The 135,228-nt window shown below is 47.5% G+C and overlaps 1 protein-coding gene across 1 annotated transcript; it reads left to right on the forward strand.

Moving 5' to 3' along the window:
* The first annotated feature begins 43,521 nt into the window (after positions 1 to 43,521).
* sh2d1aa (SH2 domain containing 1A duplicate a) lies at positions 43,522 to 102,514 on the forward strand. Its single transcript, XM_038775651.1, has 4 exons — positions 43,522 to 43,779; positions 82,561 to 82,624; positions 99,647 to 99,764; positions 101,101 to 102,514. Exons 1-4 carry the CDS (start codon positions 43,646 to 43,648, stop codon positions 101,145 to 101,147), a joined length of 363 nt encoding a protein of 120 aa, XP_038631579.1. The 5' UTR covers positions 43,522 to 43,645; the 3' UTR covers positions 101,148 to 102,514.
* The last annotated feature ends 32,714 nt before the right edge of the window (positions 102,515 to 135,228 follow it).

A 135,228-nucleotide genomic window follows, 5' to 3' on the forward strand; every position in this document is an offset into this window, starting at 1 on the left:
GTTCCAGTTTATCAGGCTTTAGAGCGGCTTCCATAGTGATGTCTTTGGTTAATAAATTGATGTACCATTAATTCACTGCAAGACGATGAGAGTGAGTGAACTTAGGCTTTATTAACCAAGAACCTGCCTGCCTGTGTCTGCTGTACAAATGAGTGCCGCCCGCAGGCAGCCGGTCTATATACCATCCGAGGGAGGGGCGGAGCCAGAAGCGGAGCCCACCAGGTTCCAGTACTGTACCTGTAAGGAGATCACGGGCGCAATTCTCCGACCCCCACGCCGGGTGGGAGAATCGCGGGGGTGCCGGGCGATTCCCGCCACGCCGTCCCAGCACCCGCACGTGATTCTCCCCCCCCCCCCCCCCCCCCCCCCCAAAACAGCATGCCACGTTTCTCGACAGGCCGCTCGGGGCTGCTTAGCACACTGGGCTAAATCGCTGGCTTTGAAAGCAGGCCAAGGCAGCCAGCAGCACGGTTTGATTCCCGTAACAGCCTTCCCGAACAGGCGCCGGAATGTGGCAACTAGGGGCTTTTCACAGTAACTTCATTGAAGGCTACTCATGACAATAAGCAATTTACATTTCATTTTCAAATCTCTACACAGGCACACGCACAAAGGACAAAACAATACAAGTACAGAGAGTACGCCATGCCACAAATCACCTACCTGTGGCCATTGCTGGAGGCCCATCCTGCCATTCGCCGCCCCCAACCGGCCGAAGTCCGATGGCATGGGTCGAACAAGGTTCTGCCTGGTCGGGATACTAGCGTGGTGGCTGCGGACTCAGCCCCGGCCGTCCAGGTCGGGGGCGAGCCGATCGGAGGGCAGGAGGATCCTTATATGGGACCGGGCAATTTTTGGGCGTACGGTCCGGGTCAGGCGTGCGGCCAATCGGGGGCATTTTGTTTGAAGTGCAGGTCCGCAGTCTGAGTCTGTCATGGAACACGGCGCATGCTGGAAGCTGCCGCCGTGCGCATGCGCGGCCTCTGACCCAGAAGTGCAGGGGCCCGTATCTGCAGCAAAAGCTGCTTGCTTTACGATGGTTCACTGCTCGCCCCCTGCAGGGCTATGAATATGTGGCCCTTTCATACCACTTTTTCTGGTGTGAAAATCCACAGTTGTGATGCCGGCGTGGGGACATTACAGAGAATCCAACCCAGGGTCTCTGCAAATCTTGGCATTTAAGGAAAAAAACACTGATGCGCGATCAATAACCACAGAAACGAAGGAGTAGTCCGAATTGAAGGCTTTAATCTACAAGAAGTGTGCCCAGCATCTTGAGTACAGAAAGAACGATGGCTGCTGGGAAACACGGGTTTTTATACCACCTTGTGGGCGGAGCTACCTTCATCTTGACCTTCTGCACTGTAAATTCTATGTCAATAGGAAAGCAACACTTGGGTCAATGGGCAGTGTGCCTTCTCCACCAAGAGTCATACTACCACATTCACCCCTTGTTAAGAAAGGAACTGGGGGTGGGTGGGGGGTCATGTGCTCGTTGAGAAGCCGGGGGGGGGGGGGGGGGGGGGGGGCGTCCAGTGCGGTTGGGACAAGATACTGGTAGTATGACTAGTGATATGGGACTATACCTCTCCAACGGCAGCTGCCCACTGGCCCGTAACTATATACAGAGATGTGTTATTACACGGCAAATTATTCACAGAGTCGGGAAAAAAGTGTCCATTAAAAGTTCATATCGACTCGATCATGGTGGGCCAGGGAGGGGAGCGCCTGCAGGGAGCAGTTGCGGTTGGAGGGGGGTGGGTGGGGCTGGTGACGAGGGGGACCGTGTCTTGTCGGCCGTCGGGGTACTCCACATACACGTATTGCGGGTTAGCGTGGAGCAGCTGGACCCTCTCGACCAACGGATCCAATTTGTGCACCCGCACGTGTTTCCGGAGCAGGATGGGCCCGCGGGCAGCCAGCCAGGTCGGGAGTGGGGTCCCTGAGGAAGACTTCCTGGGGAAGACAAGAAGGCTTTCATGAGGTGTTTGATTGATAGACGTGCAAAGAAATGACCGGATGGAGTGGAGGGCGTCTGGGAGGACCTCCTGCCAGCGGGAGACTGGGAGATTTCTGGACCGTAGGGCCAGCAGGATGGTCTTCCAGACCGTACCGTTCTCCCTCTCGACCTGTCTGTTAATCCGGGGGTTATAACTGGTCGTCCTGCTTGAGGCAATGCCCTTGCTGAGCAGGAATTGATGCAGTTCGTCACTCATAAAGGAGGACCCCCTATCGCTGTGTATGTAATCAGGGAATCCAAACAGGGAGAAAATGGTGTGGAGGGCTTTAATGATGGTGGGTGTGGTCATGTCGAGGCAGGGGATGGTGAACGGGAAACGGGAGTACTCGTCAATCACGTTGAGGAAGTACGTGTTGCGGTTGGTAGAGGGGAGGGGACCTTTGAAGTCCATACTGAGGTGTACAAATGGAAGGGAAGCCTTTATCAGATGCGCTTTTTCGGGGCGGTAGAAGTGCGGCTTGCATTCCATGCAGATGTGGCAGTTCCGAGTGACTGTCCTGACCTCCTCGATGGAGTGGGGCAGGTTGCGGGTCTTTACAAAATGAAAGAAGCGGGTGACCCCCGGGTGGCAGAGGTCCAGGTGGAGGGCTCGAAGGCGGTCCACTTGTGCGTTGGCACAGGTGCCGTGGGACAGGGCATCGGGAGGCTTGTTCAGCTTCCCAGGACGATACAAGATGTCGTAGTTGTAGGTGGATAACTTGATCCTCCACCACAAGATCTTGTCGTTTTTTTATCTTGCCCCTCTGTGCATTGTAAAACATGAAAGCTACCGACCGTTGGTCTGTGAGGAGGGTGAACCTCCTGCCGGCCAGATAATGCCTCCAGTGTCACACAGCTTCTACTATAGCCTGTGCTTCCTTCTCGACTGAGGAGTGGCGGATTTCAGAAGCATGGAGGGTATGGGAGAAGAAGGCCATGGGTCTGCCCACTTGGTTCAGAGTGGCCGCCAGAGCTACGTCGGACGCGTCGCTCTCGACCTGGAAGGGGAGGGACTCGTCGATAGCGTGCATCGTGGCCTTTGTGATATCCGCTTTGATGCGGCTGAAGGCCTGGCGGGCCTCCGTCGACAGGGGGAACATGGCTGTTTGGATGAGGGGACGGGCTTTGTCGGCGTAGTTGGGGACCCACAGGGCGTAATATGAGAAGAAACCGCATCAGCGTTTCAGGGCCTTGGGGCAGTGGGGCAGGGGGAGCTCCATAAGGGGGCACATGCGTTCCGGGTCGGGGCCTATCACTCCATTTCGCACTACGTAGCCGAGGATGGCTAGGCGGTCGGTGCTGAGCACGCATTTGTCCTTGTTGTAAGTCAAATTCAGGAGTCTTGCGGTTTGGAGGAATTTGCGGAGATTGGTGTCGTGGTCCTGCTGATCGTGGCCGCAGATGGTGACATTATCGAGACACGGGAAAGTTGCCCGTAAGCTGTATCGGTCGACCATTCGGTCCATCTCTCTTTGGAAGACCGAGACCCCGTTTGTGACACCGAAGGGACCCCTTAAAAAGTGGTAGAGCCGCCCGTCCGCTTTGAACGCAGTGTACTTGCGATCGCTTGCGCGGATGGGGAGCTGGTGGTAGGCGGACTTGAGGTCCACCATGAAGAAGTCCACCTGTGCGATCCTGTTGACCAGGTCGGATATACGGGGGAGAGGGTACGCGTCCAGCTGCGTAAACCTGTTGATGGTCTGACTGTAGTCTATGACCATCCTATTCTTCTCCCCGGTCTTGTGCTCGCCAGGGGCTGTTACTGGCCTCGATGACCCCTTCCTTCATAAGCCGTTGGACCGCGGACCTGATGAAGATCCGGTCCTGGGTACTGTACCGTCTGCTCCTGGTGGTGACAGGTTTGCAATCCGGGGTGAGGTTTGCAAACCAGGACGGGGGATCGGCCTTGAGGGTCGCGAGGCTGCAGACAGTAAGGGGGGGGCATAGGGCCACCGAATTTAAATGTTAGGCTCTGGAGGTTGCACTGGAAGTCTGACCCCAGGAGTGCGGCTGCGCAGAGGTGTGGGAGGACGTAGAGTCTGTAATTTTTAAACTCCCTCCCCTGGACCGTGAGGTCCGCTATACAGAACCCGGTGATCTCCACTGAATGGGAGCCTGAGGCCAGGGCGACTTTTTGCTTGACAGGATAGACAGAGAGAGCGCAGCATCTTACCATGGTAGGGTGTACAAAACTCTCCGTGCTCCCGGAGTCCAGTAGGCAGGTCGTTTCGTGCCCGTTGAGCAGGACATTCGTTGTTGCCGTAGAGATGGTGCAGGGTCGAGACTGTTTCAGAGTGACTGAAGCGAGTCGTGGCAGATAGTCGGAGTCGTCATCGGGCGGTGCGAGTCACCCGCGGGGTCCTCGGAGCCGATCCAAGATGGCGGCACCCATCGGCCACACGTGGTGGGGGTTGGACAAAATAGCAACGCCCGTCCCCCGCACGTGGCGTCGGAAGCACAAAATGGCGGCACCCAGAGGTTGCACGTGGCATTGGGGGATGGGGGCAGCGAGGTTCGCGGGCCACACAGGGCCCTTGGAGAGAGAGGAGGGGGAGTCCCGCGGTCGCTGCTCGGGATCGCAGCGACCGCCTTGGCCTAGCAGACAGACAAAAAGTGGCCTATCTTCCCGCAGCACTTGTAAGTTGCCGATCGGGCTGGGCAACGTTGTCGGGGGTATTTCGACTGGCCGCAAAAATAGCGGCGGGGCCCCGCGGGTTTTTCAGGGCTTCCTGCGGCGCAGGCCTGTGGGGAGTCCGAGTCGTGGGGGAGAGAGTGGCTGAATTCCACGCTGCCCTGATGGCCGCCGCACGGTCAGGTGTGTATGAGCGGGCGTTTCTGTCTGCGACATCTAGGGAGGTAGCGAGGGACTGTGCCTCCGTGAGGCTCAAGGTTTCCCTTTCTAATAGTCTCTGGCGGATCTGTGGGGACTGCATGCCTGCAACAAAAGCGTCTCGGATGAATCGTGGAGAATCGTGTGCCAGCGTCGGGGCGGCATGGTGCGATTCACGCCAGTCACGGGGATTCTCCGGCCCGGCCCCGGCCTGAGATAATCCCGCCCACTATATGTGACCCCTGTCCCATTTTTGCCTGTCACTGACTATTTTCACTTTCTTATTTGGATCCTTGTTGCTTCTGCATTTCACACATATGTGGGTCATATTTTTAAAATAATTACATTCCAAAACAATTTAATTAGTTTTGAATAAACTTTCAATTGATAGTAAATCTAAATCCATTCTAAGATGTAGTTTTATATCCCAAGTTGGACGTTTTCATTTTATGGACAGAAGCGATGTATATTGTTTCAGTAAATTCAAGGAAAAACAAAAAAAAAACTAAAATATTTGAACCTCCTTGCCAGACCACAGCATCCTGGTTTTGTTTTTTTCTATCTCTGCTCAGAGAAAAATGAATCCAACCACAGTGATTCTATCTATGTGAAGTTATCAACATCACCTGACCTGTTGTATCACATTTAAGCTGAATCAACTGTTTAAACATTTGTGTAAAAAAAGTACATTCTGCAAATAGTGGTTAAATATATATATACATATATATATAATTTATTTTATCCATTATACATATACATGTATACATTGAAATCAAATCTATTTAAGTTTAAAATAATTACATTCTACGTAAAGCTCCAAAATATCCTTAGTTAAACATAAAACAAAAAGGTTGTTCTTTGATCTGATAATTGAGTTTGGTTGCTGATTTGAATTGCAGGATTATCCGCAAAATGTATTTGATTGTTGGTCTGGTGTATGTATTTGTGGAGGGACTGCTTATAGTAATGTCTATAACTCGCAAAATGTATCAAACTATACAGCTTGTTAGGGTCTTATCAAACGTTGAAGTGAATTAGTCTACTGATTATTACTTTCAAATTGCATTCCAAAAGCAACTACAGTATTCCATAGCCTAGTCGGCTGTCACTGTAAAAATGGAGATCACAGACAGACGGCATTACCTTTGCTGAATCTGCCATGATCAACATCCTGGGGGTGACCAAAAATTGAACTGGACCAGCCTGTCTACATGAGCAAGCCAGAGGCTGGAAACCCTGCTGCGAGTGACTCACTTCTTGACTCCCGACGTTCACCATCAACAAGACACAATCAAGGGTGTGTTGGATCGTCTCCACTTGCCTGGACGGGTGCAGCTCCAACAACTCTCAAGAAGCTTGAGTCCATCTAGGTCGAAGCAGCCTGCTTGATTGGCTCGCCAACCACCACCTTAAACATTCACTGTCTCAATCACCATAACACAATGGCAACAGTTGTACCATCTACAAAGTGCCCTGCAACAACTCACCAAGGCTCCTTTGACAGCACCATCGAAACCCACAACATCCATTACCTAGAAAAACAGGGACAGCAAATGCGTGGGAACACACTGTGGTGATATGAATGTGAGCACTACCATTGGTGCAGAGCATTGGTTCCCCATTGGCTCTGGCTGGTCATGTGCCTCTCGTCCGATTGGCTAGGACTAGTCATGTGACTGCTCACCAATTGGTCGAGAGGCAAGCAGATCCCGCCTCGGAGGCGGGGTATAAGTACCCAGGTTTCCCAGCGGTCGGCCTTTCTCTGTAGTCGACCACCGGGCTAACAACTAGCTGATTAAAGCCAAAGTTTGGATCTTCATCATGTCTCGGGTCCAATTGATGGTACATCAATTTAATCAGCTAGAATTTTGGAATGGAGCTACGCATCAACCCTGACTGCCTCCGCACCAGCCCGCATGCCTCAAATGCGTCTGCAATTTTTAAACACTGGCAGGTGTGTTTCAACAGTTATCTGACAACTGCAGTCGGCAAGCCCACCAAGGAGCAGAAACTCCACATCCTCCACTCATGCGTGGGCACGGCGGTATATTTAATGATTGAGGACGAAAGCGATTTTGATGCGGCCATGGAGATTCTCAAAGGATACTTTCTCCGGCCGGTCAACGAAGTATACGCACAGCATCTCCTGATGACTAGACAACAGTTCCCTGGTGAGTCACTCGACGAATTTTACCAGGCCCTCTCAGCTCTAGGGAGAATGTACGCATGCATCCAAATTTCAGCGACTGAGCACATGGAACTTTTAATTAGAGACACTTACGTTGCTGGCATGTAGTCCCCTTCTATCTGCCAACGATTGCTGGAGAAGAACGCCCTCAGCCTAGCTGAGGCATGAACCCTAAGGTTGCTGACCTGAACGCCCGCGCATCCGCCCCTGGACGCGCAGCAACCCCCTGGACTTCATGGCATGCGCCACCCTCGTCCTCCGTGGACCCCGACCTCCCCCCCCCCCAGGCCTGCGCTGCGGGAAGCTCCAATAAGCTATCGGGGCCCTGCTGCTATTTTTGTGGCCTCTCCAGGCACCCCCGCCCGCGCTGCCCAGCCCGCTCCGCTCTGTGTAAGAGCTGCGGGAAGAAGGGCCACTATGCGGTGGTCTGCCAGACCACGTTGGTCACTGCTGTTCCGCGCAGCGACCACGGATCGCCCCCCCCCGGACCCCCTAGGGCCCCGCACCGCGCACCAACCTCTCCGGCCCGCCTCCCGGCCCCCGCAACGGCCCCACGGTCCTCCCAACCCGTGCTCCCAGCTGCCCCGACCGGCCTGCAGACGCCGCTGACACTGCCCCCAGCCGCCACGAGGTTCCCACGGGCGCCGCCATCTTGGGCCCCAGACGCCATGTGCGGGCCATGGGCGCCGCCATCCTGGGGCCCCGGCTCCACGTGCGGATCCTGGGCGCCGCCATCTTGGGACCCCGATTCCACGTGCGGGTCCTGGGCGCCGCCATCTTGGGCCAACACAGAAAGCCCTGCAAGCGATTACTCTGCCACCGAGGAGGATCTGGAACTCTCGCCACGACTTGCTTCCATCACACTCGACCAGTCGCGACCACGCACGCTCGCCAAGACTCGACAATGATCCAGCTCAACGGACACAAAACGAGATGCCTGCTGGACTCCGGGAGCACGGAAAGTTTCGTCCATCCCGACACGGTTAGACGCTGCGCGCTCCCCATCCATCCAGTTAAGCATAAGATTGAATTGGCCTCGGGTTCGCATTCTGTCCAAATCACCGGGTGCTGCATAGCGGACCTCACGGCCCAGGGGAGTTAAACCTGCCGAGTTTAACTTTCCAATTCGGCGGCCCTATTCCCCCTCTTACTGTTTGCAGCCTCGCGACCCTCAAAGTGGATCCCCCTTCCTTGTTTGCTAATCTCACCCCAGATTGTAAACCTGTCGCCACTAGGAACAGACGATATAGTGCCCAGGACCGGACCTTCATCGGGTCCGAGGTCCAGAGGCTCATTAAGGAAGGAGTTATCGAGGCCAGCAACAGTCCCTGGCGAGCCCAAGTGCTGGTAGTTCGGACTGGGGAGAAAAACCGGATGGTCATTGATTACAGCCAGACCATCAACAGGTTTACGCAGCTGGACGCGTATCCTCTCCCCCGTATTTCCAACCTGGTTAACAGGATCGCGAAATACAAAGTTTTTTCCACGGTGGACCTTAAGTCCGCCTACCACCAGCTTCCCATCCGCGCGAGTGACCAAAAGTACACCGCGTTTGAGGCAGATGGGCGCCTCTACCACTTCCTCAGGGTTCCATTCGGTGTCACAAATGGAGTCTCGGTCTTCCAACGGGAGATGGACCGAATGGTCGACAAGCACGGTTTGCGGGCCACCTTCCCGTATCTCAATAACGTCACCATCTGCGGCCATGACCAGCAGGACCACGACATCAACCTCCAAAAATTCCTCCGAACCGCAAAACTCCTTAATTTAACTTACAATAAGGATACATGCGTGTTTAGCACCGACCGTCTAGCCATCCTTGGCTACGTAGTGCGTAACGGAGTGATAGGCCCCGATCCCGAACGCATGCGCCCCCTGATGGAGCTCCCCCTCCCCAACTCCCTCAAATCCCTCAAACGCTGCCTGGGTGTCTTCTCCTATTACGCCCAGTGGGTCCCCAACTACGCCGACAAAGCCTGCCCCCTCATCCAGTCCACCTCCTTTCCCCTGTCGATGGAGGCCCGCCAGGCCTTTAGCCGCATCAAAGCGGATATCGCAAAGGCCACGATGCATGCTATCGACGAGTCCCTCCCATTCCAGGTCGAGAGCGACGCGTCTGACGTAGCTCTGGCGGCCACACTGAACCAAGCGGGCAGACCCGTGGCCTTCTTCTCACGAACCCTCCACGCTTCCAAAATCCGCCATTCCTTGGTGGAAAAGGAGGCACAGGCCATAGTCGAAGTTGTGCGATATTGGAGGCACTATCTGGCCGGCAGGAGGTTTACCCTCCTCACAGACCAACGGTCAGTAGCTTTCATGTTCGATAATGCACAGAGGGGCAAGATCAAAAACGACAAGATCTTGCAGTGGCGGATCGAGTTGTCCACGTACAACTACGATATCTTGTATCGTCCTGGGAAGCTCAACGAGCCTCCCGATGCCCTATCCCACGGTACCTGCTCCAGCGCGCAGATCGACCGCCTCCGCTCCCTCCACATGGACCTCTGCCATCCAGGGGTCACCCGCTTTAACCATTTTATTAAGACCCGCAACCTGCCCTACTCCATTGAGGAGGTCAGGACCGTCACCAGGGACTGCCACGTCTGCGCCGAGTGCAAACTGCACTTCTACCACCCCGAACGAGCGCATCTGATCAAGGCATCCCGCCCCTTTGAACGTCTCAGTATAGACTTCAAGGGTCCCCTCCCCTCCAACAACCGTAACACATTTCTTGAGTGTTATCGATGAATACTCCCGCTTCCCTTTCGCCATTCCCTGTCCCGACATGACCACAACAAACGACATAAAGGCCCTCCTATCCATCTTCTCCCTGTTCGGTTCCCCGCGTACATCCACAGCGACCGGGGGTCCTCCTTTATGAGTGACGAACTGCGTCAATTCCTGCTCAGCAGGGGCATAGCCTCTAGCAGGACGACCAATTATAACCCCCGGGGTAACGGTCAGGTCGAGTGGGAGAATGGCACCATTTGGAAGACCATCCTGCTGGCCCTACGGTCCAGAGATCTCCCTATTCCCCGTTAGCAAGAGGTCATCCCTGACGCCTGCATTCAATCCGGTCTCTCCTCTGTACTACCACTAATCAAACACCTCATGAACGTCTTCTTGTTTTCCCCAGGAAGTCGTCCTCAGGATCCCCTCTCACGACCTGGCTGGCCACCCCCGGGCCCATCTTGCTCCGGAAGCATGTGCGGGTGCACAAGTCTGACCCGTTGGTTGAGCGAGTCCAGTTACTCCACGCCAACCCGCAGTATGCATACGTGGAGTATCCCGACGGTCGGCAGGATACGGTCTTGCTTCGGGACCTGGCACCCGCCGGCGTGCGACCTCCCCCAACACCAATTCCCCCCAGTGCCCCCACGACCCAGCGCACATGCCCCCTCTCTCCCGATTACAGTGTCTCCACCACCGGCCCAGGGTACGGAGACACATCTACGACCGACGCTCCCGGAGGCAAGGACGACCATCGGCCCGACGTCACCGGCTCCACTGCGACAGTCCTCCAGAACACCACGGGCACCCGACAGGCTGATCGTGTCCATCTGATGAGACTATGGGACATTTGTTTTGGACTTTGTTATTATTCTGTTGCACCTTAAGTTCGTAGTAGTATTGTTTTTTATTGTTTTTATTGTTTCTGCTTAATGAACCTGTGGGCAGCCCACCTTTCTCGATTTTCGCTGCTCATACAACCATTCCTCGGACCCCCCCCTCACTTCCACTTACACCCCCCCCCCCCGTCTTCTTTCTCCACAAGGGCTGAATGTGGTGGTATGAATGTGAGCACTGCCATTGGTGCAGAGCATTAGTTCCCCATTGGCTCTGGTTGGCCATGTGCCTCTCGTCCGATTGGCTGGGACTAGTCATGTGACTGCTCACCAATTGGTCGAAAGGCAAGCAGACCCCGCCTCCGAGGCGGTCGGCCTTTCTCTGTAGTCGACCACTGGGCTAACAACTAGCTGATTAAAGCCACAGTTTGGATCTTCATCGTGCCTCGAGTCCAATTGATGGTACATCACACACCCACCTGCTAGTGCCCTTCCAAACCACATATCATCCTGACGTGAAACTCCATCTCTGTTCCTTCATTGTCACAGGATCCAAATCCTGGAAATCCCTCCCTAAGTGTATTGGGGGTGTATCAACACCATTTGGACTGCAGCAGCTTGCTACCACATCCTCTAGGGAAATTAAAAACGAACAACAAATGTTGACCAGCCAGTGATGCCCACATTTTGAGAAGAAATATAGAAAAAACACTTATCAACTAAAGGTTTTGCTGTTTGCCAGCACATTTTTAAATAACTGTACATTAATTATAAAGAAGCATTGTGATAGACTTGGCCCTGATCTTAGAATGAAGGCTGCTTCAGGGGTGGCTGGGTAGGGGCGGTGCAATTGTGAGGTTGACCCTGGAAGTCAACTGAGCGTGTAAGAACTGTAATTTCAACTCCATTGCTTCAATTATTTTTTTTTACTTTGAGGTTTTGAGCCTTCAAACAGTGAAGCAAGCGTGATACCCACCAACATGATGCAATTTCAACTGCATTTACAAGAAAATTGCGTAAATTGAAATTGAATTTGTTCAGAATGGAAGGTAGACCAAGGCATAAGATTCATTGATGAATCTCTGGACTTACTGCTGGATGCTGGCTGGAGCAGGAGCGCAATACTTTCCCCCAGCAATCCACCTGTAACCTCCGTTCAATCTTCTGGCAGACGGAGATCGTAGGTCTCATAAGTGCGTCGGGGCCCTGGGGAAATCCCGATGCATGGACATGCATGCTGAAAACGCACAAATTCAACTTTCCGCTCCTGTGTTTTTCAATCCTGTAGTTTGGCGACTAGGGGATTGTCACAGTAACTTCATTGCAGTGTTAATGTAAGCCTACTTGTGATACTAATAAAAATGATTATTACTGTAACTTGGCCTGCTTGCCCCGATGTGAGGTAGGTTTTTACACTTGTTTATTTGCCCTTTCGTTCCCCCGTCCAGAAGCAGTGAGCAGATAGGGGACATAGGAAAGAAGTTTGTTGATGGGTTAATGTTTTTATTAAAGTTTTTAGAAATATGTTTAAATGCACATGAAATGAAAGATTTTTTTCTTAAACTTTTATTTGTCACAAGGCTGTTCATTCCATTAAAAAGTACATTCATGCATAAAGTGAGTTTGCAGTCACAGAAAGTGAAATTAAGATTTTATTTTCACATTTGGTTTGGCATGAGGATGTTAATTCCATTAAAGGAACTGTAATGGATAGAATGGGTTTGGAGTGTATGCCGTCGGGTGTTTTTGAAGAATTGTGTCCATTCAATCAGGATAGTCCTCCAAGTAGGTCACTTCATTAAATCATAGAATTTACCGTGCAGAAGGAGGCCATTCAGCCCATTGAATCTGCACCCTACTTAAGCCCACGCCTCTACCCTGTCCAAGCAACCCTGTAGCCCCACCTAACCTTTTGAACACCAAGGGGCAATTAATCATGACCGATCCACCTAACCTGCACATCTTTGGACTGTGTGGGAAAACCGGAGCACCCGGAGGAAACCCCCACAGATACAGGGAGAAAATGCATACTCCACACTGACACCTGAGGCCGGAATTGAATCCGGGACCCTGGAGCTATGAGGCAGCAGTGCTGATCACTGTGCCACCGTACTGCCCACCTCTGAGCTAGGGTCTCCCAGGCTTTGATGTCTATGTTGCACTTCTTGAAGTAAGCCTTCAGGCTGATTTTGAAGTGCTTCCTTTGACTTCCTCTGTTTTAGAGCCTTCCTTGAACTAGACAAGGAAGATTTGTTTTGGCAGTCGGGACTCTGACATCCTAAGATGGAGGTGGTTTTGGATGTTCATGGCCTCGATTCTGGTGCTCTTAGCTACTTCAAGGCATTTGATGTTAGCATGCCTGTGCTGTTTAAGAGTCTCCCTGATATAATGTTGATCCTTACAAGCCTCATTGATTATATAAAATGCTTTAGCAAAGTTTAATGCCTTAGTTGGCATATGCAAGCCTCCTGTAAGCTTATGTGAACTATCTCTGAGAAATGTATTGCAGAATCCCGCGCAGAATCAAAATTTGGAGTCAGGCTATAAGTCTGGCTGGTGTGGAAGCAAATCGATTACCCAGTGTACAGGCAAAGGACTTCATATGAAATGATGTCAGAGGAGAGGTGTGCCAGGACTCTGTGCTTCAACGTGTAAGCAATGGGATGACTTTGTGAAATGTTGAAGGAAGACCACAAGCCAAACTCTAACTGCGGCGCCGCTGTCTTAATAGCGAAGATCAACCTCATGACAGTTGTAGTATGTGCATTGTGCAACTTTTCCCTTCAGCGTGGACTGTGCATTCACCCAGAAGAGGATGGCAATATGGAACCTGATGCAGACATACCTCCTGGTGCAGTTAAGGAAGTCCAAGCTCCAGGTGATGTAAGGACAGTTTTTATTCGCCTGGCAGCTGTTGCTTTTGGACATTGAATCCTCCCTCCAACCTTCCCCTGCCTCCCTCCCCTCCCTCACCTCCCTTCCTTCCTCTCCTTCACCTCCCTCCCCACCCCCATCCCTCCCTTGCCTCCCACCCTTCTCCTCATTCACTCCCCCCTCCCCTCCTTGCCTTCTTCCCCTCCTCCACCCAATCCTCCCTCTTTCACCTATTAGGTGAATTGGACATTCTGAATTCTCCCTCTGTGTACCCGAACAGGCGCCGGAGTGTGGTGAATAGGGAATTTTCACAGTAACTTCATTGCAGTGTTAATGTAAGCCTACCTGTGACACCAATAAAGATTGTTATAGTTATTTATAGAAATATAACACGACCATTGTGTTCAAGTAAGATATATATATTTTTGATCATTGTGTCAAAGTTAAAAAATATATTTTATTGCAAGAAATCTGGAAACACTGAGGTAGTTATTAAACAAAATGTCATACATCAGCTGCTAATGTTAAACATTAAGCTAAATGCTAACATGGCATCAACGTTTTGTATTTATAATATTATTTTTGGTCATAAATGTTTCCACTAAACTTTACAAACTTCTACAAATGACTTACTGAAACATCAAACACAACATTCAATTATGAGATAATTATAAACGAATAAGGTAATTGAAATAAAGAAGGCAGAATTGGGGCGAGACATGACTGGTAGATCCCGGGAGAGTTTTCCCTGGGGATTCCCAATGGCCTTTATCTCAGGCAGTGCCATCGTGGCACCCTGGCAGTGCCATCTGAGTGCCAGCCTTGCACTGCCAGGGTGCCCAGATAGCACTGCCAAGCTGGCAGGGGTGCTACCAGGGTGCCAGGCTGGTAGTGCCAAGATGCCAAGCGGACATTTTGTCCGTGCCAGAGATCGGGCCCAGGGGTGTCCTGCCAGTATGTGGTGGGGTGTGGAGAGGAGGGGGGGGGGGGGGGGGGGGGTTTGAGGACCTTCCAACAGCTGAGTTGCGGCTTTGGGGGTTGGGTCTAGGGATTGCGTCAGCGAATCGGGAGATCGGGGTGCCTCTGGGGCCCGAAATAGCAATAGTTCTGTTAGATAGTGGGGTTATTCCTGGCACCAAGAATTACCCTAGTAATCCCGCCCAGAACGGACTCTGAAATATTTTGCTTAAATCACGCCCAATAATAACAAACACAAAGAAACTAAAAATCGGAGGTTACAAAGACAGCTCAAACCAAAAAGCCCTGGGGGAACTTTTTCAATCTTATGACCAGGTCAGAATCACAGCAGATTGTGTCCCCGTCTCCAAGTCTGTAAGGAGACGGTGTTATTCACATTTTGTCCTGTTTCAAGTATCCCCTTGTGTATGGTCCGAAAAGTTCTGACTTCTCTTCTTCCCAACTAAGTTTTCACTTGCTATATTCTAAATGAAAACATGCAAACTGATGAGACCATCAGTTCACTAGACACGTGCTTTAAGTTATGAACAGTGGTTTTAATCTACTTACAACAGAGCCAGCCTGTTCCGCGTTGAACTCTCGATGAACTGAACGACTGGCTCTGAGCATTGGTATTTATACAGCAGTCCAGGGGGAGGAGTCATGGGTGGAGCCAAGGGTGGAGCCCTGTACAAACTCCTAAGCATTCCCAGCGCTACTCCCCCTAGTTGTCGGGCAACGCAACTGCGCTTACAAATGCATGGTCTCATGGATATACAATAGTGTGAATTACGGAGTTACATTCACCACACAAACCCTTTTCAGCATGCCACACGTAATGTTATATAATAATAAATGGCAGATTCAAATAGTCGTTTCACAGATTTTAAACAAATAACAAAATCTATGTTCACTTATTAAATAATAATCATCTTCAATCATAAAAAATGAAGTTCAAAATTACTTTCAAAGAACCAATAGCAATAGCATTGCCTGTTTAAAAGAAAAAACAAAAAAAGCTTCAACATACCTTTAAAACAACTGTGAAATCTGTTGCTGTTGTCTTCAATATGAACCTGCAGTTTCAATTTCCCATCAGAAAGGGTCATGGCTACATTCAAACTGCGTCACACGGGGTCTGCGCAGAGTGTCCTGATGCAGGCCCAAGGCTGCTGCTGGAGTTGGAAAGTTTGATTCAATTTTTGAGTGCTGGTAAGTGGGCATGTACTTACAGTACTTTCAGTATCGGTGGGTCATGGCTTCCCGCAGGTACACAGAAGTTATGGGCCCATCTCTCACTAAAAAGGCATATTTGGAGGTCACGGGGGAGGTGAACAGTACAAAGGTCATGCCCAGGTCATGGATGTAATCTAGATAATGGTTTGATGACCAAAACTGTGTCAGAAATGTGAGCAGATTTGTTGACGCAACTACATCCTGTGGTTTAAGCCCCAACACTCTGGCTTGCAAAGCACTCTCGATCACATTATTCCTCAAATACTCAAGTTTCGGCTGCACCCAGCCTTCACTTTCAATTCTCTGTTTTTTTTATATCAATTTAGAATACCCAATTCATTTTTTCCAATTAAGGAGCAATTTAGTGTGGCCAATTCACCCAGCCTGCACATCTTTGGGTTGTGGGGGCGAAACCCATGCAGAAACGGGGAGAATGTGCAAACTCCACACGGACAATGACCCAGAGCCGGGATCGAACCTCGGATCTCGGTGCCATGAGGCAGCAGGGCTAACCCACTGCGCCACCGTGCTGCCCGTCAATTCTCTGTTTACCCATTCGCTGCCATTCACCCTAACCCTCGCACAGCGCCGTGCCTCTTCCTCATAATCACCCTCATTGAATGCACGCCATGCATCGGCTGAATACCTGACATTTACTCACTCACTGTCCTGTTTTTTTTCACCCCTTGTTGGAGAACATAATGGAAGGGAGAGGGGCAGGACTGGAGGTGAATCACCACACATAATCCAGCTAACTGCAGAAGAGGATGCTGCAAAGATAAATGGCATATTTGCCTTTCTCACAGTCAGAGATGGAGTGACAGAGAGCGCACAGATAGCTGCCGGCAGAATTATGCACACGTAGGCTTCATTTCACCAATGAACAATGAGGAGACAGAGTATGCTGGTTTTCAAGATTGTGACTATGCCACAACTAAACCATATCCTTTTCATTTGTCTTCCAGGGCATTCACATATACATATAATATCACGGGTATCTGTGTGCACGATTCCTCAGGAGATATAATTCCTTCTGAGGGTGCACTATTATAAGATGTACAGACATACACCACTGCAAATACTTGCATTTCGATGGTTCCACTTAGACAACTCGTTTCACACTGCACAAGCGAGTACGAGCAGACACTGGCAGCAAAGTAGAACTGGGAATAACCTATGTTGTGGGACACCATTCTCTGAAAGCAATACATAGCCAGATACAGAGGCTGCACTCCAGGGGTCTATCGTTAAGAAGGAGGGGTCTTGCTCAATCAGTAGTGAACTGGTGATCCAGGGAAGGAATGTGTGGTGTGCAGAGAAGGTTTGCCTTCAAGGAGCTTCAAGCACGGCTCTCAAATAAATCCATGCCAATTGTGACCTTTGTTCGGCTGACTTAAACTTTCGAGCTGATGACAATCATGGTGGTAGGAATGATGTGGCGTTGGGCCAGGAGAGGGATGATGACAAAAGGAGAGGGAGGGGAAACTCCACTCAAAGTGCTCCGATTTATCACCCGATGCTCATGCGCTCATCCCCAGTCAGCAGCGAACATGCTGTGTCATCTCTCCATAACTGAGTCTGTCTCTGCACAAGCGCAAGTGGAGCTGAATTTGTGGCCAAAAACATCGCAGCAGTGGGCAGAGTTCTGAGCAATCTGTCTTCCCTCCCTGCAATCCCTGCTCCCAATTCCCTGCCATAATGCAGACGTAGGGGCATTGCAGCTACAGCCCCCAAATTCTGGCAGCACTTTGTGTGCACAGGTCACAAACCGAGCAGATTGGAGGGATTTGCACAAGTATTCACGGGAGCTGAGCAGTCCACGTTTCCAGAACGCGCATCAAATCAGCTGGAATGGCGAATTGCTGTCAGGATCTGTGCCCTGTAAAAGCTGCCAGTGCACACATGGCATGCCCTCCTCACTGGGGTCCTTCCCAACACGAGGCGCAGCATGGGCCACACCACAGGTGGCCAGGCATGCTGCATGTCCCATTTTCGTACTTCAGTACTTCCGATTTTGTAGCCTTCACAGGAAGACAGGCTGAAGGTACCACACAAAAATAACTGCAAAGATTTTATTCAAAAAAGTAGTCACCATCTACCAAAAATAGGTTAATCCTACCATGGGCCATTGCTTAGCAAATTCAATAAATCTGGGAAAGAACACTGGAAAATAAGGAACCTTACGACAGCAAATTGCAAAATCCACTTGCTGATCAGGCATGTTGGTTATGTGGTTTGACCTAATGGTAAAATGTTCACCAGTCTTTCTCTATTTACTGTTTTATGCCAAAATAAAATTGTCGACCAACTTTCCTAACTAAAATTAGTTTGAACCCCTGGATTGCATTTCCAGGCCATAATTAGACACTATTTTGTATTAATCTGACAATCAGACTAGCTGCACGCCGGGCTGGCATGAGAAATTGCAATGCTTAATTGGTGCAGACAGGAGCACGTTTCTGAGGTTGATACTACAGCAAATGTTTTTGGCAAAGGAAAAAGAGCATGAAAGTAGGTCATTCAGCACACTGTGTCTGTGCCAGCACCATTTGGATGTGATTGGTTTGCATTAGGACAAATGTGTATAAAGCCTAAAGGCCTGCAATGTTTGACCCATGCTCAGCATACTGAAAACTGTGGCTGAAGTCCACCTCAAACAATCTTCACTTTCTTTTATGAAAGTAAATAGAGAAAGACTGGTGAACGTTTTACCATTAGGGTAAGAACAGCAGGTCATATCCACAAGGTGTCTTTCGGAAACACCTGAGCTTTGCTGAGGAGCATGATCTCGGGTATGTGCACTTCGCAAGGAAGACTATCGCTGTATGTCATGTGCTGAAGCCACAATTGGAGTCTCCAATCAGGGCATTGCCTCCAGGTGCTAAGGTCAGCATGGTCTTCATTATTTAGGCATCGGTTTCCTCCAAGGTTGCAGCAATGAAATCAGTAATATTTTCCATTTTGCAGTCCACTGCTGAATAAGGGAGAATAACAAGGTCCTCCACAACAGAAGCAGCAGCTACATCCGCTTCCCCCATGGACAATTATGATGCATTCAGCCTGCTCCAATACTTAGTGTCAGCCTTATATCCAACCAGACTGTCAGGTTAAGTAAAATGCTGAACAGGCATTGCTGTTGCTTGTCAAATGCTGCATAACGTTCCCATCTTGGGGGACCCGGAACACCATTTAGGCTGCAAGAAGTACATAAATAGGAACAGCGTGAGGAAGGGGAAGAGCAGGGGAGACATGGATCACCAGTCTTCCGAGCTGCCAGAATTCATAATGATCAGTTTATCCGAGAACATTTCACACAAACCATCCCACTCCTGTCCAATACATCAACCAGTCCCATGATCCTTATTACCCGCATCCTCATTACCACCAACATGTGCTTCTCCTTTGGAAACAAGACCACCATACTGAGACTGCAGGCGGGACTCTCTGTTAGCTGCTGCTGAAATCTCGAAATACGAATGGGCGGAGAATCGGTTCCAACACCAAAATCGTGGTGGGTGCCTATTTGACTCCAAATCGCCATTCTCCGTCACCTCAAAAGTGGCGTCAATGCGTACCGGAATGCACGTACAGTAAACACGTTTGCAAGTCATTAGCGGGCTCGACCCAATATTCTTCAGGGCCTCTGCGATTCTCCTCCCCTAAACCCCCAACGCGACCGACACCCGCTGGCTGCCCACCCAGGGCAACACCCACAGATGCCCCTACGGGGGCCGCGGTGCCTACCCTTGGCAGGGGCGCTGCCAGCAAATGGTACCCCTGGCATCAGGGATGGGCGCCAGGACCAGAGGACCCCAAGGTGTTTGCCACCGACAGGGTCAGGGGTGCTAGGGTGGAGCCCCAGTGTCAACCGGGGCCACCATGTAGCCCGGTGGACCTGGTTGGGCACAGAGGTACGCACCATGCTAACCTGTCGGCCTTTCACCCCCTGCAGACAATGGATATTGGAATCCAACCAGCAATGGTGGTCTTCCTGCTAGTCGCCACAGCCCTCGAGGATGCCCTACGGCTGTACGAGTGGGCGCTGCTCGAGGTGGAGGAAGCTGCAGCAGGGGAGCGGACAGCAGCGGAGCGGGCAGAAGTGGAGCGTACAACAGAGGGATAGATGGCAGCCACCCAGGTTGGAGAGCCAACTGCCTAACAGGCTGAGGAGGAGGAGGTGCCAAGGAGGCACCGCATGAGGAACTGCCTGTCATTCAAAGACCTGCCGGACCAGGCATGCTGCCGAAGACTCCAGTGGAGCAGAGAGGAGAGACAGTGTGACATACCTGCCAGATGATGGCACACCTGGCACTGCGGGAGTATGGGGGAGAACACCCGCTCCCCCTGGCCGTCAGGGTGACGGTCGCCCTGAACCTTTACGCGATGCATGTCCCCCTATGAGCACTAGTCCACAGGGCAGCTATATTCTGTAAGGTAAAAGGGGATGGAGGCAAAGGCAGTTGCATGCTCCTCCTGTAGGATGTGGGTGGTGAGAGATACCACCAGTGTCCCCGCTGACTATACCTGCGGGAAGTGGACCCAACTCCAGCTCCTCAGAAACCGTGTTAGGGAACTGGAGCTAGAGCTGGATGAACTTCGGATCATCCGGGAGGTAGAAGGGGTTATAGAGAAGAGTTACAGGGAGGTAGCCACACCCAAGGTACTGGACAAGAGTAGCTGGGTTACAGTCAGGGGAAAGAAAACGAACAGGCAGACAGTGCAGTGATCCCTTGTGGCCGAGGGACATAGCCTCAAAATAAGGGGAAGTAGATTTAGGACTGAGTTTAGGAGGAACTTCTTCACCCAAAGGGTTGTGAATCTATGGAATTCCTTGCCCAGTGAAGCAGTTGAGGCTCCTTCATTACATGTTTTTAAGGTAAAGATAGATAGTTTTTTGAAGAATAAAGGGATTAAGGGTTATGGTGTTCGGGCCGGAAAGTGGAGCTGAGTCCACAAAAGATCAGCCATGATCTAATTGAATGGCGGAGCAGGCTCGAGGGGCCAGATGGCCTACTCCTGCTCCTAGTTCTTATGTTCTTATGTTAAAACAAGTATACCGTTTTGGATGCTGTTGGGGGAATGACCAACCGGGGGAAGGCCCTAGCAGCCAGGTCTCTGGCACTGAGTCTGGCTCTGGGACTCAGAAGGAAAGGGGGTGGGGGGGGAGAATAGAAAAGCAATAGTAATAGGAGATTCAATGGTTAGGGGAATAGATAGGAGATTCTGTGGTCGTGAGCGAGACTCCGGGAAGGTATGTAGCCTCCCGGGTGCCAGGTCCAGGGATGTCTCGGATCGTGTCTTCAGGATCCTGAAGGGGAGGGGGAGCAGCCAGAAGTCGTGGTGCACATTAGTACCACCGACGTAGGTAGGAAAAGGGGTGTGGAGGTAATAAACGAGTTTAGGGAGTTAGGCTGGAAGTTAAAAGCCAGGACAGACAGAGTTGTCATCTCTGGTTTGTTGCTGGTGCCACGTGATAGCGAGGCTAGGAATAGGGAGAGAGTGCAGTTGAACACGTGGCTGCAGGAATGGTGTAGGAGGGAGGGCTTCAGGTATTTGGATAATTGGAGCGCATTCTGGGGAAGGTGGGACCTGTACAAGCAGGACGGATTGCATCTGAATCAGAGGGGCACCAATATCCTGGGAGGGAGGTTTTCTAGTACTCTTCGGGAGGGTTTAAACTAATTTGGCAGGAGAATGGGAACCGGATTTGTAGTCCAGCAACTAAGGTAGCCAATATTCAGGACGCCAAAGCGTGTAGTGAGGCAGTGGGGGAAGGTAACACTGACAAGGAGAGTACTTGCAGACACGGAGATGGGTTGAAGTGTGTATACTTCAACGCAAGAAGTATCAGGAATAAGGTGGATGAACTTAAGGCATGGATCGGTACTTGGGACTACGATGTGGTGGCCATCACGGAAACTTTGATAGAAGAGGGGCAGGAATGGTTGTTGAAGGTCCCTGGTTATAAATGTTTCAATAAGATTAGGGAGGGTGGTAAAAGAGGTGGGGGGGGGGGGGTGGCATTGTTAATTAGAGATAGTATAACGGCTGCAGAAAGGCAGTTCGAGGAGGATCTGCAGACTGAGGTAGTATGGGTTGAAGTCAAAAATAGGAAAGGAGCAGTCACCTTGTTGGGAGTTTTCTATAGGCCCCCCAATAGCAGCAGAGATGTGGAGGAACAGATTGGGAAACAGATTTTGGAAAGGTGCAGAAGTCACAAGGTGACTTCAACTTCCCAAACATTGAGTGGAAACTCTTTAGATCAAATAGTTTGGATGGGGTGGTGTTTGTGCAGTGTGTCCAGGAAGCGTTTCTAACACAGTATGTAGATTGTCCGACCCGAGGGGAGGCCATATTGGATTTGGTACTTGGTAATGAACCAGGGCAAGTGATAGATTTGTTAGTGGGGGAGCATTTTTGGAGATAGTGACCACAATTCTGTGACTTTCATTTTAGTAATGGAGACGGATAGGTGCGTGCAACAGGGAAAGGTTTACAATTAGGGAAAGGGTAAAAAGGATAAATACGATGCTGTCAGACAAGAATTGAAGTGCATAAGTTGGGAATATAGGCTGTCAGGGAAGGACACAAGTGAAATGTGGAACTTGTTCAAGGAACAGGTACTACGTGTCTTTGATATGTATGATCCTGTCAGGCAGGGAAGAGGTGGTCAAGTGAGGGAACCATGGTTGACAAGAGAGGTTGAATGTCTTGTTAAGAGGAAGAAGGAGACTTGTTTAAGGCTGAGGGGAAAGAAGGTTCAGACATGGCACTGGAGGGATACAAGATAGCCAGGAGGGAACTGAAGAAGGGGATTAGGAGAGTTCAGAGAGGGCATGAAAAATCTTTAGCGGGTAGGATCAAGGAAAACCCCAAGGCCTTTTGCACATATGTGAGAAATATGAGAATGAATAGAGTGAGGGTAGGTCCGATCAAGGCCAGTAGCGGGAGATTGTGTATTGAGCCTGAAGAGATAGGGGAGGTCTTGAACGAGTACATTTCTTCAGTATTTACAAAAGAGAGGGGCCATATTGTTGGAGACAATGAGAGATGGAGAGAGTGTGAGAGAGGGACAGTGGGCGGGGGGATTTGGGGGTGGGGGGCTTGGGTCACTGTCTGTGCAGAGTCTGCACATCCTCCCCGTGTGTGCGTGGGTTTCCTTCGGGTGCTCCGGTTTCCTCCCACAGTCCAAAGATGTGCAGGTTAGGTAGATTGGCCATAATAAATTGCCCTTGGTGTCCAAAAGTGCCCTTAGTGTTGGGTGGGGTTACTGGGTTGTGGGGATAGGGTGGAGGTGTTGACCTTGGGTGGGGTGCCCTTTCCAGGAGCCAGTGCGGACTCGATGGGCCGGGTGTCCTCCTTCTGCACTGTAAATTCTATGATAATCTATGATTAATCCAGGACAAAGATTCAGCACAACATCGTGGGCTGAAGGGCCTGTTCTGTGCTGTATTTTTCTATGTTCTATGGTGTCTAGAAACGGTCCCACATAGTCAACATGCAGTCTGTCCCAAGGATGGCCATTCCCATGAGTGAAGAGCAGCTGAAGGAGGCTGATTCTGGTGCTGTCGGCAAAGGGAACATGTTTAACCATGGTCTCAATGTCACTGTCTAACCCTGGCCGTCAGGCATTGTGGTGGTTACCATGCTGCCATTGACAACTTATGGAGTTGACTTCTTATTGCATGTTTGGCACAATGGTCCCATTACTCTGCACAAAGCCATTGCACACATTGGAGTTCGCCTCCGAGAGGCTCTGAGCTTCATCCTTAACGTGTCTGAGTGCGCTGGGAAGCTGTGAACTGGGAAGAAACCACAACGCTGGAAGCTCACAGCGAGATGCTGTCCTGGCAATGCGGTTTAATGCTCCTGGAATAATAGGGACACAGGGAGCAGATAAAACAGTACCTGGCCAACCTTGCAAAACAAAGTGTTTAACCTTTGACTGTCAAAGACCAATTCTTGATCTGTTTGGTGCAGACAGTTGATGAACCCAAGAAATTTAACAACACTAACTGTTGAGGAATTTAGGCTCCTCGGTCCATCCAGTTCTAGTTGTGAATGGCGGTGGACAATTAAACTGACATGAGGAACAGGCTCTTCAAATATCCTCATCCTCAATTATGGGAGAATCCAGCATATCAGTGGAAAACACAAGGCTGAAGCATTTGCAACTATTGTCAGCCAAAATTGCCTCAGTGAATGATCCCTGTCAGTCTCTTCTAAGGTCACCTGCATCATAAGTACCAGTCTTCAGCCAATTTGATTCTGTCCCAGTGATATGGTTAAAGGTACTAGGCATGGCAAAGGGGAGATGGTGGTGTCTGCAGGGCGATGCTGGCGTGGTGGTATTGTCACTGGGTTTGTAATCCAAAGGCCCAGACTCATGCTATCGGGTTCAAATCCCACCATGGCAGCTAATGGAATATAACTTCAATAAAATCTGGAATATAAAGCTAGTCTGGTGAAATTATTATCATGCTGAGGTGAGAGTGATTATCTTTGACATAAAGCCAGCATTAGGCCAAGTCTAGCATTAAGGGACCCTCGCAAAACTGAAGTCAATAGGAATCAGGAAGAAAACTCTCCACTGGTTGGAGTTATAACTAGCACAATGGAAGATGATTGTGATTGTTAGAGGTCAATCACCTCCGTCCCAATTCATCAGGGTAGTGTCCTAGGCCCAACAATCTTCAGCTGCTTAATCAATGACCTTCCCTCAATCATAAGGTCACAAATGGTGATATTCGCTGCTGCTGATGATTGCACAATGTTCAGCACCATTTGCGACTCCTCGGATACTAAACAGTCCATGCCAATATGCAGCAAGACGTAGACAACACCCAGGCTTGGACTGACAAGTAACATCCGTGCCACACGTGCCAGGCAATGCCAACCTCCAACAGACGAAAATCCATATCTCTCCTAGACATTCAATGGCATTACCATCGCTGAATCCCCACAATGTTCAGTACAATTGGTGACTCCTCAGATACTGAAGCAGTTCCGTGTTGGGAGGTGCAGTGTCAGTCCTCACCCTTTCTTCTCCACTCGATTGATCATAAGATTTTTGAAATTTATAAAGGGATAGTGCCCAGGCATTACCCTCTCTCCTTTTGCGGCTATACTTACCTATGCGCCCCCAACGGGGACCGTTTGCTGCGTACCTGTTGGCCCATGCCGATTGTAAACCCCACCAACATGACATTGTGTTGGCAAGGGGCAATTCTTAATGTGAGAGAGAAAATACAGTGGGGAAGTCTGGTAATGATATTTAAACGTACGGTAATGGGATTCCTGACCTTACATGGCAGGAACCTCATTATGTCATTGGTGGGCGGGCAGAAAATCCTGCCGGCGAAATGGTATTTGGGTCTCCTGTTGGATTCTACGCCCCCCCTTCCCTCCACCCTCTCTGGCTTCCCGCTCATCAAAATTGAGGGTGGAAAATCCCCCCCATTGTCTCATCTGATAATGTGATACACTCTGACCTGTTGTTAGGACATCTAGGATCAATAGTGGCCTGCAACCAGTCAGTCAATTCATTCCTTGTATCCTGTTAACCCTTGTGATAGCCATAGGTGAATAAATATTAATGTCACCGCTATTACCTCCTTCAATGAATCATTTCCCCCATGATAATGTAGAAAGGAGGCTTTTCCACTTTTAAGGATATGTCACTGCCTATCTTAGGGTTCTGCAAACTTCTTCATTCTATGACAGGGAACGTAGCTTTCACAAATGCAAATTATCAGCCATTTGTAGTCGGTGCCTTTGCTTGTTTTAAAAGTCCTTTTAAAGAAGTTCAATATATGTCTGACCGCGACTGAAATTAAAGATTAATATTCCATATGCACACATCACATCGTCATGACAGTGTCCATAGACTTGGACAACCTTCAGGCTTGGGCTGATAATGGCAAATAACATTCATGCCACACAAGTGTCAGGCAATGACCATCTCCAACAAAAGAGAATCTAACCTTCTCCCCTTGACATTTGATGGCGTTACTATTGCTGAATCCCCCACTATCAAGACCTTGGGCGTTACCATTAGCCATAGACTGAAATGGACCAGCCATATCATAGATTTTAGTGCAGAAGGAGGCCATTCGGCCCATCGAGTCTGCACCGGCTCTTGGAAAGAGCACCCTACCCAAGGTCCACACCTCCACCCTATCCCCATAACCCAGTAACCCCACCCAACACTGCGGGCAATTTTGGACACTAAGGGCAATTTAGCATGGCCAATACACCTAACCTGCACATCTTTGGATTGTGGGAGGAAACATGAGCACCCGGAGGAAACCCACGCACACACGGGGAGGATGTGCAGACTCCGCGCAGACAGTGGCCCAAGCCGGAATCGAACCGGGGACCCTGGCGCTGTGAAGCAATTGTGCTATCCATAATGCTACCGTGCTGCCCTATAACAACTGTGGTTACAAGAGCAGGCCAGAGACTGGGGATTTTGCAGTGAGTAACTCACTTCCTGACTCCAGCAGTGTCCAGCATCGACATAGCACATGCCAGGTGTGTGATGGAATACTCTCCTTTTGCCTGGATGAGCGCAGCTCCAACAAAATTCATGAAGCTTGACACTTCAGAAAAAAGCTGCTTGCTTTATTGGGGCCTCATCCACCACCTTCAACATTCACTCCCTCCACCACTGATGCACAGTGGCAACAATATTTACCATTTACAGGATGCACTACAGTAACTTACCAAGGCTCTTTAGACAGCATCTTCTAAATACATGACCCCTACCATCTAGAAGGACAAGGGTAGCAGATGCCTGGAAATATCATCACTTGTAAATTCCCTTCCAAGTCACACACCATCCTGACATTGCTGTTCTTTCACTGTTGCTGTTCTTTCCCTGTTGTTGGGCCAAAATCCTGGAACTCCTTCCATAGCAGCACTCTGGGTAAACTAACACTGCATAGTCTGCAGTAGTTTAAGAAGACAGTTCACTAGACCTTCTCACGTGGAATTAAGAATGGGCTGGCCTGATAAACAATGACCACGTCCTGTGAAATAATTTTTTAAAACGTATTTAATTTAAAGTGAGCCAACTTTAAGGATCAAACATCTGTACAGTAAAAGTATTTTGTCAGCGGGCAAGTTTCATGAATGGACCAAGTTTCATATCCCAGGACCAAAGAGGATCTTAACTGAATTTTTTTTTTAACAGACAATTTTTTTTTTTTTTTTTAATTTGTTTTTTAAATTTAGAGTACCCAATTATTTTTTCCAATTAAGGGGCAATTTAGCATGGCCAATCCACCTAGCCTGCACATTTTTGGGTTGTGGGGGCGAGACCCACGCAGACACGGGGAGAATGTGCAAACTCCACACGGACAGTGACCCAGAGCCGGGATCGAACCTGGGACCTCAGCGCCGTGAGGCAGCTGTGCTAACCACTAGGCCACCGTGCTGCCCAACAGACAATTTTATTGAAGTATTTTTGGCATTGTAAACAGTAACAATATGCATTAGTGTGCAGATACCAATTACAAAAAACATAGTGCAAATAACAGTACCACTCTCGCAAATAGACCCGCCTATTCTTCCCCACTACTCTACACTATTCTACCCCCCCACGCCCCTGCTGACGATTAGTTCCCCGCGAAGAAGTCGATGAATGGTTGCCACCTCCATATGCACACATCACATCGTCATGACAGTGTCCATAGACTTGGACAACCTTCAGGTTGGGCTGATAATGGCAAATAACATTCATGCCACACAAGTGTCAGGCAATGACTATCTCCAACAAAAGAGAATCTAACCTTCTCCCCTTGACATTCGATGGCGTTACCATTGCTGAATCCCGCACTATCAAGACCTTGAGCGTTACCATTAGCCATAGACTGAAATGGACCAACCATATCATAGACTTTAGTGCAGAAGGAGACCATTCGGCCCATCGAGTCTGCACCGGCTCTTGGAAAGAGCACCCTACCCAAGGTCCACACCTCCACCCTATCCCCATAACCCAATAACCCCACCCAACACTGAGGGCAATTTTGGACACTAAGGGCAATTTAGCATGGCCAATCCACCAAACCTGCACATCTTTAGATTGTGGGAGGAAACCGGAGCACCCGGAGGAAACCCACGCACTCACGGGGAGGATGTGCAGACTCCGCGCAGACAGTGGCCCAAGCCGGAATCGAACCGGGGACCCTGGCGCTGTGAAGCAATTGTGCTATCCATAATGCTACCGTGCTGCCCTATAACAACTGTGGTTACAAGAGCCTTCATAGATTGGCTACCAGTTGCCTGCCCTTAACAAACCCCATTTGGCCCTCCGCAATCACGTCCGGTACGCAGTCTTCAATTCTGGATCTTGGCCAGCAGTTTAGCGTCTACATTAATCAGGGAGATTGGCCTATAGGACCCACAGACCTGCGGATCCTTATCCCGTTTTAATATCAGTGAGATGGTGGCTTGCGACATCGTCGGGGGTAACACCCCATTGTCCCTCGCCTCGTTAAACACCCTAACCAGCACCGGCCCCAGTATACCCGCAAACATTTTGTAGAACTCCACTGGATACCCATCCGGCCCCGGGTCTTTACCCGACTGCATGGCCCCCCATTACTTCTTCAGCTCTAATCGAGGCCCCCAGCCCCTCTACCAACCCCCTGCCCACCTTTGGGAAGGTCAGCCCATCTAAGAAGTGCCTCATCCCCTCCAGCCCCGTGGGGGGTTCCGAGGTATACAGCTTACTGTAAAAGTCCCTGAATACCCTGTTCAGTCCTGCCGGGTCTCCCACCCAGTTCACTGCCCCATCCACTACCGTCCCTTTCTCCCTGGCCGCCTCCCTCTTCCTAAGTTGCTGCGCAAGCATTCTGCTGGATTTCTCCCCATACTCGTACACCGCGCCCCTGGCCTTTCTGAGTTGCTCTACGGCCTTCCCAGTGGATAGCGCTCCCAGCTCCGCCTGCAGTTTCCGTCATTCCCTAAGTAGCTCTGCCCTCGGGGACTCCGAATATTCCCTATCCGTCCGTATCATCTCCTGCACCAGTCTGTCCATCTCCACCCTATCCGTTCTGTCCCTATGGGCTCGGATTGAGATCAGTTCCCCTCTCACCACCACCTTCAGCGCCTCCCAGAGCACCGCTGCTGAGACTTCCCCTGTATCGTTGACCTGCAGGTAGTCCTGCATGCATTTCCCCACTCTCTCACACACCCTCTCCTCTGCCAACAATCCCACCTCTAACCTCCATTGTGGGCACTGATATCTTTCTTTGCAGACCAGCAGGTCGACCCAATGTGGAGCATGGTCCAAAATAGTGATCGCCGAGTATTCAGTATCCCTCACCCCCTCCAAAAAGTCCCTACTCATAATAAAGAAGTCAATACGTGAATAGAACGAGAACTCCTTCCCCTTTGGCCGGCTGATTCTCCAGTGATCTACCCCCCCCATTTGTTCCATGAACCCTCTCAGTCCCCTTGCCATTGCCGGGACCCTGCCCGTTCTGGAGCACGACCGGTCGAGGTCGAGGTCAAGGACTGTATTAAAGTCCCCACACATAATCAACTTGTGCGAATCCAAGTCGGGGACTTTCCCCAGCAGTCTTTTGATGAAATCTACATCATCCCAGTTTGGAGAGTAAACATTCACTAGGACCACCTTCACCCCCTCAAGCTTGCCCCGGACCATGAGAATACTGCCACCCCCATCCGCAACTGTGCTGTCCGCCTCAAATTTAACCCGTTTGTTAATCATGATCGCGACCCCTCTGGTCTTAGCGTCAAGCCCCGAAAGGAAGACCTGGCTAACCCAGCCCTTCCGTAATCTAATCTGGTCCGCCACTTTCAAATGTGTCTCCTGCAGCAACATTACATCCATCTTCAGAGCCCGTAAGTGGGCGAACACACGTGTCCTCTTGACCGGCCCGTTTAATCCTCTAACATTCCAGGTGATCAGCCTGGTTGGAGGGCACCCTGGCGCCCCCCCCCCCCCCACCCCAACCCCCCCCCCCCCCCCCCCCACGCTGATCAGCCATCTCCCTTCTTGAGCCTACCCCCTGCCCATGTGCCGCGCCTCCCCTGCTCCGCCTCTTGGCAGCTCCCACCCCCGACCCCTTCCCTGTAACCTGGTTCAGGTCCCTCCCTCGTCAGCAGATCATCTTCCCCCCCCCCCCCTTCCAGCAACAACGCCCCTGTAACCTAACCCCTGCCATATACTGGCTGTATACACACCCCCCACCTCGCTCCCGTTGACTAGCTTAAAGCACCTAGCCTGGTGGCTCTCAACTCCGGCGCCACCATGTCTCACACCTATTGTCCCACCGCTCCCCTCCCCCCCACCGCCCATCAACACCACCTCCCTAGAAAAGCCCTGTTCGATCAATCGCTCTGGGACCGAAACAGAGAGAAAACAAACAAAGAACAAAGCAACATTCCCAGAAGAGGAAAAAAAAAGCAAAGAGAACCCGAACAGCCCCCAGCACCCAGCAACTTAAACTTTAACTATCACTTTGGCTTTAACTTTAAAACTTTCAAACAGGCAAACACAAACACAAGAACACCCCCAATTTTAAATAAAAGAGCATGCCTAACGACATCGCTACCATGAAGGGCAATCTGTGAACAACTGCAGACATCCCTCAGTACACTCTAACTTGAGTCCATGGGTCCTCAGTTCGGCACCAGTCTATGCCCCCTAGCGAAGTCCATCGCTTCCTCCGGGTTGTCAAAATAATGTTGCTGTTCCCGGTTTGTGACCCAAAGCCGCGCCGGGAAGAGTAGCCCAAACTTGACCTTCTTTTTAAACAGAATCTCTTTAATTTGTCTGTTGGCTGCCCTCCTTCTGGCTCAGATCCTTGTACATGCGCAGGACACTGTTGTTCCATGAGCAGCTCCTCATGCCCTTGGTCCACTGTAGAACCCGCTCCTTGTCCACGAACCTATGGAACCTGACCGCCATCGCCCGGGGGGGGGGGGGGGGGGGGGGGGGGCTCATGGCTGCCTCGCCTGCACTCTGTGTGCCCTGTCCAGCTCCAACGGACGCGGGAAGAAATCATCCCCTCCAGCTTCTGTAGCATGTCTGCCACATATGCCGTGGCATCCACTCCCTCTGCCCCCTCCGGGAGCCCAATGATTCTCAGATTCTGCCGGCGAGACCTGTTTTCCAGGTCCTCCAGCTTGTTCATCAGCCTTGCTTGCTGCTCCTTCAACTTACTAATTTCCACGTCCGCTACCGTTTGGAAATCCGCCTGCTCTTCCACTGTCTTCTCCAGTGCCTGGACCTTCTTATTCTGAGCATCCAACCTCTGGTCAAGTCTCTCCACCGCTTTCTGGAGCGGTTCCAAATTATCCCGCTTCAGTGCTGCAAAGCTCTCTTTCATGACCTGCAGCATGTTGTCCAGTGTGTCTGGACCGTCCGTTCCGTGGTCCGTTCATCGGCCATCTTTCCTCCCACTTGAGCTTTCACACCACCTTTGTTCAGCCCCTTCTTCGCCTGTTTTCGCTCCCTTCTGCTCCTGAAGTCCATACAACTCTGTATGGATTCAGATCTAGAGTGCTATTGCTTTTCACTCTGTTGGAACCAACAATTCTATGGACACGTGCTTGTAGGATTAGAATAGCGGTTTTAATATACTCACAACAGAGCCAGCCTATTAGCCATTGAACTTTCGATAAACTGGCCGGCTGACCATGTGGCACTGATCTTTATACAGCAGCTTCCGGGGGAGGAGTCCTTGGCAGAGCCAAGGGAGAAGCCCCGTACAACTCGAGCATTCCCAGAACTACTCCCCCTGGAGGACAGGTAGTGCAACTGCACTTACAATACAGACACATGTATATACAGATTATAATTCGGTGTGAATCACATTCACCACATTCACCCCCTGTGAAACAGTCGAGTCCAGCGGGGGTGGTGGCTCACAGAGTTAGTTTATCCGGTGGATGAATTGTTCTTTTCGATCTGCGGAGCACCAGGGTTGCAGCCTCTTGCGGTGGCTGTGTGGGTGTTGAGAGCTGGGGTACGATGGCAGACTCCGGGGCGGGTCTCGTCCGAACTTTATACACCTCTGGCTCGACCGGAGACTGGGGGCGCTGGGGGCGGGCTGGTTCTGGCGCGTGGAACCGGTGGGGTGAGCTTGCGGAATCGGGGGCGCGAGGGGGCGGCAGCATAGGGAACGGGGTAAGGGGTTCCTCAGCGGAGGTGGGGGGGGGGGCTGGATCCAGCGGGTGCCAGGTCCCGAAGGGATACTGTGTCCTGGCGACCGTCCGGGAACTCCACAAATGCGTACTTGGGGTTGGAATGGGGGAGGTGCACTTTTTCAACAAGGGGGTCAGTTTTGTGCCCCCTGACGTGCTTCCTCAGGAGGACCGGGCCTGGTGTCCTCAACCACGCCGGAAGTGAGACTCCCGTGGTAGTGCCCCTAGAAAAAATGAAGAGTCGCTCGTGAGGGGTTTGATTTGTAGCTGTACAGAGGAGGGATCAGATTGCGTGGAGCGCGTCATAGAACATAGAACATAGAACAGTACAGCACAGAACAGGCCCTTCGGCCCTCGATGTTGTGCCGAACAATGATCACCCCACTTAAACCCACGTAACCCGTATACCCATAACCCAACAATCCCCCCATTAACCTTACACTACGGGCAATTTAGCATGGCCAATCCACCTAACCCGCACATCTTTGGACTGTGGGAGGAAACCGGAGCACCCGGAGGAAGCCCACGCATACACGGGGAGGACGTGCAGACTCCACACAGACAGTGACCCAGCCGGGAATCGAACCTGGGACCCTGGAGCTGTGAAGCATTGATGCGAACCACCATGCTACCGTGAGGCCCCGTGAAGTCCTCCCCGTCTGGGAGGACTTCTTGCCATTGGGAGACTTGGAGTTTTCTAGACCGGAGGGTCAGTAGGACGGACTTCCAGACCGTCGCGTTCTCCCTCTCCACCTGCCCGTTCCCCCTGGGGTTGTAACTGGTAGTCCTGCTCGAGGCGATGCCCTTGTCGAGCAGGTACTGACGCAGCTCGTCGCTCATAAAGGACGAACCCCGGTCGCTGTGCACGTAGCTGGGGAAACCGAACAGGGTGAAGATACTATGCAGGGCCCTAATGACTGTGTGGGAGGTCATATCAGGGCATGGAATGGAAAAAGGGAATCGGGAGAACTCGTCGATGATGTTGAGGAAATAAATGTTCTTGTTAGTGGAGGGGAGTGGCCCTTTGAAATCGATTGCAAGACGTTCAAAGGGCCTAGAAGCCTTGACCAGGTGGGCCCTGTCTGGTCTATAGAAGTGCGGCTTGCACTCTGCACAGATCGGGCAGTCCCTGGTGACCGCTTTTACCTCCTCGTTGGAGAAAGGCAGGTTTCGGGCTCTGATGTAGTGGGCCAGCCGGGTGACCCCTGGATGGCAGAGATCAACGTGGATGGCTTTCAGACGGCTGATCTGCGCGCTGGCGCATGTCCCGCTGGATAGGGCATCCGAGGACTCGTTGAGCTTCCCCGGTAAATATTTAATATCGTAACTATAGGTGGAGAGTTCGATCCTCCACCGAAGGATTTTATCATTTTTTATTTTCCCCTTTGCGAGTTGTCAAACATAAAGGCAACCGATCGTTGGTCGGCGATGAGGGTGAACCTCCTACCTGCGAGGTAGTGCCTCCAGTGACGAACAGCCTCCACGATGGCTTGTGCTTCCTTCTCGACTGAGGAGTGTCGGAGTTCTGGAGCGGATAGGGTATGGGAGAAAAATGCAACGGGCCTCCCTGCCTGATTTAAAGTGGTTGCTAGAGCTACCTCTGAGGCGTCGCTCTCAACCTGAAAGGGAGTGGATTCATCCACTGCCCGCATGGCTGCTTTGGCGATGTCCTCCTTGATGCAGCTGAAGGCCTGGCGTGCCTCAGCTGACAGGGGAAATTAAAGAGTGGGCGGGCTTTATCCGCATATTGAGGGACCCACTGGGCGAAGTATGAGAAGAACCCGAAGCACCGTTTGAGGGTCTTGGGGCAATGAGGGAGGGGGAGTTCTAAGAGGTGGCGCATGCGGTCCGGGTCTGGGCCCAGGACTCCGTTCTCCACGACGTAGCCGAGGATGGCCAGTCTGTTTGTGCGGAAAACACATTTCTCCTTGTTATAAGTGAGATTTAATTTCTGTGCCGTTTGGAGAAAACGGTGGAGGTTGGTGTCGTGGTCCTGCTGGTCATAGCCGCAGATGGTAACATTGTCCGGATAGGGAAACGTGGCCCGCAGCCCGTACTGGTCTGCCATTCGGTCCATTTCTCGTTGGAACACCGAAACCCCGTTAGTGACGCCGAAGGGGACCCGGAGGAAATGGAAGAGGCGGCCATCGGCCTCGAATGCCGTGTAGTGGCGGTCCTCCAGGCGGATTGGGAGCTGGTGGTATGCAGACTTCAGATCCACCGTGGAAAATAGCCTATATTGGGCGATCTGATTGACCATGTCTGCAATTCTGGGGAGGGGATACGCGTCTAGGAGCGTAAAGCGATTTAAGGTCTGGCTATAGTCGACGACCATGCAAAATTTTTCCCCGGTCTTGACGACCACCACCTGAGCTCTCCAGGGACTATTACTGGCCTCTATGATCCCCTCACTGAGCAGCCGTCAGACCTCCGATCGGATAAAGACCCTATCCTGTAGGCTGTATCGCCTGCTGCGAGTAGCTACTGGCTTGCAATCTGGAGTGAGATTGGCGAAGAGCGGAGGGGAGGGAGATGCGCAGCATGGTTAGGCTGCAGATAGTGAGTGGGGGCAGGGGCCCGCCGAAGCTGAGGGTGAGGCTCTTGAGGTTGCACTGGAAGTCCAGGCCTAACAAGAGTGGCGCGCAGAGGTCGGGCAGGACATAAAGTTTAAATTTAGAATAACTAGCGCCTCGAATTGTGAGCGTAGCAACGGTGCGTCCTTGGATTTGGACTGAGTGGGAGCCCAAAGCGAGGGCGATAGTTTGGCTCACCGGAAAAGTAGAAAGCGAACAGCGTCTTACCAGCTCTGGATGTGTAAAGCTCTCGGTGCTCCCGGAGTCAAAGAGGCATGGCGTGCTGTACCTGTTGATCTGGACCTCCGCCATCGAACTTCGTAGGTGCTTGGGGCGGGATTGATCCAGAGTGACTGCGCTGAGTTGCGGGTAGTCGGCAGCTCGATCAGCTGTGCTGGAGTGGCCCCGTGATGACTGCCCTCTGAGTTCGTAGTCATCGAGGTGAGTTTCAGAGTTTGAAGGGGATGGATCCCAAGTTGGCCGCCCCCATGAGTCGCACATGACCAGCCGCATGGAGGAGGATTGCCAAGATGGCTGCCCCCATGAGTCGCACATGGCCGGCCGCATGGAGGAGGATTGCCTAGATGGCCGCCCCCATGAGTCGCACATGTCGGGTAGGGGCGGAGTCGGCATACAGGCTGCAGCATTTCGGGGCCTGCAGGCCTGTGAATTCAGGGAACGAGTGCTTTGAGCCGTGGGAGGGTTAGAGGCTGGGGCTTTCTTCGCCAGACACACTCTGGCATAGTGTCCTTTTCGCCCGCAGCTGCTGCAGGTCGCGTTACGGGCCGGGCAGTGCTGCCACGGGTGCTGGCTTTGTCCACAGAAATGGCAGGCTGGAGCAGCCGAGTAGCTGGCTGGGGCAGCAGAGTAACTGGCTGGGGCAGCAGAGTAACTGGCTTTGGCAGCGCGGTAGCTGGGGGGCCATGCGGCACAGGCTTGGGGGGACTGTTGGTCGGGGGTCCACGATGAGGTTGCGGGGTCCGCGGGAAACGAGGTGAGGCTGTGGAAGGAAACTTCCATAGTGGTAGCAGCGCTCACAGTAGTGTCTAAGTCCTGGGCCCCCTTTTCTAGCAGTCTTTGGCGCACATAGTTAGACCTAAGCCCCGCACGAAAACGTCCCGCACAGCAAGCTCCCTATGTTCAGCCGCGGTAACAGCTTGATAATTACAGTCGTTGGAAAGATTGTTCAGTTCCCTTACAAACTCGGCTAACGTTTCTGTAGGCCGCTGACGGCGAGTCGTAAACACGTGGCGTGCATAAACCTCGTTAATGGGCCTAACGTACATTTTGTCCAATATTGCCAGCGCTGTGGTGTAAGAACCAGCCGGATTTAGCTGTGTGGATATTCTGTGGCTTACCCTTGCGTGCAGTAGGCTGAGTTTTTGTTCCTCCGTTGTTCTGGCGGTGCTGGCTTCTGCCAGGTAGGCTTTAAAACATCTCAGCCAGTGGGAAAAAATTTCCTTAGCCTCTGCATCCTCTGGGTCGAGTTCTAGGCGTCCGGGCTTGAGGGCTGCTTCCATGATTTGTTCGACTGTTTCCTGAGTATATTAAATTGTTGGAACCAACAATTCTACGGCCACGTGCTTGTAGGATTAGAATAACGGTTTTAATATACTCACAACAGAGGCAGCCTATTAGCCATTGAACTTTCGGTGAACTGGCCAGCTGACCATGTGGCACTGATCTTTAGACAGCAGCTTCCGGGGGGGGGGAGTCCTGGGCAGAGCCAAGGGAGAAGCCCCGTACAACTCGAGCATTCCCAGAGTTACTCCCCCTGGAGGACTGGTAGTGCAACTGCACTTAAAATACAGACACATGTATATACAGATTATAATCCGGTGCGAATCACATTCACCACACACTCCAGTGCTCAAAAGTTCAAAAAAGTCGGGGAAAAAGGTCTTAAAGTCAGACCGGAACGAGAGCTACCAAATGTGCGACTTACTCCCTCATAGCCGCCACCGGATGTCGATCTTAACTGAATTTTTAAAAAAAACAAGCTGGGAACTAAAATTAAATTATTCAGAGACACAGACATGATGAAGCAACTTCTTGATTCTGTTAACCACAAGATTCAGAACATAGATGACTTGTCTTTCCCAGAAATGACTGTCTGGACCCTTAAAATCCTGTGACTAAGCTATAAGCAGAATTTGCAAGTTGATGTCTGTGATTCCATTACATTTGGGTATGCACCAAGTCCCTTGCAATCCAAAAGTTATTCACCAATCTGCTGATGCTGACAAACCCAGAATATTCCCCATTGAAACATCTTTATGTGTTAACAGGATATTCATTAACCGAGGATGTGGATTTGATACAAGATTTAAGTTGTTACAATCAAAAGGGGGGTTAGTGTCAAACCTTGTCAAAAAGTGTGTCTTTTTTTGTACAATAATAAGATGTGTTTCGGGGCAAGCAAACGACTTGTAACTGCGGATAGGATCGGTCATTTGCATGTTGATCAACAGGTCTGGGTGAGTAGAGGAGTAAAAGGGAACACTCTGGGTTTTGATTGAAATTGAAGAATGCCGGGTACAGTCCTTTGTATGTTATCAATGGTACAATTATACAATTAAAGGAATACCGAGTTATACTTTTGTGAGGTTTGACTGTTTTACCCCATCCAGACAGGTTCAGGCTGCACTCTGGAACTGGACTGTAAGAGTAGAGGTGCTGGTTGCAGAGCATTGGATGACCTCAAGTTTATGGAGGATAGAATGTGGAAGACCTGCCGTGACTGCCTTGAAATAGTCAAGACTGGAAGTAGCAAAGGCATGAATGAAGGTTTCAGCAACAAATGAGCTGAGATGAGGCTAAATTACGTGATATTATGGAGGTGGAAATAGGCAGTCATAGCGATGACGTGTTCCTGAGGTTAAATGTGACACTAAGGTTGTGAACAGATTGGTTTATTCACACACTGTTGCAAGGGAGAGAGATGAGATCAGTAACTAGGGAATAGCTTTTGGCCCAGGGACTGAAATCAATGACTTCAGATTTCTTAATATTTGATTGGAGGAAGTTTCTGCTCATCCAGTGCTAGATGTTGGATAAGCAGTCTGATAAATTAGTAACGATGGAGGAATTGAGGGATGTCCTATTGAGGTAGAACTGAGTATTGTCAGCATACATGTGAAAACTAATTTGGATGATGTCACCAAGGAACAGCATCAGGATGACCAACTCTTGAGGAGATAAGGAACATTCTGACCTGGAAGTGGAGGTGGTGTTGGTGCTCGGAGTCCAGATACCCCAGTTACCTGGGGAAGTAGGCTGTTGACGAATGGAGGGAAACCTGGGAGGGTGCGGGGCAGGGGTGGCGGAGGGGAGGGGGGGGGGGGGGGATAGTCATCAAATCAATTTAAAAATTGCAAAACTACAAAACTATGCTTCGCAACATTAGACATTTCACATGTTTTACTAGCAGCTTGCCTCCTCAGTCTTCTTGGCAGTCTGCAAACTGCTCCCTCGATGCTTTGCACTATATGCTGCTTCCTTTTTCAGGCTATAATTTAAATTTGGGAAAAAGTAAGTGTTTTGTCGTGTCTTCTCCAGAGGCCGGTGTCGGGGTAGGGGGGGTTGCCATTTTGGGTGGTAACAACCACTTTAGGTATTTGGGAGTGCAGGTGACTCAGGATTGGGCCCGACTTTGTAAGTTGAGCTTTATGAATCTGGTGGGCAGGATCAAGGTGGATCTATCGAGGTGGGACAGCATTCCCCTTTCGTTGGTAGGTTGGGTGCAAGTGGTTAAGATGAATATTTTGCCGCGGTTTTTATTTTTATTTCGGTGCTTACCGCTCTTTTTGCCAAAATCGTTTTTTTATGGGGGTGGATAGGTTGGTTTTGCCATCTGTGTGGGCAGTTAAGGTGGCATGGATTTAGGAGGACGGTGCATTAGAGAGTACAGTAGTCGGGGGGTTTGGCCCTTCTGAACCTGCTATTATTGGGCAGCAAACACGGAAAAGGTATGGGGTTGGAGCAAGGTGATGGAGCCTTTGTGGGTGAGGATGGAGGCAGGCTCTTGCCAGCAGTCGGGGTTGCAAGCATTGCAATGTCACCGCTCCCATTTGCCCCAGGGAAGGTCTCGGGCAGACCTGTGATGGTGGCTGTGCTGAAAATATGGGGGCAATTTTCGGCAGCGCTTTCGGTTGGAGGTGTGGTCTAATTTGATGCCGATGCGAAGGAAACATGGGTTTGAGCCAGGGAGGATGGATGCGAAGGTTTCGGGGATGGGAGGATCGAGGGGCGATGGAAATGAAGGACATGTTTTTGGAAGGGCGGTTTGTAGCTTTGGAGGAGTTGGGGGAATTAGATTGTATTGTATTGGTTTATTGTCACATGTACTGAGGTACAATTAAAAGTATTGTTCTGCGCACAGCTCAAACAGATCATTCCGCACATGAAAAGAAAATACATAATAGGGCAAACACAAAAAATACACAATGTAAATACATAGACACAGGCATTGGGTGAAGATGTGTGAAGAGATCAGATCAGTCCATAAGTGCAGAAGAGGGTCATTTATGAGTCAGGTAACAGCGCGGAAGAAGCTGTTTTTGAATCTGTTCGTGAGCGCTCTCAGACTTTTGTATCTCCTGCCCGATGGAAGAAGTTGGAAGAGTGAGTAAGCCGGGTGGGAGGGGTCTTTGATTATGCTGCCCGCTTTCCCAAGGCAGCAGGAGGTGTAGACAGAGTCAATGGATGGGAGGCGGGTTTGTTTGATGGACTGGGCAGTTGTTCATGACTCTCTGTAGTTTCTTACAGTCTTGGGCCAAGCAATTGCCATACCAGGCTGTGATGCAGCCAGATAGCATGCTTTCTATGGTGCACCTGCAAAAGTTGGTAAGAGCCAATGCGGACATGCCAAATTTCCTTTATTTCCTGAGGAAGTATGGGCGCTATTGTGCTTCCTTGGTTGTAGTGTTAACATGGGTGGACCAGGACAGCTTTTTGGTGATGTGCACACCTAGGAAATGGAAGCTGTCAACCATCTCCACCTTGGCTCCCTTGATGCTGACAGGGATGTGTACGATACTCTGCTTCCTGAAGTCAATGAGCAGCTCTTTAGTTTTGCTGACATTGAGGGAGAGATTGTAGTTGTTACACCATTCCACTAGGTTCTCTATCTTCCTCCTGTATTCTGACTCTTCGTTGTTCAAGATCCGACCCACTATGGTCATGTCGTCAGCAAACCTGTCGATGGAGTTGGAGCTAAATTTTGACAGTTTGGCAAAGTTTGAGAAGTTTGGCGTCCCACCTGGGGAGGGTTTCAGGTACATGCCGGTGGGCGGGTTTTAACAAAGAAGGTTTTTCAGAACTTTACGGTGGCACCGCTCTCCTCATTGCTGGAGGGGATGTTGTCGGTGATGTGGTTGGAGGGGGGGGGGGGGGGGGGGGGGGGGGGGGAATTGTCTCAGTGGTCTATGGGAGGATTTTGGAGGAGGCTAAAGTGACTCTGGAGGGGTGAAGGCAAAGTGGAAGGTGCAGCTGGGGATGGTCCTGGAGGAGGGGTTGTGGTTTGAGGCGCTGCAGAGGGTGAATGTCTCAACCTCGTGTGCGAGGCTGGGGTTGGTACAGCTAAAGGTAGTACACAGAGCTCACCTGACAAAGCTTAGGATGGGTTGGCTGTTGGGGGGGGGGGGATATTTGTGAGCGGTGTGGGAGGGGCCCAACCAATCAAGTACACGTGTTCTGGTCCTGCCTGAAATAGATAGTTTGTGATGTGTTATGTACTCTGGAATAACATAGGCTGCAACTGGATGCAGCTTTAACCAAAAGATACTCCAGACCTTGAAGTTAGTTCAATCTGATTTATTGAACCAGTCGCACAGTTCTCGATGAGTTTGACTCTCTGCTAACCTAAGTGTGGTTACTCTGCCTGACTGAACCAGACTAGCTCTTAGCCACGTGCTGGAGGAGTGATATTGTAAATACACCCTGACTCACTCTGTAGATGTTCATCAGTGGAAAGAGGCGGAGTGTAAGTGCCTCGTGCCTTTTATAGTGAGATACCATCCCTGAGTGACCTGCCTGCTCATTGGTCATGTCCTGTTCTGTGTTCATTAGCTGCCTATCTGTATATCATTATCTGCAAGGCTGCAGAGCGTGACAGTTTGGAACCGTATGTCGGCGATCTTGCATGTGGATTGACAGCCCAGTCCCCTAGGGTCTATATTTGAGCTGTCAGACTTGCTGGAGTTGCAGACTGGAGTGGGAGCAGATGTTTTAGCCTTCGCCTCGTTGATCACTCGCAGGAGGGTCCTGTTGGGGTGGAGGTCAGCTTCTCCACCCTGTGACTCGTGTGGCTGGGGGATTTAATGGTGATCTTGCATTAGCAACAGTGGAATTTGCTTTAAGAGAAGTGTGAGAGGTTCCATAAAGATGTTTCTTTACACTACATTTCAGGTAGCTGGTTACCATGAACTGCTGAGGGGGTTGGGAGGTGGGGAGGTTGGTTGGGGTTTGGGGGGGGGCGGGGGGGGAGGGTGGTGCGGGTTCAGGGGTTGGTGTTGGGTTTATTTTGTTTTGTAATGTTATGTGTATTAAATGTAAAAATGTTAACATTTTAATAAAAATACTTTTTTAAAAAGTGTGTAACAGATTCTTAGCAAAGCAAAATGCACTTTGTTGCCCCAGTGACAGTGAATGAATGCCGATATATTTCCAAGTCAGGGTGGTGAGTGACTTGGAGGAGAACCTCCAGGTGGTGGGCCTCCCAGGTATCCGCTACTCTTGTCCTTCTAATGGTAGTGGTCGTGGATTTGGAAGGTGCTGTCCAAGGAATGTTGGCGAATTACTGCAGTACATCTTGTAGATGGTACACATGGCTGCCACTATTTGTCAATGGTGGAGGGTTTGAGTGTTTGTGGAAGGGGGAACAATCAAGTGGGCTGCTTTAACCTAGATGGTGTCGAGCTTCTTGAGTGTTGGAGCTGTACTCATCCAGGCAAGTGGAGAGTTTCCCATTACACTCCTGACTTGTGCCTTCTAGATGGTGGACAGGCTTTACGGGTCAGGAGGTGAGTTCCTCACTGTAGGAATCCTAGCCTTTGACCTATTCTGGCAGCCACAGTATTAATATGGCTAGTTCAGTTCAGTTTCTGATCAACGGTAACCCCCAGGATGTTGATTGTGGGGATACAGCTACAGTAATGCTATTGAATGTCAAGGGGCGGTGGTTAGATCCTCTCTCGTAGGAGATGGTCATTGCCTGGCACTTGTGTGGCATGAATATAACTTGCCACTCATCAGCCCAAGCCTGGATATTATTCAGATCTTGCTGCATTTGGACATGAACTGCTTCATTATCTGAGGAGTCGCGAATTGCGCTGAACATTGTGCAGTCATCCTCAAACATCCCCAAGTCTGACCTTATGATGGAAGGGAGGTGATTCATGAAGCAGCTGAAGATGGTTAGACCTAGGACACTACCCTGGGGAACTCCTGCAATGGTGTCCTGGAGCTGAGATGATTGACCTCCAACCACCACAACCATCTTCCTTTGTGCCAGGTATAACTCCAACCAGCGGAGAGTTTCCCCCCTGATTTTCATTGGCTCCAGTTTAGATGGGGCTCCTAGATGCCATACTTGGCCAAATGCTGCCTTGATGTCAATACTCTACTATATCTCTTTCCTCCTGAGATAAACTTCTGGTCATCCAGGTGCCTTTATCTCAGCCTTCCTTCTACTGTTTCAATGTATCACTGCCTCTATATTTAACTTTTCAGTGTATTTTTAGGTGAAAGTTGACGAGCTCTACTGGACCCCCTCCAGAGGTTCATGCCTCCTGGCACCCCTCCCACTCCAGGCAGCCAGAAGCACCTCCTGCGGACTGCTGGATCCCCGCCCTTGCACTTCTGGACGCCTTATCTGAGCATGTTGTATCCCCTCTCTGGTTCTTCTGGAATAGCCCTCCAACCCCCTTCTTCGCTGCAACTCCCTCCTCTACCGGGTCTGTCCGAATCACCATCCCAGGGCCTTTCGCCCCACACCCTATGCGTTCTGCCTCTATTCCTGAGGCTAGTCTGCTACACCCCCATCTGAGATTCCTGCCTGCCAGTCCATCCTGTCTCAGGATTCTGCCAAACATCTTACCGCCCCCACCTTCAACATACCCCACCATGTCTGCGCTCCCCTCCACCGCCCAACCCCAGACCTGTTGGCAACATTAGAACTTCCCTCCAACTTTCAGGCCTGCCCAATCCCCCTGGCAATCTGGACACCCCACCTGCCCACCCCCTGGCCTGGCTAACCCCTGCTGCTCAGCTGGACCATTTCCCAAGGGCCCCATCCTGTCACTGACATGTAGATGAGAATCAGGAGGGATGGGGTGGGTGCGGTGCTGTGGCAAGGATTGTTTGTTGGAATAATGGTGCGAGAGCAAGGAGGAGAGCCAGAGCAGGCAATTCTCTGGCTACAATAATATATTCACCTGATAAAGGAGCTGCGCTCCAAAAGCCAGTGATTCGAAACAAACCGGTTGGACTGTAACCTGGAGTTGTCAGACTTCTTACAGTCTTAAGAGGGCAGCACGGTAGCTCAGTGGTTAACCCTGTTGCTTCACAGCTCCAGGGTCCCAGGTTTGATTCCCGGCTTGGGCCACTGTCTGTGCGGAGTCTGCACGTTCTCCCCGTGTCTACATGGGTTTCCTCCGGGTGCTCCGGTTTCCTCCCACAGTCCAAAGATGTGTAGGTTAGGTGGATTGGCCATGATAAATTGCCCTTAGTGTCCAAAAAGGTTAAGTGGGGTTACTGGGTTGCGGGGATGGGGTGGAGGCGGGGGATTGAGTAGGGTGCTCTTTCCAAGGGCCGGTGCAGACTCGATGGGCTGATTGGCCTCCTTCTGCACTGTAAATTCTATGTTTCTACGTTTCTCACTGTGCAATAATATTGGGTAAGAGTGGAACAGGTGAGGGAAGTTCCCCCCCCCCCCCCCCCAGACAATGGAGAGGCTGTGCAGGAGGATGGAGGAATGTGGGGAACAGTGTGTTAGGTGGGGGCAATGGGGGCAAGCTCCCCCCCCCCCCCCCCCCCCCCCATCTCTCGGTGTTTTAGGAGATTCTGGTCGTGATTCGTCTCACTTACGCGCGCGATCAACGTCACTGGTTGTTGTGAGGTGTGAACTAAAAAAAAGCTTGAAAATAAAACCCTTGAGCTTTCGCGTTGGTCTCCGGGAGGGGGAGGCCTCGCAAAACTCGAGCCGAACCCAGTCACCGCGGCGCTTCGAGAAGAGGGACGGGGATGGACCATCCGATTTACCACGGGAAGATCAACCGGGAACGGGGGGAGACGCTGCTGTGCAGAAACGGCAAAGACGGCAGCTACCTGATCAGGGACAGCGAGTCTCTGCCCGGGGTTTACTGTCTATGTGTCCTGTAAGTACCCGCGCTGTCAGTCAGGAGCCCCCGGGCTCTCTCTCTCTCACACACACATTCTCCCTGGATACTCACTCTGGAGAAGATTCCCACTGCGGGTGGGAATACCTGTCAACTCACTCTCCCACCACCCAGTGCTTTCCCAGAATCGCAGAGGGGATCACATGCGTGGCAACTTTTAATGCAGCAAGATTCTCTGGAGAATTGGTGTTGATTTTTCCTCTTCAAGAGGAATCCGCTGGCGGGTTGCCCATTTTAAATGATGGTTGAGCGGCGTGTTTCTCATCGTCCCGAACTCAACTTGCTCCGTGGTCCCGTTAGGGAAGTTACCTCTGGCTGTCGGGACCGGAGTTTTTTTTAAATTTGTTGTTGCTGCGTCTTTTCAAAGTTATCCCTTAGAACTGCTGCCATTCAAATGTGTTTGAAAACATAGCCCAAGGTTTTTTTTGTTTATTCTTGCCGTGGGATATTTGGCCATTTCTGTGCACGGGAGACCTCCCTCGTGTGCAACCTGCAGCAGTTTGGGTCTGAGCAGAGATCGCATCGCAAGAGATGCAGTGTTGGAAAGTCCAAACTAAACAGACAATGCTGAAAATATTATTGCACAGTGAGAAACGGCATTGGTATCCGAGACAGGAAACGCAGGTCAATGCAGAAGCTAATTCCAGCGGGTGCTGGAAAAATCTGACATAAAAACAGAAAATGCCGGCTGAGTATTACTCCCAGAACTTTCTCTTTTCAACCTGGGTGGGGGACTCCTTGCATAGGTCTCCATCAACATGTTGATTCAGGCGCCTTGTTTGAGTTTCATACACTGACAAATTTGTTATTCTGAAAGCCTCCGCGCTGGAGGAGCGGGTAAGAAGCTAGGGACCTGCCTCTGTCCGCACTGCGGGAACATGGTAGTTAGCAGTGTTAGCACTGTTGCTTCACAGCGCCAGGGTTCGATTCCAGTTTGGGTCACTGTCTGTACGGAGTCTTCACGTTCTAGTGTCTTCTATAGGTTACCTCCCGGTGCTCCGGTTTTTCCCCACAAGGCCCGAAACGTGCTTGTTAGGTGAATTGGACATTCTGAATTCTCCCTCCCTGGATGTGGCGACTAGAGGATTTTCACAGCAACTTCATTGCAGTGTTAATGTAAGCCTACTTCTGACAATAATAAAGATGATTATTATTAGTGAGCTTTGTGATCTGAAAAGGACAGATTGCAAACCAATTTAAACAGGAGTGCAAATGTGATCAATCTGTCTTCTTGACGTGGAACTTTATCCTCTCCGAGCACACAATGACTGAATTGTACAGCACACTGGCTGGGAGATCAGTTGGCCCCTTGTGCGTGTGCCAGTGCTGTTGAATTTGGAGTTTGAGTATGCAGTGAAAAGTATTTAAAAGTGAATTGGATTGATATCCGAAAGGAAAGAATGTGCAAGTTCACGGGAATAAGGCAGGGGAGTGGGACTAGGTGGAGTGCTCTTTCTGCGAAGCAAGTGCAGACTCGCTGGCCCAAATGGCCTCCTTTTGCACGGTAAAGATTCTGTGGTTGATGTTGTGGACCCGGCAGGATTTTCCTCACAGGGTTTTACTGTTTAAGCTGACCATCTGACCATTTAAACTGCCATTAAAACTAAACCCTTCAGGACTGACCCGAACTCTGTGCTCAAACCCCCAGTAGGTGAAGGGCAATTCGGTAAAATGCACCCACAAAGCTGCTTTTAGATCTATGCCGTTTGAAATGTGTCAAAATAAATCACATTGTAAATCACAGTGAATAAGCAATGCCACAAAACCCTAAAAATGACCATTGCTGCCTGGGGTAGGGAGGCAGGGAGAGTGAGAGGAAACAAAATTTTGCAGGTTAAGTTACAGACTATAGGTAGGATTTAGTAACTTGGTGAATCATTGCACACCAAAGCACTTTCTGGACTACAATAGTAACTTTTTTTCTCAGATTGTGGATAGTATGCTCCGATTTTTTTTCTCCCAGCCTATTTTGAAGGGTTTGTTTATCCCCAGCGACAGTGAGTCTTGGCTGCTGGCTGGCCCCTGGTATCTTATCCAATGATATGAATACATTACACAATCGTGAATATGAATTTTGAAAGTAGGCTAGAGATTCACTTCTCATTGTTTAAAAAAAAGTGTTGACTTCACATCAAATAAAAACATTCCAGCACCATCAAAATAATTTTAGTATCAAAAACTGCAGACGTTGGCAGAGCTCGATTTGTTCAAATCCCACAAATGCTTTTAACAGTGGGATGAAACATTGCAGCAGATTGTACTGTGCTGTTTCTCCCTGAAGGAACGCAATGAAATGAAATGAAAATCGCTTATTGTCACGAATAGGCTTCAATGAAGTTACTGTGAAAAGCCCCTAGTCACCACATTCCGGCGCCTGTTTGGGGAGGCCGGTACGGGAATTGAACGGTGCTGCTGGCCTGCCTGGGTCTGCTTTAAAAGCCAGCGATTTAGCCCAGTGTGCTAAACCAACCCCTACTGTATGATGTGTTTTTTTATAAACTGTCAGGTTAAGCAAGTTTAAAGCTTAAAATGAGGAAGTGTGGCAATTGATGAGAGAAAACATTTTAGTTTAATTTCTGTCAGATTTGAATGTATATTATTTTTAGTATATTATTTTTAATTTTGTGTTCCAAATGCACCTTTCCGCCTCGCCCTACCCTGCCCCTTTATTTGGAATTAATAATGATTAGCTATTTAATTGATTATAAACATTTACTCAACTACCCATTAGGAAGTCTTTTCAGCCCTCTGAGAAATGAGGAAATAAACTATTACAATTGACCTGTGGGACAGGATGACCCCCACTAGGCACGGTGGCGCAATGGTTAGCACTGCTGCCTCACAGCGGCAAGGACCCAGGTTCGATCCCGGCCCCGGGTCACTTTCTGTGTGGAGTTTGCATATTCTCCCCCTGTCTGCGTGGGTCTCATCCCCACAACCCAAAGATGTGCAGGGTAGGTGGATTGGCCGCACTAAATTGCCCCTTAACTGGGTCAAAAAAGAATTGGGTAATTTAAATTTTACAAAAAAGATACAGGATGACCCAATCGCAAACTGGTAAAACAGAAAAACTGTGAATTTAATTCTCCCCTAGAATACACAAGTGTCCTGTAGTTTCATTAATTAAAGTGTATCTTTTTTCTATTCATTTGAAAGCACGCTGATGGTTCAAATGAATTTCAATTGTTGCTTTCCTTATCTCATACCTTCGCTCATACTTCCTTCCCTCATTGCCCACATAGCTACCATAATAAACTATTTCAAGCCCTGTAGTCACTATGGACAGAACCGTTGGAAAGGAAAGATTATCGTGAAAAATGGTGTACAGAACAAAACAACGCCCAGTGATCATCAGCACTCATTATGCTACAACAATCCGTAGACTGTTGACATTTTGTAGGGTCTTGTTCCTGTTGAACATCGAAAGAACGTTTGCCACTTTCTTCTGTAAGCTTCATTCTAGCTGCCTTGCCTGAAGCTATCCCTTTATGTGTCACATTCTGCATTGCCCCCCCCCCCCCCCCCCCCCAAAAAAAACAAATCCATAACATTTTCAAACTTTTTTCTTAAAATTAATCTGGATTTAAATACCAGACAGGTAATCATTTTCAAAATACTTTGCTAATACATCCTTTTGTATTTTCTATCACCGGCATTGCTTCTGTTATAAGTGTACATTTTTATTCGGACTTGTTGAAACATGCAACTTGCACTGAAATTGACAGAAATCTTTGTGTTTCATACCATGCAGCCCACCTGAAACAAGCTGTTTTGTTACTGTGCAGTAGTTACGCCAGATTTAGTTTTGTATATGTGTTCCTTCTAATTGATTGATGGATGGATGGCACTTGGAGAATTAATCTATAATATTTATTTGCTGTGGCAGTTGAGTTGGAATCGTTTATCAGAATAGTCCACCTCAGGAAAAAGTTAGGATTGAAATAGATTTATGATCAAAAATAGTAAAAGTAATTGCTAACCAATTTAAATGCATGTTTGGAGTCATAGAGTCGTAGAGGTCCATCACTTCTGCGTCAGTCAAAAACAACCACCAAACTATTCCAGTCCCATTTTCCAGCACCTTGTTTGCCTTCACATCGTAGGTGCACATGTAACCACTTCTTACATGCTATGAGAGTCTCTGCCTCCACCACACTTTCAGGCAGTGAGTTCCAGACTCCCACCACTCTCTGGGTGAAAATGTTTTCCTCATATCCCCTCTAAACCTCCTCCCCCTTACCTTAAATCTATGCCTCCAGGTATTTGATCCCTGCAGCAAGGGGGAAAGTTTCTTCCTGTCCACCCTATCAATGCCGCTCATGATATTTTTATATTTCAGTCATGCCCCCCCCCCCCCCCCCCCCCCCCCCCTCAGTCTCCTCTGCTCTAGCGAAAACAACCCCAGTCTACCAATCTCTCTTCATAACTAAAACTCAGCAGCCCAGGCAACATCCTGGTAAATCTCCTGTGCAACTTTCCAACGTTATTGCATCCCTTCTATATTGTGAATTCCAGAACTGCACACAGTACTCTCGCTATAGCGTAGCCAACATTTTATACAGTTCCAGCTTAACCTCCCTGCTCGTAAACTCTATGCCTCGGCTAATAAAGGCAAGTATACCATATGCCTTCTTAACCTTTTTATCCACCTGCCTTGCTACCTTAAGGGACCAGTGTACATGCACACCAAGGTCCGTCTGATCCTCGGTGCTTCCCATGGCCCTGCCGTTCATCATGTATTCCCTTGCCTTGTTTGTCCTGCCTAAGTGCATCACCTCACACTTATCCGGTTTATAGTAGAAATGACGTGCGTTTTAAAGTAATTTAAGTTTTAAGGCAAAAATCGGAAAACCATCAACTATTTGATGGCATGGTGACACAGTGGTTAACATTGCTGCTTCACAGCGCCAGGGATCTGTGTTTGATACTGGCTTTGAGTGGCTGTGGGGAGTTTGCACATTCTCCCCGTGTCTGCGTGGGTTTCCTCCAGGTGTTCTAGTTTCCTCCCACAGTCCAAAGATGTGCAGGTTATGTGGATTGACCATGCTAAATTGGCCTTTAGTGTCCAAAGATGTGCAGGTTAGGTTATGGGGATAGGGCGGGGGGAGCGGACCTAGGCAGAGTGCTCTCTCGGAGGGTTGGTGCAGACTCGGTGGGCCGATTGGCCTCCTTCTGCACTGAGGGATTCTATAATTCTATTTTTTGAGGATCAGAGTTTCATTGCAAAACTAACTCAAAGTCTGCATTTACAAATCCAAATGGAAATCAAATACACTTTGATTCATTCAGTTTTAGTATGCATATCTTTTAAGATTGTAGAAAGAGTAAATTGGATAAAATTGTAAATATTTTTACTTTGTGTTCTCTTACCAGCTCTCAAATTACTAGGGTGGCATTTTAATTTTAAACTAGTCATTTTTGTAGTCTAGGCTGTTTTTGATTTGATTGATATTTATTGTCACATGTACCGAAATACAGTGAAAAGTATTTTTCTGCGGCCAAGGGAACATACACAGTACGTACATCGTAGACAAAAGAATAATCAACAGAGTTCATTGACAGTGGTGCATCAACAATAAATTGTAAAATGGGTTTGAGCTACATTTGTTTACAGTAATGTCATCAACAACTTGAATTTATAGAGCATCTTTAGCATAGGAAGACAACCCAAGGTGCTTAACAGGAGCGTAATCAAACAATATTTGAAACTGAACCACATAAGGAGAAATTAAACATGTGACTTGGTCAAAGAGGTCATTTTTAAGGCTTGTCTTAAAGGAGGAGCAAGAGAGCTAGAGAGGCGAAAATGTTTCGGGAGAGATTTCAAGGGCTTTGGGGCTAGACAACTGAAGGCATGGTCACCAACGGTGGACCAATTAAATGTGAGTATGTACAATAGGCAAGAATTACTAAAACTGCACTAAAGAAATGAGAGACCTACGTATGATCTGTTTAAGCAGAAGGCACCAATCTCCCAAGGAAGATCAGGAGAAAATCAACAAATTGCACAAATTAGTCAGGCTATTTAAGAGTGATCACCATTGAGTGATTATTATGCAAAGTGCATGTGTGTTAATTAATGTCCAGTCAAAACAAGATTGGGCTCAGCTGTGGCATCTCCCATAAGGAGTTGCCCTAACCTCACAAAGGAAGATTGGCCAATTGGTCCAATTAGTGTTTCAAGGAGAGAGAAAATTGGTCAAATTGTCAGCAGAGCAACTCTTTTAAAAGAGCTCTGGCGTCAATGAAATCTTTGTTTCAGAGGAATATAGGCATGACAGGCCCACTTTCAGTTAAGTTATTAGCATTTATTTAGTTGTGCCCATTGATCAAAGTTCAGTCTTTCTTGTCCCTTTTCCTACTTTATTTTTTCCCCGAATTTTCTGCTGGCTATTTTAGGTTGGATGGCAATTTTGGCACTACTAGTGGTGTCTCGTACCTCATCCAATTGGTCATCTTTATATGGGTAAGCAGACAATTGGCTGGCGATTGGACTATGGATGCATCACAGCCGGGCCTGTTCCTGTCCTTGTTTAATAAAACAGATGTGCAACTCTACAAGGATCGCTGAATAGTGATCACAATTGTTACAGCACAAAAGGACGCCATTTGGTCTATTGTGTATGCACCGCCTTTCCAAACGAGCATTAAGGCTTAGTACCATTCCCATGCCTGTTCCCTGAAGCCTTGCAATATAGTTTCTATTCAAGTAATCACCTAATCCCCACTTGAATGCCTTAGTTGAACTTGCCTCCACCACACTCTCAGGCAGTGCTTTGCAGACCCAAACCACTCGTGTGAAAGTTCTTTTTCTCATATCACATTTTCTTTTGCGAATCACCTTAGGTCCGTGCCCTCTCATTCTTAATCCTTTTATGAGGGGGAACAATTGCCCCTCATCTACTCTATGCAGTCCCCTCATGATTTTGAACATCTCAATCTCTTCTCAGCCTTCTCGCCAAGGCCAACAGTCTTAACCTCTCCAATTTATCCTGTTAACTGAAGGTCCTGGAGCCATTCTTGTAATCCTCTACTGTACTCTCTCCAATGCGTTCACATCCTTTCTGCAGTGTGGCGCCAGAACTGTACACAATACTCCGGTTGAGGATTAACTAGTGTTCAAGTGAAGCATAACCTCCTTGCGCTTATACTCTATGCCCCTATTAATGAAGGCCAGAATACTATATGCTTTATTAACCGTTCTCTCCACTGTCCTGCCACTTTCAATGATCTATGCAGTTATATACCTAGGTCTCTCTTCCCCTGCACCCCTTTTTAGAATTTTACCCCTTATTTTACATTGTCTCTCCATGTTCTTCCTGCCAAAATACATCATCTCACACTTTTCTGCATTGAAATGCATCTGCCACCTATCTGCCCACTCCACCAGCCTTTCTATGTCCTTTTGAAGTTCTACACTGTCCTTTTCAGTTTACAATACTTCCAAGTTTCCATACTTTGAAACTGTCCCCTGCGCACCAAGGTCCAGATCATTAATAGATATCAGGAAAAGCAAGAGTCCCAATACTGACCTCTGGGGAACACCACTACAAATTTACCTCCAGCATCAAAAATATCCATTGGCTGTTACTCTCTGTTTCCTATTATTTTGCCAATTTTGTATCCACAGAACAAAAGGTTAATTTTCCTCATGCCTATGTTATAATATATTGAGGTTAATTGAATTTATAATATATTGAGGTTTATTGAATTATAGGGGCTAGTTTCGCACAGTGGGCTAAACAGCTGGCTTGCAATGCAGAACAATGCCAACAGCTCGGGTTCAATTCCCGTACCGGCCTCCCCGAACAGGCGCCGGAATGTGGCGACTAGGGGCTTTTCACAGTAACTTCATTGAAGCCTACATGTGACAATAAGTGATTATTATTATTATTATTAATTTCTGTCATATGTTAACCTGGCTCGGCTCAGCTGCTAAGAGTAGAGCAGGAAATAATTTTGGGGCTTTCACTGCCTGTTTCTTACACTTTTCAATCTACCCTTCTCATTTCTACATTGCTTTGGTTTCTCTCTTTCCTTATAGTCGCAGAATGTGTTCAGTCTGCAGTTGTGGTCTCCATAGCCCATATACCATCCTCATGGTTGCCCGAGATTCCATTCTTGGGAGAATAATGGATCTGCAACCATTTGAGTATTACACCTTTCTTGTGAGGCTGTGTTTCAGAATGTCAAGAGATGGGGAATTTCTATGTTTATGTAATTCTATCTCCCAACCTTTAGTCAAATTAAATTTAGTTCAGACCTGCAATTTACAGGCTGATGGAAATGTATGGAAGCACCATTTGCTTAATGCCTAGGATTGCCAATGCTTTTGTCTTAAAATAGAGAGCTGAGGTAAAACTTTTACACAGCGAATGGCTCAACTGTGGATAAGGCAAAGTGGGTGTCAGGCTTTAAGTTGAGTACTGTCGAAGGAAGATACACACCTCCGCAAATTATTGCTAATTTAATTTTTTTTAAAATGAAAGTGTCAAGCATTTTGAGGACTGTGTTAGAAATTCAACTGGAAAATTTTAAAAGTAACTATGGTATGAAGTAAAAAAAGTCCTAATTACTTTTCTCGTAAGAATTTCACACACTTAGGTAGCACAGTGGAGCAGTGGTTAGTACTGCTGCCTCGCGGCGCCAAGGTCCCAGGTTCAATTCCGACTCTGGGTCACTGTCGGTGTGGAGTTTGCACATTGTGGGTTTCACCCCCACAACCCAAAGATGTGCAGGGTAGGTGGATTGGCCCCTTAATTGGAAAAAAATGAATTGGGTACTCTAAATTTGAAAAAAAGAATTTCGCACACTTTCAGAGTATTTTTAATCTAACTAGTCAGGTGAATTCAGTGCTGGTTTTATGGCGAGAAAACCCTGGCGGGCTGGGGTATGATGTTTTGCCAGTGTTGAACCTAATTTTGTCAGTTTCTTGGTGAATGAATGAAGCTAAAATTGGCCCTTTATCTTTATTAACTTAGACAATGTCAGAAGGATTCTGCATTCACATAAACATATTGTTTCATGATAAATAAATAATCGATTAATAAAATGCAACAAACCTGTCCAGATAAGGCTCTTCCAAGATATTTTTATATCATAATTGATGACTGTGGAGTTTTTAAATGACATACGTCAGATCTGACCATTTCATCATTACATATTTATTAATCCCCTGTAATTTAGTAATATTGTACTTTAATTATCTTTAACACACAACCAAATTCTATCAAGGTGCGAGAAATATGAAGGTATTCTCGAGCAATTGGAAAATCTGTCAATGCAAACCTATTTAGTATTGTATTATGTTTGGGTTGTAAGTCACCATTGTAAACAATAGTAGAGAGGTACTGAAGACTACAGCAGAACCTCACTAAAAGTTGAAGTGACATTTCGTAGCAAGTAGAATTTAGGTTGTACAATGTGGAAATATCAATTTTTAAGACAAAATAAAACTAGCGAATATGCTTCAACATGACTGTGTATGGAAAGTATGCACCTAATTCCACAATGTTGTATGTTTTACCTTGAGAATGATAGCAATGCTCATTTAGGAGTTTACGGCATTTCGTGACATAGCACAGGAATAACAGATAACAGTCCTGCAGCACTGTTAATGGTTGCATCCAATGGGACAAAGTCTTGCTGTACAATATTAGCATGGGACGCTTTAATTCACTCCTCTGAAATGTATTTGTCTGCTATTTTGAAGGAGGTATTCTTCTTCAGGTGCCATGCTTTGCAACATCGGTTTTCATGGCTCTCCAACTTTCGCAGTCTTTGAGAATGCCGAAATCTTTGTGTTGTTCTCAAGTCTTTTAAAGGAGGTATCAGCTCATTTATTTCCCACAGGCTAGAACCTCAGTTCACGTGCAATTCATATGAATATTTCAAGCATTTCTACTATTCAAAGATATTAATTTCAAGACGACTGAACTTTTGAATTTGTGTCCAGATAAAAGGTTTTTCTGCCATCTAAATAGCAATGGACGAGCAGGTCAATGTCTGACTGATGTTAGGAAGAAGTTTGGAAGACACAGTAAAAGTCTAACAGCCAACACAGAAGCATATTGCCATGCAAAGTGTGATTTTTCCACTGTTGTACTGGTAGGTGCAAAATAAATCGAGCCACAGCACCATCAAGTCTGCATCATCTTTATTACTCAGTGGATTTGCTGAAATTTGAGGAAGAAGTAATTAGTCATATGTTTTTTCACTACTTTTCTTTTGCAATATTATTGACTCAATAACTTGGAGTGTTATTTAACCACTGCGTTGTAACCGGCGTGAATCTGGGCGTGCCGAATACATAGTGAGAAAGGCCAAAACCGAGACTTGCGCTGGGTGTGAACCAGTCTGCTATCTAACCGGCCCACTCCTGATCTCGCACAAATATGGCGAGGACATCATTGACTCAAATTTGCATAAATCGCCATCTCATTAGTGAGATTGAAGTCGAATGTAACGGCTTCCTGGGAATTAAGCCGTCTCTCCAGCGAGAAATCACATGGGCGTAATTTAATACTCCTTTCAAAAACATGAAGTTGGCACAATGGCTGCTGAGTGGAACTGAGGAGGGGAGCAGCCACATCCATTTTCTGGGATGCAGCTCAAGAGCACTGGGGGGATTGGGAGACTCCTTAGGAGGTTTGGGCTTGGTTGGGGGGCTGAAGCTTTCAAGGTTGAGGGTAGCCCTGGGCCAATGGGGTGGGGGCATGTTGTGGGGCTTTTTGTCTGTGACGCCTTCAAGCCAGCTTTATGGGCGGCATGGTAGCACAGTGGTTAGCACTTGCTTCACAGCACTAGGGACCTGGGTTTGATTCCTGGCTTGGGTTAGTGTCTGTGCAGAGTCTGCAAGTTCCCCCCATGTCTACTTGGGTTTCCTCTGGGTGCTCCAGTTTCCTCCCACAAGTCCCGAAAGACGTGCTTGTTAGGAGAATTGGACATTCTGAATTCTCCCTCAGTGAACCCGAACAGGCGCCGGTGTGTGTCAATTTTTACAGTAACCACATTGCAGTATTAATTTAAGCCTACTTAATAAAGGTTATTATAAAAATATTGTGAATATCTATAACAGGGGCAAGTACAGCAGTTACTTGGCTGTCCTATCAAACACTTCCAGACAGAGCCCGACTCTTGGATCTATGCTGTAGGTCACTGTGAGCAGCCTCTAGCTTCACAGATGAAGTCTATTGCTTTTATGGAATTGGCCTTGTTAGCTGTGAGAGGCTTCACAGCTGCAGATTGTGTTTGCTGCTAATGGCTGCAGATGCCTGGAGGCTGCTGTTGCTGTTTCCTTTTTTCTGTAGCTGGAAAGAAGGACAATTTTTTCTAAGATACCTGGGTCCTTTGACACCGGGCTCAGGTGGACATATAAGCCCAGAAGGCAATCCGGTTTGAAGCACAAACAGTGGTGTGCAGAGGTCTGGTGATGCCCGGGGCAGATCTTGATTGTATGCCCCAAAGCCCCACATAAATATTTCATTAAATATCACCAAAAAACCTATAAAAAACGTAGTTGCACCCGTTCTAGAGCTATTCACTGACCTCTTTATCTTTGTCATCTCTAAGGTATAGGACGGCTGCCTGAGGTTAAATTGCGCTGTAAGAGTTAGTCAATTTCCCCTTAGCGCTGGGATTCTAGGGATATTGTTCTCTTCTTCAGTCATTTTGCTTTGCAGCAATGGGTGAGATGTTATGTCTCGAAAGTTGTGCCTCCCTCCTCTGCAACCCCCATGGAGAAGGATAAGAGCAGCAACGTCATGGAAATACTGTTATGACCCTTGTGGAAACAAACTACAAACAATCCAACTAAGACCAATATACAAGACTTCACTTGTATTAGCAATCACACCAAAATCAACGTAAATTAAACATGAATTAACAGGAAAATTGCAATAATATGACCGATAAATTACACATAGCAGATACAAAGACATATTTCACACATTTCTCAGTCAGCCCATTCAGCACGTATCGCATTCATTTCAGCCACAATATCCTTCAAAACGTTGAACTTCTTCAAATCAAATTCCATCTTCACTTCTCTAAAGCTTTAGCACCAAGTCTCATCAAACACCGGCATTACTTTACCCAATTTCCACAAATATAATTTTCACAGTCGACACATTTCCAGATCCATTCTTCTTCACAAAACCCTGGTCATGTGGGGCCTGTTTTTGCACTATGCCAGTGCAAAAGCGGGACACGTAAGGGTGGGAGAAGTTTGGAGGATTTGAGGGTCTGGGGTGGAAGCCCGTACTGATTTTCAGTCTGTTTCCTTCTCCAATTCATTGGGTGGTGGTGTCGATCCTGCAGAGGTTGCCCTCGCGGTACTGGTAGCAGCCGAAGCAGCCATATGCCAGCGAAGGCACCAGCGTGGATGCCGGCTGGAGGCAGCACCCCGTGTATGGGGGCGGGGGGAGGTGCACACTCTGAAGACCTGGCTGCCCATCAGGCCGAGGAGGAACCCAGAGGGGGATGCCAGCAAGATTTATAGGCATCATTGGTATTTCGAGGAGATGACTAGGCAGCATGTGCCGCAGGAGACTCTGTCTCAACAAAGAGACAGTGCGGCACCTGTTCCAGATCCTCGTGGACTTGGCAGTCTGTGGAGGAGGAGGACGCTTGCTATCGGTGGCAGTTACAGTTACCGCAGCTCTGAATCTCTACGCAATCCGTTCTTTCCAGGGCTCGATCGGGGACTTGTGCAGCATTTCACAAGCTACTGCCCACAAGTGCATTTGTGAGGTCTTGTACCCTCCTCAGGCAGCTGATAATATCAACTTTAATCTGGACCAAGCCCACCAAGATGTCTGGGCTGCAGGATGCTTCACCATCATCGGAATGCCCCAGGTCCAGGGGGTAATTGATGGCACGCATGTCACCTTGCATGCACTGGGTTATCAGTGCCCTTCATTAACAGGAATGGGTTACACTCCCTGAACGCCAGATGGCATATGTGAGCACCGCAACTAGACATGTAGTTGTGCTGGTGGGTGCTAGGGGGTGCTGAGGAATAGGTATGAAGATTGGATATGGGGAGGGTGCGAGGTGTCACTCACTGATTTGTCGGGGGGTGGGTTGGGAATTTAAGGGGTGGCAGGCAGAATTGATGCCGGGAGAGAGGTGATAACCTACCTTTGCAGCTCGATGGAGGTCATTGGTCGTCTTCCGACATTTTACGGTGGTCCTCCTGGTCAGGCTGCCCGCATTGCTGACACTGCCACTGCTTCCCAGGGGATTTGGTGGCCTTGCTGCTGGCTGATCAAATCCTTTGGTGGGAGCAGGATGACCCGTCTTGTCTCCACGGTGTCCAGAAGTCTTACAAGGCCGGCATCCCCAAAGTGAGGAGTAGATCTGCGTGGGACCATGCTTGTGTGTGTTGACTGGAGTGAGTGGTGAGGGTGCGTTTAAAAGCAACTCCCCATTGTTATCGGTGAGCTGCAGAGATGGGAATCTGGTGAATCAGACGGCGGGGCAACCAATCATGGCGAGAAGCTTTAAGTGCTGTTAAATATAGGCCGCGATCTCAGCAACGTGGCCATCAATAAATATCCAGACAATTGCGCCCTAAATGACACTTAGGAATTTTTCCGTTAAATCACATCCTAGAACTTCTGGAAGGGGTGTGTTGACGGAATTCTTCATAGCTACAGAAAGAAGGGATTTTTATTATGACCCCTGAATGCTTTAAAACACTTTATAGCTAATGAGGCACGTTTACAGTGTAGTTCTTGTTGCAACATATGGAAGTATTGCTGTTAGTTTGAGCACAGCAATGTCCCAGAAACCACGTTCAGGAAAATGCCTCGATAATCTCTCTATCAGAACATGCAAGTATTGATGGTGAGGAGGGGGTTTCCAGTGGGCATCAGGGGCACACCTGCTGCTCCGGCCCCTAAGAAAACTTAGATATTTAAAATAAATTCTCCTTACTACCCTTTTCTGGTCCTCAGTCCAGCTCCCGGCACATTTCCCCCCTCAGATCTGAGGTTAAAATGGCAGATCAGGCCTCATTAGGCCATGGGTGAAGTCGGCCATTTAGTTTCCAGAACCGATTCTGCTATTTAGTGAGATTATGGGTGATCTGTGAGCTGAGTTCATTTACCTGCCTTTGCCCATATCCCTTATTGTCCTTCAGTTAACAGAAATCCATCAATCTCAGATCTAAAATGAACAATTGCCTTAACAGCTGCCACTTGGGGAGGAGAACCATAAACCTCTACCACAATGTCAAAATGAAAACCTAAATTCAACTCTGTATGACCCTCTTCCCACACATCCTTTCTGTCACTCTTAATATCTTGAAAAAATCCAATCAAACTTGGACCCGGGCCTTCGGCACTGTGAGGCAGCAGTGCTACCCACTGTGCCGCCCCCAGGATCATGTTGGAATCCCAATCCTACAATACTTTCTTGGACTTTCCCTCCAGGATTGTCCCAAACGTGCCTCAAGATTCTGCGCAAAAGGTTATAGTTGAGTCAGTGAGTAGCAATAAGGTGGCAAATATATCATATATAATTTCAATGGGAGTATAATGTGAGGAACAGTGAAACATAATGGGCTGGATTCTCCGGTCCCCCCAGCTGCATGTTTCTTGGTGGCATGCTGTTTGCTGGTGACGGGATTCTCTGCTCCTGCCGCTGTCAATGGGATTTCCCATTGAAGACACCCCACGGTGCTGGTAAACCTGCAGGTGGGGGTGTGCTGCTGGAGGGAACAGAGAATCCCAATGGCCGGAGAATTCTAGCCAATATTTCTGAAAGGTGAGGAATTATTAAATGTTGATGTTCAAAGAGAATTGGTTATCCTTGTACACAAAATATGGAAACATAGCATGCAGGGACAGCAAGAAAGTAGCAAGGAAGATGGTATGTTGGTCTTTCTTCCAATGTTGTTGGAGTACAAGAATACAGAAATTTGCTGCAATTGTGTAGGACTCTGCGAGACCTCAGCTGGAGTACTTTGTCCAATTTTGGTCTCTTTAGATAATCTCATTGAAAGATGTAGGGGCTGGATTCTCAGGTCCGCCAGCCGCCTGTTTCTCGGTGGCGCACCGTTGGCTGGCGGTGGGGTTCTCTCTTCCCGCTGCTTGTCAATGAGGTTTCCCAGTAAAGCCATTCCACACTGCTGGGAACGAGGGGGGGCTGCCGCTGGGATCAGAGAATCCAAAGTTTGAGAACATGCACCAGTAGATACAAAAGCAGCTTCTTCCCTGCTGTTACCAGAACTGATCTAATAGACTGAACTGATATCTCTACACATCTTCTCTACACTATATACCGTGGGCGCAATTCTACCCCCCCCCCCCCCCCCCACATTTCTTGCGGGGAGGACGGCAACTGCGCATGCGCGGGTTGGCGCCGGCCAATGTGCGCATGCGCGGGTGACATAATTTACGCGGCGCCGCTTTTACGCGGTGCCAAGGCACGGCGCATGTAAATGACGCGGTGCCACTCCTAGCCCCCCGGGGGTGGGAGAATAGAGGGTGAGGAGCGGCCTCCAACGCCGGAGTGAAACACTTCGGTTTTCACTCCGGCGTTGGCAGTTAGGGCGCAATTCTCCGCTCCCCACGCTGGGTGGGAGAATTGCGGGAGGGCCGGGCAACTCACGACACCCCCCGATTCTCCCACCCCCCGCTCGGAAGAATCGCCGCTCGCCGTTTTTCACGGCAACCGGCGATTCTCCCGCCCGGATGGGCCGAGCGGCCTGATGTTCGCGACCGCGGCAACCACACCTGGGGCGGCATTCTCCCCTACCCGGCATGACGGAGGGTGCCGGAGTAGGGGAGTGGCGCCAACCACTCAGGGGTCGCGCCGCCCCAAAGGTGGGGAATTCTCCCCACCTTTGTGGGCCAGCCCCGCGCCGGAGCGGTTTGCACCAGAAGACTGGCGCAAACACCCGTCGCCGCCGGCAGCGGGGCTGGCCGAAATACTTTCGCCGGTCGGCGCATGCGCCGGCAGTGACATCAGCGGCAGCTGGCCGCTGACGTCACTGTCGGCGCATGCGCGATGTGGTGTTCCCTTCCGCTTCTGCCATGGCGGAGGCCGTGGCGGTCGCGGAGGAACATAGTGCACCCAGGGCACTGGCCCGGCCCCTGATCGGGGGGCTTCGATCACGGGCCAGGCCACCGTGGGGGCACCCCCCGTGGTCCAATCGCCACCCCCCCCCCCAGGACCCAGGGGGCCTGCTCGCGCCGCTGAGCCCGCCGTTCCAGAGGTGATTTAAACCTCGGCGGCGGGAGAGGCCTCCCAGCGGCGGGACTTCGGCCCATCCGGGCCGGAGAATCGCCGCATGGGCCTCTCCGATCGGCGGGGCGAGATTCCTGCCCCCGCCACTTCCCGGGTGGCGGAGAATCTCTGCCACGGCGGGGGCGGGATTTTACGCGCCCCCAGGCGATTCTCCGACCCTGCTGGAGGTCGGAGAATTTCGCCCCTGGTCACTGCCATCATGAACATGGGCGCCAAAGTGCCGTTCGTGGCCTGTGGAGAGGGGAGTGAGCACCACGGCCGTGCTCGGGAGGGCACCGATCGCGGGCCAGTGTCTCCAAGCGACGCACTCTTTCCCCTCTGCCGCCCCGCAAAATCAAGCCGCCAAGTCTTGCAGGGCAGCGTAGGGGAAGACGGCAACCGCGCATGCGCGGGTTGGAGCTGTCAGCCGTTGTGACGTCAGCCGCGCATGCGCGGGTTGGAGCCGGCCAACCTGCGCATGCGCGGCTGATGTCACATAGGCGCCGCCGTCGCGTCATTCTCGGCGCGCCGCCTTGATGCAAGCGTCAAGGCCCGCCGGCCAAAAGTTACGGATCGCCGCTCCTAGCCCCCCAGGTGGGGGTGAATAAGGTGCGAGGAGCGGCTTCCGAGGCCGTCGTGAAACTCAGCCGAGTTCACGACGACCTTCCCGATTCATCACGGGAGCGGAGAATTCCGCCCTTAGTCTCTCGTTGGGAGAATCCCGCCCCATATACTTCACCCACTGTCTATGTTTATGTATTTTCATTATGTATCCTCATGTATTTATCGTATGTTCTATGTTTACATGTATGAAGTGATCTGCCTGGACTGTACACAAAACAATACTTTTCACTCGACCTCGGTACACGTTACAATAAATCTAAATCCCAATAACCAGGGAATTCATGCCATAAGATTCTGATATTTATCTGAGTAGGTACTGAGAATTTGTTTCCTTTGGCTGGATATTTTAGAGCCGAAGGCAAAAGTCTCAGACTGAGAGGTTGGCCGTTTAGGACCAAAATTAGGCCAAAGTTCTTCACTCAGGGAGTTGTGAATCTTTGGAATTCTCTATGGATTTCGGTAAAGCATTTGATAAGGTTCCCCATGGTAGGCTATTGCAGAAAATACGGAGGCATGGGATTCAGGGTGATTTAGCAGTTTGGATCAGAAATTGGCTAGCTGGAAGAAGACAAAGGGTGGTGGTTGATGGGAAATGTTCAGCCTGGAGTCCAGCTACTAGTGGTGTACCACAAGGATCTGTTTTGAGGCCACTGCTGATTGTCATTTTTATAAATGACCTGGGCTGAGAGGTGGCAAATGGAGTTCAATGCAGAAAAGTGTGAGGTGATTCATTTTGGAAGGAATAACAGGAAGACAGAGTACTGGGCTAATGTGAAGATTCTTGTTAGTGTGGATGAGCAGAGAGATCTCGGTGTCCATGTACATATATCCCTGAAAGTTGCCACCTAGGTTGAGAGGGTTGTTAAGAAGGCGTACGGTGTGTTAGCTTTTATTGGTAGAGGGATTGAGTTTCGGAGCCATGAGGTCATGTTGCAGCTGTACAAAACTCTGGTGCGGCCGCATTTGGAGTATGGCGTGCAATTCTGGTCGCCGCATTATAGGAAGGATGTGGAAGCATTGGAAAGGGTGCAGAGGAGATTTACCAGTATGTTGCCTGGTATGGAGGGAAGATCTTATGAGGGAAGGCTGAGGGACTTGAGGCTGTTTTCGTTAGAGAGAAGAAGGTTAAGAGGTGACTTAATTGAGGCATACAAGATGATCAGAGGATTAGATAGGGTGGACAGTGAGAGCCTTTTTCCTCGGATGGTGATGTCTAGCATGAGGGGACTTTGCTTTAAATTGAGGGGAGATAAATATAGGACAGATGTCAGAGGTTGGTTCTTTGCTCAGAGAGTAGTAAGGGCATGGAATGCCCTGCCTGCAACAGTAGTGGACTCGCCAACACTAAGGGCATTTAAATGGTCATTGGATAAACATATGGATGATAAGGGAATAGTGTAGATGGGCTTTAGAGTGGTTTCACAGGTCGGCGCAACATCGAGGGCCGAAGGGCCTGTACTGCGCTGTAATGTTCTATGTTCTATGATTCTACCCCAGAAAACTCTGAATGCTCAGTTGTTGAATTTATTCAAGATTGAGATCAATAGATTTTTGGACCCCTAAGGAAGGCAAGGGGAAATGGTGTTGAGGTAGAAGATCAACCAGGATTGCACGAGATGGCAGATCAAGTGGTCATCGGGCCGACTGACCCGGTCCGAAAGAATAAACAGATTCTGTTAAAGCTATTCACATGTATTTGTCCTGAGAAAATGTAGCCAAAACCTTTATTCCAAGACTGTAGACAAAACCTTTACTCCAAGACAACACCAAAGTTAAAAGGGTGTTTCTGCGAAGATAGACTGAATACAGCATTTGCAGTTATCTAATTTTCTATCCATCCCATTATAAAATGATATGCTACTTTATTGTGAGAATACGAGAGAATCTAATCTGCTATTATCTATTCTATATAAAAATTATACTGTCTAATTTAATCACAGCTGTAAAATAGGTTTTTAATCTCTAGGTCCTATAATAAGCATAACTTGTACAAAATCATAAATTCATAGACAAATGGGATTCTCTAGCTCCGTCATGTTTTTATTGGTCGGGGGCTGAGCATATTGTACCTCTTGAACGTAATGTTTTGAGGATTCTGAATTACATAGAATACTTAGTTTGTGCAGTAAAGAAGGAGATTATTCAACCCAACTGATCCATGCCAGTTTCTTCTCCACATGAATCTCCTCTCACCCTATTTCTCTGAACCCTATCAACATATCATCTATTCCTCTCTCTTTCTCTCGCTTCCCCAAAACACACCTTTGATTTTTGTCTCAACTACTCCTTGTGTTGGCAAGTTCCACATTCTAACAACTTCTTGGGTGAAGAAATGTTTTCTGAATTTTCTATGGTATTTATTAGTCTTATATTTTTGACTCTAGAATTGGTCCTCCCCACATGAGGAAACTCCTTCTCTAAGTTTACCTGATCAAATCGTTTTACAATTTTCAAGACCCATGTTAGTGTCCTGCAGGCTGATTGATGGCTTGACGGGAGCCTGCATTGCTTTTCGCTGCTTAACAAAGGTGTACCTTCAAAGGTAAATAATACAAGAAACAAGCTAGGTGTGTTTTCCTACTTGATTTATTCCCTCGGCATTTACTATGTTGAGGCCTGCAAAATGCACAGGACATATCACCAGGACGTCATAATTGTCCACTGTTGTTCTTGAGGTAATGTAGAATATCCATAAGCAGAACTAAACAGTCTGCCCAAAGAAAATTGAAACAGAAGGTGTTAATGGGATGGCATGTCGGACATATTAGACACAAGTGAAAGCCAACAGTAGGCTACAAAAGCACAAGTTGTTTATAAACTGATTTAGTATTTGAGAGATTTTTTTTCCATCTTAGCCATTTGCTTCAGAAACTTATAACATCCATCTGCATTATGTCAATCTATACTGAGGCAAGTGAAAAGATACTTCATGAGTATCGCTCTAATGCAACGGTGGATGCATGAGCCCTGCTTATTTGTGAACAATGAGTGAAGGGACACATGGTGAGTGGGTGACAAATGGAACAAAAAGCCCATCCTGTGACTGTGTAAAAAATGTTAAATGTCAGAACTTTAAAGGATTGGTTCCTGCTCTGTGCTAGCTGATTTTACAATTTAGGGCAGTTGTTGGGTTGCTGCAATCTAATACTCCTGGAGCAGGGGTGGTAAATCCACCAGGGGACTGGCACCAGTTTGCTGTTATCTACTGGAACAAGCGCAAGTGAAGATTAACATTAAACCATCTGCGTCAGTGATTCACAAATTCCATTTATACATTAAGGGGGCCAGTTGGATGAGACACCAGACAGTTGCCAATACCTGTGGGGAGGTGGTAGTAATCTAGAGACCCAGGGTAATGCTCTGTGGTCCTGGGTTTGAATCCCACCATGGCAGGTGGTGTAATTTGAATTCAGTAAAACTCTGGAATTAAAAGTCTAATGATGACCATGAAACCAATTGTGGTAAAAACCCATCTGTTTCCCTAATGTCTTTCAGGGAAGGAATTCTGCCGTCCTTACCCTGTCTGGCCGACATGTGACTCCAGACTCACAGCGATGCAGTTGACTCTTGACTTCTCTCCACTGATTTGGCATAGTAAGCCATTCAGTTCAAGGGCAATTAGGGATGGACAACAAATGCTGGCCTAGCCAGCGATACCCACATCCCAGGAACAAATAAAAACAAAACGCACCTCATTCAGCAATCATGGCCTCAGGAACAGAGGTGAAAATTGGTGGTAAGGAGGGAGTGGGGTATGTAGTGTGGTGAGGAACAAATGAATAAATGTAATTTTGTACATAAAATGTGCAAATTTGTGACAAATACAGTATTATTGCTGATTCCCACAGTCCCGGGATGGGATTCTTGTTCCCCTTGTCACACATTCACCATGTGTCCTTTCACTCATTTTTCACATATAGGGATGAACACGATGAATTGCATTTTCCGCCGCTTTATATTTATTTGAGTTTATCTGAATTTTCAATTTGGAGCATTGATATGTCTTTGCAGCACCTGATGCCAACAGAGTCCCTCATATTTGTTGACCTCAGATTGACAAATTGTGGACTAATGGGTATTTCATGTATGCGCTCTGATGGCATCGGTCATTCACATGGAGGCATCAGCTTAATAAAAAAATGCTCGTATCTCTTGTCGATGCATGCTCAGTTGTACTTCACTTACAAATATAGTTGGAGCACACTTCTGAAGTGCCCAATGTCTTGAATTCAGATTAATTGAGGTGGCATCACTCAATGCCGAATAGACAGATTGAAGGACATGCTATAACAAAAGCAGAAACTCCCAATTTTACTCTAATGTGGATAAGAAACTGAAAATGATCTTGGAACGCTGATTGGCCATAAAGAGTAAGATAGCTTTTTTTAAATTTAGGCTAAGTGCAGTATCAAACGTAAAACCTTTTTAATAACTTCTTACATAACTACTTAGATAACATAAGAAATAACATAAGAAATTGAAGGAGAATAATTTCAATATCGCTGAAAAAAAGAGACATGTCGGAGCTGTTGTTATTGTTGTCCAATTAAAAAAGTTGAGCAACAGCTGAAGCTAGAAACTTCACGCTGCTGCTATGCTGCAGCAATAGAAGTGGTGTTCACCATTAACACGATTCTGTCATCAAGTCAAAAAGTTGTGCTGTCTATCACACACATGAGTAAAGTGGTAGGTAAGTTTCAGGGCTGGTGTGATGTGAGGAATGGAGGCTGTGTTTCCCAAAACTGGCAAATAGTTTGTCCCTTCAGCTGTTTGCAACAGGCAAGGTACTGACCTTACCCAACCAGCCTGCGCTTGTAAAACTCAAAACATAGGATGTGATTGGGCAGCACGGTGGCCTAGTGGTTAGCACAACCGCCTCACGGCGCTGAGGTCCCAGGTTCGATCCCGGCTCTGGGTCACTGTCCGTGTGGAGTTTGCACATTCTCCCCGTGTCTGCGTGGGTTTCGCCCCCACAACCCAAAAATGTGCAGAGTAGGTGGATTGGCCACACTAAATTGCCCCTTAATTGGAAAAAATAATTGGGTAATCTAAATTTAAAAAAAAACATAGGATGTGATTCAATGACAGTATTGCGGCTGGCGTGGGTCCGCGCACAACAGGTGAATAGCGCAAGAGCCCCAAATTCAGTTCCACACCGAGCCCGCTAGCACCTGGACGCCTGATTCACACGGCACCCGGGGGTCAACTGCCATGCCTGCAAGACCTCGCAAGGACACCAATTGGTACTGGTCCACACAAACATGGACCAGGCGTAACGGCACCTCGGGGGGGGGGGGGGGGGGGGGAGGGGGGGGGGGTGTTGCAGGCCATTGCTGGCCCACAGATGGTTGGGGGCAGGACAAGTACCTTGGCACACCAACTGGCAGCCGGTCGCCTTGGCACTGCAAGTCTAGCATGCTGGGTGCACCCAGGGGGGCACTGTCAGAGTGCCTGGGTGACAGTGCCAGAATGCCAAGAGCACTGCCAGGGTGCTGGGCTGGCAATGCCATGTTGCCTGGGTGCATGGTTGGCACTGCCAGAGGTCATGACCAGGAGAGCCTTGCCCAGGGTCCCAGAAGCGTAGAGAAGTTTGGGGGTGCAGGAGGCACAATAAAGTACCAAGAGCCTGAAAGGGGAGGGAGAAAAGATCGGGGCCGCCATTCAAAATGGTGCCCGGTCTGTGAGCAGCCATTCCTGCTGGCGAGATCGGTTTGACAGTAGAAAATCTCTCGGAGTGTGGCTTTGGCGGGGAGTAACTCCCGAGGCCAAAAAAAGGCAAAGTTGAATAGTGGTGTGATTCACTGAGAAACACCCCAGAAAACGTGTCCAAAAGAAGACTTAATCTTTTGTAATTGAATCGCGCCAACAGACCCGACTTTTCGACGCGATTCTATGATAGGTCAGCATTTGCTAAACAATCCTGAGCATTCAAATAATTATGATGTCAACCAATTTAAGATTATAAATTTGGCTCATAGTGTGGCACACTTGTGCATGTCAGAGGCTACATATATTAATACACAGCACCCTGGCCTTTGCAGGCAGAAATAATATGTTCACATATTACGGCTGTTTCAACTGAACAAACTAGGCAACAACAATGTTCTGGTGCATTCCCTAGGGCAATGCCTTGACCATTCAAAGTCTAAGCTGCCTGGCAGTTAACATTCAGTCAGCACGGTAGCATTGTGGGCAGCACGGTAGCATTGTGGGGCAGCACAGTAGCATTGTGGGGCAGCAAGGTAGCATTGTGGATAGCCCAATCGCTTCACAGCTCCAGCGTCCCAGGTTCGATTCCGGCTTGGGTTACTGTCTGTGCGGAGTCTGCACAACTTCCCCGTGTGTGCGTGGTTTTCCTCCGGGTGCTCCAGTTTCCTCCCACAGTACAGTCCAAAGATGTGCAGGTTAGGTGGATTGGCCATGCTACATTGCCCTTAGTGTCCAAAATTGCCTTTAGTGTTGGGTGGGGTTACTGGGTTATGGGGATAGGGTGGAGGTGTTAACCTTGGGTAGGGTGCTCTTTCCAGGAGCCGGTGCAGACTCGATGGGCCGAATGGCCTCCTTCTGCACTGTAAATTCTATGTATCTATCTATGTAATCAGTTAACTGGTGCATTCTCAATGATAGCACTTCTACCAATCAGGACTCCCACTTGTCAACCAATCAGCACTCTCTTCTCATGAAGTATCAATTGTTGTTCCCTTTACATTTGATATTCTTGCAAATATCCTGATGAGTCCAAGATGAAAAGCTTCAACAGCTTTTCTATCTCCAGTGATACTCAAGCTCTGTACTAGCAAGAGAATAATTTCCTCATGTAGCTTCCAAAAATGAATAGAAATTTTATGAAATTGTGCTCCTGAACATAGTTGTTTTTTCTGCCTGGATTTTCTGAAGCATACTCCCAATGGACAAGTTTCACACTAGGGAGTAATTTTCACTTTTATTGCTGGTTATGGTTTACACTTCCCTGATTTTTATTTCTCAAACATACAGGAAGAAGTGCGAAACAGGCTGCCAGGTCACTACCACCTGTTTTTCACCTTACATTAATAGTGAAAATTAGCCCCAGGAGTGTAAATTTATAACATCCAACTTTACTGTTCCCAATTCTCACCTACAAAGCACACGTTAATAACAAGCCTTTTATGGAAATATTAATCGTTTAAGATTTTAAAAGTTTACTGCCTAAGTTTAAAAAAAAATTAAATATATTGTTTGTACATTTCTTCGTAGGTCATTGTTTGTGAAATTATTTTAAAACCATACATATTTGTTGTGCATTTAGTCTATCCTAGGCAGTCAGTCTTTCCTCCATTCTTTATTTGAGTCAAGTGGAATGCCAAGGATGATGGGCAAGGTTACACTTCTAGCCTGCCATAGGCTAACTGAGAAGCTGGCTCAGACTGCAAGGGACCTGGAATGTAGTTATCTCAGCAAATAGATGTTCCAAACTTTTGCTCTGATAAAGTAGCAGGAGTATGTATTGTCTTTTAATTTGAATACATATTGATTTTTCAATTGCATAATTTACAGAGGAGAATGTTGGATGGGGTACTATTTACAATTTTGACCCTGTCTGGGTGCACTGCTCCTTTGTAGAAAGAAAATGCAATCTTTCGCCATCAGTGTATTATTTCGCCAATTGCATCATAAGCCCTGCCTGATTAACTTATCACCAGTGGAGTGGTTTGTTTAACAAGAAGTACGAACATAATCTGATGAGAAAAATGAAGGTGTAAGGATAGAAGTATCAATCTGAATGGTATTTGATTGAAATCACACTGCAGGATGTTAGTAATAAAGATGTTAATGTGCATGAAATTCATCTGTGTACTAAACCCATTAAAAACCGATTTAAAAAAGTTGGTGTAGATTTTAATCCGTTGTCCAGGTGTCACGGATTGTGTGCCCATTATGAAACCAGGCCATAAGTTAGAAGAAAATGTTTAAATATTGGATAATTATAGCTTTAATTAAAGGCTTGTTTAAGTGTGATTATAGGCGAATGTTGGGAAAGTCATCAAAATATCCCTTTTTCGAATCATGTTTCATTTGAATATATTAGCAGTAGTTATTTCTAATATTTAACAGCAGAGTTTCCTATTGGGGTGGAGTACGAGACTTGGTTTACATAATGTAAAATGTGGGCTCTTATGAAACAGTTCTTTATGATTTAATAAGCTACACCATCTTAGTATACAGACTGCACTTTAAAAGTAATTCATAGTGTGAGGAACATTAAATTCCATAATATGAAAGGTGCCAAATAAAAGAAAGTATCATTATTTATTATGGTATTTTAATGCCATGATTTTAAAAAAATTATGTGGAAGTCAATACATGTTGTCTTGCTGGAGGTTGTAACCCACATTTTGATTGTTATCATTACTGAGGAAGAAAACACTATGAACGAACCTTTATTGCTTTTTGATGCCATTCCATAACAAAAAAACTAACATCTTCCTCAATGACGGATGATTAGGTATAGAATTTAGTAATGGACTGAGTTATTCATCTGCAGGAGCATAGGTTTAGTGGCAACCTATGCTGATTTAACTTTCTCAGTCAGAGTGGCAGTAGGAATTCACCTCAGGATGCTAAGGGAGGAGAATAAAGAGCAATGAGGCATTTCTTTAAAAAAAATAATTGTACATGGTGGTTTCTGTTGGTTAAATTGAGCTGCATTTGCACATTCTCCCCGTGTTTGCGTGGGTTTCACCCCCACAACCCAGAGATGTGCAGGGTAGGTGGATTAGCCACGCTAAATTGCCCCTTAATTGGAAAAAATTAATTGGGTACTCTAAATTTATTTTTAAAATATTAAGCTCCATTTTCGACAGAAGTCAGAAAATAATGTAACTGAATTACACTGATCAGTTGCTAGTTGGGTATAATTTGTGATAGCTGTCTTAAGTTAGTGGTTTAAATATACAAAAGATGTCCTTGACGTTGGGATCAGTGACAAAAAAACATTTATTATGTTTACATCTGCTGACAAACATTTGCCTGGCTTTGAGGGGCAACCAGCGATCCTTTTTAGTGTGGTGCCTTCTAGAAGGGTTATGTAATATGTGTGAGTAGAGTAAACTACAGCGTGCCTCTTCAACTAGATTAAAAATACTCAGTACATATAAAAAAGTTTCATTTGTAAAATCATATACTCAAAGCAAAACAAAGTAAGGAAAAACATAGTCAGGAGGAAAAAGTATTCTCTTAATTCTCCAACATTAATTAATTTCTGATGGAAGAAGCCTCCAGATTATAAAGTTACATTTTCAGGGTGTTTTCTATAAAGGTTTATAAGATTCTTATATTTGGGGACTTACTGGCCTGTTCTGAAATCCGCCGAACAGCAGTTTGGTGGCTGAAGCGAGTTTTGGGTTGTTTTCTGCAAAGAAGGTGTAAGGTGTTCACACTTGGAAACCATGGCAGCACCATCTGTGTTTGCAGTGGTTAGACAGTAAGTCTGCAAAGTCTCACGATGGTGTTGCGAATGTCGGGTGGTAAACATTTATGCTTCAAACTGCACATGTAATTCCAAGATAGAACAGATTTGGAGTGTAAAGAATAATACATTTGGAAAGTAAAGAATAGATTATCCGATTTCCCGTACCAGGCTCCCCGAACAGGCGCCGAAATATAGCGACTAGGGGCTTTTCACAGTAACTTCATTGAAGCCTACTCGTGACAATAAGCAATTTTCATTTTCTACCTGGATACAAATCCATATGATTCACACTTACATAGAGATGGGCTTTGAGAAGGGTGAGTCCTTAGGAAACCATTGTGAGATTGGGTTATAGGCTTTCTTAAAGGTATTCTTGAAACTCACCGACAAGGATGTTTGTCAGGATCTGGGAGAGAGGGAGCAGCCGGAGGCCAAAAGCCTCTGTGGTTCACTCTGCAGGAATACAGTGGAGGCTGGTGCTTGCATTGAAAGGACCAAATTTGTGAGGATTTGAAATGAGGCTGAAAGATTTGCCTATCTTGTTTCAGAGGAAGAGTCACCAAGAGAAACCCTCATTGTGAAAGGTAGTCTGGGATTTAAAGTTACCAGGCTGTAAAGGGAAGTAACAGAAGTAAACCCTAAGGAATTAAGAATTACTTTTGGCTTGCTTTGGGGAATCAAATGACTATTTCAGGAACAGTGTAAAGATTTTATGTGAAATGGGTTTTTCAGTCATGTTGAAAGTAAAAGGGGAAAGTTCTGCATAAATTGCTGACAAAAATGGTGTTTAGTCAATAATGTTTTTAATCTGTTCAGTAAAAGTCTTATAATATGAATTATTGTCATGTCATCCTTTCAGGTGAAAGGATTTTATCAAAATGTTAACAGTTACTATGGAGAGCTTGACAAGGACCAGTTTGACTTACTGCACTTTTAAAACTTCAATTACGTCCTAATTTGTGTAATTTGTGGTCCAGAACAACAATTTCACACCCTTAATGTACTTTTCACGATGGAATCAATTGATGAGATGCCATTGTAACGAATTTTGTGGAGAATCAGAGTAAATTGTACAGTAACTATGAAATATTCCCTTTTAAATGCACATGTGCAGTTATTGGAAGTTGCAGTCCGGTTTACTCTATGATAATGTTCAGGGCTGTTAGCTTTCTAATTACGGTCTTAATGTTCCTCAGGATAACTTCAATGCTGCACACACTGAATTATTTTGAAGTGCAGTAATTTGAAGCTCGATCAGCAAATAACGATGGGATATATTACCGGCTCTCTGTTTCAGTGCATTGAGAAAGAAATGTTGGTTTGAAAACTTGCTACCCTTTTTCAAATCATGCCATCATGTCGGAGGTAGACAAGACCAGCAAGACATGCAAAAAAAGTCTGCCTGGATTACCTTCTATAGCGCACGTCTGAACCTATATCCCTTCTGACGCTGGTGTGGCTTTGTTATCCCATGTTTTTTAAAATTCATTTAAAAACATATAAGGATACCTGACAAGGCCAGCTTTTATTGCCCTTGAGAAAATGATGGTGAGCCACCTACCATAATACAGAGTGGCTTGCTAGGTTGTTTCACAGCGTGGATAAGATTCAATCATACTGCATGTCCCGTAACAGCCTCCCCGAACAGGCGCCAGAATGTGGCGACTAGGGGCTTTTCACAGTAACTTCATTTGAAGCCTACTCGTGACAATAAGCGATTTTCATTTTTCATTCATTTTCATGTCTGTAGCCATAGAGCTGGACTTTCAATCTGGGATCAGCAACTGGAAAGGTGGGCTAGCTCCCATGAGTATTCAGTCTTACTAAATCCTTAGTTAAATCAGCTAAATTAGCTAAAATTGCAAAATGCATTATTTGTGAATTCCAAAACAAGGCAGTGGGCAAAAGAATGGCAGCGAGAATTATCATGGGTTGTGTTCTGATGATGCTTTGGTGCCGTTGAAAAGGAAAACATATCACCAATTGCTCCTGATTTTCTTCATATATTGAGACATCTTCATTCGAATCAAGAACCTTATTAAAATAGACCTTATCGTGTTATTTTTGCGTTCCGGATATTATTACATCTATTACAAAAATTCAATGTTATGAGTAAGCCTATTATTTTGTGTAATGTTGATATATGTATATGCACAGATCTGCTTTTGCGATGGTAGAGAAATTAATTGTAGCCTGTAACAGCAAAGCTATGATCATATTTATAGGGCGCTATTCTCCCCCAAAATTTCTAAGTTAATTTGTGGCGGATTTTTCAGGGACTTTCCTGTGGCTCTGCCGGCGAGTTCCCCGCTGCTATTCAGTGACACTTAGTCACTTTTTTGGGCCCTGGGGTGTTTCTCACTGGTTTTGCCCACACCTAGCATTGAGGAGTTGAACTCTGAGATCAGGCTGTCATTTTGAAAGGGTGCCCCAATCTCTAAGTGAGCTTGTGGGTCCCCCACATTCCCCCCACCCATGGGCAATGTCACCCCCCACACAAATGGGCACTACCCCATACCCCCCCTCCCCCTCCCCCCCCAAGTGAGGACACCGCGCTTTGGGATCCCTGGGGGCCCCAATTCAGGCCCCCCAAGTCCCCTTACTGCACCCCTCCCTTCCAAGACCTCACCCGTCACTTTCCCAACCTACCAGAGGCCTCTACTTACCTGCCCTGCACACTGCCATCCTTCAAACCACTCCCTTCATGGACATGGACCCCCTCGGGCTCTGACCCTTGGCAGTGCCACCCTGAAATTCGGACACCCTTGCATTGGCACCCAGGTAGTGCTCCAGGCAGCTTGGTAGTATCAAAGTGGCAGTGCCAAGATGCCAGCTGGGCAGTGCCAAGGTGCCCATGTTCCAGGATGAGGGCCAGGGGGCCACCCTGCACTGACCCTGACCACCGAGGGGTCTCCAATGGCCTGGGAGACCCCCTGGGTGACGTTCCGCCTGTTCCACATATGCGACCAGCACTGATCGCCGCCTGGCTGCAGCCTCCCTGTTTGGTCACGGCCCTTTTGAGCGGAGTTCCAACTCTGATGCCTCGCTGGATTTGGGTGCATCCCGCAAGGAGCGGAGGCTGCTGGTAGTCCCACTAGAGGGTTCTCCCAGGGTTCTCTGGCCACATTGTGCACTCACTTGAGCACAAGGCGGCCAGAGAATTGCGGCCAAAGTGTCTGCAATCTTTCCTGAAAAAAATAATATTGACTTCAAAGAAAAATTAAAATAGACTCCAAAATACTGAAAAGTCTGTCAAAGTCTAGCAGCATGGTAGAACAGTGGTTAGCACTATTGCTTCACAGCACCAGGGACCCTGCTTGGGTCACTGTCTGTGCGGAGTCTGCACGTTCTCCCTGTGTCTGCGTGGGTTTTCTCCGGGTGCTCCGGATTCCTCTCACAAGTCCCGAAAGGCATGCTTGTTAGGTGCATTGGACATTCGGAATTCTCCCTCTGTGTACCCGAACAGACGCCGGAGTGTGTCGACTGGGGGACCTTCACACTAACTTCATTGCAGTGTTAATGTAAGCCTACTTGTGACACTAATAAAGACTATTCATATTAATAATTGGAGTATGGTGATGATCTAGCCAAAGTCAGATCCTCTGCTCTTTCTCCATGCCACACAAACACCCTACGCTTTCCTCTTCATGTGTTCATTATTGTCTCCCATTTTCCACATCAATGAGAAATGAGCACTCTTGGAAGGTAAAAAATACAAGTGAACTGGTTACTGCATGTGAACATGCATTCTTCATGTGTGCTTAAAGGCATCACAAGTCAGCTTCCCAAAAGATCTTCCGCTTGGAAGCAGCAGTGGTTTCATGGGATTTTAGTTCTTCCGCCACCACCAACGCAGATTTGCTGGTTCTGTCATTGCCATGGTTCATTGATCTGAGCATGGGACTCTTACCTGGGCTTGTGTTGACTTGCAAAAGGACAGGGACTACCTCCCCCCGAGCTCTAAAATGGTCCTTCTACTCTACGGTGTAATAAGTGCAGAGCGGAAAAGTCCCTGAGAGGCATTCCTCAAAGTTCCATGCAAGGAAATGCACCTTGTGCCCTCACTTAGCATATATATTTTCAGAAAATTCTCAGAAATTTCTAAATCTGAAACAGTAAAAATGCACTGTTGTATATTTTAGGTTTTTTTCTCCTGCAATATGGGAAATGAACTGGTAGGTATACCTATAAATTGCCACAAGCTCATCACACTAATTCTTTTCATGTGTCAAAGGCAAGTCTTCGGATTTTTGTAATCAGGGAAAATTTAACAAAATTCTACCTTGTGTTCCCCAAAATATGCATAAGAAATCTTTGTATCTAATGCAATAGAAATAGTAGAGCTAGCCTAGAAATGCATTGTCATCTCATCTGTTTTAATGTTACACACTTCCTCGTATGTCACCCACCGTATTGGATTGGGCTGCTCATAGCTGATTAAAATATTTAATAAAGGGTCTAACACTGCTTGTAGATCCTTTTTGCGATATTGATAAGACCATAAGACATAGAGGCAGAATTAGGCCACTCGGCCCATCGAGTCTGCTCCGCCATTCAGTCATGGCTGATATTTTCTCATCCCCATTCTCCTGCCTTCTCCCCATAACCCCTGATCCTCAAAAGTATGTGTCAGAAGTGGGATTTGAACCCACACTTCCAGTTGGAGACCAGAGCACCCAGCTTACAGTGGAAGGACTTCACTCCTTGAGTCTGGCACCTTAGACCATTCGACCATTTTGACACCACATAACTTAATCTGCCGCACCACATAACTTGCTACAAGATAAACTATCTCAAGAGCTTGTGACACTATCAGGCAGGAAGGATCTATCAGAAACCTTGTTTAACGTGGCTGGTTTAGCTCAGTGGGCTAGACAACTGGTTTGTGATGCAGAATAAGGCCAGCAGCGCAGGTTCAATTCCTGTACCAGCTTACCCGAACAGGTGCCGGAATGTGGCGACTAGGGGCTTTTCACAGTAAGGGGCAGCACGGTAGCATGGTGGTTAGCATAAATGCTTCACAGCTCCAGGGTCCCAGGTTCGATTCCCAGTTGGGTCACTGTCTGTGCGGAGTCTGCACGTCCTCCCCGTGCATGCGTGGGTTTCCTCCGGGTGCTCCGGTTTCCTCCCACAGTCCAAAGATGTGCGGAATAGGTGGATTGGCCATGCTAAATTGCCCGTAGTGTCCTAAAAAGTAATGTTAAGGAGGGGGGGGGGGGGTTGTTGGGTTACGGGTATAGGGTGGATACGTGGGTTTGAGTAGGGTGACCATTGCTCGGCACAACATCGAGGGCCGAAGGGCCTGTTCTGTGCTGTACTGTTCTATGTACTCTATGTACAGTTACTTCGACAATAAAAGATTATTATTATTATAAAGGGTTCACTCATCACAGAACGTAAAATTTGTCCTTTTAGGATTCAGGACATTCTGGGGGCCTGTTTTCTGATCTATAAAAATTCATTCTGACTTCTGAAAAGAAGATTTTGCTGGTGCTGCACTGTTTTGTTTGACTGCTCCCAAAACAGCAGTCATTTATGGTCTGGGAGAGCATGCTTCGGGGCTCAGACGGTGGGGAGCCCTAAAAATCCAGGAGCTGGCTGGAGCAGAGCAGCTGGGAGAAGAGGTATGAGAAGGAGGGTGCTGCATAGAGCAGACTTGAAAATGAAATTAAATGAAAATTGCTTATCGTCACAAGTAGGCTTCAAATGAAGTTACTGTGAAAAGCCCCTAGTCACCACATTCTGGCGCCTGTTCGGGCAGGCTGGTACGGGAATTGAACCGTGCTGCTGGCCTGCCTTGGTCTGCTTTCAAAGCCAGACTTAGACTGGGTTTCAGAAAGCAAATCCTTTCTTAAAAATATAAACTTCATTTTTTCCAATAGAGGGGCAATTTACCGTGGCCAATTCACCTACCCTGCACAACTTTCGGGTTGTGGGGATGAGACCCATGCAAACGCAGGACAAATGTGCCAACTACACACGGACAGTGACCCAGAGCTGGGATTGAACCTGGGATATCGGCACCGTGAGGCAGCAGCACTAATCACTGCGCCACCGTGCTGCCCTTCAGAAAGCAGATCCGACTTGAGCTTGTGTAGCAATGCCTGTGGTGCTTTTGCTTCGCGAGGTAGGTTGTCATCAAACAATGTCGCCTGTGACAGCCACAACTCAAACCTCAAACCATGGAATGGCTAGAACTACCTGTGGTTGTCAAGGTTGTCATGGCCTTAACTTATTTTTTCCATGGGGGAAAGTGTGGGCGGGTGGGCTCCACTTCCCTTCGAAGCCTGCCGTCTCAACTTGTGTGTGACCTTCTCCTGCAAGAAAGGAGGTCCTATAAGGGCACTAAAGATGTTTAGCAAGTGTGCCCATCATGGTTAATTAGTAAATATACAAAGCGCAAGATACGAGGTGTTGGGAAATGTGTTGCTATTGGCATTAAATGTGTGACAATGAGGAGATGGATTAAAGTGAGGTGCATGTCATTGTATGTTAGTGGGGAGGGCGGGGGGGATGGGAGCACTGTGAGCAGCCATGCCCCGGTAAACATCCGGCATGACCTTCTCTACAGCCTCTTTTCATTGGTAGCAGACAAATTTCCTGTTGGTTTTCTGCTTCCTGCCAGAGTGGAGACAGCATTTCCATTATTGGCTGGACCTTGGCTTCTAATGTGATATAAATATCCTGGCATGACCTCTGCCAGCCACCTTCCTGAATTTGTACAATTTTCCTGCTGTCTGAATGATTACACCTCCCCTTGAAGAAATCCCACCAAAAGCTGACTTTCCATCTGAAACATTATGAATGAGGAGCCAGCATGATTCCAAGGTGCTGCTTTGAACCCTGCAAACTAATGCTTCCCCACATTCAGGGGCAATCAGATTTGTGGACTGTCACTTTTAATATGTCAGTTGCTTCTTACTGGTGTTCTTGGTTATAGCACTGGGATGAAAATTCTCAAAACTGGTGTGGAAAAAAAAAACAAAATCCTATTTTAACGAGTTGAAAGTAGTGGCCACAAAATCCATTTGCGTAGCACCCGTAACATCAGTGCTGCAGATTCCATTTCTGAACCACGATAACGTTGTGTGCTGTGTGTGCAAACTTCAGTTTCGGACTGCGCTGGAAGGTATTTTGGGTTGGCTGGTAGTATAGGCACTGGGAACGTGCAGTGGAAGAATGCAGAATAGGCAGCTCATGGTGTCAGTGAGTAAGTGATGAACGCTGATTTGATTCTCCTTCCAAGCTGGAGCAGGGACGTCTCCCACATCATTCCTTTCTTCATTTGCTGCTTTTGCAGGGGAGGGGGGGGGGGGGGGGGGGGGGAGAGACTGATGAACTGTGCGCAAAGTGAGAGGAATACATTGCCTCCTCTCTTTCCAGAAGCAGTGGCTTTGGCAGGATAGACTTCCCCATGGTGCAGGGTGCCATTGACTGCACACTGAGTGGTTTCTGGACACATATAAATTCAGCGATGCATAGAGCTTCACTCCCTCAACACGCAGCTAGTGTACACCCATAGTCCAAAGACGTGCAGGTTAGGTGGATTGGCCATGATAAATTGCCCTTAGTGACCAAAAAGGTTAGGAGAGGTTATTGGGTTACGGGGATAGGGTGGAAGCGAGGGCTTAAGTGGGTCGGTGCAGACTTGATGGGCCGAATGGCCTCCTCCTGCACTGTATGTTCTATGTTCATGCTCAGCATATCATCCTTCTGAATGCTCGCTATCCTTGCAGTGGTCACGATGCCTTCATTCTACAACAGTCTGCTGTACCAGCAGGGAGACCCCACGTGACAAGGGCTACTCACTGATCCAGCCGGCTCATGAATCTGGTGCACAATCCATGCACCCCTGGGCAACGTTCATATACTGAGAGCCATGCTGCAACACAATGTCATTGAGTGAACCATTGGGGCGCTTAAGCGATGCTTCCACTACTGTATCTCTCTGGAGGAAGCCTGCAGTACTTGCATGGGCTCATGCCATGATTTGTTTTGCTGCATCTTGTGCCAGCTCCCTACCATGAAGGCACCGCCTTTTCTCCAGGTATGTGGGAAGTTGCTGAGGAGAAGGAAGGAGGCAGCCAATAACCCTGATTCCTGTTGGACGGTCTGTGGTTGGCTCATCTGATTGCAGTACCAATGAGTGCAACCCCAACTTTGCTCTGTTACTGAACTTCACTGTATTAATGATCCACTTAAAGCCAATTATCCCTGAGCCCACTGGGTCAAGTGTTGATCTTTGCTGAGTTAGCTGATGTCATGTGGCGCAGCAGTTGGGGAATTACAATCAGAATGTTGACAGCCATGGGCACCTTGGAGTGAACGCTATGATAAGGCACAAGTTCTTTCCCAGGGATAGAACACAATTAGTTAGGGTTCCTGCTCCTTTTTCCTGAGTAATTCCAAGCCTTGCTCGGTTGGGATACCAGACCTAACTGAATAGCCATCAGGTTCAAAGATGAGGAATGATTCTTAACCGGCGTACCAGACTTAACCCACTCAAGGTGGAAAGAGAAGGGAAGAAAATTGGGAAAAACTATTTCGCATAATATCACTGTTACTAGTACACACGTCTTTATCTTTAAAAATAGTTCTGTACATGGTTATATTCATTTCTGAGCAAACTCTCAGCCAACGTCTGTTCAGGTCAATTAATTAATCATCTATGCAATCTGTTTTATTCTGAGCAAGGGAAACTATTACACAGCAATATCAAAAGATAATTAGGTAGTGCAGTCGCAGTATTCAGCTTGTGATACTGCCCAGAGCCAAAGATATTACCTAGAATTGAATAAAGGCTCAGACATTTTGAAATAACTTGTAAAATGGAACATACTTTTCTACAGATGGCACACAATTCTGCGATCACACAGCAGCTGTGTTGCAGTCTTGCTAATTGGCTTGGTAGAGCAGCAGTCAAGTTTTGCAGATGGGCTGATCTCAATGTTGCTACTCAAATCCTGTTCAGCAGTCCTGCAAATAAAAAGGTGGGTTCTTCCGAGCTGGACAGTAGAGCGAGAAGAGAAGACTCCTGTTCAACCAAGGCTCTCATAACAGTCACTAATAGTAGATCTCTAAATAGGGGCTTGTTTAGCACAGTGGGCTAAACAGGTGGCTTGTAGTGCAAAACAATGCCAGCAGTGCAGGCTCAATCGCTGTACTGGCCTCCCCGAACAGGTGCCGGAATGTGGCGACTGGGGGCTTTTCCCAGTAACTTCATTGAAGCCTACTTGTGACAATAAGTTATTATTATTAGTGTCTGCACACCATTGTAAACTGTGATTTCCCTTTATTTGTGAACCTTTACGAGTGGGCTAATTAACTCTTAAATGGAAGATTTCCTCAGCGCGCTTGAGACACGTTAAAGAATGACATTTTGTTATGAATAATGCATAACAAAATCTCTATCTTATCTCTGACAGTTCCCTACTCGTATATGAACAGAGTTTAGTTTTTAAATATTGTTTTGAAGAACTTTATTCATTATAGTAACGTTTCCTTCCCCCTCAAACCACAGAAACAGCAAGAAGGTTGAGGTGAAGAAGATTGAGTGGGTGCAGACAGCACTAAGGTTCAGACTAAAACGAGTGAGTGGGTGCACAGACTGCAGTTAAGTTATCTTGAAGAAATGGGAGAAGAGATTACGAGGAAAGCAGTTAATGAGAGGGAAAAAAAATGAACAGGGTAGGGGGGAGGTTGCAATGAGAGTTCAGGTGCTGGTACTGAGATGACTTGAAATGAAAAGAAAATCACTTATTGTCACGAGTAGGCTTCAATGAAGTTACTGTGAAAAGCCCCTAGTCGCCACATTCCGGTGCCTGTCCGGGGAGGCTGGTATGGGAATCAAACCGTGCTGCTGGTCTGCTTTAAAAGCCAGTGATTTAGCCCAGTGAGCTAAACCAGCACCATACACAGAGTAATACAGCTGCACTGAGAATAATAGAAATGGGGTAGAGGCAAAAATCAAGATTAGGATGTGGAAATGCATGAAGTACTGGCCGGAGTATTTCAGGTGCTAAATGTAGACATTTGTACATGGAATTCCATTTTAAATGGGACAAGTGAATAAAGGGAACCAGACTTCACTGTGACATGTGACAAGTTAACTGATAGATATCTCTGATGATCCCATGGAGAGTTACAGCATATGCTTGGTGGTTTCATTAGCTCAACAAGTTTGGCACCTTTTTTTCATTGCTTATGACTCGTTACCCTGATAGGCAGTAGCTTTTTTTCGATTGTACAAAGGTCTGTCTAACCGTTCCACTTCTGAGGGCATTAAAGGGGGAAATTTCCTCTCGAGCAGAATGCAGCTATTCGTTTTTGGCAGATTTGTGCCAGAGGGCAGTGGTCCAATGGTCTGACATGTCGCCCCCTCCGAGCAATTTTCTCAGAGTTGGCTGCTCGGGCTGATAGTTAACTGGCCATTATTTCACCAATTAGTCAGCATTTTCCGCGGCACTGGCAGAGTAATGGAAGTGTGTGCAACCTTTGCTTTGTCTGCAGATTATCTGCTCTGGGGGTGAGATTAGTTAGAACGCCATGAAATGATTATGCAGAGCGATCTTTAAACGAGTGTGTAACTTTCATTCATGGGCAAATGCTTTCAACTGCAAGTGTTTCCTCTGTAGTCTGATTAAGCGACAGATTTGTCTGCTGGTTTCAGAGTTAGTAGCACACCTCCATCTTGTGGTAGCCTCTCCATCTCGATTCAAATTTCCTCTCGAGCAGAGCACAGCTTCCAGCCATCCGTCCCTTTGGCCACTGATTGGCCCTTTTACATCCCTGTCTGCCTGCAGTCTCTAATACTTAATGAGCCACCTCTGGGGAGATTGCGCCCAATGTCCTGTCACTTACTCTCCCCAGTTTCCAATCCCATCCTGACCACAGGAATGACAGCCTAACAGGCAAAATGCAGCCCAAAGAGTCAACCAGCTACTAGAGTCAGATGTAGATCAGTCTCGGAAGGGATAGCAGGTTCTCTCTCTCTCACTGATAGAGTTGGAATTTTATGGTCACTGTTTTTGGTGTCAGTCTGCAAAAGACCAGATTTATTAAAGGTCGCCCAAAACTAGCTGTGATTGGATATGAACTCTCAACCTCTGCCTTACTAATCTCCTACCACAATGGCTACACCACATACCTGAGCAATTGTGTATATTTAAAGCACTGATTGATTATGTTGTCTATTCACATGGCTGTGTCTCAGCACTAGCACCACGAATAGAAGGAACGGTTTGTTTGAGGTGCATGTGTGTAGATAACCATGTTTAGATGCCTCCAAAGTCAAGGCCGCAAAACGTGGCTTTGTGGTGCCTGAAGTTTCAGCATTACAGGTGCCAGTTTAGTTAAAAAATAGCAGCTGGATCATTGCCCGTTACTGGCGCAACCCACATGGAATGCCACCTTGGCGAGGATGGTAGCATTTTATACAAATGCAGGAAGTAGATGGAGCAGCCAGATTGTGATATCATTCACCTAATGATAATTTTACCCAGACCTGCGATGTTGGGCCTCACCACCCCTGTTAACACCCTCTCTTTAACACACACAACTTAACATGCATTCAGCAGCACGGGTAGGCCAATTATCAACCCACCGCCAGCACTCTTTGAAAGGTATTATCAAAGACCTGCAGATTTGAGTTTGAGGATTTATCAGGTGTTTGGTTAACTGCAGGGAGGTGCTGCAAATAGGGAAGTCATTGCTTGTTATTGCAATCATTCTCAGCACACAACCTACTCCCAGTCATGGGAGGTTTAGTAGCAGTACCCATTGGGTGCAGCATCAGAAGTAAGTGGAAGAGAAGCGACAAAGAGAACCAGATCAGATCCATGCAGGGATGGCAGCAGCCACTTGTGCCTGGTGACTCCTCCATGTGCAGGTTGTGGCTCTATCCTCTAACCTTTAGCATGGTAGCAAAGTGGTTAGCACTGTGGTTTTACAGCACCAGGGTCCCAGGTTCAATTCCCAGCTAGGCCACTGTCTTTGTGGAGTCTGCACATTCTCCTTGGAATTCCTCCGGATGCTCCGGTTTCTTCCCACTAGTCCTGAAAGACATGCTTGTTAGGTGAATTGGACATTCTGAATTCTCCCTCGTGTACCCGAACAGGCGCTAGATTGTGACATCTAGGGGCTTTTCACAGTAACTTAATTGCAGTGTTAATGTAAGCCTACATCATTTCTTCCTCCTCAGTCTTCTTCATCGAGGCCTTCAGCCTCTCATTTCACAGGCTGGCAAAACAAGAGTTCGTAGATCTTTGATAGCACAGAATGCACAAGGGCAACATTAATGTGAGGGAAAGGGGAAGAAAGCAAGAGGTTTATTATTAAAGTAAAATGTGCACCCCCCCCCCCCCCCCCCCACCACACACCACACCAAACTTAATATATAATAGATGTTTTGTTACAGCTAGTTACATTCAGTAAAACTACTTTTTCTTTTGCAGGTATTCTGGATTAGTTTACACATACCGTGTTTTCAAGACACCTACTGATTCATGGACTGTTGAAGTAAGTGAGAAATTATAATCTTTAAATAAACCTAAACATGTTCATTTCAATTTTGTTTCCATTGTGTTTCACATGCTGGTAAAGCCATGTCTGTTCAATGTCTGGGGCCCCTTCAGACACTGATTCTGCAGGGAAGGCAAGTAGCAGCCAGGGCAAAATGGGCTGGATATCACTGTCTTCTGTTACTTCAGAAGTGTTTCTCCCTTTTATGGGAACATTGGGACACTCCTGACAGTGATCTTGTCAAGTAAGCTCCCAAGAAAGGGCCTGATTTCCTGGTATTACTGGAGTTGACATTGGAAGCTTTCATGTTTTTTCATGCTTTTTCCAAAAGCTTCTTTTTGGAGTTGATGTACTTGTAACAGACTGTCAGTTTCCATTCTCTCCTTTATAGTATCAGATAGTGGACATTCTATGGTATCTGGAACCGTGATACAATTGACATAGTGCAGGCATTCTGCTGTGGTGCTGCTTTAAGGCAACACAAAATTTCTAGCCATTTTTCTGATCTAAGTAATTTGTTATTATTCCACCTAAGACCTGAAATATAAAGTTGCACACACCATTACACCTTTAAGATCAGAGCCATTCAAAGTTGACCGAAGCTTTGGGCGCGATCAAATGGCTTTGTCACACCCGACGTGAAGGCGCAACAAGGCCGTTGAATCTCGCGAGAGGCCTCTTGCATGATTTGCGACACTCAGAGTGCCTCTTGAGCTCTAACAAGATCTCGCGAGACGTCACATTCAGAATCTTGCCCTCGTTGAGCGAGATCAGAAATAACAGTGGAGACAGTGATCCTCACCTCCTTCCTCCCTCTCGGAGGTCAGGGCACCTGATTCCTGTTTTTAAAAAGCAATAGTGATGCATGCCGGTGTGACCTTACGGCCAGTAGGTGGGAAGATTTGATGATGGTTGAAGATGTAGTGTTAAGCCTGCTAAGTAGATGCTAATGCACTCAAATTCATGTTGATCAGGTTCGCGCCCTTCCTGGCTATGAACCTGATCGGGTCAAATCGGAAGGAAATCTGCCATGCTTACCCGGCGTGGCCTACACGTGATTCACAGCAATGTGGTTGACTGTTAATTGCTCTCTGAATTGGTCTAGCAAGACACTCAGTTTCAAGGGCAATTAGAGATGGGCAACATCGCCCATCGCCATTGACACCCAGAGTCCATGAAAGAAGGGAAAAAACCTGCAAGTTCCCCACCAAACCACACACCATCCTGAATCATTTGTTCACTGTCACTGGGCCACAAACCTGGAACTCGCTTCCCAACAGCACAAAGGATATGCCAATACCAGATGGACTGCAGAAGTTCAAAAATGTGGTTCACCACTTTCTCAATTAAGGGCGGCCAACATAAACTAGGCTTATCAGCGATATTTACATCCCATAACCGAACAAAAAACAACCAATGCAGTACTTCTGAAGTGTAGCCACTGTTATAATGGAGGAAATGCAACAGCCAATTAACATACAGCAAACTCTCACAAACAACACTGCCATTATGATATTGTGATGTTCATTGAGGAATAAATATTTGCTGGGACTCCTGGGATAATTCTCTTGCTCTCCTTCGAAAGAGAAGGCCACGAGGGTGGGTGGGTGGAGGTAGTAAAGGATAGGAGAGTCAGCCTTGACCTTGTCCCGCTTGGGTATTTCTGTTCAATGTTTCAGAAATCTTTTAAACGTTTAAGTCTTAAAACTCTACATCAATCATTGAAAGTGTGAATAGAGGTATATAAAGCCATAAGAAAAATACTAATTGTATTTTAAGTTTTGTAATTTTGATAGTTCAGAGGTAATGGGAGGTCTTATGATACAGTGGGTAGCATGGGTTGAGTTAGTAGTCAGAAAGGCAACCTGGGGAGAAGTGAGGAGGTTGTCGGATGCAGCAGCAGGCTGGGCAGAAAACCCACCTTGGGGCCCCGACACTGTGCCCAAAATGTTAGAAAAAGAATAAGACATAAAATATCCCTCCACTCTTCACCACCCCTTCCCAAGCGCCATTTATGCCAACCTATGCCTGCCACCCACCTCCATGGTGCGTTATAGCCCCTATGCCAACCATGCCCCACCACCCTTTGCCCTTAGATCTACCATGCCATCTGACATAGCATACACCATAGGCAGACTTCAGTACTCATGCAGAAAAAATACATTTCCATAAAATAAAGTTCTCAGTGTCTATTGCAGACTTCACTATATTGAAAAAAACACTCTCTCATTTATAAAAACCCAATTACTACATCCTTCAATTAGATAAAGCCTTACAAAAGCAAACATTTATTCAAGTGCACAATCTATTATAACCACAAGCATTGAAATTCATAGTCACACATCAAAGTATAACTGCTTGTAGCTGTCAACCAAACTGAAATGGCAGATGCCCGACTTTGATAATGGATGGCTGGCAAATCAGTCATACAGTAGTAATGGAAACAATCAGGCCTATGTGAACAGACAGAATGAAGTAGCGAACAATATTTTGTTTTGATACTCCAGGCATTTATCTTTTAAAGATTCTTAGGGCAGGACTTTTAAATTCCTTGAAGTTTGACATCTCCCTTTGACAGGGTCTTCTGATAGTTTGGACAATTGATTTTGACGGATCTCTTAACAGTTCCAAAGAGCATGACAGGAATGAGTTAATGCAATTTTTGCACATTTTATACCAACATTTATCAATTCCAAAGGGCAACTGACCTCCCCAAAATGTGTCCCAGGACTAAATCCAAAGAGGTACCTAACTTCTCCAGAACGATCCCCTGGCTATCCAAACGAATCCACAAAGTGCAGACCTTGCCTACCAAGCTCCCACTTCAATGGAGGTAGACATAATGTGACCTGCCCTCCAATCCTGTCCCTAAAAACATGGGAATTACCATGTTCAGTGGTAGGACTTACAGCTCTTAGCTATTTTCACCACAATGGAGTGCCTCTCTGTTGTGGCAAAAATCTGGGCCAGCTGTCTGTTCTTCCCCATGGATGGTACTTAACCTGCTCTGTTTCAAGCATTATCAGTTTTTTATTCCAAAGTTTCACCATCTGTAGCATTTGCTTTTAAAATACATGAAAGATGCCCTTGATCAGTGGTTGAAGCCAAATAATAACAATGGTAAGGCTGTGTATAAAGACAGAGGACATCAACCTCTGTCTTTTTTATCCAATAGAAATTGCTGGAGAAATAATTCTGAATTCTCAACCGCAAGCTTTTCGCAGGCCCTGTTGTCATGGAGATTAATGCTCTCGATGGGAATGGCAGCATGAGTTTCTGCTGCCAGGAGATGGAATTCATTTTTATTCAAACGAGTAACTGTTGATGATAAATCCTTTATCTTTTGTCTTCACAGTACCATTTAATTACATTGTTAGAAAAGCAGTTGGGATAAGTGGTTAAGTAATCTCAGTAATAATCAGACATGCGATTTGAACACTTTTCAAACTTCACTTACGGAAATCTTTTAATTTCTGTTTAAGCCATTAAATGCACAGTTGGTTGCATCACCTGGAAAATAATGTAAATAAGGATTACGATTTTATTACTTCCAGCTCAGTGCGGCTGGCTTCGCATGGTTTCATTCTGAAGTAGCTATGTATGTCCAACAATGCCTTTTCTTTCCACTTTGAATTTTCAAGTCCCCCTCAGGATCTATCTGAGACCTCTTTCTTTTCCCTATTAACACGTGATCCTTTAGCAGCACAATCTGAAGGCACAGTATCAGCTTTCACATGTGCGTTGACAATACTTAACCTGTCTCTTTATCATTTTTCTTGACCCCTGAACTTTCTTTAAGCTTCTTAACCTATTGCCAAATTTTGGATAAATTATAATATTCTCTAGCTCAATATGGTGAAGTCCAAAGCCATAACCTTTGAGCTCTCTTCTCCTTAGCTATTGATTCCAGCTCCCCTCCAGCAATATTTCAGGTGGAAAAGTCCATAACCTTTGGGCTTGACTTTCCTCCAGTGTTCCTCCAGATCCTGCTTTTATGAAGCATAGAAGGCTGGACACATTGGACTGGGTTTAATGGAGTCCATTGTGAGGAAACATGGCAGCTGGGGCCACTTTTGTTATTTGTTCATGGGATGTGGGCGTCGCTGACTGGGCCAGCATTTATTGCCCATCCCTGAGGGCATTTAAGAGTCAACTACATTGCTGTGGATCTGGAGTCACATATAGGCCAGACCAGGTAAGGATGCCAGATTTCCTTCCCTAAAGGACATTAGTGAACCAGGTGGGTTTTTATGACAATTGTTTTATGGTCACTTTTAGACTTTTAAAACCAGGTTTTTATTGAATTCAAATTTCACCGTCTGCCATGGTGGGATTTGAACCCAGGTTCCCGGAGCATGACTCAGGGTCTTTGGATTACGGGCCTAGCAACAATACACCACTGCCTCCCCTTAATCCTGGGAGAGACCCTGCATCAGTCTTTACAAACTTTCCCCCGATTAAGTAGGAGGGAAAAAGGGGCTGGCATCAAATTCCCGGCCACTGACGGTGGTGTGTCAATTAAGCGTGTCAATCCAGTGGTAGCCAAGGGATTAAATGGGGGGATGGGGACAGGGCACATGGCTTTCCCATTTTCTTGGACGGCTGCCCAGTAAACTCTGTTGGGTTTATCAGTACCCCCATCCCTCCCAGAGGTGGGGATGGGTGGATGAGTAGGCGGTGGTATCCCTTATAGTCAGGCACTCTGAGGGACTGTCATTGGGAAGGGGGGTGAGGGTCGACGGAAGCCAATATCCCGACCTTGCCTCAGAATGCCTATATACCATGACTCCCATCCGACCTTCACTCACCTTTGACCTCAGCTCGCTTGGCAGTCCTAGAGATCTGGTGGGTGTATTGTTGTCAGCTGGCACCACTCCAGCTGGCACTGGCAGCATGAGGAGGCTGATTGGCTGGCAGATCTTGGTGGGCTGGACTTCTGCTGCCGTGGACTTCAGTCGCAGAGAAGGCATAAGGGTGGTCACCTAAGTGACCAATCACATAGGCAGGATGAGAAACGAAAGCGTTTGAATCCTTAGGGCCTTCCCCATAGAACTGACTGGGGTAGCCTGCTGATCCTCTGATTGATGAGCGAGACCTCCATCAGCCCAATGGAATCCTGACTATTACCAATCACATAGGCAGAATGAGAAAGGAAGTTCCGTATAGTAAGTTTGAGGAGCTAGGGATCAAATAAGCAGAATCTTAAGGGTAATAATCTCTGGATTCTTATCTGAGCCACGTGCAAATTTACAAAGGGCAAAAATGATTCGAGAAATGAATGCGTGGCTCAAAGCTTGGTATGGGAGAGGTGGTTCTGGTTCGTGGGCACTGCCACCAGTACTGAGGAAAATGGGTCTGCACCATTGGGATAGTCTGTACCTAAACCATGCTGGTGCTGGTGTTTTAGTGAGCTGCATATCTAGGGAAGTAGAAAGAGTTTTAGACTAAATTGTGGCGAGAGGGGATCAAATTTAGGATGATATGGTAAATCAAAGAGTAGAGTGAAGGCATGGGAGAAATGTATTCATTTGGGAAGTGAATAAGAGTATGTGACAGGAAGGAATAGAGAGTACAAATCTAAGAGTAAATCAGGAGATAATGCTGGAGGTTACAAAAATAATTGAAGGACAAAATTAAAAGCGCCATATCTGAATGTATATAGCATTCAAAACAAAGCAGATGGTCTGATAGCACAAGTAGAAATAAATAAGTACGACCTGTTAGCCATTGCAGAGACATGGCTGAAGGATGACATAGATTGGGACCTGAATATTGAAGGGTACATGACATTTAGGAAGGACTGGAAGGGTGGAAAAGGTGAAGAGGTAGCTCTGTTGATTAATTATGGTTTTAGCACAATAAGGAGGGATGACTGAAGATCAAGAAACTGGATATAGAAGCAGTTTGGGTAGAGATGAGAAATGATAAAGCAAGGATCACTTGTGGGAGTGGTGTACAGGTCTTCTAATCATAACTACATGGTAGGACACAGTATAAAGAGGTAATGGGAGTTTGTTGAAAGGTGTGGCAATAACCATGAGGGATTTTAATCTACATAGAGGCTGGAAAAATCAGATGAGCAAAGGTAGCCAAGATGAAGAATTCATAAGAGTACTTTTGGGGTAGATGCTTAAAATAGCATGTTCTGGAGCCAAACTGAGAACATGCTATATCAGACCTGACATTGTGCAATGAGATAGGATTAATTGATGACCTCCTATGGAAGGCATCCCATGACCTCCTATGGAAGGCATCCCAAGTAGAAGCTATCGCAATATGCTTGAATTTTACAGTCCGTTTGAGGGAGAGAAGAGTGGATCCAATACTAGTATATTAAACGTAAATAAGCACAATTATGTGGGCTTGAAAACAAAGCTAGCGGAAATGACTGGCAAATTAAGGGACAGGCCAGTAGAGATGCAGTAAGCTGATATTTAAGTAGATATTTCAGAATCCACAGTATACATTCCAATGAGAAAGAAAAATTCCAAGGAGTGGACCCACCATCCATGGTTAACTAAATAAAGTTAAAAATAATATCAAACTTTAAAAAAAAGAGTATCATTTTGCACAGATGGGTGGTAGGTCAGAAGATTGGGTAGACTATAAAGAACAACAGAGAATAAAGGAAAGATAAGGAGGGAAGAATCACAGTATGAGAGAAAGCTAGCTAGAAATACAAAAGCAGACAGTAAGAGTTTCTAAAGATATTTAAAAAAGAAAAGAATTAACAAAGTGGGTGTTGGTCCTCTCAGAAGTGAGTCTGGGGAATTAACGAGGGAAAATAAGGAAATGGAAGATGAATTGAACAGGTATTTTGCATTAGTCTCCACTATAGAGGATATATGTAACATCCCAGAAATAGCTCTAAATCAGGAAATGGAAGGGAGAGATGAACTGGGAACAGCTACTGAACAAATTGTTCGAGCTGTGAGTTGACAAGTCTCTGGGTCCTGATGGACTTCACGCTAGGATTTTAAAATAAATGGCTAATGAGATAATCAATGTGCCGCTTTTAATTTTCCACAATTACCTAGAAGATCCCATTAGATTGGAAGATAGCAATTACAACTCCATTATTCAAAAAGGGACGGAACAGAAAATAGCAAATTGTAAGCCAAAGTTACCTTAACCTCTGTAAGCTATTAGAAGTTATAATTAAGGACATTCAGCCGGGAACTTGGAGAAATTCAAGGTAATCAGGCAGAGTCAACATGATTTTGTGAATTGGAAGTCACGATTAGCCAATTTTTCAAGAACTTTTTGAAAAAGTAACATATTCTGTTGAGAAGGGGGAACTGGTGGATGTACTGTACTTAGACGTCCAGAAAGCACGTGATCAGGTGCCACATCAAAGGTTATTGTGAAAAATTAAAGCTCATGTTTATGGGGTAACATGTGGCATGGATAGAAGATTGGCTAGCTAACAGGAACCAGAGAAGGTGTGCCACCAGGATCAGTGCTCGGGCCTTAATGTTTTGCAATTTATATGAATGACTTGAATGAAGAGAGCAAAGGTTATGGTCCCTACATTTTGTGATGACACAAAGAGAGGGAAGAAAGTAAGTTGTGATGAGGGTATAATGAGGCTATAAAGATAGGTTAAGTGAATGGGCAAAGATCTGGAAAAAGGAATATAATGTGGGAAATGTAAAACTGTTCCATTTGGCAGGAAGAATAAAAAATAGCAAATTATCTAAATGCTGAAAGATTGCAGAGCTCTGAGACGCAGAGGGAGTTGGGTGAACTAGTACATGAATCACAAAAGATTAATATGTACATCAAGTAATTAGGAAAGCTAACATAAAATTGTTTATTGGGGGAGAAATTTGATACAAAAGTAGCAAGGTTATACTTCAGTTACACAGAACATTTGTGAGACCACATCTGGAGTACTGTGTACAGTATTGGTCTCTTTTATTTGAGGAAGGATGTAAATGTATTGGAAACAGTTCAGAGAGGGGTTACTAGACTAATACCGGGGGTGGCACTCGCCTAGAAATTCATGCCCTAGATTAACAGACCTTTACATGGTCCGTCAAATTGTCCATCCATTCCACGCCAATTCCCATAGCAGGCGGGACACAAAACTTTACTCCGTGGAATGAGGAAAAGTTGGCCAGTCTAGACTTGTATCCACTGGAGTTTAGAAGAGTAAGAGATTGAAACATATAAAATCTTAAGGGGCAATGTCAGGGTCAATGTAGAAAGGATGCTGCTCTCATGGGAGAATCTAGGACTAGGGATCATTGTTTAAAAAAAGGGGTTGTTCACTTAAGACGGAGCTGTGGAGAAACCGTGGGCGGGATTCTCCACTACCCGGCAGGGCGGGGGGCCCCGGCATAGTGGAGTGGTGCCAACCACTCCGGCGTCGGGCCTCCCCAAAGGTGCGGAATTCTACCCATCTTTAGGGGCCAAGCCCTCACATTGAGGGGCTAGGCCCGCGCCAGAGTGGTTGGCGCCACGCCGACTGGCGCCAAAACCGGCAGCAATGGCCTTTGACACCCGCCGGCCGCTGTCGGGGCTGGCCGAAAGGCCTTCGCCAGTTTGCGCATGCGCCGGTGCGTCAGCCGCCGCTGACGTCACCACCGGCGCATGCGCGGTAGGGGTCTTCTCTTCCGCCTCCGCCATGGTGGAGGCCGTGGCGGCAGTGGAAGAAAAAGAGTGCCCGCACGGCACTGGCCCGCCCGCCGATCGGTGGGCCCCGATCGCGGGCCTGGCCACCGTGGGGGCACCCCCCGGGGTCCGATTGCCCCGCGCCCCCCCAGGACCCCGGGGGCCCGCTCGCGCCACCAATTCCGCCACCACCAGAGGTGGTTGAAACCACGGCGACGGGAGAGGCCTCTCAGCAGCGGGACTTTGGCCCATCGCAGGCCGGAGAATCGCTGCATGGGGCTCGCCGATCGGCGTGGCGCGATTCCCGCCCCCGCCAATTCCCGGGTGGGTCGGAGAGTTTCGCCCCTTTTCTCTCAGAATGTTGCGAATCTGTGGAAATCTCTTCCTCAAAAGGCTGTGGAAGCAGACTGTGAATATTTTTAAGGCAGAGATAGATAGATTCTTGATAAGCAAGGGGGTGAAAAGTTACAATCAGATCAGCCATTAGGGGCTGGTTTAGCACAGGGCTAAATCGCTGGCTTTGAAAGCAGACCAAGGCAGGCCAGCAGCATGGTTCAATTCCCGTACCAGCCTCCCCGAACAGGCGCCGGAATGTGGCGACTAGGGGCTTTTCACAGTAACTTTATTTGAAGCCTACTTGTGACAATAAGCGATTTTCATTTCATTATCTTATTGAAGTTCAAAGGACCAAGTGACCTACTCCTGCTCATAATTCACACGTTTGCACGTCCGTATAGTCCTTGAAAGGGCCACCCAGTTAGCCCCATATCCGTGTTTTTTTTCCCCAGAGCCCTATGTGTTTCCTTTAATAATAAGGATTTATTCCTTTTGAAAACCACTTTGTTTCCTCCATCCTTTCTGTCAGGGTATTCCAGATCACAATCAGCATAAACAGATGTTTCTTTTGTTGCCTTTGTTTTTTTTTCACCAATAAACATAAATCTGTGCCTCCTGGTCACTGACCTTTCTGCCACTGGAAATTATTTCTCTACAGTTACTCCATCAAAACCCTTCAATGATTCTGAACTCCTCCATCAAATCTCGCCTTAACCTTCTCTACTCCCTAGCTTCTCCAACCGTTCCACATAACCAAAGTTCTCATCCCTGCTACCATTTTAGTAAACCTTTTCACATCCGACCCAAGCACTTCACATCTTTTCCAAAATGTGATGTCTCGAACTGAAGGCACGAAATAGTCCAGCCAAGATTTGATCAGTGTTCATAAACGTTTAGGATAACTGCCTTGTTTTTGTAAGCTATCCCATGAAGCCAAGGAAGGAAACAGCCGCTTTCGCAGCTTTCAAAGTGTTTGTGCCACTTTCAAAGATTTGTGTACATACAATCTCAAATTTCTCCATTGCATTAGCCCTTTCCCAGGGGAAAAAATACCCCAGCCTGTCCTTGTTATTTCAGATAGTTATTTCCTCTGAGTTTTGATATCATCCTTGTAAAGCTTTTCCATTGCATTTAAATCCTGTTTGTCCGAAGACTTGAACTGTGCATAGTACTTTAATTGTGGTCTCGCCGAGGTCTATACAAGTTTTACTTCATGCACTATGAAATTGATCTCGACCTATTTGTGCTCATTTAATATTATAAAAACCTTGATACAGACCGTAGTTAGAATTTTAAATGTGTCCTTGCATGATTTTACTTTCCATTATTGTCGTTAACCATTGCCCTCTCTACTCTTTGTATTGCTATGTTGTTCCTCTGTTCTCAGTTTTCCTTCCTTCTAAGGTTTAAATTCAAATGTTTCACTTCTCATTTTCTCCACTTTCACACAGACTTCATCCCTTATATAAATTCATTAGTTTGTAACTGGAATTGACTTCTCTCCTTCCTTTTGCTTCACCGTTACCTTCACCTAAGCATTAGTTTTTAACTCGCCGTTCTTTTGTTCCCTTACTGTAGTGTGTTTGGTAGCACTACTGTATGTAACATGCGTTACTCAATCCAGTTGAGGCAGAGGCTTTCTGCACCTTGATGAAGAAGGCTCAAAGTCGTCAAGAGGTATTGAAAGGTTTATTGAGTAACAGAATTGAACAACTGCGTGAGTTCTTACTTTACGATCAATACCAGTAGAAACAACGTTTATATACAGTAGCTATGTCTGACCACACTAATAACCCTGAGCTAGATCTATGCTCCTGCTCTCGTCACAGTCTAATCACCAAGAGAGGCAGAGAGCTGCTTGTGTCTGGCTTTTATACCCGCCAGTGTTTCCCCCTAGTGATCTTTCAATTTCCCTTAACTCCTTATGTACACACCCATGTAAACATCACGACATTCCTCCCTTTTTCTTTTTCTTTTTCTTTTTTTTTTACATAGTTTCAGTGTTGTTACTAGAATGGAACATAATTGGTATCGTGTGCAAATGCATTGCAGAAATCAATGATTGCATCAGTCCAATGTTCACAGGTTCAGACGGTTGGGTGTGCGTCTGATTCGAGTTGATCTCCTAAGTGGGCATGGAAACACTGAGGTTTTAAAGTCCGTCTGTTCACCGGCTGATTGTATCAAGTGTTGTTGAGTGAGTGAGTCCTGTAGACAGGTCGGAAAGACAGGTTCAGGAAGTGAAACCTTTAGTAGGTCTCGTCGATTGCGTCTGAACAGCACACCTTCATCAGACTTTACAATGTATGATCATGGCCCTGCTTGTCGTAGCACTGTTGCCGTGTTGGACCATCCTCCACTTGGGTGTCGCAGTCGAACCATGTTATTGACCGCTAATGGTTGCAGCGATTTTGCATGCCGGTCATAGTGCTGCTTTTGTTTGTGACGTTGGTGTCGTACCTTGTCAAGCACTTGTGAGTGAGCCGGATTGCTGAAGTGTAACATTGGTAGCGTTGTGTTCACATCTCAATTCAAGAGCACTTGAGCTGGTTATAGCCCTGAGCTCAGCTGTGATGATCTGTATGATAATAGAGCCAAGTGTATGTCAGAATTCAAGTCAGTGGCCTTGCTTATGAGTTGTTTGATAATGTGGACACCTTTCTCTACTTTGCCATTGGATTGGGGAAAGTGTGGATTCGATGTCACGTGTTTAAAGTTGTATTTCTTGGAGAATTCCGTCCACTCCCAGCTCGCAAAGCAAGGACCATTATCGGACATGACTGTTTGTGGAATACCATGCCTCAAGAATGTTTCCTTGCAGGCTCTGATAACTGATTCGGACGTGAGATCCAGGAGTTTCATTACTTCTGGAAAGTTGGAGTAATAGTCAATGATAAGAACATAGTTTCGACCCATGGAGCGAAACAAATCTATGCCAACTTTGTTCCACGGTGACGTAGCCATCTCATGCTGCTGGAGTGGCTCCTTGCATTGTGCCGGTTGATGTTTTTGACACGTGTCACATGTGAGTATCATGTTTGTAATGTCCTCATTTATCCAGGTCAGTACACGGATTGTCTTGCTGTTTTGTATTTTTCGATTCCGAGATGTTCCTCGTGAATCCTGCGGAGCATGTCTGAGCATTAATGGAATGACGATTCTGTCAATTCTCAATATTAATCCGTCCACTACTGACATTTCAGTTTTGATGTTTGGGAACTGCGGGAACTGTCCTTTTGGCCAGCCATGCTGTAGGTTGTGCATGACCTGGAGCAAGGTTGCATCTTCTCGTGTCACCAGACAAATTTGCTGCAGTTTCTCGTCAGATGCCGGGAGAGTCTCTCTGCGCAACTGTGCTTGAGCTTCTACATCGTCAATGGATGCAGGAGGTGAACTGTCAGTGTCAATGGCCCGGGACAGCGTGTCAGCTACGATGAGGTTCTTCCCAGGAGTGTAGACCAGTGTGAAGTCATACCCCCTCAGCTTCATCATCATGCGTTGTAGGCGCTGCGTCATATCATTGGGATTTCTTTCAACCATGTTGACCAGCGGTCTATGATCAGTCTCAACTAGGAATGTGGGAAGGCCGTACACATTGTGGTGAAATTTTGTTATACCTGTGATCAGCCCCAGGCACTCCTCTATCTGTGCATACCTGCACTCTGTGGCGGTCATCGCTCTAGATGCGTATGCAACTGGGACCCAGTCCGACTGGTCATCCTGTTGGAGGAGTACCGCACCAATTCCATGTTGACTGGCGTCGGTGGAGATCTTTGTGGGTTTTGTTGGGTAGAAGAATGTCAGATTTGGAGCTGTCATCAATTGGTGCTTTAGATCCACCCACTCTTCTTGGTGGCGTGGAGTCCAGTCAAACTCTGTGTCCTTCCTTATCACGTTTCGTACTGCTGACGTCCTTGTTGATAAGTTTGGTATAAACTTGCCTAGGAAGTTGATGAATCCAAGAAACCTGAGCACAGCTTTCTTGTCTCTTGGCTGCTGCATGTTCTGGATTGCCGCGATCTTTTCATTACTCGGCTTCAACCCTTGTGTTGATATAGTGTCACCTGGGAAGGTCAGAGATGAGCGTGCGAAGGCGCACTTAGATTGGTTGAGTTTCAATCCAAATTGGTGAATTCTTTTGAAGACTTGTCTTAATTGAGCAATGTGGTCTTCTTCGGTCGTTGACCATATGATGATGTCATCGACATATACTCTGACACCTTCAATGCCCTCTGTTATCTGCTCCATGACTCTGTGAAAGATTTCAGATGCGGAGATCATCCCGAAAGGAATGCGATTATAACAGTATCGTCCAAACGGCGTGTTGAACGTACACAACAGTCTGCTGGAATCGTCGAGCTGCATCTGCCAGAATCCTTGGGAAGCATCAAGTTTGGTGAAGATGCGAGCGTTCGCCATTTCACATGTTATCTCCTCTCGCTTGGGGATAGGGTAGTGTTCCCTGCGAATGTTTTTGTTCAGATCTTTGGGATCTAAACAGATGCTGAGGTCACCTGATGGCTTCTTGACACACACCAGCGAGCTGACCCAGTCAGTCGGCTGTGTGACCTTTGATATTATGCCTTGAGATTATAGGCGTAGGAGCTCTGATTTTAGCCTGTCCCGCAAGGGAGCTGGTACCCTCCTAGGTGGATGAATGACAGATTTTGCATCTTCCTTGAGCAGGATTTTGTATATTGTAAGGTAACGTACCCATGCCACGAAACACATCAGGATACTCGCTAAGCAGCAGCTGGATGTCATCGTCTAGTCGTGATGAGTCATTCGTGTGCATGAATATTCTCTGGACCAGCCGCAAGTCCTTGCAGGCTTGAGCACATTACAGCGATGTATTTCTGTTGTCCATGATCTCGAAGCGTAGTCCTTTCGCGACCCTCTTATTGGCTACTTGTAGATGCCATGATCCTCTTGAGGTGATCTAGTTGCCATTGTAGTCTTTTAACTTGCATGCAGCAGGTATCATCTCGTGTGTCCCCGGGATGGATGCAAGATGTTTGCTTGTCATCAGGTTTGCAGACGCTCCCGCGTTCAAGCTTGAACGTAATTGGGAAGTTGTTCACTTGCACCATGGCGTTCCATTCAATTTTGGAGTCAATGGCATTAATGTATTGATAATTCGTGGTCGGCGCTTGAAGTTTCTCTGCCGAATCTATTATTCCGATGAAGTATGTGTTCTCCCAGGAGTTGAAATCTTCGTGGTCGGAAACATTTTCTTCGGGTGTTTGGTTTTCGATGGGCCGAATGGCCTTACTTCCACTCCTATGTCTTATGGTCTTATAGGAATTAAGGGCTATGGGGAGAGAGCGGGTAAATAGAGTTGAAATCAACCATGATTGAATGGTGGAGTGGACTCGATGGGCCGAATGGCCTTACTTCCACTCCTATGTCTTATGGTCTTATGGTACCACTGTGCGAACTTTGAAGTTTGCATGTTTCTGTGTTGGAGAGTGATATTTTGTTGTTGACTTACACTGGGAGGCAAAATGATTCAGTTTGGAGCACTTTAAACATATTTTCCCTTTTAAGTGGGCGTTGCCACAGCAGTAGCACGTCATGATGTTCGTGACGTCATGCGTAGGAAGCGATTTTGCATGCGCGAATCGCTCCTCTGGCTGAGTTCGGTATTATCCGTAGTGCGCATGCGCGTACATATTTGAATTGGAGCCGGCGGCCGGAAGAAGATGCTTGTGAGGAGAGGACACCATTTAACTTCTCCCACCTCATGGAGGAATTTCTCCCCATTTTTCTTCTGAAGTAACTCAAGGTACTGCTGTTTCTTTTGTTCTTGCGCTGTGCACTTTGCTATGGTGGTTTTTAGAGTTAGATCATTTTGTTGCATTAGTGATTCCCTTAAGTGTTCATCGGAGAGTCCATAGATTAATTGATCTCTGATGATGGAATCTGTTAAATTAGCATAGTTACAGCCTTGTGCTATTAATCTGAGATCTGTGACAATATTAGAGATTGTCTTGCTGTTTTATGGAACCTGTTGCGTAGGTTAAATCTTTCCACGATTTCATTAGACTGTGTTTTACAGTGTTCTTCAAATTTTGCGAGTATCCCTTGAAATTTAGTTTTGCCTTCATTTTCAACGTAAGTGAGAGAGTTATAAATGTCTATAGCCTGCTGGCCTGCCCTTGCTAGTAGCAGCCCAATTTTCTCTCGTCGAAGGCTTTGTTTAAGTCAATAGCTGCCATGTATATTTGGAACGGTTGTTTAAACATTTTCCAGTTACTATTTAAGTTACCGGTAGTTTTCAGCTGCCGTGGGGCTTGCACGTGTTCCATCGCATAGGTTGGTTGTCTAGGATCCAAATGCTGCGAAGTCTTCCACAGTCGAGCAGTCGGTGCTTTAATTTCTGTTCTTTTCTTTATTTTCTCTAACCTAATCTAGCTAGTATTATTCGTTTAAAGCCAGCCTGGTACCATCTTTTGTTATCTTACTGTCGTGTGTTTGGTAGCACTACTGTATGTAACATGCGTTACTCAATCCAGTTGTAGCAGAGGCTTTCTGCACCTTGATGAAGAAGGCTCAAAGTCGTCAAGAGGTATTGAAAGGTTTATTGAGTAACAGAATTTAACAACTGCGTGAGTTCTTACTTTAAGATCATTACCAGTCGAAAAGTTACAACGTTTATATACAGTAGCTATGTCTGACCACACTAATAGCCTTGAGCTAGATCTATGCTCCTGCTCTCGTCAGTCTAATCACCAAGAGAGGCAGAGAGCCACTTGCGTCTGGCTTTTATACCCACCAGTGCTGCCCCCTAGTGATCTTTCAATTTCCCATTAACCCCTTATGTACTTACCCATGTAAAGATCACTACAGTCGTGTCATTGTCTGCTGCTCCTTTCATCTCAGCCGGATCTTGCATTCTCCACAGTGGATGGGAGCATGTTCATGTGATAAAAATAAAACTTTTTTTTGTCCACAGTAGATTCTTTATTGGATTATTTTGTTTTGGCACAGTTACCGCTAGCTGCTTTTCCAAGCTGCAAGGAATATACATTACAGTCTGTCTAATAACTCGTGACTGAAGATGAGGCAGGGACATGTGCAGTTAAAGAAACAGAAAACAGAACATGCTGGAAACATTCAGCAAGTCAGGCACACCATCTGTTGGGAGACATGACAGGCACCACTCTCTCTTCAGTTCAACCGATGTTGTTTTTTTCACTCCTTTGCACCATTCCAAGAAAATCTGCTCACAGGCTACTAGAGCCATTTAGTTGCTCCTTTGCAATAGCAGTCAAGGTATTTGTACTCTGGGGAGTATCTTTATGTGTTTCTACTTCTGCTATACTTACACTCATCCTTTGTTCATTGATTTGGGTTTTACTGTAAAGCTCTCTAACTTTTCCCAGTTTTGGTGATTTTTCTTCCTCTCCTCGTTCTCTCAGAGCATCTTATAAAAGTGTGTTCGGATCTTGTACCCCAGATCTTTCAACTATTAACCAGCCCTTTCTTTTTTAGAGGCCGACAAACTTGCCTTCAGCCTTTTCTGCCCACAAGCAGTTTTTCTTCTTTTTATTTCTATAACTTAATGCCAGAAACGCCAGGTTTTCTTTTGAAATAAATTCCTTGACCTTATTGTTTGACAATGGCAGGGATTACAATTTGCAATGTGAGAATAATGAAACAAAAGTGATACAGGTCATCGGTAACGTTTTATTGTATGAACAGGATTCAAATATTAACAAGGTAAGTTTTGAAACCGGAAGGCGAAGAGTAAGAGGAAAGTCACACGACACTTTATTCAAAAGATGATGGAGTGTGGAATATGTTAAGAGGCAAGGGTGATGAAGGAGGAAGTATGTGGCCAATTGTTCAAGTTTGAGATTACAGATAGAATAATGTTGGTGGCATATCAGGGATTTTCTGAAATGCATGACTGCCAGATGACAATATCCTTATAATTGCCACATTTTGGGAAGGAGAAGAAACCAAATTGGTAGGCCTTTATCCAATTCACCAGGGAACAAGCTTATTTTGCCAGGTTGGCTTTATCCTGTACCCAAATATTATTTTGCTTTTATGTGTTTACAGACTGCACCTGGAGTCCACAAGAGGCTGTTTCGTAAAGTGAAGAACTTAATTGCTGCATATCAGAAGGAGGATCAAGGCCTAGCAATACCTCTGCTGTACCCTGTGTACAAACCCAAAGGTATTTGTGATCATTGTTCCTTTTAAGACAACATGGCGTATTAAGGGTCACCTGGCCTGGGGGACCAATGGGGCCTCAGAATAGGGAATCATGCCAGGGGGTGGGGTCCACTTAGGCAGGGATGCATGTCGGGAGCTAGCTGCGGCCATGTGGCAGCTGAACAATTCTTGTTGAATCCTTCAATTTTTTTTTTTACATTAATTTTTTAGTATTCCTATTTTTCAGTGTTGTAAGTGCTATGCATGAGTTTGTGTTTGTGTGCAGAACAGGCTGTGTGAGATTATAATCTGTGGATCCTGGGTCTTCATATTATTCTATGAAGCCCAATGTGCAGTGGAAACTGGCATCCATTGCTGAATGTAGCTAAGGGGCAAAGCAGATCACGGAGGTCACTGTTCCCAGACAGGAGCAAGGAAGACCCCTCAACTGAGAAGCTTACTTCTATTCACATGGATGCATCTCACTTGATAATAGGACCATCGGAACTTCAATAATTCTTGAATGAACACCAAAAGCTGGATCTCCCAGCATTGAGAGTCCTCTTACCTCATTTCCCTGGCAGTGACATTTGGTTTTAAGGAGAGGGCAGTGGTTCTGTTCCTTGCCAGACAAGGCAGAAGACCTAGGAAACAGCAGGAAACTTGCACCATGGCCCAGTTATCTGGTGACTTCAAGGTTTCGTCAATTCTGCCCACTTGTGCTTGTAGACATCTCGACATGGCACCTTTGGCTTCCATCCATTCAACAATCTGAGCAGCAAAACAACTGAATTTCCACCCTGAACCTCTGCCATTACGTATATTTTCTTTTGTCCCTTAAGTTCTTTCTTAAACCTTATTTCTTTGATCAAGCTTTTAATTTTCCCTCTTAATCTTTCCCTCTTTGGCTCATTGTAAAATTATGTCTATCTACCCATCTGTGGAGTGCGTTGGGGTGCTTTCGCACTTTGAAGTCACAATATAAATGTGTTATGGTTATAATCAACCCTATGAGGGAGCGCACCTGAGCTGCATGCGGCCTACACACGGCACATACTTTGTCGTAATGCCACTGGATCATGATCAGGATGGGAAGCTCCCACTTAGTTTCTCCTCACCTTCCAAAGTCAAGGACAGGCACTGAAACCAGATGAGCAACAAGAACAGCGCAAACAGAACTTGAAACGGGAAGCCTTCTGCCTCGCACAGCTCAGAGCGAGACTGAGGCATTACTTTTAGCCCACAAAGCAATTGTACAACTCATGCATAAATTTATTCAGTGATAACACATTTAATTCTCATACAGTTTTATTGACTAAAATCACCAGTATAACGGTGAATGTTTACGTGTTTTACAGGCGTTGAAACAGAAGAAGATTATCTCCTGATGGAACCTGCTGAATGATTACATATTCTTTTTTACAATTTCCAACATGATGTCGGACTGAACTTACTATAAATGCTTTCTATTGAAATGGGCTGCAGCAGTCAACCTGAATATATCTTCATTGATCTTTTGATGGTCTGGAACACTTCAACATTCTAAATACTACTTTCTTTTTTACTAGAGTACCAGATGCTTTACTAGCAATGACTACTCTTGATATATGTTTGAATGATAAGTTTTGACATACTTCAGTAGTCAGATTCTCGATGAAGCAGAGGGCTCTGGTAATACATTTATTTATTTATCTTTTTCCCAACCTTGTTAGAGAAGGGGATCTTTATGCATTTCATGCTGTTCTGAAACAGCGACTGGTATTCAACTAAAGAAAGGAACCAAAAAAGTTTATTTTTATAACTACTTGACCGGTTTACTTTTAAAAGATTTTTTTTTGTTGCAGAGGCAAACATATTGTTATTTGTTAATAATTTCATGCCAGCAGTACAAAAACGAGAACAGATTTCCATTGTAAGTATAGACACCCCCGGGTTTCTGCAAAGGTTGTCCTGATCTCTCATCATGTTCGTGCTCCATGATTTTGATAATCTCCCTTGAAGGAGATGGAGCAACTCCTGTAGAAACATAGCGTTAGTGTTTTGCTTGCACTTAGCGAAGAACCAGTCTCTCTCAACTTGAACTGGCTCTTCATTGGCACTGGCAGGATCATTATGAAATGGCCACATAATGATTACATTTGGCTGACACAGCAACACTTCATTGTGCACCGTAACATACCACCGTCTCACTCTTGCTGTTGTCTAAAATTATTTCCCCCTGAATTTTGTTGAGTCATGCTTGTTGCCAGATGAAATTATTTCATGGAGCTTAGAGCCTTTTGGGAAAGGTACATATAAAATTAAAAGAGAGATGTTGTCGCAAGGGGATTGTGTGAGGTATGAATATGTCAGTTCGTAGTTACTTGGTATCTGCTGGAACGGACTGCTTGTTAATGCATTCAAAAAACTGTTTCTGTGAAACAAACTGGATTTATTACCTGATTTGTTCTTAATTGATAGACATTTCGAGCCCATTTCTTTGAAAGAAATGTAGTGATCTAGGAATAATCATGTTCCCTTCAACTTTTTCTTTCTCATTTGAAGTACACATCGTTTTCTATCCAAGCTGTGAAATATGACATTGTAGAACTCTTGTTCCTATCAACTCATCGTATGACATGACTAGATGTTTGGAGATTTGCCAACTTGTTTTGCTTTTGCTTTTGTATTTTTCATCTTGGAGCTAGTCAGTTTTTACTTTAAAAGCTTTCAAAATAGCGACATTTAAAAAAACATGAAAAGTGGAAAAATTAAAAGCTGAAGTTGCAGGAAGGCATGGTAATTTTAATGTATCTTTACTTTGGATTTTCTCCAGTTATATCCTTACGTGGGGTACATAAAGTACCTTGATTTTTATTTGTGGGTAGCCTTGAGTGTCTGCAGGCCATTTGATTGTTTAGAGGAACACAACTCAGCACAGATCAATTCTGTCCTCACTTAAAGTCCAAAGATCCACCTCCCAACAGTTGCTTCCAGATAATGATGAAGAGCCCAGCTGATGTTATTCCTCCCACTCTCCAGCATGGGATGTTAAGACCAAATGTGGTGGGCCAACTGCTATTATGGTTGAAAACCAGTAACTTAAAAATAACCGTAAGAAGTCTTACAACACCAGGTTAAAGTCCAACAGGTTTGTTTCAAACACTAGCTTTCGGAGCACTGCTCCTTCCTCAGGTGAAGGAAGGAGCAGTGCTCCGAAAGCTAGTGTTTGAAACAAACCTGTTGGACTTTAACCTGGTGTTGTAAGACTTCTTACTGTGCTCACCCCAATCCAATGCTGGCATCTCCACATCTTAAAAATACCCAACAGCCCAACCTGGGACCTTCATTGTTCATTCCCACCCCAAGGCATAGCCGCCATCCACTGACTTGTTTTGTATTTAAATAATGGTTTGCAGCTCACTCATGACTTTTGTAATTAAAATCAAATAATGTGGGAATCCTTGTATGTAAAACATAATTAAATATATCTTTATTACTTTAAGTTGATGCATTATTTCTCAACACCACTCCACCCAACATTTATCTAGTGTTTCTAATGCAAATGTCAGTAATTCAGTATATAGGGGCTTAATTATCTCTGGTTAGTGCACTGTTTAATATATTCACATAGAATCTGTTTGTGTTCTACTTTAATTAAGTAATTTCCCATTTTTTGTATGCTTATTCATTGCACTAGGGTAATATTAAAAAGTACATTTTATCTGAACGCATAGATATAGGGTGAGATTTTTCCAGAAATCGGCAATGGCTGAAAGCATGGGGAAAGCAGTGGTGAAGCTGCCGACATCAATGGCAACTTTCTCAGGCATTTGGTCAGTATATAAGAAAGAAAAGGAAACCATCAAGAGGCAGGTCCCATGACGTATCGCAGGTGGGGCGGCCTCTGATTCACCTGCCCCACCAACAACTTAGTCTGTCGAAGATCAGGCCGCCATTTTTGCTGATCGGCTCAGGCTTCTGCCCACCTGAGCGCTGCACTTACCTGAGCTCACCTGGGCGGTCTACTGACCAGGCTTTGGGAGACCAGTCGGGTTTCACACTCTGCTGCCATGCCGACGTGGATGGATTTTCTGACGGGGGGGGGGGGGGGGGGGGGGGGGGCGGTGGTTAGAGGACAGGATGATTTGGGATTGGGAGCCTGATAATGATATGCCCATGAATTCAAGTGACGTTCCCCATGTTGAATACGGGAAACATGCCCTGTCACTGCCGGGTATCGGGAACAGAAAATCCTGTCCGTAGTGAATTACCAGAGCGAAAGGGCTGCAGGGAGGGGGGTTCAGGGGTGGGCTGCACAAAACCTGCATGCTTGAAATTCCATTTGGGGTGCCAGGAGTTGGAAGAGGGATCCTGCCCAACATGTTAAATTGGGTGAACCATCTGCATGTCAACACACTGTTCTTATACCTACTCTGAATGATGCAGCATATGGCTCTCCATAAGAACATAGGAACAGTAGTAAGCCCCTTGAGCCTGCTCCACCATTTAACTAGGTCATGGCTGATCTTCTACCTTAATACCATCGACCGGCACTGTCCTCCTATCCCTTAACGTAATTGGTATTTAGAAATCGATAGACATCTGCTTCAAACATACTCAGTGACTGAGTCTCCACAGCCCTCTGGTGGATAATTACAAATATTTACCATACTTGGACTGAAGGAATTCCTCCTCGTCTCAGTACTAAATGGCCTATCTTTTTTTCTGAGACTGTTTCCCCTGGTTCTAGGTCCCAGAACCAGGGGAAACATTCATTCAGCATCTACCCTGTTGAGTCCTGTAAGAATTTTGTACGCTTCCATAAGATTATCACTCATTCTTCTAAACTCTACAGAATACCCGTTCAATATTTCCTCAAAAGACAGTGCCGCCATCCCAGGGATTAGTCTGGTGAACCTTCATTGCACTCCCTTTATGGCCAGTACTCAGGTAAGGAATCCAAGGCTCTATACAACTGCACCAAGACTTCCTTATTCCTGTACTCAAATAACTTTGCAATAAAGAATAACATATATTTTGCCTTCCTAATTGTTTGTTGCACCTGCAGGTTATCTTTCAGTGATTTATGTAAAAGAACACCCAGGTTTCCCAGTTTCCACAATGTTTATAAAGGACATAGGTGCTTTCACTTCCTCTTTTTCTCAACAGAAAACTTAACTTTTTTTGATGTGGACCGGAGCTGTCAATCATAGTTAGATGCTTATGAACATTGTGGTTAGCTTCAAAGCAGGGTACTAGAAATGCATTCAAGCCTGAAAGGAAATTAAAATAAACAATCCAGGCATCTCACTGTCTGGAAAGATTAACTCTGTCAATTACAACCTACTAAAAACTAGTTATCTTTGAAAGTGAATAGAATCCTTTCAGATGAAAAGATATGAGGGATTTTAAATCATTGTGATGTGTTTGGGATTTCTATGAATTCAAGGACACCTGTAACAGCTGTTGCTTTCAATACCTCTGTCTAAGGCAGTAGGTGGAAGGGACTGGTAAGTGAAAAAGCATTGTTTTTTCACGTTTTCTGCCTGGACTACTCTTTAGCTTCCAGGCAGGGGTAACTGATGGGCGGGTCTCTCATATGAGGATCTCTGATGGGGGTCTCTGAGATGGAGGTATCTGTTGGAATCTGATGGGAGTTCCCTGTTGGGGGTCTCTGTTGGGATTTTGATGGGAGGGTTTCTGTTGGGGGCCTATTGGGGGTTCTGATGGGAGGCAGGGGTATGGGGTGGGCAGGATTTGCATTGTGGGAGGCCCTCCAATGATCTTTTGGGGCACCAGTCTTACCCCCTTGATCTAACATGGGGTCCACCCCATCAGGGCCATGGCTGAAGCTATTTGCCCCAACCCATGCCTGAATGAATCCTGGCCTAGAGGGCCGGAACATCACGGAGGCATGGATAATCGGGCTTCTAGCTCACTAATTGGAGCAAATGGGTTCAAATGACACAGTTGCATCCTCCTGCTGGCAGCAGAAGTAAGCTACGCTCTGCGCCATAGGGGGACAAGAGCCTGGCCCTGATCCCGTTTTTAGCCCCACACTCGATTCTCTGCCGGATCGGGAACCCTGCTACTGGCGGTGGGTGGTGAAGAATCCACTCCCTGGTATAGGTAACCCACAGTGCTGTTAGAAATGAGGTGGGATTCTCCGTTCCCTCAGATCCGTTTACTGGAGCGGTGTGCCTCCACCTGCAGCGGGACTCTCCGTCCCAGCAGCTGGCCGATGAGGTTTCCCATTGTTCGCCACCTCCACGGTCGGGAAATCCGTGGGCGTGAGTGTGCTGCCAGCGAAGTGGAGGATTCCACTGACGGAGAATCCAGTCCATGGAGTTCCAGAATTTGACCGAGACACGATTTTCTGATTCCCATTGACTTCAATTTAATAAGGGTGTATTCGTGCCACAGGCTGTCAAATGCTGGCTTGATGTCAAGGACAGTCATCTTCACTTCATCTCTGGATTCAGCTCTTTTGTCCATGTGTGGACTAAGGCTGCAATAAGGCCTTGAACGGAGTGGTCCTGGCAAACCCAAACTGAATAGCAGTAAGCGGGTTATTGTTGTGCAAGTACCACTTGATAGTACCGTTGATGACACCTTCCATCACTTTGCTGATGATTGAGGGTAGGTTGATGAAGTGGTATTTACCTGAATTAGATTTGTCTGCTTTTTATGAAATGGACATATCTGGACAATTGTCCACATTGTTAGGTAGATGTCAGTGTTGTCACTGTCCCAGAACAGTTTGATTAGGGGTACAGCTTATTGTAAAGCACAAGTCTCCCGTACTACAGTTGGGATATTATCAGGGCCTATAGCCTTTTCTGTATTCAGCTGTTCCTTGATATAAATTCAGTAAGAAGTCTTACAACACCAGGTTAAAGTCCAACAGGTTTGTTTCAAACACGAGCTTTCGGAGCACGGCCCCTTCTTCAGGTGAAGAAGGGGCCGTGCTCCGAAAGCTCGTGTTTGAAACAAACCTGTTGGACTTTAACCTGGTGTTGTAAGACTTCTTACTGTGCTCACCCCAGTCCAACGCCGGCATCTCCACATCATTGATATAAATTGGCTGAGACTGGATCCTCTGATATTAGGGGTCTTAAAAGGAGGCAAGACGGATTATCCACCCAACATTGGCTGCAAGTGGTTACAAGTCTTTTCCACTCACAGACTGATTTCCAACATCATTGAAGATGGGGATATCTTGCCACTAGTTGTTAAATGATCCATCACAATTCATAACAGGGTGTGACAGGTCAGCAGAACTTTAATTTGATGCAATATTGTGGGATGGCTACATCAGTCTGTAGTATGCTGCATCCACTGTTTAGCATGCATGCCATCCTGAGTTGTAGCTTCACCAGATTGGTGTCTTATTTTTAGATATGCCTGTTGTTGCTGTTGGCATGCTCATGCTGGCATCATCATTGAAGCTGGGGTAATGCTCTGGCTTGATGGTAAGTGTAGATTGAGGGATAATGAAGACTTGAAAGCAGCAATCAGAGTATGATTTTTGGATTTAGAACACAAAACACAAACCAGTGAAGGTATATGTGCCATATGCCCAGGCCAGACTAAAGGGGAGGGTGCCCCATCATATGGAGAAGGAATTGTCATGCTGCTCAGCAAGGAGTTGGTACCATCTGGTTAAGAGGCAGCTTAACCAACTTAAGCAAAGAAAGAAATCAAGGAGACACACAGCAAAAGTTAAAATGCTGTGAGAAAGGAAAATGCAACTGGACCTTATTTTCAGTTTCCATGGATCAGAATTGTGGGAACATCTTGATCTGTGAATGAAAGACTTTCTTTTCCAGTTTGTGCTAAGGGGTGTGAGATGTGTGTGCTATATATTGTGACTAATGGTGTATTGCGTAGCTAACTGGCATGCCTGCCAAATCTGGTAAAGTCATTAGTTTTTATGGGATTTGAACGTTGTCTCAATATTTCTCATAATTCACATATCTGAAATGCAGAATAACTTGTCAAGGGTAGAAGGTTATGACTTACATTGCGTTCAGTTGGCAATTAAATGTATATGTTATTTGAATAAGTGCAAGCTATAAATCAATGGGTTATCAGAATGGGCTAAGGAAATTAGTAAACTATACAATCCCTCTAGTTATATCAAAATACCAAGGCACCAATTTTCTGAAATAGTTACTCATTTCCTATGTGACAAAACATTTGCACTGAGTTAGATTAGTTTAAATGCACCGCTGAATTGTTAGGCTCATCCAGTTGTAGATGGACCCCAAATTCAAGCTCCTTACGCCATGAAACTGATCATCAAAAAACTACAATCAATCTTTCTCCTCACAGCTCTCAGATATAACTGTCAATCAAACAACAATGTTTTGATGCCTTGACTTGTGTGACAGCATTTTACCAATCTGTTTCAAGGTGTGTGAAGACATTTTAGAGCAAAAGACGATCTTCTTTAATTACGCAGATTATCTAGAATTTCAAAGTGTTGAAACAGAGAACGCTTAAGAGCAAGGCTAGAAACACTCATGTTTTGAAAGTTTTGAAATGAAAATGAATTGAGCAATTAACATACTAAGCCCTCTCTTTGCTGATGAGAATTGGAACTCAAGATTCAAATTTACTCAATCATGAAATGAATTTTTGTATATTATGGAACAGAAACAGCTGGTTAAAGCGAAAATTAATAATAATAATCTTTATTAGCATCACAAGTAGGCTTACATTGCAGTGTTAATGAAGTTACTGTGAAAATCCCCTAGTCGCCCCATTCCGGCACCTCTTGGGGTACACAGGGAGGATTCAGAATGTCCAATTTACCTAACAAGTACGTCTTTCAGGACTTGTGGGAGGAAACCGGAGCACCCGGAGGAAACCGACACAGACACGCAACAGTGAGAAAATATATTAGCTCAGACGATATGGAATCTGTTTGAGTAAAGCTGAGGAACATTAAGCGGAAATTAACGTTAGACAATGAGTGACCATAATATGATAGAATTCTTCATCAAGATGAAGAGGTACGTAGTTGATTCTCAGACTAGGGTCTTGAATCTTAATAATGGATACTATGATGGCATGAGGCATGAGTTGGCTATGATGAACTGGGGAACGTTACTTAAAGAGTGATGGTAGATAGGCAACGTCAATATTCAAAGAGTGCATGGGTGAACTGCAACAATGGTTTATTCCTGTCTGGCATAAAAGTATAACGGGAAAGGTGGCCACCCATGGCTCACGAAGGAAATTAGAGATAGTAAAAGATCCAAGGAAGAGGTGTACAATTTGGCCAAGAAAAACAACAGATCTGAGGATGGGGAGAAGTTTAGGAGGACCAAGGGAATGATTAAGAAGGGGAAAACAGAGTATAAGAGTAAGCTGGCAGGGAACATAAAATTTGACTGTAAAAATTCCTATAGGTATATAAAGAGAAGCAGGTTGGCAAAGACAAATGTCCCTTACAGTTAGAAACAAGGGGAGTTAGAATGGGGAACAAAGAAATGGCTGACCAACTAAATACATTCTTTGATTCTGTCTTCACAAATGAGGACACAAATAACATACCAGGAATATTGGGGAACATGGGGTTTAATGAGAGGGAGGAACTGAAAGAAACCAGTATTAGCAGGTGAATTAATGGGATTGAAGGCCGATAAATCCCTAGGGCTGATCATCTACATCCCAGAGTATTAAGGAAGTGGTCTGAGAAATAATGGTTGCATTGGTGGTCATCTTCCAGATTCTATATACTCTGGAACAGTTCCTACAGGTTGGAGGATAGCTAATGTAACCCCACTATTTAAAAATGGAGGTAGAGAGAAAATAAGGAATTATAGACCAGTCAGCCAGATGTCGGTAGTGAGGGATATTCTACAATCCATTATAAAAGATTTAATAGCAGAGTACTTGGAAAACAGTGGCAGAATCGGACTGATCCAGCATGGATTTACAAACGTGAAATTACACTCGACCAATCTACTGGAGTTCTTCAACAATGCAATGAGTAGAGTTGATGATGGAGAGCTAGTGGATGTGATTTATTTGGACTTTCAGAAGGCTTTTGGCAAAGTTCCACATAATAGATTAGCGAGTAAATTAAAGCGCGTTGGATTGGGGGCAGCGTATTGAGATGGATAGAAAACTGGTTGATAGAAAGGCAACAAAGAAGAATAGAATCCCCACAGTGCAGGAGCAGGCCTTTTGGGGGAGTCCAGAACAAGGGATCACAGTCTGAGGATGCGGGTGAGACCATTTAGGACTGAGATGAGAAGAGATTTCTTCATCCAGAGAGAGGTGAGCCTGTGGAATTCGCTAACACAGAAAGTAATTGAGGCCAAAACATTGTCAGCGGATAATCCGTTCCTGAGACTAAGTGTTGATGTTGGGACATGGTTTCGTGGAGTTCCACAACACCAAAACTGGTGCCACACCTGGACCGATTAAGCGACTGTTAAGGGGATAGCACTGGCGGCACGTGGAGCACAATCGATTCCAATGAGAAATGGTGCTGGATTCACCGGGTTCGCGATTGACACTCAGAAGGCTGACAAGCTGCAGTCGTGCATACGCACTTCATTCCCCACACACACACCATCCCAGCCAACAAAATAGCAGCAAGGAGAGTGGCTCCGATATTTACGATGCCGAGCTCGAGACCTCCCCTGGACGCCGTGGAGGAGAGGCGGGCCACTCCTGTACCGTGGCCCGGGAAGGAGGCTGTCAACCCCCCCGTTCGCCAGGCCAGGTGCAGGGGCAGAGGCCGTCACCGCCATGGGCGACACCGTCCAGACTGGCCTGCAGTACGGTAAAAAACTGCACAACCTCCTCAGGGCAGCCAGGGTGAGTAGGCAGCACTACACCCCTGGCATCAACACCCGTCCCACGTTACCCTACCCCCACCGTGCATCACTTGCTGGCCGCCATGAAGCCACCAGTTACACACTCCCTGGGCTGCCTAATACTGCCTAATCCCCCACCCCCTCCAGGAGAAAGCCACCATAACCGCAGGGAGCGGGAAAAACTGTAGGGGGACTGCCGGACCCTGCGACCACTCACCGTGACAGAGCAGCACGCCCTCACCCCCTCACCACCCTCACCACTATACACCACCTTCACCACCATAAACCACCCTCAACTCCACACCACCCTCACCCCCAAACCACCCTCACCACCATACACCACCCTCAACCCACACCACCCTCACCCCCACACCACCCTCACCACCATACACCACCCTCACCCCCACACCACCCTCACCACCATACACCACCCTCAACCCCACACCACCCTCAACCCCACACCACCCTCAACCCCACACCACCCTCAACCCCACACTACCCTCAACCCCACACCACCCTCACCCCCACACCACCCTCAACCCCACACCACCCTCACCCCCACACCACCCTCACCATCACACACCACCCTCACCCCCACACCACCCCCACACCACCCTCAACCCCACACCACCTTCACCACCATACACCACCCTCAACCCCACACCACCCTCACCCTCACACCACCCTCACACTCACCCCCACACCACCCTCACTCCCACACCACCCTCAACCCCACAACACCCTCAACCCCACACCACCCTCACCCTCACACCACCCTCACACTCACCCCCACACCACCCTCACTCCCACACCACCCTCAACCCCACAACACCCTCAATCCCACACCACCTTCACCACCATACACCACCCTCAACCTCACACCACCCTCACCACCACACCACCCTCAACCCCACACCACCCTCACCCCCACACCACCCTCAACCCCACAACACCCTCACCCCCACACCACTCTCACCACCACACACCATCCTCACCCCCACACCACCCCCACACCACCCCCACAACACCCTCACCACCCTCACCCCCACACCACCCTCACCCCCACACCATCCTCACCACCACACACCACCCTCACTTCCAGACACCACCACCCTCACACCACCCTCACCCTCACCCCCACACCACACTCACACCACCCTCACCCCCACACCATCCTCACCACCACACATCACCCTCACTTCCAGACACCACCACACTCACACCACCCTCACACCACACTCACTTCCACACACCGCCACCCTCACACCACCCTCACTCAAACACCACCCTCACTCCCACACACCACCCTCACTTCCACAGACCCTCATCCCCACACCACCCCACCCCCATACCACCCTCACACCACCCCCACACACCACCCTCACACCATCCTCACCCCCAACCAGCACCTTCACACCCACACCACCCCCACACACCACCCTCACATCACCCTCACTCAAACACCATCCTCACTTCCACAGACCCTCATCCCCACACCACCCCACCCCCATACCACCCTCACACCACCCCCACACACCACCCTCACACCATCCTCACCCCCAACCAGCACCTTCACACCCACACCACCCCCACACACCACCCTCACATCACCCTCACTCAAAACACCACCCTCACTTCCACAGACCACCACTCCCACACCACCCCCACCCCATACCACCCTCACACCACCCCCACACACCAACCTCACACTACCCTCACACCCCCCACATTACCCCCACCTCCACACCACCCTCACCCGCCACACCACCCTCACCCTCACCCCCACACCACCCTCACTTCCACATACCACCACCCTCACACAACCCTCACCCTCACTCTCACACCACCCTCACCCTCACCCCCACACCACCCTCACACCTGACACATCACCCTCACACCACCCTCAACCCCCACATCACCCACAACCCTCCGGCTCGACGTTTAAGCATGTGTCTTGTCATGCATGTTACAGGAGCTGCTGGTGATGGGGCTGGTCATTCTGGTGTGCCACAGCCAGAAACCTCCCCCCACCCCTGTGTGCTGAGCACCGACACGCAGGGGATCCATACCCCTGAGTCCCAGGAAACCCCAGAGCTGTGCAGCACTGTGGCGCAGTGGTTAGCGCTGCTGCCTCACAGCACCGAGGACCCACGTTCGATCCCAGCCCCGGGTCCCTGTCCTTGTGGAGTTTGCATATTTTCCCCATGTCTGCATGGATCTCACACCCACTGCCCGAAAAGATTTGCAGGTTAGGTGGATTGGCCACGCTAAATTACCTCTTAATTGGAAAGAAAATAATTGGCTGCTCTAAATTTATTTAAAAAAAGGAAACCCCGGAGTTCGAGTCTGAGGATGACACAGATTTCCCGTAACAGCTGTCTCTAACACCCTCCACTATCCCAGAAACACTCACCTCTGTTGGGCGCTTTAGAGGCTCCTATGTCTCTCTCCACTGCTCACCACATAGATGCTGTGGTGGAGGTAGGAACACCCGAGTGGTCGGAGGGTGGGCAGACCCCAAGGACTAACTGTCGTCCAGACAGGTATTGAGCTTCTGGAAGGGACAGTCCCATCTATTGTGGAGATACAGTCACAGAGTCAGGGACTACTTGGGGAGTTTTCGGCGAGCATCCAGCACCTGCAGGCACAGGTGGTATAGTCCAACCGCATGCAGGAGCAGGAGGTGGTGCCAGCCATGTGTGCCACCCAGGCCCACATTGCACGGGTGGCATCCATGGTGGAGGCCTTCGGGTGAGGGTTTTTGCTGTGAATCAGCATGTCCACGCCCTGGGGCAATCTGTGCAGATAGTGGCCGAGGCCCAGGATAGAGTTGCCCTCTCACAGGTAGCCATGTGCAGGACCACCTGGAGATCGCAGCGGCATTCCTTAGCGGGCCATGGTTGAGAGTGTCGGTGGCATTGCTCAGGTGCTGGCCAACTTGGCATAGACACAGAGGGAGGTGTCCCAGTTCCAGAGGGACATAGCAAGTCACTGGCTGATATGGCATAGACCCAGAAGGTGGTGGTACAGTCGCAGCGTGATATGGTGCAGTAACAGATTGAGGTGGCCCACTCCCCGTGCTCCATGGTCGCAAGCATGAAGACCCTGGCCAAGACAAGAGTGGGCCTCCAGGCCTGGCAGCACCAGGTGGTGGGGGAGCCTCTGGCATAACTCCGCTTGCACCCCCGTCGCATCGGGTAGCCTGGGGGCCATTGAGCACCCCGAGGGGGGAGGAGGAGGTGATGGACCCTGTGCCGGTGACTGCCGCAGGAGAGTTGCCTGAACATTGCAGCACCTCGGGCTCCCCTGTCCTTGACGCATCTGGTGGGCAGCGGGCAGGACAGGGCAGCACCACGCCACCCGAGCAGCAGCCGAGTCATTCCAGGCCCGGTCGCCCCAGAAGAAGTCCCTCAACGGAGACAGAGGGCAGGGAATCACAGCAGGCCACCTCCACTCCTGATGTACCATCTGGGGACCCACCTGGATGCAGCATTATGGCAGGAAGGACAGAAAGTTAGACACCAGTTAAGTTGTCACGTGTTAAGGGCAGAGTATAGTGACAGGGGCTAGGGACGAATCTGTACATATTTGTTCACATTAAACACCTGTTCACAATGTTACAGCGTGCATTGGTGCTCTGTCAGAAGCGTCTAAGGGTGGGCTAGTCTGGGCTGGCCAGAGAGGGAGTGTGGGCGGGGGTGTGTGGTAGAATGTGCGGATGCTGGGGGTGATTGGGTTCAGGGACCGCAGTTCAGCCAGTGCTCACCACTCTGGTGTCCCATCTCCCACCGTCCCCATCTCTGCCACCACAGGGATTCCGTGGCACCGTGTGATGGAATGGCCAGCGCGCATGCAGTGATCACCCAGGTGGACGGTGGGAAGTGCTTTCGTGGGCAGGAGTCAGACGTTGTTGAACAATGTGGAGCACCAACTTTCGTTGCAGAGGAGGTTGTCGACATCCTCCATCCCATGGACCAGACCCGCTGTGACTGACAACCCAGGGCCTGCACCCCTGTAGTGCGGTATGTATCACGAAGGGGGTTGCGGGCAGGGGGATTAGCTGGGAGAGGAGGGTGGGGGAGGGGAAGTGGTGTCCGTGGCCCTGGCCTGTCCCTGAACCTGGAGGCGATCAGAGCATCCCATTCGCATTGCCCCTGGCGCACACATTGTGTCTACCTGGGCCCCATGTCTTGCCCATCCTTGCCCTCCCCCGCATCGTCCTCGTCGGATGAGGTCTGGCGTTCATCCTCCACCTCCGCCCCTCTGCTATGCAATGTTGTGGAGGACGCAGCAGGCCGCCGCGATGCAGGTGACTTTCCCAGCGCCGTACGGGATGGCCCCTTCAGAGCAGTGCAGGCACCTGAACCGCAGCTTTAGGATGCCAAAGCTCGATCATGCCCCTGGTCGCTACAACTGCTACCTCGTTGTAGCAGGTATCCACGTCGTGCTGTGGCCTTCGGATAGGTGTCATGAGCCATGACAGCAGTGGATAACTCCTGTTGCCCAGGAGCCAGCCCCCAGACAGGGGTGCGCCTCGAAGAGGCCGGGAATCGTTGATTATACCAATATGAAGGAATCGTGCACACAGCCCAGGTAACGGGCACAGACGTGCATGATGCGCATCTAATGGTCACATGTCAGCTGCACGCTCATCAAGTGGAACCCCTTACGATTTATGTAGAGCCATAGATGGGATGCCCTGGGTGCAGAGGGTGACCAATGGGATACATGTTGCCCTACGAGCACCTGCAGATCACCCTCTGTACCCAGGGCATCCCATCTATGGCGTCGAACCCCGTTCCCCGGGCATCCTGCTGGTCTCAGTCCATATTGAAATGGATGTATTGTGCAAAGTTGGCCTATAGGGCCTCTGTGATGGTACAGATACACCTGTGCACCGAGCTCTGTGAAATCCCAGACAGGACCCCACTAGGCGCCTGGAAGGACCAACCCCCTGGCGTAAAGGTCCAGGGTGACCGCCGCCTTGACGGTCAACGGGAACGGGTATCACCTTGATGGCCAACGTGAGTGGGTGTCACCTTGACGGCCAACGGGAGTGGGCAGAAGAAGAATGACTTGGTGCAGAAGACACAAAAATGATCAGTGGCTGATGTTTATGATTATTCTAGGAAAACATCTGACGAGATGAAAAATACTCGTGAAGAATTTAGCTGGTTACAACCGAATCTTTCAAACACCCTCCAGTTCCCTGTGGGTGTTATTGTTCTGCACTTAATTCACAGCAAAAAATCTTTTTCACACGTCAAATTAAAGGAAGAAAGAAACATCTTTGAGCTCCGCAGTGATCTGATATGCATACAAAGAGAGCTTTTTATTTTGATATGCTATGATTGGATAAATAAATTATAACTGACTGTCTCTGACAGTATTAGTCATAAATTACCCTTTCAGCTGTAAGTTTGTATAGGATTACAGTAGACAGTGATCTGCATTCTCCAGTCATTGCGATTAATTTTTCCTGCTGGCAGCACATCCCCGCCCGTGGATTTTGCGGCGGCACGGTTTGGTTACAATGGGAAATCCCAATAACAAGCGGCGGGAAAATAGAATGCTGCTGCCGGCGAATCGCACGTTGCTGAGAAACATATTGTTGGGGGGAAAGGAGAATCTCCCCAATGGTTGATGTCTATGCAAGCAGACTCGTAACAAGAGAAACCGGACCCTTTCTTGACTGATTACACAAAAGCTCGGAAATTCTTTTCGCCGGTACAAAGTGATGTACAAATGGGATCTCGTGAGACGTTGCAATGTGAATCCCGCCCACAATGGACGGTATGACCATTTGGCAAATCTGCTAACTAGAGCGAGGCAGTAAACCTTACTCTAATGTGCAGATGCCCGAGGTACCTGAGGCTTTGTGATTCAATTCCTTCGTCTCAGAGAACCTCAGGTGAGCATTGTTCAGCACTGGGCACCAGATGGAACGGCACTCGTGGGGGTCTCCCAGGGGATTGGAGGTCTCCAGCTGCAAGCATTTGGGCAGGGTGGTGTCCTGGCACTGCTGCTGCCACCTGGATGCCCTGGCAGTTCCAGCCTGTAATCCTGGTAGTGCCACCTGGGTGCCAGCCTGGCACTGCCAAGGTGCCAAACTGGCATTTAATTGCGGGCGCGGTTGGGCCGGGATTGCCCGGCATGGGCATTTGGGTAGTGCGTATAGTGCCTCCCCCTCCCACAGTGCATTCGGGGGGGGGGGGGGGGGGGGGGGTCTGGTATTGTTTCGGGGGTCTCAGAGTTCGGGACGCCATTTAAAAATGGTGCCACAATCTCTCGCTACAATGGGGAGTTCCCGCGAGTGGAGTTCCCCATTATACAAACATGGGCTATGTGTGGCCTTGGACGCGTGTTCCCTGTTGATGTACCTTATTCAACGTGAGTCATGTTGAATAGCCATGTGTTTCTCGGCACTGCGAGTGCAGGGAAACACGTGGCTAAATGCGCTCATTTTGGGCGAATCATGCCCTGAAGCTCAAGGCTTGCTATACATTGGGTCTTGTACTCATTTTCATAAATCGTGCCAAGCTGTGGGGGCAATTGATCCAAATCATCTTCTGGGGACTTCTCAGCATAAGCTGGCATTATGAAATGAAAATCGCTTATTGTCACAAGTAGGCTTCAAATGAAGTTACTGTGAAAATCCCCTGGTCGCCACATTCCGGCGCCTGTTCGGGGAGGCTGTTACGGGAATTGAACCCACGCTGCTGGCCTTGGTCTGCTTTACAAGCCAGCTATTTAGCTCACTGCGCTAAACTAGCCCCTGTTTACCTTTATGCTTCTTGATTTTTCTCCTACATAAGCTTGGATCCTGTTTTAAAATTACAGCTTCATGTTCCAAATTCCCCAGCAGAAGAATTAAATCTACCTCATTATAATGCCTCCTCCATCTTCTAAACTCATGGGCTGATCAGTGGCAAGTAACATTTACAATAGATAACTGACAGGCAACGACGACCTCCAACAAGTGAGAATCTAATCCATCTCCTTCACCATTCAACGGCATTACCATCACTGAAACCCCATCAACCGCATCCTGGTGCTGTCAACCACAAACGTAACTGCACCAGCCACACAAATACTGTGGCTACAAGAGCAAGCAAGAAGCTGGGAATTCTTCAGTGAGTAACTCACCTCCTGACTCTCCAAAACCTGCCATCTGCTGCAAGGCAATTAAGTCAGGTGTGTGATGTAATACTTACCACTCGCCTGGATGAGTGCAGCTTCTATAACATTCAAGCAGCTCGACGCCAGCTAGGGAAAATCAATCCCTTTGATTGGCACCCGTGCCACCAGCTTAAACATTCACTCCCTCCACCATTTAACCATGCTGGCAGCAGCATCCATTTGCAAGATGTACTGCAGAAACTCACAGCCTCCTTAGGCAGTACCTTCCAAACTCTTGCACCAAGAAACTGCAGCAGTTGCATCAGAACACGTTCACCTGCAAGTTTCCCTCGGAGACACGTACCATCCCACCTTGGAACTATATCGCTGCACCTTCAGTATTGCTGGATCCAAGTCCTTGAACTCCCTCCCTAACAGCATTGTGGGTGTACCTACACCACAGGGATTAAAGAAGGAAGCTTATCACCACCTTCTCAAGGGCAGTCAGGGATGGACAATAAATGCTGGCCTAGCCAGCAATGCCTACATCCTGTGAAGGAATATTTAAAAAGAAGACAAGCTTTGCGTTGCCTCCAAGCTTTAATAGATGTGTGGGGCCTGTGGTTCCTTTAGGATTTTTCCCAGCTCCTGGTACTGCAATACGTGGTAGTACATCCTACGAGCTGATGGCATTGACCTGCCATATTCCATAGACGAAAAGGACTTGTAGAAATCTCCACCCTCTCCAGTCCAACTCCAACACTTGGCTGTAGTAGTTTCCATTTGAACCAATGCTTGTGCAAACTGGATTGATATTTGGGCACTTTCATGTCATTCTCAACAGTGGTTTTACCACAAAACAACTGGGATTTTGCACTCTTGAACCAATGATCACCTTCCTGGTGTCAGAACTGCTACTACAAATGTGTCCGATATGTAAGATAACTCCGACATGAATCACAGAATCGTTATGGTGCAGAAGGAGGCTTTTTGGTCCATCATGTCCGCACCGTCTCTCCAAACAAGCATCGTGACTTTGTGCCATTCCCCTGCATTTCCCCTGTACCACTGTTTCTATTAAAGCTTCTATTCAAATAATCATCTAATTCCCTCTTGAATACCTTCCTCCACCACACTTCCAGGCAGTGCATTCCTGACCCCAACCACTTGTGTGGAAAAGCATTTCCTCATTTGTTTCTTTTGCAAATCACTTTAAAATCTGTGCCTTCTCATTCTTGATCCTTTTACGAGCTGGAACAACTTCACCATATCTGCTCTGTCCAGTCCCGTCATGAGTTTGAACATCTCTATCAACTCTCTTGTCAGCCTTCTTCTCTCCAAGTACAACAGTCCCAGTCTCTCCAATCTATCCGCGTAACTGAACTTTTCAATCCCTGGAACCATTGTTGTGAACCTCTTCTGCACTCTCTCCAATGCACATCCTTGCTGTAGAGTGACACCCAGAACTGTTCACAATATTCCAGCTGAGGTCTAACTAGTGTCTTGTATAAATTCAACATAACCTCCTTGCTCTTAGATGTGTAAAGTTGGTGGGTGTGGTCTTCTGCAGCCGGAGATATGTTACTATGTAGAATCCGTCGTCAATTCTAATCTCCAAAATCAAATTTGCCATCTCCTGATTTGTATGGCACTTCTACAAATGCCCTGGATTATCAGAGGAGTTTAACAAGTCACGTTTGATCTTAATGGATAAAACTAACAGCTGTCCCGATTCTAAAAAATAATGAACTGCTGGCAATGAAGCAATTAGGATAGAAATAATTTAGTTTTGGGATTTAGAGACAATGAGGTGAATTTTAAGGCACACAAGTAAGAGAGATTAATTTAAAACTAGCAACCTCACGCTTGTAACTTCCCCACTTCCTTGTTTAGTCGAGGTGGGACGAGGAATGGCAACCAATCTGATTCCAGGAGGCGAGTTGTTCGTTTAAATATTATAACGAGGATGACAGTTTTGCAGGTTTAATCCAGTTTCCCTGTGTGGGAAATCTGGCAGCTAAGAGACGGAAGGCCTGCTTCGTGGAAAGGCAAGGTTGAGGTGGACTGCTTTCCCCGATAACCCAAGCTTGTTCTCTTCCCCCAATTCAAATCAGCTCCATCAAACTCTTCAGCCATATAAAGACTTCCCAGGGTCAGGGATTGGATAAAAAAAGAAACTGTTCAATTTCTTCAAGATGAATGAAAGTTCCTTCCCCTTCTCTGATGTTCTATTAGACCTCCTTCTTGTCGGTTCATGACCTGCGGTATGGCCTGCTTTGGAGTGTATCTCACCTGACAGGAGGCCAAGCCTGTCCATCAGATATCCTGGCAAAAAAGGTACACATGCTATGACACCAACGCTTCACAGCACGTGGAGAATCTGTACCAAATTCAGTACCCCTCCCCACCACCTATGCAGGCCATCTGAGTCAAGAATGCCCCAAATAAGTGATCAGGTTTTTATTATGTGTGTTCTTGACAGGAACGAGACAAAGAAACTGCTTATTTCTCTCACCACTGCCTGTAAGCAGAAGGTATTTTTAACTATTTTTAAAGTATGTGGTGGCGTGTTTTCCCACACCTTTAGTTTGTGAAATGCAATTTACTAATAATCCCATGCTATAATTTACTCAGAAGGTTAGTTTATTTCACCGGCAACAACCCAACCCAAACAGAGGTACGGGCATGTTTAGCTCAGTGGGCTAGACAGCTGGTTTGTGATTCAGAACAAGGCCAGCAGCACGGGTTTAATTCCCGTACCAGCTGAGAATTCTCCATCAGTGTACCCGAACAGGCGCCGGAATGTGGTGACTAGGGGCTTTTCACAGTAACTTCATTGCAGTGTTAATGTAAGCCTACTTGTGGCAATGAAGGTTATTTATTTATTTTTTTATTATGTGGACACGCACATATATCAGGTACACAAAGACTGGGTCGGTTTTTGAAACAATGATAAGAAATCTTCCAGCAGAGACAGTCTCCATGTTGTTCTGCCTGGAGGACTATTTTTGGTGGTTCATCGGCTAGTTGTTAAACCAAAGGCTGCTTGTGACTTTTTAAAATCTAATGTTAAAATTGTCCAAAAAGGCCAGAGTCTTAGGTCATGTGACACATTGCATTAAATGTCAATTGTGACTTCACAATCGGTTTCTGTGCTCCTGGCCAGAATTCCATTGCTGCAAAAAAGCTGTTCTTAGCATATCTTCTAGTGTAATGAGTTCTGGGGTGAAATTCTCTGACCCCCCGCAGGGTCGGTGAATCGCCGGGGCCGGTGTAAATCCCGCCCCCATCGTGGCCGGAATTCTCCGCCACCCGGGAATCGGCGGGAGCGGGAATCACACCCCGCTGATCAGCGTGACCCCCGTGGCGATTCTGCGGCCCGCGATGGGCCGAAGTCCCGCCGCTGACAGGCCAATCCCGCCGACGTGTTTTAAACCACCTCTGGTGCCTCCGGGATTGGGGGCACGAGCGGGCCCCCGGGGTCCTGGGGGGACGCGGAGTGATCGGACCCCGGGGGGTGCCCCCACGGTGGCCTGCGCCGTGATCGGGGCCCACCAATCGGCGGGAGGGCCAGTGCCGTGGGGGCACTCTTTTTCATCCGCCGCCGGAGGCGGAAGAGACCCCCCCTACCGCGCATGCGCCGGTGGTGACGTCAGCGGCCGCTGACGCACCGGCGCATGCACGGACCGGCAAAGGCCTCTCGGCCAGCCCCGACGCCGGGCGGCGTAGCGCCAAAGGCCATTGGCGCCGGTTTTGGCACCAGTCGGCGTAGTGGAAACCACTCCTGTGTGGGCCTAGCCCCTAAAGGTTCGGAGAATTCCGCACCTTTGGGGAGGCCCGACGTCGGAGTGGTTGGCGTCACTCCGCTACGCCGGGACCCCCCCGCCCCGCCGGGTAGGGGAGAATCCCGGTCCTGATGTCTTTCTTCTGTTAATGTTCCAGTTGGGGCAGCCAGTTCATCTGCACGTCCTTTGGTATTGTTGATTATAAGGCGTTTGTGCAATGAGATGTGAGGTTACATAGGCTGAGTAAAGAATTATTTTATTCTGGTAACTCCTGATTGTTGTTCCCAGAACAAAGAGCCAACCCTTTGGTTCACAGGAAAATCTATCTTAAAAAATAACAAAAAGAATAGTTTTGAACATACACTGTCGGATTTCTTTGCCTACCATTGGAACGCAAAATATGAGATTATGGGTTGGGTTCTCCACCGCCCGCCACTGCAGGTGGAGTTCGTGATGCGGCAGAGGATCCAGCGTCAGGCAAAAAATGGGATTGCCCAAGGTCCAATCCCATTCTGATGCTCCGGTCCCCTTTGGCGACGGCACCGAGGTTCATGCCCCACACCAGCGGGAGAATGCAAATAGGTCAATTTGAGCCATTTGCATCCTATTAACAGGATGAGCACCATGTTCTCCAAGCCCCCATGATTCTCTGGTCCTCTGGGCCTAGATTCGCGTGGGCAAAATGTGGTGCAGTTTTTTACAAGGACGGCCCTGACACGGGTGGAACTCGCGATGGGCCAAGGGGGTAACTCTTTAAAGGAGTTTTCCACAAAGTCCATTTGAGGGCTCCTCACAATATAAATCCTGCCCATCCCATGCATACCAGGTACCCCACCACCCGCCCCACCAGAGACCCCCCCATGAGAGAGACCGCCACCAGAAACGTCCAATTACAGTGATGCCCACCAGAAATCCCCCAATTACAGAGGCCCCCACCAGAACCCCCCATTACAGAGACCCCACAATTACAAAGACCACTGCCCAGAAGGCCCCATAAGAGAAACCCTTACCTGGAAGCCCCCAATAGAGAGACCCCTGCCTGGAAACCACCATATGAGAAATCTCCCTTCCCGCTTCAGTCGTTTTCAGGTAGTCAGCTGTGAAACTAACTGCAATGTCTATAAACATCTAGTTATGATTAACAGCTCCTGGACAACATCAAAGACAGTTAAATGTTCTCACTTCCTCTTTTTCTCTACAGAAAGCACAACTGTTTTTGATGTCACAGCTGACTACTGGAGCTCCAGTCAAGCCGAAAGGGAGATGAATTAAACAATCCAGACTGCCTGTTGTGTGTGTGTGTGGAAGCTGCCAATCACAGCCTTGTAAAATCAATTTCACATAGATATGAATGAAAGGCAGGTAGATCAAAGAGGGGGTTTAAACCCAACTGACTGGGTTTCTCTTTCCAGGAATTGACACATGCTGCTTCCTCTGGCTGAGCCAGCAGGTGTATTGCACAGGTGAGTGATTTATTTTCTTTTTCTCTGTCTTGACTACCAGGCAAGGTTTTGTCTTGTGGGGGGTTTCCAGGCAGGGGGTGGGGGACCCAGAAAATCCCACAGTGGGCGGGAGGTGGAATTGCACTGTGGAGCGTGCCCAGTCGCCAGATCTTGCTATTGGGCTGCCGCTCAAAATGATGTCCCGATAACGGGATCCGTGAGGGAATCCCTCGCAATCCCCAAGGTGCATTAATTTGCATGTCTAGTGATTGTGAATCACTTCTGGATTTGCGCTCCCAGCGTGTGTGCAAATCGAAGTTGATTCACCTCCGGCGAAAGAATACAGGGCGGGGTTCTCTGTTCTCTGACGCCGAAACCGCATTATCCAACCGGCCGGAAAATCAACGTTGGCGCCGAAACTGGGGGCGGCAGCACTTTCGCGATGCTCTGCCCCGTCCAACGTGGCGTACTTTAGGAGTACGCTACACGCCGTATCGATGGCCTCCGGATGTTGCCTGAGGCCCTCCCCCCCGATGTTCCACCCCCGACCGGCTGACTTCCTGATGCCGTGGGTCTCTCTTGCTATTATTTGTCGCATGGCGGTTGCAGACTGAATCACAGTGGGGGGGGGGGGAGCCGATCCGCAGGCAGGAGAGACTTTGGCAGGATCTGGGGGCACTGTTGGGAAGTGGTCCGGGGGTTCCGAGCCAGCCAAAGGGGGTGACTATTTGTCAGGCTGGGTCCGCGTGTGACCAGCGCCATGTTGCACGGCGTGGCCGCTGCAGGCCCCCGCCATGAGCATGCACGGCCACAGACCCGCCAATTCTCTGGTCATATTGGCAGGGAGAGCCGGCTGCTCTACGCTACATGGCTGCTAACCCCCTATCAAACGGAGAATCGGTGGCCGTTTCGCGCCAAAGTATCGGTCGTAAAACGGCACCGTTCCCACGGCAGCGTCAGAGCACAGCCTGAAAGTCGGAGAATCCAACCCACAGTCTCCCAATAGAGAATCCTGCCCTACAGTTATGATCACTACCACTGACCAATCTTTTAAAATAATTAAATCGTGAACATTTATTGTTCTCTTTATGATAATCCTACTAATCAATCTAAACTTTAATAATTGAACATTGCCAAGGATTCCATAAATGATGCTCAGCTGCATTTAATTTAAATTAGTGGCTATTAAATTTATTTGACACTTACTGCTAATTTTGGCTTTATTATCATTCAAATGTGTTACAATTACATTAATTATGTATGGAAGATAAATACAATCGCCATCGTCTCGAAAAAGAAAAAACACAGCAGTAGAGGAGTTAAACTTTTGCCACACAAAGATAAAATATTTAATGGTGTCCTCAAAACCTCTTCCCCATCACATTAAACACAGCCCAACCCCGGCCTCCACCGTCAGTGAAGATGCTGTGCATTTACCGGCAACAATATCAAGCTATGCAGATTGGAAGATTTTAGTTTAGATCCTGAGTCTGTGCTGACTTGATCTCAGTTAAGATAGTTACTGGAATGCTACAACTAGTCTTGCTACTCCTGGATTCCAGCCAGAACAATCACTCAACAGTTGCTGCTTTTCTAATAGTTATCCATTTGTCGGAAAACAGCATATTCTGATATTGGCTGAAAACAGGCTAAGGCCAGATCATAGTGTTTTCTGTTGTCAAATATCCTGCTGATGCTTATTGGCTAATATCATAGATGCCACAATTATCAGCCTACGTTCGCCCTGAGCGCAAACGGCGACGTCAGTGAGGTTTACAACAAGTCTTTAAAAACAGGAACCAGACAGAGGGAACCGACTGGGGACACACAGATAGGTACCGCTCCCATGCGAAGAGGGATATTGGCAGGGCGGTACCCACGCACTTGCCCCGGCACCCTAGCACTGCTCCTGCCACCGTTGCACTGCTGCCTGGCACTGCCAGGGTTCCATGGGTATTGCCTATTACCAGGGGGGGCCTTTGGGGAGCTCAATTGGGGGTGGGTTCCCCTTTTTGGTTGGTGGGGAGGCTTCCCATTGTGCGTGTGGGGAGAGGCATTTCTGTTTTATGTAAAAATGGTGCCCCGATTTCAGGATTCCTGGCTGCCAGCTTTTTTGTGGCCCTGGCCTGCCAGAGTGCAGGATTATGTGGAGGGCAAATCCAGCTGTCTTGCCTCAGCCAGCACTCTGCACAGAGAATGGACAATTCCACCCAGAGGTTGGGATTGTCCACTCATGTTTTCAGTGAGCATAAATGGCAGCAGAGGAAGAAACTCCAGCGGGAGACTCAAAACGGTTTTCAAGTTGGCAGGATGTCCGCACTGGCAACCCCCCCCGCCCCAGCCAATGATGTAACAGGGGCCCTGCCCTGCATTAAATGGGGAATCCCATTTAAATACATATTAATATCATTAGCCGGCTTCCCTGCTCTATTATCCCCCCCATGTTAGGAATTAGGAAATGTTAGGGTTCACAACAACTTTCCTAAAACAGCTCATAGGAGACGAGGGCTATACCTAGGCAGTACCCAGGCACTGCCCCCATGAATTGGCCATCTAGTGCCAGGGGCTAGTGTAAGGGGGGGCTTCATTTGGGGAGGTCTACATTGGAGAGGTGGTGTTATAACCTGCCTGCTTACCATTGGCTGGGGACTAATGACAATCCCACAATCCTGTGGGAGTATGAGCTTCCCCAATGAGGGGGGGCGGAGAAATCATTAGCAGACTCCCTGCATAAATAAAGCTGGCCAGTTTGGAAGCAGCAGAGAGAGAGGAGTTAGCTGCAAGGGAAGTTGCTGCTGCTGCTGCTGCTGCTGCTGCTGCTGCTGCTGCTGCTGCTGCTGCTGCTGCTGCTGCTGCTGCTGCTGCTGCTGCTGCTGCTGCTGCTGCTGCTGCTGCTGCTGCTGCTGCTGCTGCTGCTGCATGTTATTGTAAATAAATGTTATTTCTTTGTATCCTGAAGACTCGTGCTGGATTCTTCGTGGCCCTCACAAAAGGTGGGTTCCCTGTGTCTATGTGGGGTTCTCTGTGTTTGTGGGGGGAGATCTTGATCTTATTTTTATTTCTGTTTGTCCCAATCTCAGAGTGGGCCCTGCTAGTTTCAAAAAATATGGGGTGGGAGGAGAAAGCCGTCAGTGGAGCTTGTGGCGAGGCAGTGGTGTAGTGGTATTGTCGCTGGACTAGTAATGCAGAGACCCAGGATGATGCTCTGGGAACCTGGGATCGAATACCGCCAGGGCAGATGGTGGAATTTTAATTCAATAAGAAATCTGGAAATAAAAGTCTAATGATGACCATGAAACCATTGTCGATTGTCGGAAAAACCCATCTGGTTCACTCATGTTCTTTAGAGGAAGAAATCTGTCAGCCGTACCTGGTCTGGTCTACTTGTGACTCCAGACCCACAGATGTGGTTGACTCTTAAATGCCCTCAGGGACGGGCAATAAATGCGGGCGCAGCCAGCGACGCCTACATCCCTAAACGAACAAAGGGAAAAAAAACACTGCTTTTCCCTCCCAAAATGACACCGAGTTTAAAAAAATGGAAGATCCCACCCAGAGAGTGGGGAATTATGAAGAGCACAGGACACCAATAGAAACAAATCTCATTGATGCTTTCGGCAGATCCATGAAACAAACTGGGGCAGCATAAACTTAAGAAACCCCGCAAACTGATGTAAGAGTGCTACACAGATTGTTAACAGTGCCATTTGCAGACATTTTAGTGACCGATCTTTGCTTACGCAAAGACTTCAGTATGTTCAATTTTCCCTAGTGTTGGCCTGGCTTTTCATGTTAGAGAGAAATAAAATCTTGGTAATTCAGGAGAAAGGAATACCTTAATTTGTTCCTAAGGGTAGACATACTCCATGCATGTCTTTGAATAGTTGCTTCCAAATATGACATCAGGTTAACAAATGTTACATGCAAATATTTAAAATCATGAAATACTGCAGATTATATAATTACAAAAGTATAACTAAACTTCTTGCAAAAATGGGGCGGGATTCTCTGTCCCGCCAGCCCTCTTTCCCTCTTTGGCGGCATGCCCAGGCCAGCAGTCAGACTCTCCTTTCCCGCAGCCAGCCAATGGGGTTTCCCATTGTGCCGGCGAAGCGGAGGATCCCGCCAACGGAGAATCCCGCAGCAAATATTTTTGAAATTATGGCATTTAAGAATTTTTGTCATAGGAATGAAATCTAAAACTTGCGGGCAGGACTTGCAGAGCCTGAGTCACAGCAAAGCGTCCAATCATTCTATTTATTTACAATGGGATGTTGACATAGTTAAAGCAGTAACATAATTTTTATGTAGCTGTGTTAAACAAAGTGTTTGTTCATCATAGCATACGCATTCAATGGCATGAAAATTTCCAACCACAAAATTTCACAAAAGTAGGTTAAAATTACAATACCACTCAGTTCCTGCTGATGGCAGTGCAGAGCCTCCAAGTTGGGAAGTGGTTGTCACAAGTGTAATTTTTCCACATGATTTCAGTCATGATAATCATAAGGCCTTCCAGTGTGTTGCTGTAATATTCAGAAATACATTGAAAATCATGGGCTCACAAAGACGTTTGCGTGCCAGCCATGGTAGCGCTCACCCATGAGCCACAAGTTTCCAGGTTCAAGTTCCGCTCCAGGATTTGAATACATCCACCAGTGCAGTGCTAAGGGAGTACTGCACTGTTGGAGGTGTCATCTTTCAGAAAGGTGTTAAACTGAGGCCCCATCTGCCTGCTTGGGCGAATGTAAATTATTTTGTGGCACCATTTTGAAGAAGAGCAGGGCAGTCACTCTGGGTGTCCTGGACAATATTTATGCTTCAATCAAGATCACAAAAAAACGGATCATCTTATTATTACATTGCCTTTTATGGGAGTTTGCTGTATGCAAGTTGGCTGCTTCGTCTCCTACATTCAACCGTGATTGCTCTTCAAACATACCGAGGCATTTGGTGGTCTTGAAAGGCACCATATAAATGCCGTATTTTTTTAAACATTGCAAAATGTATAAATTCCCCATAATTTAATTCCTCACAATTTTTCCAGCTCTTCATTTAAAAAAAATATATATATATTTAAATATAAAGATGATAACTACTCTTTCCATTAATTCAACACTTTTATTTCATTTTGGCAGGAGATCATTGTGTTTTGCTAAGCTGTTTACAAGTGAGGATAAATTTGTTGTTCTTTCATTGAAGTTGTTTTCAAATTTATTATAATCCAACAACACATCAATAAGGGAAACAATTAGGTTTGACTGTTCCTGAAACCGCCTTACAGACACTGCTGTTTTACCAATTCTACCCAACAAGCTAACTGAACTGTCCAGTCTGGATCTAACCAGTTATTATGTAGCTAAAATATTAATACTTAAGAGGACAGCTCAAAATCTTGATATTCAAACTGAATAAATACTTATAGAGTCATAGAATTATAGAATTTACAGTGCAGAAGGAGGCCATTCGGCCCATCAAGTCTGCACCGGTCCCCGGAAAGAGCACTCCACACAAGCCCACACCTCCACTCCATCCCTGCAACCCAGTAACCCCACCTAACCGTTTTGAACACTATGGGCAATTGATCATGGCCAATCCACCTAACCTGCACATCTTTGGACTGTGGGAGGAAACTGGAGCACCCGGAGAAAACCCACGCACACAAGGCGAGAATGTGCAGACTCTGCCCAGACAGTGACACAAGCCGGGAATTGAACCTGGGACCCTGGAGCTGTGAAGTACTTGTGCTCACCACTATGCTACCGTGCCGCCCTTTTGTAACATTTATGTACCAACGTCCAATAGTGAGCTTCGGCCCATCAAGTCTGCACCGGCCCTTCGAAAGAGCACCTTATGTAAGCCCACACCTTCATCCTACCCCAGTAACCCCACCTAACCTTTTTTTTTTTGGACACCAAGGGCAATTTAGAATAGCCAATCCACCTAACCTGCACATCTTTGGACTGTGGGAGGAAATCAGAGTACCCGGAGGAAACCCACGCAGACATGGGGAGAATGTGCAAACTCCGCTCAGACAGTGATCCAAGCCTGGAATCGAACCTAGGACCCTGGAGCTGTTATAAATGATTAAATTGTTACAATAAAAATTGTAGGAAAAGGAAATGCAATTAGGCTTCTCAAGCCCTCTCCTTTTTGTAGATTAAAAAACAGAGATATGTCTTTTCATCACATTCCTTAATCCATAGTCTCAAGAATTGCATGGGAAAACTGACTCATATTATCCATTTCAGCAATCTTATCTGCTAAGTTACTTTTTCCTTCTATGACCGTTGGCTAAAGAAATTCCTTCTGACATCACTTCTTAAACTGAGCACCTCAAACTTGTGTCCCTTGGGGTTCCAAATCTTTATTACAGTGAAAGATTTGTATTTGTGCTGCATCTTCTGTTTCTGACAAAATTGTCTGATATACGTTCATATACAGTTGATTAAATGCAGTGACTGCCGTCAGGTAAGAAAAATATGGCAGCCATTTTGCAGAAACAGGATGCTCTAGTTACCGTCCTTTAATATGTTCTTGAATATTTGAAAGCTCATGTATATATTTGCGGGTAAAAAAATTATTACTAGGTCTATGAATCTGCATACCTGCAGGAGTTTCATTAACCTATGCAAATTGAGGCCATGGGATGCCATTTTAATTGCACATTGAGCACAACATCTGCCATATAATGTTTGGTGGTTCAATAGGAGAGGCCTGAAAGGATAAGATAAAGAGAAAAGAGCGAACGTTTCGCATCCAGATGATCCTTTTCTCTCCATACAGATGCTGCCAGACCTGCTGAGATTTTCCAGCATTTTCTTACCTTTTCCCTGCCTTGTCAAAGTGGCTCGGCCTTTAAACTTACCTGGTTCACGGCAACTAGAGTCATATAAAAGGGGACATGACTTAGATAGTTTCCACTGAGCTGCCCTTGACTGCAGGCCTTGGGAGCCTGCTGCGCTACTCAGATCCCACCTGACCTCTTTCGGAAGGTCGGACGAGATAGCAGAGGTTGGATTAAGTAGCACCGCGCGGAGTGGCAATCCAACTCAATTGCCGCTCCATTGGAAGTTATGGGCCAATGGTTTATACTCTGGAGACAAAACTTTGTTCACAGCCCTCCAAACATGTTCTATCTAAAGTTTTACACAAGTTCAATGTAACTTCTCCTGTTTGCAATTCTTTGACCAGGAATTTTCAGCTCCCTCATCATGTGTTTCTGCTAACAGAGGCGGCTCACCATTGGCCGTGAGTGGGATCTTCCAGTCCCTGTGAAGTCAATGGTCACTTACGTAGCTCGCAGCTGCACCTCGGGAGAACCCGCCACAGGGGGTCACTTTCAGCTGGATTGGAAGGGTTGCAGCAGGAAGGGTTATAAAATCCCACCCTTTCTCTTCATAAATGAAGCCCATGTGTTTAATTTGAATTGTATATGGCTGTATCAACCTGGATTGACACTTTTAGTGATTTGTATATCTTTACCCTTACAACCTGCAACATGATGTATGGAGGAGTATCTGAGAACCGTGGGGCAGCCTTTGCAAGTTGGCCCTCCATTTGTTCTGTTGCTGGCTGAGTTGGTATTTCTGCTAGAATGCTTCCAATCAGACCCTGACAAGGTGCCATAAAATGGTGGAACTGAAACAGACTGTAGTGGGTTGTCATCACTCCCACTTGATCCAATTGGTCAGGTGTGGTAGTCACCAATGTTGTATTATATTGTATATACTGCACTGCATACGAGGGTATTACAGGTACGGGGATAGAGCCCTGCCTGCTGGCTCCGCCCAGTAGGTGGAGTATAACTGTGTGTGCTCTTCGAGCTGCAGCTATTTCGGCAGCAGCTGTAGGAGGCCACACATCTCTGTGTAATAAAGCCTTGATTACTCTCTACTCTCGTCTCGTCGTAATTGATAGTGCATCAATTTGTTACAGAGATTTTAAAATTATGGATCTCCGCATCAAGCCTGATCGCCTGCAGCTGCACCCTCATGCAAACAATGCCAAGTTAGCCTTCGCACATTGGCTAGCCTGCTTCGAGGCATACATAGGATCTGCGACTGACCCACTGTCAGAGGCACAGAAGCTCCAGATCCACTACACGCGCCTGAGCTCAGACATCTTCCCCCTCATTCGGGACACGCCGACGTATGCTGAGGCCATGGCGCAACTGAAGCAGACCTACACGCAGCAGACCAACAAGATCTACGGCAGGCACCTCCTCGCCACGCGGCGTCAACTCCCCGGTGAGTCTGTGGAGGATTTCTGGTGTGCCCTCCAAATCCTAGTGAGAGACTGCGATTCTCAGGCTGTCTCGGCCTCTGAACATTCGGACTTGCTACTTAGAGACGGGTTCGTTACAGGTATAGAGTCGGCCTACATCTGCCAGCGACTCTTAGAAGGGGCTACTCTGGACCTCGCAGCGACCAAGAAACTAGCGCTCTCACTCACGGTCACCTCGCACAATATTCAAATATATGCCCCCGACCGCGAGGCCCACCCCTCCTGGACATCATGGACCGTGCCAGCGAACACCCTACCATGCACCCCATCAGCGACCGCTCCCAGCCAACCCCAGGCCTGCGCCACGCGACAACCAGACAACTCCGGGGGACCCAAGTGCTACTTCTGCGGACAGTCAAAGCACCCCCGACAATGCTGCCGAGCACGGAGCACGCTCTGCAAGGCCTGTGGTGAGAAAGGACATTTTGCTGCCGTGTGCCAGGCCCGCTCGGTCGCCGCCGTTGCCCCGGCGCCCCCCATGTGCGACCCCCGGGCGCCGACATCTTCCTCCCCTCACAACACTTGCGGCCCGTGGGTGTCACCATCTTCCTCGCCACCTTGCCCGCCTCACACGTGCAGCCCGTGGGTGCTGCCATTTTCCCCGCCTCAGGATCCCTGCTCGTCGGACACCTCATTGGGCCGCTCATCACCTGCAACCGCCGCCAACCAACCAAGCCTGGCCTTCATTACGATCGACCAGTCACGACCGCACAACCTCGCGACCGTGTCGACGACGGTGATGAACAACGGGCACAAGATTTCCAACCTTCTGGACTCCGGGAGCACTGAGAGCTTTATCCACCCCGATACGGTAAGGCGCTGCTCCCTCACGGTCCACCCCACCAACCAGAGAATCTCCCTGTCCTCCGGCTCACACTCCGTGGTGATCCAGGGGTACTGCATTGCCACCCTCACCATCCAGGGCATAGAGTTAAGCGGCTTCTGCCTCTATGTCCTCCCCAACCTCTGTGCTGCCCTGCTACTCGGCCTGGACTCCCAGTGCAACCTCCAGAGCCTAACCTTGAAATTTGGCGGGACCTTACCACCGCGTACGGTATGCGGCCTCACAACCCTTAAGGTCGACCCACCTTCCATGTTTGCAAACCTCAGCCCCGGATTGCAAACCCGTCGCCACCAGGAGCAGACGGTACAGTGCCCAGGACAGAACCTTCTTCAGGTCTGAGGTCCAGCAGCTGAGGATTCCCTTCAGCGTCACTAACTGAGTCTCGGTCTTCCCATGGGAGATGGACAGAAAGGTTGACCGGTATGGACTGCGGGCCACTTTACAGTACCTTGACAACGTCACCATCTGTGGCCACGACCAGCAAGATCACGACGCCAACCTTTCCAAATTTCTCCACATCGCCAAACTCCTTAACCTAACCTACAACAAGGAGAAGTGTGTGTTCAGCACAAACCGATTAGCCATCCTCGGCTGTGTGGTCCAGAATGGAGTTCTAGGGCCCGACCCCGATCACATGTGCCGCCACATGGAAGTCCCCCTCCCCCACTGCCCCAATGCCCTCAAACGATGCCTGGGGTTCTTTTCGTACTTCGCCCAGTGGGTCCCAAACTATGCGTACAAGGCCCGTCCACTCATTCAATCCACCGCTTTCCCACTGACGGCCAAGGCTCACCAGGCCTTCAACCATATCAAAGCCGACATTGCCAAGGCCGCGATGCACGCGGTCGACGAGATGCTCCCCTTTCAAGTCAAGAGCGATGCATCAGACGTCGCTCTGGTCACCACCCTCAACCAGGCCAGTGGCATTCTTTTCCCGCACCCTCCATGCCTCCGAAATTCGGTACTCCTCCGTCAAAAAGGAGGCCCAGGCCATTGTAGAAGCTGTGCTTCATTGGAGGCATTACCTGGCCGGCAGGAGATTCATTCTCCTCACTGACCAATGGTTGGTTGCCTTCATGTTTAATAATACGCAGCTGGGCAAGATCAAAAATGATAAAATCTTGAGGTGGAGGATCGAACTCTCCACTTACAATTACGAGATTTTGTATTGCCCCCGGTAAGCTCAATGAATCTCCCGATGCCCTATCCCGAGGTTCATGTGCTAGCGCACAAGTAGACCGACTCAGCAGCCTGCACGACGAACTCTGTCACCCAGGGGTCACCCACTTTTATCACTTCATAAAGGCCTGCAATCTGCCCTACTCCATTGAGGAAGTCAGGGCGATCACCAGAGACTGCCGGGTCTGCGCGGAGTGTAAACCGCACTTCTACCGGCCAGACTGTGCGTGCCTGGTGAAGGCCTCCTGCCCCTTTGAGCGCCTCAGTGTGGAATTCAAAGGGCCCCTCCCCTCCACCGACTGCAACACGTATTTTCTTAATGTGGTCGACGAGTACTCGAGATTCCGCTTCGCCGTGCCATGCCCCGACATGACATCTGCCACCGTCATCAAAGGCCTGAACACCATCTTCGCTCTGTTTGGTTTCCCCACCTACGTCCACAGTGACCAGGGATCCTCATTCATGAGCGATGAGCTGCGCCAGTATCTGCTCAACAGGGGCATTGCCTCAAGCAGGACAACCAGCTACAACCCCCGGGGAAACGGGCAGGTGGAACGGGAGAATGGGACCGTCTGGAGGGCCGTCCAGCTGGCCCTACGGTCCAGAAATCTCCGGGCCTCCCGCCCCGACTGCCTTCACTCCATTCGGTCGCTCCTGTGCACTCCGACTAACGAAACCCCCCATGAACGTCTCTTTGCCTTCCCTTGGAAGACCACCTCCGGGGTTTCGCTCCTAACATGGTTGGCAGCTCCAGGACCCGTTCTCCTCCGTGAGCACGCGCGGCTCCACAAGGCGGACCTGTTGGTCGAGAGGGTACAGCTACTCCATGCTGATCCGCAGTACGCCTACGCAGCATACCCCGACGGCTGCCAAGACACAATCTCCCTTTGGGACCTGGCACCATTTGGATCTCCACACCACCACACCCCCTCTGCCCTGGCACCACCCTCCCTTTCCCTGGCGCCACAGCCCCTGCTCCGGGATGATCCGTCCTCCCCTTGGTCCCACCCGAGGATGAAGAGGATGTCGACACGCTCCCGGAGTCACCGACGACCGAGCCAACGCCTGACTCACCACCAACACTGCGGAGCTCTCAACGACGGATCAAGGCGCCCGATCGTCTAAATTTGTAACCTCCTCTTATGTAAATAAGTTTCCACCACCCCCACTGGGCTCATATTTAATAGGGGGTGAATGTGATAGTCACCACTACGGGGGTAGATCCCTGCATGCTGGCTCCGCCCAGTAGGCAGAGTATAAATGTGTGTGCTCTCCGAACTGCAGCCAATTCGTCACCTGCTGTAGGAGGCCACATATCTCTGTGTAATAAAGCCTCGATTACTCTCTACTCACGTCTCGTCGTATTGATAGTGCATCATCAGGAAACCCTGACATCAGATACAAACACCATAGCTGAATTAAAAAGTGAGTGATAAGCATGCGGCTGGAGCCTCTGGCTTCCGTGGTGCTGGTGGACTCCCTTGCTCTGTGGCAGTCGGGATATTGTCATTCAGCTTTATATTTTGTTGTGTTGAAGGTTTTTTATGTTGTCTTTGCTTGCTATTTTGATTTCTTGTCTTCAGATTGAAATTCGATTCTACTCACCATCAAACACGACTGAGGTGGTGTTTCCGTAATTCTTTTGACCTTTACTTCAAAAAATGTTTTGTCTTCTTTCCTTTCCCTCGGTTGATGCCAGCGTCAGTTAAGCCTTTGTTAGTTCTTTGAGTGCCTTCACTTCGTCTTTCACGAGATACATAATAAACACACATTTTACTCATTGCTCCAGTTTTTGCTTTGTAAGTGGGAAGTAAGCAGTTGCATCAAGGAAGTTCCCTCCAGTAACTTTTGTCCTGAAATAAAATCATTCATTCTTTTTTTTTGTGTGAATATTACTTCTAATGGCAACAAACTCTGTTGCTGCTCCACCAGGCTCATTGTTCAATTGACCATAAACATGCAGCAGCTTCAACAAAGAAATCACACCTTAATCTCAAGTGATGTGTCACATAAC

Source organism: Scyliorhinus canicula, chromosome 17 (genome assembly GCF_902713615.1).
Source record: "Scyliorhinus canicula chromosome 17, sScyCan1.1, whole genome shotgun sequence".
NCBI lineage: Eukaryota > Metazoa > Chordata > Chondrichthyes > Carcharhiniformes > Scyliorhinidae > Scyliorhinus > Scyliorhinus canicula.

Excerpts from the sequence above, each read along its gene's own strand:
- sh2d1aa (XM_038775651.1), top strand. The coding sequence starts at position 43,646 with ATGGACCATCCGATTTACCACGGGAAGATCAACCGGGAACGGGGGGAG. Across the intron at positions 82,625-99,646 it reads CTGATTCATGGACTGTTGAA|ACTGCACCTGGAGTCCACAA; the intron begins GTAAGTGAGAAA and ends ATGTGTTTACAG. Across the intron at positions 99,765-101,100 it reads CCCTGTGTACAAACCCAAAG|GCGTTGAAACAGAAGAAGAT; the intron begins GTATTTGTGATC and ends CGTGTTTTACAG.